Here is a 144,179-nt window from a genome sequence, read left to right as displayed (position 1 = left end):
GTTGATGCAGCAAAAAATGTAAAAATTCGTTGAACAGTACCAAAAAAGTTAATTGTAATTGATACTGATTTCGCAACATCACATACCATTAGATTAAATGTGTGGTTAGCACATGAAACGTAAAGAGCTCTGGGATTTTTTTCTTTGATCAAAGCTTGAACCCCTTTGTATTGCCCTCGCATGTTACCACCATATCATACGATTGCCCGTGACAATTCATTAGATCCAAATTATACTCAGCTAATAAATTTAAAAAAGTTTCAAGTAAACCTGAACCAGTGCTATCAGTTATGTGAAAAAAACCACAAAAAAATTCTTCAATTTGTACTTCTTCCTGATTAATTTTAACGCATCTCAAAAGAATTGAAAGCTGTTCCGTATGACTTACATCAGGAGTGCAATCCATGATAACAGAAAAATATTTTGATGACTGTACAGAAGATACAATAGTTTTCAGTATTCTTCTCGATATAAGTCCAATTATTTCATTCTGCACATTTTTTCCAAGATAAGTGTCAAAGCATTCTTTATTTTTTATTCGTTTGAGATGCTCTAACATAACTGGATCAAATTTTGCAATAAGTTCTACTTTTGCCAAGAAGTTTCCATTATTAGGCTGATAAAGTTGCTCACGGTGTCCACGAAAAGGTAATGATCTTTCAGCTAACATTAGCACTATAGCAAAAAGACGTTCAAGTACCAAGCGCCAATGTTTCTTCTCATTTTCTATCATTCTCTGCAAATTTTGATCAATTGTTGCATTTGATTTTAAATTAACTGACATATTCATCCATTTTTGCATACAGCTAATGTGATCCTGAGATTTATCATGTTGTTTTAAGCTAGAACCTATATTTTTCCAATCTGAATAACCTTCAGTCGACGATAAACATATTTTTCGGGTAGGAAAAATTTTGCAACAAAAGCAAAATACCGAATTATTTTGTATAGAATACACTAGCCAGCTTGTAGAAACTTCTTCACCGTTAGCAAGAACTCTCGTGTAGAAACTAGTATTAAATCTGCGACCCGATTTATCGGCTTTAAAATTTATTTGTTTAACCTGAGTCGGTCCTTTTTTAACAATATCGACTCTTTCTCGTTCATTAAACGAAATAGGCCATAACGCCGGGTCGTCGGAAACAATAACCACATCAGTTATGTCTTGTTGTGCTTTATGCAATTGAGGATTCGAAGCTAAAACAAAATCATTAGAAGCTAACAAAGACTCTTAAGACAAATTAATTTCAAAATCTTTTTCATGGGTGTCCGGTAATAGGACAGTAGAAACTTCAGAATTTGAAACATCAAAAGATAAAGACGCTAAAGATGTTTCAGACTGGTCTGATAAAATATCTACCAATTTTTCTGAAACATCTTGCGAAGTACTAGCACCTGCATCAAAAGTTGTGTTAGTACCTGATGATATATTAAAAAAACTTGTCACTGGTTTAATTTTCTTTAACATATCTGTATGTTTTTTCTTATTTCTTTTTTTTTCGGCACCCGAAGCCCATTTTCTTCCAGTGTCTCGATCACGATGAGGATTCATAGTTAAATAACGATGAATATAAATTTAAACTTTTTCTAAAGTTTGATATTTATTTATAAATATATAATATAATTTATATAATATTAATATAAAAGCGAATAATCAGAAGAATAGCCAAGGAAAGAGCAGAAGTCGTCAATATGAAATGTATAATCAGAAGAATAACCAGGAGAAAAGCAAAAATCGTCAATATTAAAATCGCATAAATTACTAAGAACACCAAAAAAGAACGTCTGAACTATAAGAATTATAATTTAGAAGTGAAATGGAAAACAAATAATCTCTATTTTTACATCATTCATTATTTACATTATACCAAAAAATTGTAACTCGCACACAATCATAACACAACATTTTTTATACCAACAACAATCATACTATAGCTATAGCAATATAACAAACTATAACAAACGAGAAATTAAAAACAAAATTGTTGTCAGGAAAAATAAAAAGATCGTTAATGAAGACATTAAAGTGCTCACAAAAACAAAAATGGCATAGCGACGTCAAACAAATACAATACTACAGAAACCACAAATCTTTTCAATATAAAACCAAAAACGTACCAGGATTTTCTATATTAAAATGTACATAAAGAACTCAACTCATAGAATGCATAAAGACTCAAAGTCAGAAGGAAGGAACAAGCTTCCTCATGAAAACATTAATGTAAAATAATAAAAATAGTATGTAAATGTGATAAATTAGTAAAAGAAAAATCAGTCTTTGTTGTAAGTTCTGTAACGTCGAGTCTAATCAAAAGCCAGCGTAAGGAGTGAATATAAAAGCCACAACAATAATAACGAAAGTGCCAGTCGTAAATCAAAGAACCCAAGATGGCTTTAACAGCAATGCAAGGAGAGTCTCCAACTTTAGACTTCACCAACTCACCAAGGATATTCCCAGGGAGGGGGCAGCCCCGCTTATGGGACTATTGTCAATAACTGTTAGCAAATGTAGCCATACTTCATCGAATCCACAATGGATAAAACACCTATACATGGAATAAACACTGATCTATGGCTCAAAGAGAAACCGCTACAACAAATACCCGGAACCAGCATAACATCCCATCACTGCTCAGATTATGTCTTGTGCAACAGTAAAAATGTAAAGACAATATTATATAAAATAAATAAACAAACAAACAAAAAGTCATTCAGTTAGGAGGATGGAAAATCAGAAAAAGCCTTTGAGACGTGTAGGTGTATATGGGAAAAGATATATTTGTTACAGTCATTGTCAATGTATATGAGACTAGAAACCGCATACTCTTTCATATGGTTGCCAGGCATTATGTATAACGCAAAAGAAAATTGCTACACACATAATAATAGATGTATATGTAAAGTTGAATATTTTATAAAAATACTGTTTATAAAAATACTGTAAGCATACATTATAATGAATTTTAATAAATGAGTTTCGTTGTTTATATTTATTGTACTAAGAAAATTTTTTTATATTACTTGTACTAAGAAAAAAAAATGCGAGGCCACCTGAGCACGAGGCTACCGGCAAATGCCTGCTTTGCCTGTGCTTAAAACCGCCGCTGCAGCTGCTAAGAGAGTTGCAATAAGTAAGAATGGTCTAAATGTTGATGATATGCAACTGAATAAATTTAAACAAGCAGCTCTCCTTAATGATAAAACTGATGATGTTTCTCTACAATCTTCTACTCCAAAGAAAACAAAAATGTGACCTCAAAAGACGGGCTCTTAGCAACAACTCTAAGATCACAATCCAAAGTTGCCCAAACAAAAGGATGGTATGGTTCAGCCAAATATTGAAACTAAATACATGAAATGTCCCCATCATTCATTGAGGAATCATATGGGAAAAGCCTCAATTTAGCAGAAGTACCTGGTTTACTTTCAGTAAACCGAGTTAAACTCAAGGAGGTTATTCAAACAAAAACAATAAGGGTCACTAATGTGCATGAATCTATGGAGGCTCAAAATGTGCTTTCAAAAGTGGCTTTCTCGAAGAAGAAAAACAGAAAAAAAATCGTAATTCAGAGGAGAAAAAGAAACATAAGCTCCAAGAAAAGAACTGTTTTGTCGTTTCTAACTAAATGGCTTGTCGCATTGATAATAAGAAGCCGACAATGATTCTTCCTGCATCTGCAGCACCATCCTCTGATTCTTAAAAAAAACTCTATTTTGGTTCTGATTCAAATATTTCAAATCTTAATAACTCAGAGATGTATTTTTAGATAAAATGTTTGCTTATTGCATGTCTTTTTTTCAAAACTTATATTTTTTTAATCATTTTATGTTACTCAAAAAATATGCTGTTATTGTAATAAACCAATACTTTTCTAATTTTTTTTCTTATTTCCTATTATTCAAAATATACATTGTTATTGTATTAAGAACTAGATTTCCTATTATAAAGATAGTGACCCCTTAAAAGCTACATCCATAGTACTGCCAAAAAAATGCAAAATAAATATCTTAAAGAGTTTGTAAATTAGTTAATATAACATTGGTGGATTAGAACAAGTCTAACATTATCTAGAAATAAGATAATTGCAAACTTAAAATTAAATTATCAAACAGTAGGGGGCCATAATGCATAAATTGAACCATTTTAAAAATTAAAAATTTTATTTGCATTCATTTTTGGGGGATTTTAAATTTATAAAAGAAGTAAATTTTTAATTAATTTTCCATCTAAGATGTTTAGAGATACTGATTCAATCATTGCTTAATAATTTCATTGAAATTAGTGGAACCCAGAGCTGAAAGTTTATACATGAAGTGTTTAAGTGGGTATATGTTTTTAAGGGGAATCTGCCTGAAATGATTAGTTAAAAAAAAAAACGATAAATAAACTTATAACAATAGTTTTATAAAAAATCCTATAAATGAACAAGCTACACCGCACCAACCAACAATAAACGCCCAACCATATTCTATGTCTTTATACTTCGATGCGTAAATCGATAATGAGACAGCCATACATACTCCTATAAAACAAGAGGAACTTATAGTGCAAAAAAGTGACATTTCGCCCATAACTAAACTGCGGTCAACAATAAATATATTTAAAAGATTTTGTTTAGTAATTAAAAAAAAAATAGTATTTGCTTTCTCTTTTTGTATATAAAACAATAAAAATAAAATATATACTTAGATATTAAGTGCGTTAAAAACTTTCTAGGTGAAGTCATTGTCTTCCAAAACACATAAATGCCACACAAAAAAAAGATATATTGGCTATCGACATAGCAATTGTTTCAAAATTATTTGTTGATTAAATAACTTTTATATATAAAAATAAGTCAAGTTATAAATAAAAATAAGTCAATATAATAAGTATTTCCTGGAAAAATAAACTTTAAACTATATTTTATCTTGGAATAAATGGAATTTTCAAGTTTAAGTACTTCCTGAAGGACATCGACGTGCCATTAATACAGTCTTAACTCAAAAAAGCTTAGTCTTAAGCTGAAACAGATCCTAAAAAAAATGTAAAATCAGATCCTAAAAATTGATATTTTATCAATTTTTAAGGGTCTGATTTTACTCAGTGGCGTGACAACAACGGGGCAGTTGTCAAATGCGCCGCAGGGTCAATCAAATATCCTAAAATAAGAGCAATTGAAATAAAGTGCTATAAATGCCATGTGGTTTAACTATTGCAAAGCAAAAAAAAAATCAATGATGTGTTTGTTTTAGATCTTTAAAATATTCCCGCTGTATGAGAGTTTTATGGCAACAACATCCAGTTTCATCCTCAAATTTTTTATGTATTATTTAGTGAATTATAAACTGTAAATTAGTATTATTCTTGTCGTTTGCATTTTAATATTTTTTTGATAAAAAGTCGCAAGACTGAAATTTTTTAATTTGTCAAGGTTGCTACAAATAAATAAGTCAAGGGCTTCAAAAGCTCAGCTCGCTAATAAGATTTGGATAACTATCGAGTAACTATTTAGCAACCAACTAACAGTAACTAATTAGCAACAAACTAACAGTAACTATTCAGTAACTACAAACTAATAGTAACTATCCAGTAACTACAAACTAATAGTAATTATCCAGTAACTATAAACCAACAGTAACTATACTGTAACAACAAATTAACAGTAACATTGGAGTTAGAACCTGGAGGTACCCCATAGGTTAGTGAAAACGAAGAAGAATGTATATGGAAAGATTTAAATTATTAACTTATGATAAACTAACAGTAACTATCCAGTAACTATCCAGTAACTATAAACTAACAGTAATTACCGAGTAACTATAAACCAACAGTAACTATACTGTAACAACAAATTAACAGTAACATTGGAGTTAGAACCTGGAGGTACCCCATAGGTTAGTGAAAACGAAGAAGAATGTATATGGAAAGATTTAAATTATTTTTGAACAAAAGTTTTCACGCTCCCCCTCTTCCTCCTCTTTTCCTCGGGATGGCCCTGGCCTATTATTCATTTACAAAGTAGTAATAAGTAAACATTATTAATTAACAAAATGTTTTCTGTATAAGTTAAAGTTCAAAATTTAATTTTAATTTTCAAAGGCTAATGTCCAAATTTTAAGTTCAATATATTGATAACCTTAATTATTTGTTATGTGGTATTGCTAAATATTATAGTATTACAAAAATAGGTTTATAATATTTATTTAGTTTAATAAATATATTTATTGAATTTTATTACTAATATCGAGTTGTCTTTTATAGCCTACAGGCAATTCTGGTGTGCTTACCTCAATAAATTTCTATTTATATATGTATATATATATATATATATATATATATATATATATATATATATATATATATATATATATATATATATATATATATATATATATATACAACCTATGCTTTTAAATAACCAATAATTTTGACAATATTATTTAACTACTATTTATATTTATTTGCATTATTATTTACTTAGATATAGTAAGAAAAAAAAAGAAATATAAAAAATATATATAAGAATATAAAAAAAAAAAAAAATGAAAGGTAAAAATTTTTTATAGTTTTATTGGGGTGCAAAATCACTGTCGTTCAGACTAATAATTTTTCTGTTGGCAAATAATAGCTTGGAATATATAGTTTAATACATCCAACAATATTTCAAGTAAATAGATAAAATTTGTGGATTGTTTTTTTTTTTTGATCTTTATTTCTTGCAAAAGAGACTATATTTTAGAAGATTTCATAGTTTAGGTAACTCCAACGCTCTTTTTCAGAACCTATATGTTTTTCAGAACCTATATCTTTGATCAGCTTCTTTTTATTTCTTTTTTGCTCTTAATAATACCGATTGTCATGGTTTAAGACTTAATTGAATAACTTTCACGCTTTTAGTATACCTTTTGTCTAATTAAAGAAATATTATTTTACAACTAATTTCATTATTACTAATAATTTTTTATTGTGTTAGTAAATAAAAAAGTAAGAGCGTAATATTGGTGCAATATGCATTACCGAATCTCACCCTGCTGACTAATTTTTTATATGTTAAAACATTTGTCCACAAAATGATCTTAATAATGCAATTATAGTCGTAAGAATAAATTTCTTGTGACTAGGATGCAATTAATATGGTAATAACAAGTGTAAAAATAACACACAATAATTATAGCAACTTTGTTACAAATTTAATGCTTATAGTATGAATAAGTAATAATTTATCATGCATCGTATATAATGGTATAAAAACGTAATTTAATTAATATAAGATACAAAAATGGAGAAAATTTTAACATATTATTACGCTAAGGGTTAGTTACTAGTCTTGGACGCCAACTATCTTTTTGTTAAAAAAATAAGCTATAAATATCATTTTGTGTTACCCATTGCTGGCTTAGCCAATTTTATTAAAAATATTTTTAAAAACCAGCATGGTTTCTATCATGACGTTTTTAACGTCATAAATTCAAAGTACGACTTGGTGACGTACAATAATTCGTTTGTAGTGTGACTTATAACGTCTCCACAAACTGTTACATTTATTAGGCAACAGTTTCAGTTCATCAAACCATACGTTTAGTTTAACTTGAATCAAAATTTATTGTCTTTTGTTTTAGTTGAATTAAAAATTTAGTTATCAAAGCAGAAAAAAAAATTAGCTAACCTGAACTAACATATAATATAGCAACAGTGTTGACTTTAGATGAAAACCACTGACACCAAACTACCAAAACTGTTAAAAAGCTAAGCAAAGTTGCAATGACACCAAAGGCTTGACAAGCCTTCATAAATCCTTCAACATTTTCAAACGATGTGCAACCTTTGCTTAATTTATTACAGAACTGCCACAACCCAGAAGTTTCAGGAACAAAAAACGTTTTAGTTATTTTCCACACTGGTACACTTGTTGAAGTAATTATACAAAGAAAAGTTACTATTCCTATAAACACCGATCCAATACGAACACGATTTTGATAAACTGAAACCGCATTTGGCATTTTGTTATAATTTTAAACTACAAAAAAGAATTTGATTTTGCGAAATAGGCACGCTTAAGCAAAAAGTTTTAAGTTTTGTACTTAAAACTGCATTTAGTCAATATTTACCCAAACTCTTTTGAAATTACATTTAGAGGAAGTAGCGCACAGTTGATTGGCGTAAATCAGTTTGTTTTAGAAGGCAATCTATTTTGTTAAACATGTTATACAATAGCATAAGGAATACAAGGTAAAATTTTGATACAAAGAAAGTTATATAATATATACTTATACTTATATAATATATACTTATTTTGTATCACTTCTTTAAACTAAACAAATCAAATTCTCAGATAACGTATTTTTGAATGTACCACAGTTACATATCGATAAAATATGTAGTACATTCCCAGCCGGCATCTCAACGTTTATGTTGTTTCAATGTTTAAATTTGGTTGAAGTGTTGTTTCAACGTTGTTCAACTATGTCTCAACGTTAAAACAACGTTGACAAAAAAACTTAATTATAAAAAAACCGTCCGTTGGTGCTTAAAGTAAAAATAGTTAAAGCGAAAAAGTAATAAAGCAATATTTTAGTATAATGTGCAAAACAGAGGTGTTTATGTGTGAAATTTTAATTTTGAATTTTCAAAAACGTTTTATTTAGTATTCAAATTTCTACTTGTTCTTACGACAAAAGAAATTAATGGCTTATTTAAGAAACTGGTGAAAATGCCACTCTAATGTTCTAGCTCTGGCAGAATCATCTTCTAGTAGTGAAGAAGAGAATGTCGAAAAAAAATAATGACAATTCAAAGTTTACACAAAATATCAGTTAAATAAAAGAAGACGAAAAATCGGAAAGCGATTATGAAAGTGAAGAATTTCTTTATGATTATTTGTCTCAAAGTGACAATGACACTGTGTTTTTCTCAGAAGAAATTGAAAAAAACGATGTTTCTTTTAATCATAAACTGGCGAAATGGCAGTAGAGCACTGCTTTTCACGTGAATAAGTAAACAAGCTTTTAGCTATACTGATAGCAGAAGCCTTATGCTATCTGCAGAAACTGCTTTTTGTATACCAGTCTCAAGACCAAAATAACAGTATTGTTATTTTGGTCTTGAGACTGGTATACAAAACCACACTTGCTTTCGACAGTAACTGATTTTGGAGCCTGAAGCAAAGTTCTTTTATCTTTCAGTGAGGATAAGAAAAAAGAAAACAAAGTACCAAAATTAGAAAAAGTTGATAAGTTCTCGATGGCTGAAGGCAGTATGTTATTAATTATTTTTTAGTGAATTTTTGTTTAATTTTAATAGGTTTGTAAAAATACTCAGCAAAAGTTGTTTCGTGAAACTATTTTAAATAATAGAGTTTCAAAAGAGAGTGTTATATTTTCTTACTGATATAAGAAATCCCAAAACACAGTGACAAAGCCTGATTATAATAGTAAATTTATAAGCCAAATAAGTTTTATTTTGTTTACCAGACTATATGTCTATCTTTACCACAGACGTGACGTTAAGAGTAATATCACTTATGCTGTAACAGCTATAAGTGTTGTTCAAGTAATTTTCAAAAATAATAATCATCTGTAATCAATAGTTTTTATTAGCTAACATAAAATAGTATATGGTACAAGTTTTTAAAATTTTTTAAGAGTTATTAGTACGTAAATTAGCAAATATTTTTGAATGGGTAATCTTGTGGAAAACTGTATTGCCCCCTGTTGTTAAGGTTTGACTGGCACAATATAAACACTACATCGCCTTTATCGATGACAGAGATGTCATCTTTCTCCAGAAACGTGAAAAATTCCTGGCCAGATCTTCTCAAAAAATTTATGACAAACTCATTTCCATCTGCAACTAAGGCTTGAATTAACCCAACATAGTATTTGGCAATTTTTTTTGAAGTTTGAAACTTCACAATCACAAAGTCATTCATTTTAATAGACAAGCTGTCCTCCTCACTATTGCTGTAAACACTGTGATAATTTAGTCTTGTCTTTTTATTTTTATATTTAACTTGGGCCTTGGTTTTCTTGTGCCAAACCTTTGGATATTGTTCCTTCAGCAACGGCTTTCTTCCTTTTCAAGGATCGTTGACCTGGTAAAGTATGTTAAGGAATTTCTTAAAACAGAAGCAAATAAAATTATTTATAAAAAAAAAATTAAGTAACAGTTAAATAAGGTTTTTGATGCACAACTTATTTCAATATTTTATGAAAATACAAGGCTCGCTGAAAAACTAAATATTAATATTCAAACATTCTTGATGGCTAAGTACCTAGAACATTTAAGCAATGCAAAAGTTTGCAATATTCAATATGAGCCAATTTAAATTTATACATTAAAGGGATACGAGGATGAAGATCTGTCAAAGATTCAGTAGGGATAAGTACTTCTCCAATACTATAGTGATTGCATTTTGTACCACTGTCATATTCAGTGTATGTCAGCCTTCTCATATACAACGTTTCTTTTTTAGTGGAACTCCAAAACACCTCATGAACTTGTAAAGTCCCCTTGAAAGTTGTTAGGTTTTTGGGTATACATTTCTCATAGAGATTGAAATCTGTTTTTTTAATAGTATAGATGGTTATACTTGGGCACTTTTCTTTTATTTCTTTAACCAAACAATTAATATCTGGAATATCTTTCCCTTGTCCTATTATTCTGTCTGCCATTCTTTTGGTACATCCCCCTATTCCATCAGGGGCACCTTTTCCGTGCCCGTTTTCTGTGAAATGCCATCTCATTGTTTTAGCTCCAAACTCTGTTCGAAAAAAAGTACCTAGCAAATAGAACATGGACTTGTTTCGGTACTGTTGAGAAAGTGAACTGTTTCAATGATAGGCAGCTTTTCTTTCAAGTCATTAATAACAGGCTTTAAATGTGCACAGATCCCAACAAAGTCGTGTTGCCTGTTATCTGAAAATGTACAGTAAGATTTGGCATTTATTTTGTTTTCAGAAATACTGTAATAGTACGCCACAACTGTATGGATTGACACTTGGTTTCTTGATCCACCAAAATGGAGCGATTGAATTTCTTTTGAGTATTTGCAATTGTAATTTTCTGAAAAATCACAATGAATGAAAATATCCCTAGGCCCCAAGTTATTTTTTATTTCTGATGTAGCTTTGTACTGGTGTTTTATATAGCATACATGCCTCATAAACTTTTCCAACATGTTATTAATAAAATGTAAAAACAGCTGTTTTTTAGTTAATGTTAACTCTTCTTTTACAGTTTTGAAACATTTCTTCATTTTACCTTTTACCAAAACTTCAACTCTTTTTTTAGACCATTGGGGAAAAGTTGCTTGTTCATTCTCAAGTTCTTTACAAACAATTTTTTTGTTTAAACAGCATACTCCACATTTTCTTTCTAGGCACAATTCTCTCAGCTCGCCATCACATGTTATACTTTTTAGCAAGTCAGTGGGATATTTATATACCAAAATCTTTAAAGTATACAACTTTTCAAGAACCAAAGCAAAATTCTCATGGCCAATACAAGTGTCTCGTTTACGGAAGTCTGGTTGAACTACCCAAAAGGGTCTTAATTTACAAAATGTGCTATAAGATGTTGAATTGAACTCGTTTGTTTGTTTAAAGTCATTATACAAATTTAACATTGTATCATTCAATAGTCTTTTCTGCTTTTTAAGTTTGTTTCTTGTTATTGTTTCTTTTTTCCCAGCAGTAAGCCTACTAGAACTATCTTTTTCTAAAAAGTTTTGTACTTTCATCTTAAGTTTTCGTTGTTTCAGTATATTTGAGAGTTGATGTGTATAGTATGGATTGTGCGGTAAGATATATCTAGAAGTAAGATTGTTAAGGCTTCTTTGAAGTCTGTACTTCTTTATTATCTTTCCGCTTAATACCCTGGCAAAAAGCTTTTTTTTTGTTAATACATCTCTCAGTAGAAAAATTTGATTGTATTTGTGTCTTTAACACTTTGCTAAAAAGCAAGCTTTTCTCTACTTCCTTTGAGCATTTTGTACCACTTGTCATTTTTTTAACCACCTTTTGAGGAGTATTATCTTATGCAGACTGCACTCTGTAGAATTTTTGTTTGTATTTATCACCTCTTTGCTTTAACAGTTTGTTTTTTTCTTCTAATTTTTGGATTTTTTTCTTTAACTTATCTCTATACTTTCTAAGAATTTTTAGCCCGCTGCTATTTCTGGAACTAGATTCTTGACTGGGACCAGGAAGTACATTGAAGTCTAGTTCATTGTCGATAGGAATATTTACAATTGGATTTTCAGGTGGTGTTGACAAATATTCAATTAGTTGTTGTCTTTTCTTTTTCATTTCTGGATTTCTTTTGGTCCTTTCCTTCCAACCTTTTCTTACTGATCTTTTATCCCTTTCTGAAAAATCATGAATTTTCTTCCGTGTTGCTTTTTTTCTTTCTCTGTCTTATTAATTTTTGTTCTTCATACTTTTCTGGGGATTCAGCTTTCATATTCTCCCTCGCCTTTCTCATACTTAGTTTTTTCAATTCTCTAGTTTTTTCTATCTTTCCCATCTTTGTAATCTATCAGGCTAGAAGCATTTATCTTTTCTCTAATAATTAATTGGCTTAATGAGCAAAGTTTTAAAATATTAAAAATAGTATAAATAGACATCAAAAAATCCATATACAAGTAAAATTGTTATTTGTTGTCACGTCCGTTTCACTGGTATCCCGTCTGTTGCTTCCTGTATTCCACAGATGTGACATCCACAGGCGTGACAGATTAAAGGAAAAAGCCTAAAAGGGGTGCTATGTTTTGAGGCTAGGGCTCTGTTCCCCTTGGAGTAAATATGTCCAGGTAATAGCTAGTAATTAAAATTATTGCTTATAAAAAAATAAATTTATATACTCTATAAATGTTTACCACAGATGTGACACACTTACACTAACAAGTTCAACTTTTAAAGCTTCAACGCTTATTAACACAAAACAACTCCACCAAACCTTCCTTCAATTTTACTCATTAATAAAAATGTCTGGTATTTCAGCTAGGACAGCAACAGAGAGCACTACTGCTTCAATCACAAGATTCAATCACATAAAAGTTACTTTGAAAATATGTTTTGAGGAAAATAATATGTCAACTCTAATTTTAATTTATTTTTATTTATTATGCATTAAAAAAAAGTAAAGTACTTCTATCAAGGATTAAACTACTTGGGATTAGCAAAAGGTCTGGGTGGTGACATTCCACTGGCGTGACTTGTCACAGTCTGTGGAACATAATTTATTCACTGAAAATACTATTTTGGATTGGGTTAGATTAGTTTAACATTGTATGAGCTGTAAATTTATTATTTGTACCCGTTAAAAATAAAAATAGTATTAACTTGAAAGAAAAAATTAGTGGTGACAGTATATTGCTACCTTTCTGGAGAATCATCCAGTTATGAAAAAACGTAGGATTGAGTTGATGTTTTAAGTAAAATAAGAAAAGCTTAACTGATATAATATTTTTATTTTTAATAAAAGCAAAAATACTAATGTGGTATTAAAAATTGGTATTAATGTTAATGTTTATTAGATGAAGATGTGTAAAAAATAAGTTACAAGTTATTATTTGGTCTTTAAAATTGTTTAAATGATAATTTATTATTTATTGAGATGTTTTCTTTTTTAATTTTTGTTGCTTTTATATTATCAATCAAACTAAGTTATTTTTAAGTGATATTTTATAATAAACTTTATATTATATTTTGTGTTAATAATGAATATTATCTATTTTTGTTCAATATTCCGTATTACTCTTATGTAGTTAATTATGTTTTAGCAACCTGGGATTCTTTTATTATTTTCCTTTGATGTCTTGAGTTATTTAAACATAATATATTCAGAACTATGCAGCTTTAATAGAATAATAAATATATTCTTAAAAATGAATTTGAAATATAATAAATTTATAAAATAAAGAAAAACTTATCTTTGCTAATAATGTCTACTAATATTATTGTTTAGCAAGTATCATGGTTATAAAATGTCAAGATTTAGCTTATTTAACTAGGCCTGTTAGTACACTTATATTATGGGTTCTTCGTTTTTTTATTAGTTCATATAAAATTTTCAAAATCAAATATGTGGAAAGGAGCTGTTTGGAATAAAGATTTGCAAGGAGAACTGTTTATTGGCCTCAAGGTACCAAAGCATTGACTGCACTAAAATGCTGAGAAGAATTGGCTTAAGTTACCACAAATTAAAACTAAATTCTCTTCAGGTATTATATCTATATATTACAATTATTATTTTTTAAATAATTTTGTTAGGAAGAGTTACTTTGTTGATACAAAATATATAACTATTTATATAACTATTCATATAACTATTTCAATTCCACAGAAAGCAAACAGGATTGTGAAAAATTTGAATTTACAACTACAAAAGAAAAATGTTATAATGAGAATATCTATTTAAGAAAAAGAAAACATAAACAAAGAGAATTTCCCAAGTAGGTTTTAGTTTTATGTGCTTGGATTTTATAAATTTCAATTTTTATACCTAAAATATACCATAAATTAGTCATTATATTTTACAAGTTCAGTTATCAAATATATACATATATATATATATATATATATGTATATATTATATATATATATATATATATATATATATATATATATATATATATATATATATATATATATATATATATATATATATATATATATATATATATAAATATATATATATATATATATATATATATATATATATATATATATATATATATATATATATATGTATATATATATATATATATATATATATATATATATATATATTAGTAGAAAATCACTTAACAAAATTTTTTTATCATTTTACACTGTGTTTCATCAATAAAGACTCATCTTTTTTTTTTTTTCCGCTGAGAGTACAAGGGATTATTAAAAATTGCTTTAGCAAATGCATGCTATTTAACATGAAAAATGACATTATTGACCTCTGCCCAAGCCCCATAAGTGTAAAAACATGGATGTTAAACCTAAATTAAAACAAAAAAAATCCTCTATATTAGGTGTAAAATCTCCTTTAAAATCCTATTTTTCTTATGAAAATTTTATGTGGTCACCCCGATAATTACTTTTCAATGTTAGAAAAATTTTATACTTTGATTATTAATTTATTTTGAAGCAAGGTTGTTTCATTTAAATTAAATATTTGAAAAAATTATTAATAATCATCTAACAGCAGGGCCGTCCCGAACGGGGGGTGTCCCACCACCCCCAAAGCTGCCATATAAACATTTAAATTGACACATTTAGCAAGTTTTGAATTATAGTTGGCAATTATTAAGGACCTTTTTTTTGTGTGTGTGTGTCTCTAGTTGGCAAAAAATACATACAATCCTCTCCCTCCCCTTCCCAATGAGAGACCATTTCGGGACGGCCCTGCCTAACAGTTAAATTACCTTTTAAAAATTCAGAGTTTTTTTGAAAAAATCTTATGGCCTCTACGGATATAAAGTGCAAAGGTGGAAAAATATACTTAGAAACACTAATTTATATGGCTTTGTAAATGGAATACCTTTATAAGTTATAACACCTTTCCATTCATTATATTTTTTCAAGTTTGTCTTTTTTGATTTTTTTAAATATATTTTTTTTATTTACAGCTTCTTTTATTGTATTCAATGGAGCAAAAGAAACCTCGATTAATGGAATAGTGTTTGATTTTCTAAAATACGCTCCATTTCAAAAAGGTGATGGAAAAGAGAAGAAATTTGTGTAGATTTTATTCAATTATATGTAGATTATATTCAATTATTTGTAGATCTTATTCAATTATATGTAAATATATGTAGTATTTAAATATATTTTTCAATAAAACAACTTTTATCTCTTGCTTTAATAATACTATTTTAACTAAACTAAACTGAAAAAGTTCTAAATGGTCTTAGTATAGACTATGAGTAGATTTAATATCCATAATATACCTTAATAATGTAATAGAGAAGTGCAACAGCACTATCGGACATGCATACTACGTTTTGATGGTGATCTCAGTTTTTATCAACGGTTTCTGTGATTACAAAACGTTTTATAACAGCCGGTTTAACGTTGATAAATCAACGTTAAAAAAACTGTCATTCTTAACGTTGTTTCAACGTAAATTCAACGTTATTGTAATGTTTTTTTGCGTCGAATCGACGTCGATATAACGTTTGAACCTTGTTAGCGTTGATTTAACGTTGATAAATCAACGTTGAAAAAAACTTTCATTCCAAACGTTAAATCAACGTAAATTCAACGTTAGGTTTCAACGTAAGTTCGACGTTGTTTGCCGGCTGGGTTTGATATAGATGCAAAATTTTCTAATTGTATATTACGCGTATAAACTAAGTTTAATAAAAAATTTTAAAATCATTATACTACTATTAAAAAGTATCGACATTACACGCACACTAACTTAACTGTTATTGTTTGCAATCCCAAGATCTAGGTATTTTTAATAATATAAATATATTGGGATTGTCGATCAATCCCGGTAGCCTCTGTAAGAACAAATCAATATCACAATGAAAAAATAAATAAAAACAAAAACAAATTATTTTAAACAAAATTAATTATGCGCAGCGATACAAAATTCTTTACCAAGTATAAAATACACAGAGTGTATTGTATGCTAATAAAATAAAATAAGCATGACGTATTTTTAATCTATTTTCTACGGTGTGAGAAAAACCAGGCGCATTACAGTCGTCCCCCGCTTAACGAACCCCCCTGTTAGCGAACTTTCGGTTAACGAACCGAAAGTTTGCCCAAAATCCTCCCCCGGTTAACGAACCGGAACTCGGTTAACAAACCGGGACCGCCAAATGGCGTGCACACGCGCGTGAAGGTCGGGCGCGCCGTCCAGCATTTCCCCCTCAGTTTTGTGAGTGTCATGGAAGCCTGGGAGGTGAATGGTTGTGCTGGGTGTGCTTTTGTTGTTTCATTTTTTCTTTTCTTGTTTCACTAATATTTTTCATGCATTTTTGTCCTTTTTTCTAGGTTTTTTTCCCACTTGCGATTTTTTCGATTTTGCGATTTTTCAAAATGTCGAACCCTGCGAAAAAAAGCAGAAAAGTTTTCACTCTTGAAGAGAAAAAGACAATCATCCAAAGAGTGCAGAAAGGTGAAAAGCAAAGTGACCTGGCTAAGGAGTTTGGTGTGAATAAATCAACCATTTTTTGATAAGCAATGTTCATGTTCAATTTTTAGTTTTTTCTAAAACTTTGACAAGCTATTTTCATGCACAATTTCAATTTGTTTCAATTTTTAAAAGTGCATAAATCTCAGGTTTCAATCATTTCACCTTTGCCTATTTTATTTATCAAGTTGGACAATTTTTTGAATTTTTTCCCCCATTATTTCGGCAAAATCCACCAATTAAAATTTTTTTAATGGCGGCCTATGGGAAAACGCGTTTCGGTTAACGAACTTTTCGGATAACGAACTAGTTCGTACTCCGAATTAAGTTCGTTAACCGGGGGACGACTGTATTTTCATATGTATCGTTGTCCCGTAAACAAAAAATCAAGGTTTGATATAATTCATAAAATTGATGTCACTTGAAAATATTTATTATATAATTATTAACTTTTATAAAGAAACTTTTCATCTTTGAAAGTTTAGTGAAAGTAACCAATTCTTGTGCATTGAACTTAAGCAAAATTTGTAAAGCAGCAGCTTTGATTTACACAAGGACATTGTGGTTACAATGATGGATCAAGCTAGTATTTTGAAAATAGATGGCTGCTGGTTGCTAACCAATAAATATGTTTGTAAATAGCACATAACTTGCAGTAATCGAGGTTTTAAGGCAAAAGAGATAATCCATTACAAGTCGACCAGAATATGATAATAAACTTTCTGAAAGTGATTTGTCCGAAAATGAGAAGATTGAAAAAGATTTACTGGTCTACAATGGGGAAAATGCAGGACTTCAAAGTAAACTAATAAAATTTTATTACGTCATTAATCATTTAAAGGATACGCAAAGTAATACTAATGTTTAGATCTAAACATTATTATTACTTTGCGTATCTTTTCTATAGAAAATTGCTTCCTCAGAAAAACATTTTTTTAAATATCAAGACTGAATTTAGAGAACAAATATCATTAATAATGGATAGCAAGACAAAGTGGAGCAGTTTTCTACCGTTGCTTGAACAATTTAACCAAATAAAGATTTATATAAAAAAAAAATTACTTGATGCTTAACAACATTGCTATTTATTTTATAGTTACGAAAATAAAAGATGTAAATAATAACACAAGCAAGAAATTGCGTGCAACTTTAATGCTTGAAAATCAAACTTATATGAGTAGACTTAAACGAAATGGTTAAATCTACGTACAAGTTGAGGGAAGAATAGTTACATTGACTTTTTCTATTAAATGTCAAAAGCTTTAGGCATAAGAGTCTAAAAGGCAAAATACTTCATTTACGATTTAGTACGATATTATGATCTATTGTGTCTTGTTATTGATATTAAGCAGTGATACTAAAAATTCAAAAAAAGTGTTGTTGCAATTATTATTTAGAAAGAGTTTTTTAATGGGCGTGAATCCAGTAGGTGTTAAGGTTAAGCAGGGATTTTTTTTTCATAAACTATTCAGTAAAAATATTTAAAAACTTTGCTAAACTGCTTTAGGCATAAGAGTCTAATTTTTCAAAAACTTTGCATAACGCGGATTACATCCGCGTTATGCAAAGTTTTTGAAAGCATTGTCACTAAATTCACCGCCCATCACACCAAGCACATCTGGGTCTCAAACAAACAGTTCGGTTTCCTTTCAGGTCGCAGTACAATGGACGCAATTATTTAAGTTATAGTTGATTGGAGTCATGCTAAATATAATAACAAACCAATTTTTGCAATATTCTTTGATTTTGCAAAAGCATTTGATCTTGTTGATCATGACAAGTTGCTCCTAAAGTTGGTGAATATGCCACCAAACTCGCTCACATCTTGGATTGCAGCTTACTTATCTAATCATCGACAATGGGTAAAAACAAGTGATCACACTACTGATTGGAAATATAAACAAGCCGGAGTACTTCAGGGTAGTGTTCTCGGCCAATATTGTTGTTTCTCTTTATTTCTAACATAAACACCAACCTCCCAGCTGAAACCATTCTTAAAAAATATGCTGACGACATCCTGACCTACATTACCTATGATAAAATTCCTGCCAACTTACCTTAATCCATTGCTATAATTGCTTAATCCAGGGCTTAACACCTCCTACTCCTTTTTTTCAAATAGATTTAGTTAGATATTATTACAGTACTTTTTTAAAATTGTCATGTACATTTTCACTGTTTATTGCATTGTTTCTTTTTAGGCAAAACAGTTATCATTAACTAGCGGTAAAAATCCAGCTCATACAATTCAAAATGTTTTGCTAATTATGATAAATATTATAATTTTTTGTAATTCAAAGAAATTTAACAAAAAACTTTTGTAAAAAAGTTTTTTGTAAAATTTCTTTGGTTATGGAACATTGCATGTGTTTAAGTATATTTTATTATATGATCTTATTGAACTATGTGTTGTGGTTTTTATTAGATGTTGCTTTAAAGTCAAATAAAAACCTAACCAAAATGAATGTCATGCAACTTATTGGGAGAGTAATGAGGCATTCTTCTCACCAATTAAAGAGAACATCCGCTCATACCAATTTCGATCAATGATGGCTTAGTCTACTATAATCAACTGTTGTATGTTTTATTTATTTTGATTATACTCTACAGAATATATTAGTTTTCAATTTGGAAAGTGTAAATTTGTTTGAAAATTTTTTCTTATTTTTTGTAAAATTGATAATTTATTTTAAATATATCAAATTACACTTTATTTACTTTGATTTCTCTTTATACCTTCCCTTGCATAGATTAAATCAAATCTAAAGTGTGTATTGATATCATTGCATTTTTACATAACTTTAAAAAAAATGTCTATGCAAAATTAATTTGTCAATATTTAATAGACTCAATCTCACTCGCAACAACCTTGCTAAGGAACTTTTGACTTAATAAATCAATACATTAGAAAATAAGGGGTAGGGAAGGGAGGAGGTGAATCTGTAAAAAAGTACCGACTGGTTTCTTTAAAATAAAAATAATAAAAAGGTCCTTAAAAACCAAAATTTACCAAACTGAATTGTGTCAAATACCTGACTAGCCTACTAAATTCGTCAAAAAGCCAACTATATCTTAAAATCACCTTTTTTGTGAGGGTAGAATACCCCCTTCCCTTAAACACCTTCCCCCAATATCGTCTTTGTATGCAACCTTTACACATAAAAAAATCTTTATTTTTTTTATGTGTAAACATTGCATGTTAATCTAAAAACATTGCATTGTTAATCTAAAAAAGATTTTATTCTTTGTGAATATTTTACATCGTAAATAAGTAGAAGTAAAATTTAGAAATATGTTGTACACAAGGTCAAAAGACATGCTAACTCGGAAAACATCTACTTTTTGTTGTTTCACGAAAGTAATGTAAGTAACATATAATAAGTTGAGCGTTTTATAGCTTTTTTAAAAATATGCGAGATTCTTAAATTGACTGAAAATTTGATTAAAATGTGTGTATTTTAAGCTTGTGGGTCTGTACTATTTTATATTTTTGTTGAAATCTTTAAAGAATACCCAAATACTACGATGATAAAACGCATATTTTCAAAACAAAACAAAACTATATAATAACTATAAGTTTATTGCAATAAAAATTTTTCAAAAATTTCCGAAAATTTTTAACTCTAAAAATTTCTAATAACATCAAAACACCGGTAGAAATTTGTTGCGCGTTTGAAGGGATGAAAATTTCCCGGAAATTTTTAACTTGGGAAATTTTCCGGATATTTTGGAAATTTTCAAAAAAAGATATGTTATTTTATAGTTATTGGGTAAAATCTGGTTATTTGCAAAGCACATTGGCGCTCATCGCAGTAGCAAACTTTGTTTATGTGGGTACATAATTTGCACCCCCATCACGAAAGGGTAAGGTGCATTTTTCAATGTCTATTAAATTGGGCTGCAAGTTACTGAAAACTTTAAAATTAAATTGGTTGAATATTTACCGTATTTTACAATTTTTTCTTGATTTAAAGACGTTATTGATTAATGAAAGGCAAAAAGTAAAGAAATTTTTTTTGCTAAATTTCAACTATTTAAAAATATAGTTAGCAATAAAAACAAAGAACAAATGATTTCTAGGTCATAAATTTCACTGCTATGTTTAAAGAAGTGCTTTTAAGACTTAAGTCTCACTTGCAACAACCTTGCTAGGGCACTTTTGACTTTATAAATAAATACATTAAAAAGTAATGCTATACTCTAAAATGGTCTAAATGTATACCGTATTGTTCAATCAATATTGACAAGTGGACAATTTGTGTGTTTTATAAGTATCATATCAAGCAAATTATTTTACTGATGTTTTACTAAACATTCAGATCAAATAAGTTTTCTGATTTTTAGAAAAATTATTATAATCTGACACAGCTAGTGCACGGCCAATTTTACGACGAAGAATTATATATTAAAAAATAAAAAAATGCTATTACAGATTATGTATATATTTCTTATATTATTATATGTATATATTTAATAGTAATACAATACAATACAATAATATTACATATTATGTCTTGCTTCTTTCCCGGCGAAATCTTTATTAAAGTCAGCAAAATCAATTGCACTTGCAATTTCACTTTCTATTTATAGTGAAGCAAGAGATGAAAATCTTTCTTGGCTTATCAATGATCGCAGATAATTTTTTATTTACTTCAACCTCGAGAAACTACGTTCTGCTAAAGCCACGGTTACTGGGGTTGTTAACATAATTTGTAAGGCGATTAATAAATTTTGGTATGTTTATGAAAGATTGTTCTTCACAATATATTTCATCGCATTTAATGCCGAATAACTGGTTTGTGTTATTGAACGGAACATCTTGATTTCTTCAAAAATTTCAGCTCCGTCGATATCTCCTTCTAAATTTAAATGAAGATCATTACAGTATTTTAATAAATATTCATCTTCTAAATTATCAATATCATTCATGTATAGAAAAACAAAGAGATTTTTACGATTTTTGTTTAGTTCAAATCTGTTTCTAAAAGATATTAAGGCAGTATCTATTATTTGCAAAAAGTAATTTATACTTAGTATTCTTTACTGTTGATTTTTTCAATACATTGTCAAAACTAAATGATACACAAGTTTGTTGTAATTTTTGTAAATCAATTATTTCTTCATAATATAATAACGTCTTGAGGAGTCATTTGAACTCAAAAAAACGACACGAATTATGTTGAAAAATAAATTTCGGAATAATGTCAAATTTATTAAAAAGGCATAATGTCGCAAAAAAAATGAATAGTGTCGCAAAAGAATTTAATGATTAGTTTCGAAAACAAAAAAAATGAATAGTGTTGCAAAAGAATTTAATGAATAGTTTCGAAAACAAAAAAAAGGAATAGTGTTGCAAAAGAATTTAATGAATAGTGTCGAAAACAAAAAAAAGGAATAGTGTTGCAAAAGAATTTAATGAATAGTGTCGAAAACAAAAAAAAGGAATAGTGTTGCAAAAGAATTTAATGAATAGTGTCGAAAACAAAAAAAAGGAATAGTGTTGCAAAAGAATTTAATGAATAGTGTCGAAAACAAAAAAAAGTGAAATAGTAAAAGGAATAATGTCGCAAACAGTAAAATTCCTTTTTCTATTTTTGACACTATTCATTAAATTCATTTGCGACATTATTCCTTTTCTGTTATTCGGCAATCAATCATGTGACAATTTGCGACACTGTTTCACTTTTTCGACAATCAAATTTGCTGCAATCAAATTTTTGCGACGCTATTCCGCCACACCAATGTGAAGCATTTGTTGGAGCTATTATTCCACTTCATAAATTAAATCATGCCTCCTTAAAAAATTTTTTACAAAAGTATTGCCACTATGATATACCCAACGAATCTACAATTAGAAGGAAGCATATTCCCAGGCTATATGAAAAAATTATGGAACTGGGAACCAGTGGAATTGGGCTAGCAAGTGAACCATTGCGGCTAAAGAAATAAATGTCATGCAAATATGTGTCTTTTAATAGGATACTTTGCGCAAACCGCGGGGTCCCTCAAAGCACTTGGCTGGGTTCTGGGAAATGATCTAAAATAGCCCCGCTGAACTCGCCTTCCGCCGGCCCTGAGTACATTTATAACATGTACCTTTTATGAAAATGTTTTATATGCAATCTTTATACATAAAATCTTGCTATCTTTTTTAAAATTTTATATACAATGTTTACACATAAAAAAACTTTTGTTTCTTTAAAACACTCTAAAAAAATAATACAAAATAAAATTTGTTTATCTAAAAAAGATTTTATTCTTTGTATTTTGTGAATATTTTACATCGTATTTAAAAGAAGTAAAGACTAGAAATATGTTATACACAAGCTCAAAAAATAAACTAACTCGAAAAGATCTTCTCTTCATTGCTCCACAAAAGTAATTTACGTAAAAATAACATATAACAGGCCGGGTGAATAAAAAAAAAAGCAATTTCTTTTACTCAGCGTTTTTGGAGCAAATGCTCAGCTTTACATGAATAAAAATTTGAGCAAAATTGCTTACAATTTTATTAACATAAAGCTGAGCAACTACACCAAAAACTCTGAGTAAGAAGCAATTGCTTTTTTTTATTCACCCGACCTAATAACTTGAGCGCTTTATTGCTTTATTAAAAGAATGCGCGATTTTCAGACTTGATAATAGAAATTTGACCAAACGATGTACATTTTTTGCTTGTGAGTCCTTACTATTTTATATTTTTGATTTAAATATTTTAAGAATACCCAAATACTACGATGATAAAACCAGGAGGCTTAATAAGCGCAAGTTGGATTAAGTGTGAACTGGAATATATACGAATTGGCATAAGTGCGCCTTAAAGATTTTACAAACATTGGCATAAGTGCAAATTAGCATAAGTGCTAATTGGCATAAATGCGAAGCAGTTACAAAAACTGGCATAAGTGCGAATTAGCATAAGTGCGCCGAATAAAATTGCAAATATTTACTTAAGTGCAAATTGGTATTTCACACTTATGCCACCTTTTACTTATACCAGTTCGGACTTATGTCAATCTTTGCAACTTTATTCGGCGCACTTATGCCAGTTTGCACTTGTGCCAGTTTTTGCAACTGCTTTGCATTTATGCCAATTAGCACTTATGCCTATGTTTGCAAATACTTTTGGCGCACTTACGCTAGTTTGCACATATACCAGTTTGCAATTGTGCCAGTTTATGTAACTGCTTTGCACTTATGCCAGTTCTCAATTATGCCTATTCGGACTTATGCCAGCTCGCACTTACGGCATTCGCACTTATGACAGCTCACACTTATGCCAATGTTTGCAAAATCTTTTAGCGCACTTATGCTAATTTGCTTATATACCAGTTTGCAATTGTGCCAGTTTTTGTAACTGCTTCGCACTTTGCCAGTTTGCACTTATGAAATTCGTGCTTATACAGTCATTCCGATAAAACGCGTATTTTTAAAACAAAGAATTTTAAAAAACTATATAAGTTTTTTGCAAAAAAAAATTCTTTAAAATTTTTTGGAAAATTTCAACCCAACGCATTTGTCAAGATGATTATGTAATTAATGTACTTAGGTAATTAGTCCTAATAAGCTGAGGATGGTCTGAAAAAAATTATGATCTGAAACTTAATATAAAAAAATTGATAAGGCCGTCTTGCTGCTCCAGAAAGTGCTGCTGTGGAGGCAAAAAATATATACATATATTTATTTTTCTGTTATAAATATATACGCCCAGATTGACAGATTGAAAAAAAAAATTAAAAATGTTTTGTTTTAAGGGTCAGATTTAAACCCTCGCAAAACGATACCATTGACACTGTTCACTAAATCATTCAGCTATCGAAGTTATGCATGTAGTAGAAAAACAAACTACTTTCTAAACCTCTTATAAGCTCAACGTATACAGAAAAGGTGCGTATTTTTTTTGCTCTTAACGTAAGTTTTTTAGCGAATTATTTTCCTACCATTCACTTAAAAATATTGAAGCAAATAAAGAAATATAGAAATGATCCGTGTGGAGTAGATACGTACAAAAATGGCTGTTTGGTGAAGACTCGTACTTTACGGGTCCGGCCAGCTAAGATATATATATAAGGAAAAAGTACAGAAAAGATCGGTGTGAAGTAGACTTACTAAGACCCGTATTTTACGGGTCTTGTTAGCTATCTTTTTAATTTATGAGTATAGAAACAATATTGACTTTTCTAAAGAACCCTGAAAATCTCATGAAGCTGGAATAAACTGATAATGAAGAAGAGCATAATTAAAATATGTCAACCTTTTAATTCATCCTCAAATGGAACCCTTGCCTAAAAGTAGCCGTGGCGCAGTGGTTCGACGCTGGCTCAAGCTCAATAAGCGACATTGGTAAGGAAGGAGGCGTAAATCTCTAGTTAAACGCTCTTCCGCGGTGCTCCGTGATAAGACCACAAGGACTTCTGGAAGTCTTAAAAAAAAAAAGAAAAAGAAAAATATTCTATTATGGCATCTAATTAAGAAACTTTGTTTAACAAAAAAGTAAAGTTATATAAATATAGAAGCTTTCACTTTTGTATTTCGATACCGGTTAGATCAATATTCGTTTAACGTGAAAAATGACGTTGAACCTCGTTGCAACGCTAAATCGGAAAACATTTTTTTTTTTTTAGCAGAAGACAATGCGTCTTATCACCCTGCTCCTATATTCGTGAAAATTTCAATCAAGTTTTACGTATTAAGTTCCTAAAATTAACGTTACATAAGTTTTATACATATTACAAATTTTGTACATATTACAAGTTTTATAGACATTATAACATTTTACAGTTCATAAAACATATTGCAATAACTAATGTGGCTATGAATAAATGAAAAATACAAGCTTTTTAAGCACATTATATTCAAAAGGTGCTTCGTTTTGAAAAGGATCCCAAGAGCTTTGGAAATGTTGTTTTCCACTAATTGGATATAATTTTTCCAATTTAAATGATCGTCAAATATTATATCTAGGATTTTCATTGATGAACTCTTTTTACTTTAATAGTGTTTATAAATAAATCAGGAAGTTTCAGGGGTATGTAATCAGTTTTTGAAGGTTTTGTGAACAGAATGTATTTAGTTTTATCAATGTTTACGGACGGTTCATTGGCTTTAAACCAGTCATTGAGATTTATTAGCTCTGTGTTTGCAGTAGAAAAAACAAATTTTAAATTAAACCCCGAAAAAAAAAATATTAGTATCAGCGAAAACAACAAAATTAAGGAATTTAGAGGATAAGTGGGTGTCATAAATATGTAAGAGAAACATCAGAGGACCAAGAATTGACCCCTGAGGACACCACAGCTAATAACTTCTAACTGCGTACAAGTTAAATCATACGCCAAACACTGTTTAAGATTTTGTAGATAAGAATGTAGCCATTTTATAATAGAACTTTGAATTCCACATTTTTTTAATTTATAGAGGAGGATTTCGTGATCGACAGTGTCGAATGCCTTCGATAAATCAATAAAATCTCCAAGTGTATAATTATTGTCATCAAATCCTTTTAAAATATTACTAGCCAAATCCATCATTGCATGCTCAGTGCAATGATTTTTCCGGAACCAAAACTGTTTAGCATATAAAATATTGTTTTTATCAATGAAGTTATATATTCTATTATACGTAATACGTTCGAGAACCTTTGAAAAACAGGAAAGAGTTGAGATGGGTCTGTTGTTTAATTCTAAAGACTCGTCGCCGTTTTTATAAATTGGAATTATTTTAGCAAGTTTTAATTGATCAGGAAAGTTCCTGTTTTTTAATGAAAGTTTTAAAATAATAAAAAGAGGCAATCAAATAGTATCAAAGGCACTTTTCAAAAATTTGCATTAATTTTATCAGGACCTGGAGTTTTATTTGTCTGAAGCAAGTCTTTTGACTTGAACGAAGTACTTCAACGGAAAGCTCCGAATTGTCCATAATAAAATCTGATTTTTTCAAAAAAGACTGGAATGTTTAGCTACTTGGAGAGATTGCTAGATGTAATTTTTGTTTTCCCTGTTATTTTTTTTGTTATAGTCCAAGTTTTTTTTAACGTTTTCAAAATATTTCTGGAGAAGACCAAAATAGAAGTTTTTTTTAGGTTGCTTTTTTATTTTTTCGAAATAATTTTTTTTTATATTTAGTTTAGTTTTCATAGTTAAAAATTTTTCGTATTGCTTTTTTTTTTGATGATTTTAAAAGACCTTTAGTCATCCACGGGCTATGCACACTTTTGGATTTTATAATTTTCTGAATTTAAGGAAAAGCTTTATCATATTGCCTCGTAAAGAAAATACACGGATAAAGAAATCGTATGCGCTACGTGTGTCATTGCAATCATTCAATAATTCCCAATTGATTTCATGCAAAAGCTGTCTAAAGATCGCAATCGAGTCTTTATTTACATGTCTTATGTATTCTGTTATGGGTTTTTTATTTATACAGCATTTAGTATTTGTTGTTAAAAAAACAGGAAAATGATCATTGATATCCGTTTTTATTATATCACTGTTGATTGTCGAGTTACTATAATTATTAGTGATAATATTATCTATAGATGATGTTTTTCGAGTAACACGCTTCGGCTTGTTGATTATGGGGTAAGCACTAAATTGAGAAAGAGTATTTATAAAACTTTTTACGTGATTATCAGTGTTTAAATTTATCAAGTTTAAATTAAAGTCTCCGAGTAAGTATAGATATTTTTTTGAGGTTTGAATTAAAATTCGCCTTAAGTCGTTTTTAAATTGATTGTAATTGCCATTGGGTGGTCGATATAAAGCTGGTATAAACGAGTTTTTTCCTTTTCGATTACTAACTCTTAATGATTCACAAATCGAATTCACATTTAGGCTATCTATATTTTTATACGTCAATACCGTTTTTTCTTGGTTGGTGACCAGATTTATTATCTGTTAAATGCAAAGCTTTTAGTATTAATTTTAGATTTTCAAAGTTTTTGCTCATGCTTCTAATATTTATATTTAGTAACGATATGTAATGTTGTACTATATTTATAAAACTTGTAACCTCATGAACTTCAATTTAGTTGGTTTCTAAGTATTAATTGTCATGAATGTTTACGTCAGGATCAATGTTCTTTAAAACGTGACGTACGTTTTCACCAGAAAATGTATTAAAAAATGAAAATTAATTTTTTCCGCCATTTATAAAGACAAGAAAATAAAAAAATAGAAAGTTAAATAAATAAAAAACGCATTTCTTTTACTTTGGAACATTGATTGAGTATTTTACTGCCTTTTTTGAATGAATAATTTTGTCATACCTCACTGCAAGGTTTTCTCGCTTTAGACGTCGTTCCTTAACTTCTGCAAACAAATTTTTCTAATATCAACTGTCGTTTTGAAAAAATCTTCGTCGACATATATATTTGATCCTTTTAATCTATTTGTTTCTTTCAATATTTTCATTTTATTTTTATAACTTTTTAATTTTATCACGATTGATCTTGTACGATTATCTTTTTTAATTCCAGTGCGATGTGCACCAACTAGATTTTTCTCAAGAAATATCTTTACTTTTTCTTTCGTTTGTGTCCAAGTTTCATTATCATTTTCCGGTAACCCATCAATTCTCAAGTTATCTCTTCTTGTTCTATCTTCAATGTTTCTTTGTTGATTATTTAAGAATTGTAAGTTAATTCCTTTTCAAAGCTGTTGTGGCAAGCCTCGACTTTTTGATCAATAAGGTTTTCTTGAAAATTTAAACTTAATTTAACATCTGCAACATCTTTCTCAAGTATTTTAATTTAAACTTATGTTTTCATTTAGAATGTTTTCAATTTTATCCAGTCGGTTGATAATTATTTTCGTATTTCCGCTTATAAATCTAAAACGTTTTTTTCTTGTTGTTTGAGTAATGCTTCCGTTTAATTTTGCATTTCTTCCTTGAACTCCATGAACAATTTTGTAATTTCTGATGTTGCCATGATATATAAAAATCGAGTTCAAACAAAATATCTATACTTTTACAAAATACGAAAAAGATGTAAATTTATATTTTTTCGCGTTTGCAAATTTAGAAAGATATGTTTACATCGTTTTAAAAAAGAATTTGGTCGTTGACTTTCTCTGAAGAACAACATTTTTTTAGCCTTAGATGGAGTACTTTTGCAGTCATAAATTGAATTGATCTCAAAGTTTCTTGCTTTCTGCACATTTAATTTTGGTGTACAAGTTGTGGTTAAGTCTAACTAAATTTTTTTGGCTAAGATTCTTAACTATTTCTAAATTTAAAAAGGAAAAGCAATTTTTGTAGGATTTCAAAATATAACTTCTTAACTTAAATCAGAGTATTACTGTACATTAACTTATTACATAGTATAACAGAAAAAATAATGCTTAGCATTTGATCCAATATTTATCTAAAACAAGTGTATCAAATTTTCTCACAAAGTTTTTTCACGTTTACTTATTAATTTAGTTTTTTAAACTTCTAGGATCTTAAAACATTTTTATCTTAGGTTATTGTATTATATCGCAGAATCCTTGTTTCTGTTTGTTTGTTAAGATTTTTCAATAGTCTTTTATTTGTATAACTCTTTAATAATGTTAATCTTTTCAATCAAATATGCTTTTCAATGATTGCTTTTTATAAAAATCAATTTACTATTGTATTAAGGATGTAAGCTAAAAATATGATTTGATTTATTAAAAACCTTGATTAAATCATGCCTTTTGACCACGGTTTGAGTAATATACATCCAACTTCTGGTTTATCTGAATTATTCAGAATTATACATAACATCGTCATCTGAAGTTGTTCCTTACTCCAAAAATGTTTCAAATTTTATTAAATTTAATCATTATTATACTCAAAAAACAACAAATTTAAAACAACAAATTTCTAGTAACTAACGTTGTTTCTGTACAGTACCGTGGCAAGAAACATGTTTCTGTACAATAAAAACTATTTATTAAAACAAATTATATCAAAACTTTAGTCTCTTATTTAAATATAATAAAAATTATATGTTTAAATAAGGAATTCTTTGTAAACATTCAAAGTCTAAGATTTAAAAATTCTAATAACCTGACAACTTACAAAATAAATACAATTAAAAATTAAGGTAGCAGTTGATAGTCATTTTTCAATATCAAATATAAAATACCGATTTCATGAGATGATTTAATCTATAATCGCTCTTGTTTTACCAAAGTTCTGTCCAGCTTGTGAAGCTCCTTTATTTGAGCCTGCTTGGAGACCAATAACTCCTTCACCTGCTCTAAGTTGTTCTTCCGTAAACTCCCGTTTATTCTCAGTTGCTTCTTCGGGTCCTAGTGCAGGTCCATCATAAAGTCTATGAGCTTTTCGACCAATTGCAAAAATTCCATTTATTACTTGATTAATATTTGTTCCCTCGTAGACATCTACAGTCTGAAAAAGATCTAAAGGTTTTATACCAACTTTTTCACATGCAGTTAAAAAGTTGCTAATATTTTCCATTTGTTTAAAGGCCATTTTAGAGTCGTTGATTTTTTTAACACTTCCAGGTTTTATTGCGTTTATAAGGTGACACAGTATAACACCGTCTTTTAGATACGTTTGTACATCCTTATCTTTTTCGATCGGTTCTATGGTGTCAGCTAAAGCAGCTCCTTCTCCTCCAGCAAATCGTAAAACCTCTTTAATCCAGTCAAATGCTTCATTAGCAAGATGAAGATCAAACTTTGCGGCTTTTTTTGCTGCTAGCTCGGCAGTCATTCCAAATCCTTTAGGACGAGTCGCCATTCTTGTTTTACTGTAATGAAGTACTGACTACCTGATTGAATGCTGTTGAAATAATATTCTAGTTTTACATATCCGGATAAACTTACAGAACAACGCCTTTACACTATGCTTCAATGAACAAATTTAACAGAAGAACTCCGCCAATAATAAAATTAATATAGTTGATTATTTATTATTTATACAGTTAATATCTGCGGTGGTGCACTTTTAATTAAACAGTAATTAAAGTATTTCTCAATCTTTTATGTTTTATGCCTTTTTATGGCGGTGAAAAAAATCTAATTAATGACGTTGAGATCAAGTAGTCTTAATAATATAGTTTATATTCTCTTTTACCAAAAAAAAATCATTGCTGATTATTAACCGCGTTTATTGTATAAAGACTAATGTAGTAGAAACTAATACGATAAAAGTTTACTTTTTATCGCATTAAATTATATTTTAATATTTTATACGATAAAAGTTTACTTTTGATCGTATTAATATCTTAAATCATTTTTAAAGTAAATGAATTTTCAATAGATAGCAAAATATAAAAAAGTTTTTATATGCGATATTATATAACTAGTGATGCGCTACGGGATAAGAAAGTCATAGACTAATTAGATTAAATAAGACTTTTGAATAAACTTAAAAATAATTTGAACACCCTTAGCGAAATTCTATAAGCAGCGTTAGATCAAATTATTGCTTATTTCACTTATTATAGTGCATTATTTACAATTTATAAAATATTTTTAAGATAAATTAATCTAACAGTACGATTTCCATAAACAGAATAAAAATAAGTCATACAGCCAAAATATTTTTTCAAATCAGTTTTTAAATAAAATTACATTTTTTGACAACTTCAAATGACTGAAGTTGTCAAAAAATGTAACTTTATTTAAAATGATTCATTTTAAATAAAGTTACATTTACAGATATTAACAACTTGGGGAAAAGCTACATTTTTATATTATACTGAGTAGTTTTTTTTTATCATTCACGAAGAACATATATTTATCAATACTAGTGATGTGCCGGGTACCCGGTTCTGATCCGGGGACCCGGTATCTCGACTGTTTTACCGGTTACTTAGAATCGACTATTTTGTTGCATTACCTGGCACCGGATATCTAAATAGAATTTTTTAATAAAAATTAACCTTAAGTGCTGTAACTATTTAAGTGGTACTTCAAATTGTGTCAAATATTTAGAATATATTTTTGCAAAACAATCTTAATATATTGCAATAAGGAAACTGAGTTATACGGATACTTTAATAGCTTCTTTTTATTTTGTGAGAGAATAAAGGTAATATAGTTAATTTTAATTTTTAAGCTCTTGGTGTCCTTGGCATTAACGACGTCAGACAGCAAGTTACTCCAAATGTTAACAACCCTGAGAGAGAAAGAATATTTACGGACAACGAGTTTGCACTTTAGTTTGCGTAATTTGAATTTGTGACCTCGAGTGTAAATATAGTTGTTTATAAAAAAGAAACTTGATATATTTAGGCGAACTTAATTAGCGCAAATTAACAAGCGTTATTTTTTAAAAACAATTCAGCTTTATAGATTTCACAAGCTTTTATTCCAACTTTTTAAAATGGACCCAGAACCGGGAAACCGGACTCGAATCCGCTATTTTCTTCCGGGTACCTGGAATCTGGGACTTGGAATAAACTGTAATAAACCGGCACATCTCTTATCAATACAAAGCATATGCTTTGTATTGATAATGTGTGCGATTGGTTTTGAATTTAAAATTGAATATGTATGCGATTAGTTTTGAAGCATAGATCATTAACCTTTTAGTTTTGAAGCATATATCTTTAACAACTTTTCTCCGATAAACTCAATTTTCTCGATTGAAACAGCGAATTTTTTGGAGAAAAACCCTACTTCGCAGCTGCTGTTGACACTCACTCAAACCATCATGAGTGCAATATGAAACAGGAGATGCCACCACATGTTTAGTAACATAAAAATTGACCCAATGGCAGTAATCAGGGTAATAATCAGGAACATCAGAGATATTATTACTTTAAAATCATGTCCGTAGAAACACTGCGAACATTTTCTGTCAACTTTTGTGTATTAATGATGTATTTTGCCAAGTGGAGAACGGGAAACTAAAACTAAATATATGAACTAAATTAATACACTGGGTCATAACTCAGAACTGAATATTTAGTAAAGACCTCCTGTTCTCTGCAAAGCTTTTTTTTACAACAAAATTATTGTTATTTATGATTTGACAACCACTGCCAGCCAATATTTTATGATATATAATTTCAACATATAAGTGTTATATGTAGCGATTGTAAAGTGGTGTTTGTGTAAAGGTCCTGTAATTTCTTTATTTATTTATTTAAATAAAATCCTTGCTTACAAAACACTCATAACTAATCTTGAACATTATCTTTAAATATATTAATTTTTTAAACCCTACCTAATTCTCGACATCTTTCCGCACAATGGCTAAACAATAAAAAAAACAAACAAAAAAAACAAAAAAATATAAAATCAAAAAACACAAAGAAATATAAAACCAAAAAACAAATATAAAATTAAAAATTAAAAAAAAATAATAATAATATATATAAATAAATAAAAAATTAAGACATGAAGACTATATATATATATATATATATATATATATATATATATATATATATATATATATATATATATATATATATATATATATATATATATATATATATATATATATATATATATATATATATATATATATATATATATATATATATATATATATATATATATATATATATATATATATATATATATATATATATACAGGGGCGTGTCTAGGGGATGTCTGCTACGTCGCTGGACATTTTTTCACAACTTCAATATTTTGTTGAATAAATATGATGCGTCGGTTGATAAAAGCAAACAGAGCGAATAATTATAGCAAACTAAAGCAATAATTAAGCAAACTATACAAAGTTAATAGTTCAAACGGATGGTAAGAAGTTATTAATCCGGGATAGCAGTTAGATATACGGTTTGGTATTTTATTATAGTGCTTGTCAAATCGAGATCGGTCTAAAGTTTATTAAAAAAAACGATTTATATATTTAAACGGAGGTTGTTTGAATTTTTGACTTAAACAAATTAATAAGAAACTTGAATGGACCTTTTTTTATTGAGTTATAAAAGTACTTCATTTTTTAAATATTTTCTTTCATTAATTAAAAAAAAATAAAAGTTATTATTTCTTAGAGAACAAATTCCGGACTTCCCTTTTCAATTACAACCTGAGTAAAGTTTTAGTCAAATTCTATTGATATTTATCATCAGAAGGAGAAGACTATTATTAACAACAAGCATATATATTAAAATATATCAATGGACATCCCCAATTATTTTATACAAAGCTGTGTATCTTTTTAATAACTTGCATTTTGAACAATATAAAAAGAAAGAAAGGATTTTAAACATTAAAAATAAATTCGGACTTCCCTTAGTACATACACCCTGTTTGGTATGTATTTATTAAACATTTCTTAAACATAAAATTTAGACAGTTTAATTATTTGCTTAAAATGTCGACTAATTCTCAAGTTCAAATAGCTTTCCAAACAAAATGCCAAGCGGAGTTAGTCCTTTGGAAAAGAAGATTGGAAAAAAATATTTCTTGTTTTAAAGACAAACATCCAAGTATGAATGTTATAGAAAATATTAGAGGTTTAGACACCATCTTACCAAAGACTTTTTCAGAAAAACATTGTGGGAATTTCATTTGTTTAAGGTAGAAATATTTTTTATTGTTAAGCTTTCTTTTATTATTTTTAAGCTTTCTTATTATTATTGTTAAGCTTTTTTTATTAAACATTTATAAATTTACCTTTATATTAAATCCAATGTAATAATAACAATAATGAACTAGTTTTCTTATAAAAAATATTTCTTATTGAAAACATTGCAATTGAAAAATATAATTGTATAACTATGTTTTTATGTTCATTTTAGGTCTCAATCAACTGGAAACTGTCTGTACAGTTCTCATTAGTCATCACTGGGAATAATTCTGTAGTAAATGATTTAAGATTATTGACATCAATCGATCTTTTCTTAAATGCAGACTTCTACTCAAACCATCCAATTTTTCAATTTGTTTTTTGTAACAATAGAAATGTTTTTCCTTGTTTAAAAAACATTCTGCAGTTGTCAGTATCAAAAAATTCTTTAGGCACAAGAAAGGAAGGCAAAGAGTTAGTACAAGAAGAAGCTGTTCATAATTGCAATGATAAGAACTGGTCCTCTTTCCTTTGTGTACTTGGATTATCAAGCATATGTGGAAAAAAATAGAATGTCTTTACCCAGATAATGGCCTTTCAAAGTATTATTTATCCCCGTATGATCTCTTTTGAAAACTACGAGTTTTTCGTCTTTTTTGTTGTGAAAGCTTTTCAAATGATTTTTCTTTTCAACACAATCATTATGTTCCATAAGTACTAAAAAACAATTTGAAACGTAAAGCTTCCAATAAAAGTAGCAGGATGTTACAGACTAAAATTACTTTTCATGGCAAATCCAAAGATTATGATGACCTTATGGAATCTAATTAAAAAATAAATCTTTGCATCTGTGCAACTAATTGCCAATACCTAGTTTTAGTAAAGTAACTCAATGTATATCATTTTCTATCTCTTCCTATAATTATGATATTGGTTATTTTGTTTCTAATTATGCTAGTTATTCCAGTGTTGCTAAAACTTTAAGTAATTCTTAAGTTTAACATTTAGTTCAATCTGCGTTTGCACCTTGTAAAACATTTACTTTTCCTAAAAATTCAAATGGACGTAGCTTTCAACTTGCATGGATATATAAGTTTCCATGGCTTACTTATTCAAAGATATTTGATGGTGCTGACTGTTTGTCATGTGTACTTTTTGGTCACAGTTTTCTGTTCCTTCAGAATGTACTAAAGTAGAAAGGCTGTTCAGTAAACAATTCAACTACTGGAACGATGCTTCTGCTCACTTCAAGAAACATGTATGAAAAATAATAATAATCTAACCTGCGGAAACAAAGGATTGTTAAAACTGATGAAGATTTGTTTTCTTCATCATCATTTTGGTCTTTTAAAACAGAGCCAATTAATATAACCTCTCGAAAAATAATTCAATCACAGAATTATGAAAATTGTAGATTGTTGTTACCAATTATTGAAACAATTATTCTATGTGGGCGCCTTGGTCTTCCTTTAAGAGGTCATCGTGATAATTCAAAATTTCATCCTGGTAGAAGCGAATCTCCGAGTCCTACTGCAGGAAATTTTATCGAACTGCTTCATTTTCGTGTCAAGGCTGGCGATAAAATTCTTGAAGATCATTTAAAATATCATCAAAAAAATGCATCTTATATATCAAATACATCTCAAAAATGAGCTGATAAATTGTTGTGGAGAAGTAGTTACCAACAAAATAATAGAAGAGATCAAAAAGTCTCAATATTTTTCTATTATTGCCGATGAAGCTTCAGACAGTTCAAGTAAAGAGCAACTTTCTTTGGTTATTAGATTTGTTGATTCTAATTTAGACATAAAGGAAGAATTTGTTAAATTTATACATTGTTCAAATGGTGTTACTGGCGAAGGTTTATTTAGTGTTTTTCTAAAAAGTATGTCTGATCTTTCCTTGGATATTATAAATTGTAGAGGACAATCTTATGATGGTGCTGGAGCAATGGTTGGACATACTAAAGGATTGTCTGCTCGTATTTTAAATTTAAATGAAAAAGCTATTTTTACTCATTGTTACAGCCACAGACTTAATGTAGCTATTTGTGCATCATGCAATGTGCAGTCAATCAGGAACCTTTTAGCTCATGTAAAAGAGGTATCATACTTTTTAATCTTTCTCCAACCAGGCAACAAAAATTAGCAGAGCATTTTGATAAAATTATTCCATTAGCTTCCAAAAAAAAGTTAAAAGATGTTTGTAGAACACGTCAGATTGATAAAGAACATGGCATGGATACTTTTTAAGAACTTTTTATACCTGTGGTCTCCTGTCTTGAAGAAATGTCCTTAAATATCAATAAAACATTTAATCATACAACATCTACTTTTGCTTCCTCTTTACTGAAGTTAATAACAGGTTTTGATTTTATTGTTGCACTTAGTATAAAAAAAATTGTTTTTGATATAACTCTTCAAATTACACAATTGTTGCAGGCAAAAAGTAAAGATATTTATAATGGTTTGAATCTTATCCAGGCATTAAATAATGATATGTCTTCTCTTAGAAATATAGTTGATGAACACCATCAAATATGCTATGAACAAGCATTAAAAATTGCATCCAAGATAAATGTTACAGAAGAAAAGCCTAGAACTTCATTTATTTCAAAAAACAGAGCTAATACTCCTTTTGAATCTGTCTCTCATTATTTTAAATTGGTTATCACTATTCCTCTGTTAGACAATCTGAGTACTGAGTTAAACACAAGGTTTAAGGATACAACTTTAAAGTGTTATAAAGCACTTGTTCCTTTAAAAATGATTGCAGAAGTTCAGTGTTCTAGTGATACTAATTGGAAAGATCATGTCATATCTTTCAGTGACTTTTATATAACAGACTTACCAAATCCACTCGCTTTATTAGGTGAGCTTAAACAGTGGGAAGTATATTGGGTAAATTTTAAAAATGAGTTTTCGTCTAATATTATCGAAACATTAAAAGCAATAAATTTTCCTGGATTTGAAAACATTAAAATTTGTCTTAAGTTACTTGCTACCTCACGCTTAACTTCATGTGAATGTGAGCGAACGTTTTCTTCACTTCGACGTCTAAAAGATTATAAAAGAAGCACAATGGTAGAGGACCGCCTAAATGGTTTGGCTTTAATAAATATTCACACAGAGTTACCTATAGATGTTAAAAAAGTTATTAATAAGTTTGCTATAAACAATCGTAGGTTGTGCTTTGAATAAAATTTTAATAAAAATATAATAAAATAATTAAAAAAATATATAATAAAAATATAATATACAAAAAATATAAAAATATTATCTTAAAAAAAAAAACTCTTTGTTTAACGGGTATTTTCATAGCCACACATCTTTGTAAAAACATCATTTGGCATTGAACAGTACAGTAAGTATAGCCCGCAGTTTATTTACTATTTGGTTTTCAACTTTTTATTTTTGGAGGAGGGCGGAAGTTATAGTTTCGAAAAATAAAGTTCATATTGCGTCAAATGTATTAAATAAGCCTAATTTCGCAAACAGTAGATAAGGAATAATGTCGCAAATATCCCAAACCAAGAGTAGTATACGAATCAACCAATAAGTTGACTCATTTACTCCTTCCGTGCTCTCCCTAAATAAGTCGATGCGTGTATTACTTCATGCGTGCTTTCCCTAAATCTAAAAAGTGCGATAGCAGGGATTTTTAAGAATTTTTTTGCTTCATATAAAAATAGGTCGTGTGTAATTGTTAAGCGTTGGTGCTGACTATGGTTATCATCATTTTATTCTGAAAATAGATAGCGTGCGAAACAATGATGCTTGGTAATGCATCATGTGCGGTAAAATATCGGGCGCATACTAAGCCGTCTTACCTCATATATGCGTTTGTCAAAGAGGAAGGGAAGGAGGGAGGAAGGATGCTAAAATTTAACATTTTTTGGGAGGAGTTAAAATTGCGACTTACCCAAAAAAATTCCTGTACACGCCCCTGATATATATATATATATATATATATATATATATATATATATATATATATATATATATATATATATATATATATATATATATATATATATATATATATATATATCGCTTAAACAACTAAAATTAGCAATTTTTTTTGTGAATTGTTTTTGAATATTTTCAATAGATTTTATTAACATAGTTTGGTGTGGCGACCAAACTAAAGAGCAATATTCAATAATTGGTCTTATATAAGTGGTAAATCCACGTACTAAACTATTATACTAAACGGAGATAATGTAATTTTATAAAAATGTAAATACTTATTGTTTTATAATAAAAAATAAAAAGATCTCTAAAGAGCATATAAGGTTATTAATTAAGGCTCACTTCATTTACATAAAGATTTGAGAAAAAGCTTTTAAAATAAAATTAAACTTTGTTTATTTTAAAAGCGGATATGACCGTATATATAACGGACAAACAAAGATTAAGGGAAAGATTATAAACATTGAAAATCTTTAGTTGTAAAGCTAACAATTATGGAACGTTTTTTAGATATGCTTGTTTTGTCATAATAATTTATTACCTACATGATTTTATAGTTTGCAAGTATAAAATTAAAAAAAAAAAAATTAAATTATTATTTTTTTTTTTTGTAATAAAAATAAGGACATGATAAACTTTTTATTTGGTCAAGTGATGAGGAGCAGGATGGCTTTTTATGTTTTGTGTGTGTATATATATATATATATATATATATATATATATATATATATATATATATATATATATATATATATATATATATATATATATATATATATATATATAGGGTGCGGAAAAAGTTCCGTACAAAAATATAAACAGCAAAAACAGAAAAAGTTCCTGTTCAAGACGAGAAACAAATTACACTTTAATTTAAAACAAAATAATACTAAAAAATACTTAAAGAATACGAAGGAATATAAAAGAATAGTAAAAACCTATAAAAACTATCGAAAAGAAGTATCTAGAATCTTCCAGAACAGGTTCACACAGGATCATTTTACTATATAAGAGACATGTAAATCGACATGTAATTCAGTCAGTATATGGAAGTCAATCAGTCAGTATTATCAAGATAGTTTATCGAAGTGAGTTTTATCAAAGTGTTTTATCGAAGAACATCAATACAAGAAGTGAAATACAACAAGTGTTTCATTACATCAATACAGTCCACATCCAACCAAGACGTTATGTTCCACAGAGCATTATTGTATCATCACAAGGTAAATGTAACACGGTAAGCCTTGAGAAGCGTGATTATTTATTTTTATTATTTTTATAACTTCAAGTGCAAAAATGGCTCCTGACAGTCTTGGATTGGAACTAAGAAAGAAAATTATTGGCGATTACGTAAATAGAATGTCACAAAAAAGTATTTGTGATAAATATCGCGTGAAAAAATGGACCGTATCAAGACTATGTTCCAAATATCGTTTTACGGTGAAGTTGGCAGCAGATAACTAAGGTGGAAGACCGCGTTCCACCACTTCTAGAGAGGATTCTATGATCGTCAGATCCATCAAGAAAAATCCCTGAATACCATCAGTCGAGATACAAAAGCAATTAGAGCTGCCTGTATCGGACCAAACAATCAGACGACGTGCTGTTGAAGCCAGATTGTTTTCTCGACGCCCTGCAAAGAAACCGCTGATTTCATTAAAAAACCAGAAGGAAAGACTCCTGTTTGCTGCATCTCATATTGACTGGAATGTGCAGAAATGGCGAACTGTCCTGTTCAGTGATGAATTGAAGTTCAACATCATTGGGAGCGATGGCATTTGCCGTGTACGTCGACCGGCCGGAAAACGCCTCGATTTACGTTACTGCCATAAGACCGTGAAGCATGGTGGAGGCAATGTAATGGCCTGGGGTGTTTTTCTGCTAACCGCCTAGGTCCAATACATCGAAACCATGGAATAATGGACCGTTTCATGTATTAAAATATCCTGAAAGATGTTATGTTACCTCAAGCTGAATGGAATATGCCAATAAAATGGGTTTTTAATACTTTTGATTAATTTATTATTTTTCGTGTACAAATAATGAACTTTGTGATGAATAAAACTTGAAGAACTTTGTCTCTAAACAGTTACATAGTTATTTCTCTAAATTGAAAAAATGCAGCACTTTTATATAAAGAAACTAAATTAGCATTATTTGGTTGCACTCGTTTTGTCCGATACTGTATATATACTATATATAAATATATATATATTATATATAAATATATATATTATATATAAATATATATATTATATATAAATATATATATTATATATAAATATATATATTATATATAAATATATATATACTATATATAAATATATATATATACTATATATAAATATATATACTATATATAAATATATATACTATATATAAATATATATATATATATATATATAATATATATATATATAATATATATATATATATAAATATATATATATATATATATACATATATATATATATACATATATATATATATATATATATATATATATATATATATATATATATATATATATATATATATATATATATATATATATATATATATATATATATATATATATATATCAGGGGCAGATCCAGACCATCTAGAAAGGGGGATGGGGTTAATAACACCTTATATATTATATATTATTTTAAAAACATCAAGAAATACAGTTTCTCTTAATATTAATAACATTACTAATTCAGAAATTTTTGCTGGATTATAGATATTAGCAAAATCATCAGCTTCTTAAATATTACAAGAGTTTTTAATCCTAATAATTCATTTAAATTGGTTATAACTTTCAAAAGTTAAGATTTTAATGATGGCTACGGTCTTTAGTTACAAAAATATTTGATAACAACCATATATTTATAATTTTAGGTATTAATAAATATCTAAATCTTATTCTTTGAATAAAGTTATTATTGGGACAGGTTGACAGGTGTTTAAACGTCAAAAAATGGATGAAAAACAAAAAAGAAAGTTAGAGCGTGAGTTATGTCTATTAACTTCCAGCGAAATAATGAATTTATATAAAAACTTATCTGCCAAGCAACTTGACAATTTAGATGATTTTACACCCCCTCATTGTGAGGCGGTGTAAACTTTATAAGGTCATAAAACTCGAACAACAAAAGATTATTGAATCAAATTTGAAATTTGTTGATGAATAACAATAAAGTTTAAAATTATTAAAAAAATAACAAATTTGACTCATTGCCCTTCTATTTGGGGCTGGGGGGCTAACGTTTTGGGGTTTTTGTTGTTCCCAGTCTCCAACCACCGCAATTTTTTGCATAGCATCCTCATTCCTCACATATATGAACATACTTAAATGTGGAGATTTCTTCATGTTTTAAAGTTGGTTAGCTCAAACATAAAAAAAAGATGTCTACGGCCTTGCAAGACATAAATTCATTATATTTTGTGCTTTGTAACTTTTTAAAATGCAAGTTTTAAAATTGGTTTTATCATTGATTTATTTTTAGGGTGGATAATCCAACCTGCATCTTGTAATGTGGTAAGATTTGTAAAGTTATGTCTCTCTTTTTGAACAAACGCAATTTAAAAACGTTTTTAAATTTCTATTGACATTTTTTTTAAGTTTGAATAAGAAGGAGGGGGGGGGGGGGTGTTAGTAATGGTACACGCCCCTCCACTAACTAATGTAGTAAAATATTCTTGTATACTAATTTTTATTTTTCAATAAACTCAATTGAAACCTTTTTTCAAATCTCTTTTAAAATTTTTTTTTAGGATGGAGAAGACTCGAGGAGGGGGGAGGTAGGGCGTTGGGCGAGGCAAAATTTGTTAACTCTGTATATAACTTTTTGTGTACAGAGGTAACAAATTTTATCAGAAAAACACTCTTTCGGATGAAAATCTTGTATTTTTTTAAGGTTACGATGTTGTGCCATACCCCCTCTGGCCCTCTAGACACCCCTTATATCTATAAGATAAGATAAGATTATTATTTATTTGGTCATTCTACACATTTTACAATATTATCTATAAATTTAAATAAATATATATAATTACAAGCTGACTGGGGCAAGTAGAAGTCACAATGTCTTATCATCAAGCCCCTTCGTGAAATACAGAAAAATACAAAAAATATTACATCTTCCAATATTATATAAAAGAGTGAAATTAATAAGTTTGAGAAAAAAAATTTAAAGGTTAAAAAAGAATTTCAAGTTAAAAAAGAAATTAAAAAAAATATATATATAAAAATAAAAAAAATAATAAAAAAAATAAATAAAGTTAAAAAAGAAAGGAAAAAAAGTTAAAAAAATTTTTAAAAATTTTTAAAAATTACAAATCAGTACATATTCGTATACATATTCAAAACAATATTAAAAAAAAAAAAAAATTACAAATCGATACATATGCGTATACATATTCAATATTAAAAATAAATAAAATACATTAAAAATAAAAAATACAAAATTATTTCAGTTTTTATAAAAAACGAGAGAATGTAATATTTAATATTTAAATTAGTAATAGTTAAACAGTAATATTTAAATTTAGTAAGTATTTTTTTATAGCTCTTTTAAATGTATCAATAGATTTTATTTTTTTCATATTTTCGTGAAGAACTGAATTCCACAAGCGTGGTTCCCGGCATATAGTCGAGAAGTCAGATTTTTGGGGTGATGTTAGTGGGATGCAGTAATTACTCATTGAGTGTCTTGTTTCATATTTATGAATAATTCGAGTGAAACTGTAAAAAAAATATTTTGGAATCATTTCATTTTGAAGTTTAAACATAAATAACAAGTTATGGTATATATTCAGTTCCTATACGTTTAGAGCGTTTATTTCCTTGAGTAACGGCTCGGCACTTTCGTATTTTAATATTGTTAATTGTTAGTTCAGGTAATTTAAGTTGAAGGTTCTCAGATTAAGATGGTTAAGCAAACAAAATATATTTTGTTTTTTCAATATTTAATGAAAGTTTATTTGCTATAAACCACTCATTAAGATATATTAATTCTGTGTTTACAATGTAAAATATATTTTTTAAATTTGAATCAGAAAAGGAAACATTATTGTCATCAACAAAAATAATATAATTAAGTATTTTTGAAGACAAATAAATATCATTAATATAAGTTAAAAACAACAGAGGTCTAAGTATTGATCCTTGGGGAACTCCGCAACTTATTGATTCAAATGGGGAACATGTTAAGTCAAATGGTACTCCTTGTTTACGATTTTGTAAATAACGTTGCAGCCACTTTAAGTTGGAGTGAACTACTCCATAATTTCGTAGTTTATAAGTAAGAATCTTGTGGTTGACAGTATCAAATGCTTTTGATACATCTAAAAAGATCCTAATAGCCTTCCTACATTCCTTCTTAAACTTATTTCAGACATAATTTCTAAAACTCTCAGTATTATTATAAATAACTCATTTCAAAACGGTTTATTCCCAGATGCTTTCAAAGTTGCCAAACTCATTCCAATATTTAAGAAAAGTTCTACAATGGATATGTCTAACTACCAATCTATCTTTTTTTTTTTTTTTTTAATTTTATTTTCGTCATTTTACACATTTTACAATGTTATCTATAAATTTGTTCCGTGGAATGGTTGTTGCGAAATCCAAACTGTTTATGATAAAGAATGTTGTTTTAAAGATAATTGTACAGTCTGTTGTGCATAATACGCTCTAGTATTTTGGAAAAACAAGAAAGTATGGAAATTGGTCTGTAGTTAGATTTTATTGAGTCATCACCGCCTTTGTATATCGGAATTATTTTTGCTAATTTTAGTTGGTCAGGAAAAATGCCGTTTTTTAGGGAAAGATAAAAAACTTTAAAAAGAGGTTTCTCTATAATATCTGAGACCACTTTTACAACATCAGGGTTAACTTTATCCAGAGCCGCACTTTTATTTGTTTTCAGCATACTAATTGCTAGTCGAAGTTCATCAATTAAAAGCTCCGACTCCTCCATGAAGGAATCAGATTTTTTCAAAAAAAATTTAAATGATTTTTTTCCCTCAGGAATTGCACCGGCAAGCTTTTTTCCTATATTTATAAAAAAGCTATTAAATGTTTCAGCAATTTTTTTATTAACAAAAGCATCTCCTCTATTATCATCTCTTTGCAATCTTTTTGGAAGATTATCACTTTTCACAATTCCCACTCCTGTTATTTCTTTAATTACATTCCATGTTTTCCTTGCATTTCCAAATGTTTTATTAAGTAACGAAGAGTAGTAATTTTTTTTGGATTGCTTTTTTAATTTTTCAAAAGAGTTTTTATATTTTTTGTATTTTATTTCATTTTTATAGTTATTTTTTTAAAAAAATTTTTGGTAAAGTTTTTGTTTCCTTTTGACGACTTAATAAGTCCTCTCGTCATCCACGGACTTGACAAATTTTTAGAATTAACAATTTTTTTTATTTTTGGAAAGGCCTTTTCGTATTGTCTTGTAAACATGCAAATAAAAAAATTGCCATCATTAACGTCATTGCAATCAGTTAATAGTTCCCAGTTTACTTCATGTAAGTGATCACGAAACGTGGCGATTGATTCATTATTTATTTTCCTTACGTATACTGTTTTTGTTTTTATTTTATTCTTAAGGGTTGTAGAATTTATTATCAGAAAAACTGGAAAACGATCAGTTAAATCTGTTTTAATAATACCACTTTGGATTTTAGTCCTTGTGTAATTATTAGTAATAATATTATCAATAATAGATGCAGTTGTTTTAGTCACACGTGTTGGCTTATTAATCATGGGGAAAAGTATTGCAAAAGTGTATTTATAAAATTCACGACTTGGTTATTAGCTTTATTATTCAATAAATTCAAATTAAAATCACCTAATAAGTAAACATTTTTTTAAATAAGCTTTGGTAGCAAATAGTTTAAGTGATTTTCAAATTGATTGTAATTACCGTTTGGCGGTCTACATATTACAGTTATAAATGTATTTTTATTTGTTTTATTAATTATTTCAATAGTTAATGACTCACAATCAGCGTCATTTACTTTGAGGTTTTCAACATGTTTAAAAACCAATGAGTTTTGGACGAAAATAGATACGCCCCGCCATTGCCGTTTTCTCTCGGTTGATGAATAGGTTTATACCCTGATAATTGAAAGTTAGAATTTATTGCGTCTCGATGACACCAAGTTTCTGTCAGACAGATAATACTAAACTTGTTACTTATATTATTTAACATCAATTTTAACTTTTCAAAGTTTTTATTTATGCTTCTGATGTTTATATGTAATAATGAAAAATAAGATGATGAAGAATTAAGAGCATGTTTAACATTGTAATAAGTCGTATCTACTGAAATTTCGTCAAAAAAGTTCATGTTTTTATCATCGTCATTAATTCGGTTTAGTGCGTTTTTCCTTTCTGATATGTCAAAAACATTAAAACTGTTGGCTTCCGTCATTTTAACAATAAAAACTAAAAATATTATTTAAGACATAAAAATATAATAAATAAATATACTTTAAGCATTCTTATGTGATTTTTAAAAATCTTTAACTACTAATTTATCATAAATAACAACAGAAATATTTACCGTTGTTCCTGTGAGTTCGCATTTCTTCAAAGAGATTTTTCCGTATGGTTAGGGTATCCAAGGAGTAGTCCTCATTTATAAATATTCCTGTTCCTTTTAACTTTTTTGAATTCTTTAATATGCTAATTTTATCTTTATAGTTCAGGAGTTTTATCACGATTGATCTAGGTTTGCTTAGCCCAGTTTTTCCGGTTCTATGTGCCCTTTCAATAACTACGCCACTTACATTTAGATTGTTTTCAAAGATATTAAGAACTTTTTCTTCAGATACATTCTAACTTTCATTTTCACTTTCTGCTATTCCTTCGAGACGCAAATTATTTCTTCTCAGTCGATCTTCCAGTTGTCACAGGTTATTTTTTTCTTCCGCATTAAATGCTACTTTTGTAACAATTTTTTCTTCAATTTTATTAATTTTTTCTTCCTGTGTATCTTGTGTAAAAGTGATACTGTTTTCAATATCTTTTTGAGTCTGTTCTAATTTTGAGAGTCTGTCATTTATTTTTCCCATTTCAAATTTCCTCAAATTACTTTCAGCTTGCAAAGCTTTGCACGTTTCTTTAACTTCTTTAATTTCTTTCAAAAGTCCATCGATTCTGTCATTTGCAATTTTTAAATTTCCACTTATAAGTTTAAGAATGTCTTTTTGTTGTTTCTTAAAAATCTCAGAGAATATTTCACGAACTAATTTCACAGATATTTCTGTAGCTTCTGTGTTTGATTGCATTTCGTTTTTATCAGTATTTTTATTTTTATCCATTTTATTATTTTTATCCATTAACAAGTTAAATACCAATACGTTTTTATTTAAGAATATTTATACAAGTATATTAATGTATACATATGTAAAAACCAATTGTATATATATGAGCTTGATATTTTTAACATTCTTTGTTTTATGTTTAAATGTAAAACCAATTCATCAACGATTTCATTCCATAATTTGTATTCATCAAAAGATAAAAGTAAATATATTTTACGCAATGATAATGTTATTAAGCAGCCAATTTTTCAAACAAATTGTTTTAAATTCTGTATTGATTATCGGGGACCATTCTTATGGGATATGATAGTTTAAAAAAATTTTACTGAGGATTTTATTCATCAAAGTAACTACTTTTCTTTTAAATGAAAGCTTAAAGAGCTCATTTTTAACAATCGAAAATTTAACAATATACTTCTGATATTTTTTAGTGATCTTCCTTTTTACCCTCTATTTTACCATGAATTTATAAAAACTGTATATGTATCATTAATAAATGCAATCTACATATATAATTGATATAACGCATCTTGTATTTATAACGGAATATTTTAAGTTTCTTACTTCGTTACTTATCTTTTATCTTGTAAATATCTTATAAACTTTAACACGAGCGTTTCTTAGCGGTACTCGACGACGAGTCCCCGCGTTCTTTTATTTTTTAATAACGATCATTATATGTATATTTTTTTATTATTATAGATTTGTATTTTAAATATTGTTATGAAATGCTTATTAAAAAAAAATTTGAAACGTCTGTCATATAGAAAACAAATACATGGTGAAGTTTTTAATTATATTTAGGTTTCAAATAAAAAAAATTTATAAGTCTAATAATATTTTAGATAATTTTCCCTTATCTTTTTTTTTTTATTCCTTTCGTTTAGTTTGAATGTATTTTAAGAAAAACCTTTCTAGTTAATATATTTTTAAATTTATTCAATCTCTTACTATGAGTTTTATACCAAACGATATAATATTTAAGTTTTTATAAAGAGGCTCTATGAAAAGATTGTGATGACGTGTTGTTATCCTTATTCTCTTTGAGTTGTATTTATAATAATAAAGCTTCTCTGAAACCTTCTCCTTCATCAATAAAATGGCGGCACAGCTAAATCTGTTCAACCAAATCTGATTTTACTTTCGCCACACCAATTAATTAAGACATTAATCAATTCGTCATCAATTTTGATACAATTTATTTATTGGCTCAATAACGATCTCCCATTTTTACCAAATTAAAGTTTCAAGGTTTTGAATTAAAAATGTGTTTTATTTCTATAACTAATAAAGCAATGTGCGTTACTATGCGTCTTTAAAATACAAGTTTAAAATAAAAAGTTTGCGGAAAGTTTTTAAAAATATTTTTTAGTTGTCTCGGTTTTTTAAAAATTTTATCACAATAAGAAAACGAAAAAAATTTTGTTCAAAAATCATCCAAACTAAATCTTTTAATTTTGTTGCTTTTTTTTTTTATATATAGCCTTATATAATTGTATATAGGTTATGTAGGTATTAAGGCAAAAGTTATAATATGTGGAATAAATATTATAGATGTAAAATAGATGTATTATAGATTTCCTAAAAGAAAAAAAAAAGCGTTCCAAATTACCCCTTTTGAAGGTAAGTTGTTACGATATTAGTTGGCACATCATTGAAAAAAACAATTTTAACAAAATTTTTATATCAATGAGCTAATATAAGATTTTGAAAAATTTTGTTTAAATAAAAAGCGTAAACTTAGTATGCACAAGATATATATAAATAAAAATAATATGCACAAGATAAATTTACATCAAATATTTTAAAGACAAGGCTTATAAAGGTTATTTAAAAGATATTTTAAAGACAGGACAATAAAACCACAGAATTTTCATTCATGAATCCTTTCCAAACTATACTACGAATTACAAATCAAGATATGCTTTTTAATACTCTTCATATACAAAGTTATATCTTAAATCAATTTAACAAAATAAGAATACACTTTCGTGTATTAAGTCTTTAGGCGTTTCTTTTTGTTGTTGTTGTTTAAATTAAAAACCGAAGAAAAATTGTTTCAAAAATTATATATATATACATGCATACACACTTACATACATACATACATACATACATACATACATACATACATACATACATACATACATACATACATACATACATACATACATACATACATACATACATACATACATACATACATACATACATACATACATACATACATACATACATACATACATACATACATACATACATACATACATACATACATACATACATACATACATACATACATACATACATACATACATACATACATACATACATACATACATACATACATACATACATACATACATACATACATACATACATACATACATACATACATACATACATACATACATACATACATACATACATACATACATACATACATCATACATACATACATACATACATTCATACATACATACATACATACATACATACATACATACATACATACATACATACATACATACATACATACATTCATACATACATACATACATACATACATACATACATACATACATACATACATACATGCATGCATGCATACTTACATACATATATACATACTTACATACATACATACATACATACATATATATACATATATATATATATATATATATATATATATATATATATATATATATACATATATATATATATATACATATATATATATATATATATATATATATATATATATATATATATATATATATATATATATATATATATATATATATATATATATATATTCATTTATTGGATGCTAATATTCCATCGCTACTTTTTAGTTATTACTTCAAAGTTTATAGTTTTTAAGTACTTTATCATTATTCGATTGGGAGCTGTTAAGTGTCCGATTATTATTTTATTATTGCAATTGCAGAGTTGGTAGGTGTCCAGCAGCTCTAGCCATTTCATTGACGGCTTCTATGAAAGCTCGTTTCTGTTCGACAAATGATTTGTTTGCATTGTTTCTTATTACTTGTGCTACATTGTTGGATTTTTTTAAAAACTCTTTATTTCTATAATTTGGACATAACTCATAAAGTAATGCTTTTCTTTTTAAAGATGTGTCAGGGTTAATGTAATGGCAATTTATCTTCATTTTCTTTTTCAGAGCTATGCCAGGTTTTACTGGATCCAATAAACTAACTGAAATAATATTTATTATATTAGAAGCAAACACATAAAAAATTTCATAATAGATGAAGAGCAGCATATTTGGAATAACGCAGGTAATTTAGAATACTCAAATATCTCAACTAATATTAACACCATCAGTGTTGTTTCTTTCAACACTGAACATAATTTGTGATATTCCAAATTACATGCACAATTCCTGCTTTAGATCTTATGTTTCACCACGAAAAAACATCTTGCTTTTATCAAAAATCGTGAATAAACAAAAAAGAAAAGAAATTATTTTATTTTCATATAAAGTTTATTTTATCAAAAAACCTATATGAAAATAAAATAATTTTTCAGGTGTTTTTGTAGCAATTTTTTTCTAACTTTTCTTTTAATTTTTCTGTTTTTAATAATTTATCATTGTGTTTCAACCTAACATTTTGACATGACGACATATTAGAGAATATAGACGAATAATAACGAGAGACTACCTAGCTTTAAAGCGATTTTCAAGCAATTTTTTTTCTTATTTTATTTTTTCCTAAAGTCTTCAACAACTTTAAAAATTAGATTTTTAGTGTTGAGTCTATTATAATTATGATAGCAATTGAACTTTAAACAGCTGTTTTATAGCAATTTTAGAGCGATTTTGTGGCAATGTGTCTCTAGCTACATTCCTTACCTTTGTAGCTAACTACAAAATATCTACAAATCTATAGCTGGGTGATACCTACATACCAAATATTTTTTAGAAAGCGATTTTATTACGATATGACGCTAGCTACAATAGCCAGTGGGTCTTTAGCTTATTAAGCTAGCTGTCCTCGTAGCCATATCGTTGTCTTTACAAATATCAATATATTTTCGCTAACTTTAAAAAGCTTGCGATTCTTGTGGCCAAATCGCTGTCTTTACTAGTACGATTAGTTCCCGATTTCCCACCGGGAACTGTACCCGAACTTTTGTTTATTTTTTAGTAATAGCAACATTCCACAAGTACTAGGACAAGAAAAAAGTGGGAGAGGAAGACATGTCTGCTGCCATTACCGCCCTTTAAGAGAATGGGATATAGAAGCTGAATACTTCATAGTTCACAGGTCAACACTTTTAATGATAAATATTCCCCGATATAATTGCAACAAAATAAGCTTTGAATAATACAGAAAATCTATTAGTTGAGCACATGTTAACTATGGAAAATAAACTTTATGGGCTAACCAGAATAGATTTGATGTAATGAGCGTCGCAATTAGCCATTAAAAATCATTTAAAAAATCTTTTTAAGGACGGTTTTGCGGAGATACTGGTTAAAGAGACTTTTAAAACGATATCAATAAATTTTGTCCATACGACAACCGACTGGGACTTCTCGAGCAAGAGCCAACAAATTCATTAAAGAGAAAATAGACAAATTTTATGACATCTTGAAAAAATCTATACTAACAAATCTTTTCCTGCTTCGCAAATATTTAATGTCAAAGACATTATATAGTCCAAAGTAAAATGCCAAAAAAAAAAAAAAAAAAACTTGAAAAAAAATAAAATAAAATGGAACAATGATGTCAGCTGAAAGGGATCCTTAATAACTATTGTGATTTGTATGAGCCCTGCAGATACATTTGTCCCTCCCAGAGTCATTTTTCAGCGGAAAAATATGACTATGATGTGTGATAAAAAAACATGATGGTGCTTTTATGAGAGGACCCCAGTTGGCTTTATAAGAAAAACACATCCATCGGGATGGAAACTAATTTATTTACGTCATAGTTTCAAGCATAATGTCGGTCATGTAAAACCAGCAGAAGTGTCATTAGTGCTTTTAATTCTTAATGGCCATTACAGCCATACCAAAAATAAAAAACTTTTAAATTTTGCAAAACAACATGTTACAATCCCATCACTCCTATCTCATTGCACACATTATGCTCAATTGATGGATAGAGCTTTCCTGGGACCCTAAAATCTTACTACAATGAAGAAGTTAGGGTTTCTCGGGAAACATTATAGACCATTAACACCGCATGATGTTGTTGAACTATTAAAAAAAACCTATATCAAGTGCCAAACTGGATAAACTGTTGCAAATGGTTTTAAAGTTAATAGCATTTATCTGTTTTAACAAAATATATTTATTAAAGCTGATTATGTGGCGGCTGCTATAGATTTTTAAGAACAAGGTCAAACCCGTCAAATTCTAGTCCTGGTTCTATTTCAGGAAATAACGCAGAGTTTTCCGACAATTGATAGTAAACAAAGTTGCAGACCCGACTAAGGAAGATATTTTTTACTTGACGGAAAATATAGCGAGAATAAAAAAAGAGAAGAATGGGTACAGTGCTTAATGTGTGATTTGTGGGTTCACACAGCTTATAGCGGTTATGAATCCGGTGTGTTTATATGTGATTATTGTAAACAAGTATTATTGAAGGTTATTTTATTAAAAAATATTAATTTTAATTATATTTTAAATTTTAATTTAATTTTTATTAGTTTTAATCAGTTTTTAAACAGTAATATTAATTAGTTTACGTATGAATGTCAATGAAAAAAAATGTAAATACAATTTGAAATATAATTTACCTGCACCTCAAGTAAAATCATATTTTTGCAGATTTTTGTTTCGATAGAAATTTTGATAAGTCCCTAACTGTTTTTTGGTTGATTTTTTATATTATTAAAATGATATAATTTTATCATAATTTTGTATTTTATAATTTAGTGTTTTTTTTTAATTAAACTAACACGTTAACTTTCCAACTTATTCCCAAAAAACAAATTAGTATTTTAAATATGCTGCACTTCCTCTAGTAATAAATGGTAATTAATACTAAATTAAAGTAAACAACAAACTTTATAATAGATATAGTTGTTATAACTAGAACAATTATTATCTTATTATCTTATATATATCAATTATTAAACTATTATCAAAAAGTTATTACCAAAGTATGTATAAATATCAAAACATACATAAATATCAAGACAAACTTTTAACAAAATAAACTAAATTTGTATCTTTTTCTTTTGGACAATAAATTAACTTCAAACATCATTTTTTCACATATGAAATATATGATGTAAAGTTGTCGCGATGTGAGTTTATTAAAACTGATAAAGTTTATAAACTGATAAAGCCTTAAGTCACTATGGGTCAATAAAGATCTCGAGATATCTTCAAAGTTAAACAAAAAATGCATTACTTAAAAAAACAACACCCAAATATAAAATTATTTATAAAAATTCCGCTAAGCAGTTTGAAACGAAAAAAGTAAAATATTACTTTAACTTTGATAGAAACATAATTCAGAGCACATGTGACGAATTTAAAGTCAAATTAATGGTAGCAATACATTAAAACTAGTAAAGATTTATTATATTTTTATCGTCAGGATAATTATTGATTAATATCAATCCTCGTTGTTTTTAATAATTTTAAAAAGAATTTTGTTCAACCAAATATGTGACCAAATATTCAATCATTGCCAACCAACCATCTTGCTGTATATGTAATACTCACAATAAACAATACAGTTTCAAAAAAAAACTCTACTGAACAGTAGTTAATTTTACTCTAAGTATAAATGTTGTGTTTGAAAAGTCAAAGTTTATATTGGGTACCTTATAGACTCATTGAAGCCTTTTGACAATATTGATCAAGAAATACTTTTTAAAAAACTTGAATATTATAGTATCACCAACAAAGTTTTTAAAGACACTGACAAATTTTTAATGTTACTTAAAAGCTATTTAAAGTAAAGACAAAGACTAAAAATGATTTGCATTGAGGCAGTTACTGTCTAAACTTTTATGTTGTTTTAACATAATGATGTGTAGATTATTTTTCTTACCATTTCCAGCAGGTTTTCCGAGCATTTCTTTTAATAAATCTAAAATATATATATATATATATATGTTACATGGGTTACTTAGTGGATCATTAGACGCAGCCTCTAAAAGTGGCTAGCCGATGACAGCCAATGTTAGTTTGTCGAAAAGTTATCGGCTTGTCATTCATAGCGGTTGCTATAAATCATATATAGGGGAGAGTAGGGTATTGGCAAACACCTAAGCGGGAATGCGAATTAAAGACACCAGTTATTCAAAACTAATCATATTTATTGCTTATCAATTAGTTTAACTATTCAGTCACAAACCCTCAAGAGCAACTTTTAAAAATCTTATTATAAAATAAAAATTTATAACAAAAATACAACCATTGGTGTTCGGAATTACCCTACCTACGTGGGGTGATTCCGAACACATCGGGGGCAATCACAAACACTGTTGTGTAATAACGAATAAAGTGCTAATTGTAATAACTAAGTCTAAAAATTATAATATGCAACAACAACAAAAAAAAGGAGTGGTATTATTTTCATGGAAGCTACACTCTGTTGTCAGAGTGTTACTCAAGAAAAAAGTTGCATAAAATTATCAGAAAAAGTTAAAATTAAATTACAGTAAACAACATCCGCAGTTTCATTACACTACTGCACATCTGGAGCTGAGCATAGGACCCTTCTCAGCAGGTAAAAAGAAATAGTCAAATTTATTTTTCTACAATGCTGTTTTGACCATGTTCGGAGTTACCCCGCGTTCGCCATTACTCCACTCTCCCCTACTATAAAATATATTTTTTTTATATATTATTATTTTACTATTATAATATATAGTCTTTTATTTTATTATCATAGAGAAAAACGTTAGTATTTACGTCAACAACAATTTTTAATTTTATAATACAAATTTTGCATACATACATATATTTTACAAACAAATATTAACTTTTAAAAATTAAACTCCTAAATTTTAAAACTGAATATTTAGACGATGAAAAAGTTTACATTGAAAACGTTATTTTAAACCCAGATAAAACCAACAATTAAGCACATGAAATTGTGCAAATAAATCCTTTATTTTTATAACCTATAAATTGTTTAACTATTTAACAAAAATAAAAAACACGTTGTTGAAGTAAAATTTTTTTTAGGTAAGTCCCAATTTTGTGTTATCTTTATATACTCTATGTTTTATGTTTTATGCTTGTCGTATATGACGTTGCTACTTGACGTTGTTACTTATATTCTTAATTAAAGGTTTTAACAAAATTTCAGAATGTTTTTTTGTAAATTTGATGCTTGTTTTGTTAAATAATTTTAAAACGTTACTAAATATCAATTCAAAATTTAAAAACGCTTTTATTCTCTAAAATAAATTGCTTACAGTTTTAACTTTGTAAAAATATGAATAGAAGATAAGTTTAATCAAAATTTTGTTCAAATGATTTTAATCATAATTTAAACTAAATTTGATATTTATACAAAAATGTGTCATTGTTTTTTAGGGTTTAAAATTGGTCTTGGTGTCAGGATTACATGTATCTTTTCATAATTTTGCTTTAAAAAAATAATATCGTGGTTTGATTAAAAGAAAACAATACTTATTTCTTTAACGTTGTTTTTGTCAATTAATACTGCGTCTGTATTCTCCATATACTCTAAATCGTTAATACCTATAAAAAAAAGTAAAAACCAAGTTTAATATATTTCAATTTAAAAACATTTTTTTTTTCTATAAAAAGATACCTTGTACCTTTTTATAGCAATGTCTCGGATATTTTGGTGTTAAGGCAGGGTTGGAAAACACTGTTTTTTTAAAAAATTATATACATATTTTTAATACTCCTTAAACCTTAAACATATTAAACATATTCTTAAACCACAGTTTTGAACTAGAGTTTTTTTTTATTTTTCGTGTACATTTACTTTTAAAAATAACGATTTATACATATATATATATATATATATATATATATATATATATATATATATATATATATATATATATATATATATATATATATATATATATATATATATATATATATATATATATATATATATCGTAAAGTCGGTGTTAAAACTGTCTTCCCTTTAGGTAATCCCTTGATAAATATACTCTGCCGAAACAAGTCTAAACTGCCTCCTAACAGTAATCCAGGAGTGTACCAACTTAATTGCACATGTGGTGCATGTTATATTGGTGAAACAAGAAAAAAGATTTCCACGCGAATTCAGGAACATAAAAATAATGTTACAAAAGCCAACTGGGATACATCTGGAATAGTAGAACATTCACAACATTGCAATGGTAAAACAAACTGAGAGAACCCTAAAACGCTTTCTGTTATTTCAAACAACTACACAAGAAAAATTCGTGAGGCCATTGAAATACAACGTTTACAATGTTCAAAACCTAAAGAAAACGTTTTAAATCGTGACAATGGCAATTTGGTGATGACTCACCATTGGAAACCATTTTTTGTAAAATTAAAAAATGTTGAATATCTGACGTTGCAATGACATCATTTGGTTACGTTTATTATAATTTTTAAACGGTTTTTTTTAACGGTTTTATTAGTTTGATAATGGCTCTCATGAGCCGAAATATTACTTAAAAAAATAGTATGATACCGTATATGATGTTTTAATGCTTATAATATTATTACACATACTATTAAAGATGTCGCTTAAATTATATATATATATATATATATATATATATATATATATATATATATATATATATATATATATATATATATATATATATATATATATATATATATATATATATATATATATATATATATATATATATATATATATATATGTAGGTACGTGGAAATCGCGATTTACGGAACCGATTTTTATGCTAAAATTTTGGTTCTCGTTTTTTTAACTCTTTTTTAGACAGCGTGAGACAGACGTAGTTTTGTGAAGTTTCTTTTTAGAAACACATATACACATAGATACTTTTTGGAAAGAAGAAAAGCTAATCTTGATCTTTTAAATACTTTTATGCATGGTTACTAACTTTTTAATGGGATATTTTGCTCCTGAATATTAGGTTGATGTTCTCTCATAAATTTGTGGTCGAAGAAATGTAGAGTCCGCCTATTTTATTATTAAAATAGTTTGCTTCATGCATTTTCTATGCACATGCCAAATTTCAACGAAAAATAATGATAAGCAATTAGTTTAATTAGTGTTATACCAAGTATACCACTTTTTTCAGGTAGCCTTAGGCAAACGGTTTTTTGATGTGGTTCTTTTTAGAAACATATATAAACCTTGACGACTTTTGTAAAGAAGAAAGGTTTGGCTTGATTTTTATATAAATATTGTGTATCGCTACCATACTTTTTTATGGAGTATTTTGCTGAGAATTTTGCATGAAAATTTGGTTGATGTTGTCACTTGGATTTGTGGTCGAAGAAATGTAGAGTCCGCTTTTTTTATTATTAAAATAGTTTGCTACATGCATTTTCTATAAACATGCCAAATTTCAACGAAAAATAATTATAAGCAATTAGTCTAATTAGTGTTGGACTTTAGGTACCAAATTTCAGTTTTTCTGTTTGTTTATTTTTTGCTAAGCGAAATCCGGGTGGGACCGAAATCCGGATAAGGGGGCGATTCAAATAAAAATCTTATTTTAAATTATTTTAATTTATATTATTAGATTTAATTTAATATGAACAAGCTTAATAAAACTGTTTTAGATGCACTAACAGATAGTAAGTTTAATTTTTTTTATTCATGATAATAGTATTAATAACTATTTTCAAATCCAAAATATAATGATTAATGTAAAAAGTTCTTTATGTAACATATAAAAAAAAGATTAATGTTTCAGATTAAAACTGTTGGTATTCAATTGCAACAGTTTTAATATTTTAAAACACTAACATTTAATATTTTAAAAACACTAAGAAGTTTTTTGTTAAGATTAAATTAATGAAGTATGTAGTATACTTATTTATATGTGGTTTATAATAGCCTATTAAACTATTGAATTGATTGTTAATAGTTAGTACCAGTTGACAATTTTATTAAGATATCACATATTAATAAAAATATTTCATACTTCATTAGTTTAATCTTAACAAAAAACTTCTTCGTGTTTTTAAAATATAACAAAAGATATCATTATTATTGTCTTTTATTATTTTTGGATTATATACTTCTTTATCTTTGGGTTATTGTTTAAATCATTATTATATAATGTCTAATATTTATTTCTTTTTTAGTAGATCCTACCTGGCTTTTTGTTGATTTTTTGAGATTTCATTAGTATAAATTACATAAATTTTGGGTTTATTCATTAAAAAAACATTAACATAATCACAAAGAGAAAATAGTATACAATGAGTTAATGTAAACATTTGTAATATAATGTAAACATAATGTAAACATAAATAGTAAACATTTATATGTAACATGTAATATAATGTATTCTTGATTTATGTAATATAATGTATAATTATATGTAACATGTAATATAATGTAAACATAATGTAAACATAAATAGTAAACCATATAGTAGTATAGTAAAATAGTAAAATAATGTAAACATAAATAGTAAGTGATTATGTAATATAATGTATAATTATATGTAACATGTAATATAATGTAAACATAATGTAAACATAAATAGTAAACATTTATAATATCTTTTTTATATAGAAACACTTAAAAAACTTAAGTTAAAGTTTTTTACTTATTGTATAGTATCTTTATCTGTGTTTATTGTTTACATAAATTTATAACTATTCCTAATGTTATCTTGTTGCTTATAAATATATTATCTTTATATTTTAATAGTTATATTTTCATTGCTTATTTTCATTTCATTAGTATAGTTGTTGCACCTTAAGCTTTGACAATTGTTACATTTGTAACTTACTGTTAATAATTTCAAGTTATTTTGTGTACAACTATTTTTGTTACTTTTAATCGAATCTACACAGCATATCGCTGGTAAGTTTGTATCAGTTTGTATATGTTAATGATTATAGAATTTGCTAAAACTTTTTAATCTGTGAATAGATTTTAAAGATTACTAATTTCAAAGTCATTATTTGCAATATTTATTTTTTATTACAAATTTTGAATTTTAATTACATCTTTGTCTTCAACGAATCGTAAGTTTACCAATTATTACTTTTTAATATGTGTATATATTTTCGACAACTGAAATATAAATTTTTTTTAAGTATTTTTTAACCTCAGCTCTTTCTACATCTACTATAAGTGGTATGTTTACAAATTTTTACTTTTTAATATGTTTATGCATATCTTGGCAGTTACAGTATTTATTTTTAATTACAACTTTGAAATCATTAGTTACATCTTCAGCGACTACTATGACTAGTAAGTTTAAAAACTATTATTTGCAAACATGTACACACCTTTCTTATCAATTACAAATTTTTATAAAATGTTTAGTTCCATGTGCACAACCTTCTGCTTGTAAATTTATGATTTAGAAATGTTTCTGAATGATTATTGAATTTATGTTTCTATTTATATACATTATTTAATGCATTAGTATTGTGTTATCCCTCAAAGTGCAGTGGAGTTTTTACTCTCATTAACATTTTTTAAGCTATCATTGATTAATACGTTGTTCATATTATTTATTCAGTCTATCACTTTCACAATTAATTGTTTTATATTAAATTTTATATAAAATTGTTTTATATAAAATTGTTTTATATTAAATTGTTTTATATTACATTTTAAAGCAGAACAGCTTTGACGATTGTTAAATTTGTAACTTACTGTTGACAATTTCAAATTATTTTGTGTACAATTTTTTTGTTATTTTTAGTTGAATCTACACAGCCTATCACTGGTAAGTTTGTATCAGTTTGTATATGTTAATGATTTTAGAATATAGAATATTTCAAATGTCAATAAATGTGAAGAGTATTTTGCAAATATTTTTAACTTCTCTAAACGCGTTTATGAAGATACCCTTAAAAAAGTGGCTTTCAAAATTTCGAGCTAAAATTTGAAAAGAAAATTGCAAAAAAGCGTAATAGAAATAGAAACAGAATTTGGTTCAACCCCCCGTACAGCAAAAATATTTCAACAAATATAGGTACAATTTTTCTAAAATTAGTAGACAAACATTTTCCTCCCTCTAATAAGTTACATAAGATTTTTAACAGAAATACCGTTAAAGTATGTTATAGTTGTACAAAAAATTTAGAAAGAATTATAATAGGCCACAACTACGCATTAATTAATAAAAATGAACATATAAAAGAAAAAAACACTGATTATTGTAATTGTAAACAAAAAAAAGATTGCCCTCTAAATGAAAAATGCCTTTCGAAAAATGTAATTTACAAGTGCATTGTTTCCTCACAAGACTACCCTGATAAACAATATCTTGGCTTAACCGAGGGAAATGGAAAAAACGTTATGCCAACCACAAACAGTCGTTTAAACACAAAAAAATATTCAAAAGAGACTATGTTGTCAAAATATATTTGGAATTTAAAAGAAAAAAATAAAAATTTTAATTTACAATGGTCTATTCTAAAATCTGCCCCAGCCTATAATAACATTTCCAAAAAATGCATGCTATGTTTGCAAGAAAAATTTTAAATAATTACTCATTTAAACCAGGAAAATTTATTAAATAAAAAATCTGAATTAATTTCTAAATGTAGACACGAAAATAAATACCTCTTAAAAAGTTATAAAAACAAATGAACAAATTAAACTATCCCCATTCCAAAGAAATTTATTTAATAATTACTTTCTGTAACTTCCCGTTAACCAAAAAAATATAGTAAATAAAAATTTTTATTTTTTATTTTTAGTTTTAATAATTTTTAACTTCCTCTAAAATATTTTTTTCTATAAAATGAATTTTTTTTGAGATTTAGTAACTCTTCCTGATGATCCAGCAATTGTGAAACTTAAAGTTGAAGAAAAAAGTTAGATAAGTGTTTTTTATTAATTTACATATATACATATATATATATATATATATATATATATATATATATATATATATATATATATATATATATATATATATATATATATATATATATATATATATATTAAAATTGATATGAGCAATAATAAATATACCAGTGAACTGTATACAATTTTTCAAAACTGTGCTACGGCTGGCTGAACAGTGAAAAAGACCAACAATTATAAAACTTTCAATGTTCCTCATTGTGGTATGAACTGTGATAGAAGTGAGGTGTTCAAAGCAGGTAAATGGGTATGAACTATTCAACATTTTTGTCAGTAATAACTGTTGCTTTACAAATATATTTTTCAAATGTTCTTTATAAAGAGATTTTATATTATTTGGTGGTTTTAATTGAAATCTAAATCTATACTCTTTTTGTATCTATTAATTTAATTTCAGAATTATAGAATATATGAAAATATATCTAATTAGAGATTTATATATGTATAATTGTATATTTATTGGTCTTTAATAATGGAGTTGATGTGCTAGAAAAATAGTAAACTTTTCGCATGAACGCATATCTAATAGCGCTAAATAGCAAAACCTCTGAAAGACTATATACGCTGCATAAATAAATTTAAAAAAAATGTGATGCATAGTGTGAACTAATTAATGGGATTACGGCGAAAAGTATGTGGTTGTGCAAAAAAATAAAAATTTCTAAAAATTGCAAATGAACAAACGCTACCTTGGTTATCTAATAGGCTAAACCAAAATTTGCACGAACTAGAATGACAACAAAGACATCAACAAGAAAAAAGAAGAAAAACCTAACAAATATAGTAATACAACGTGCTACAGGCTTAAGGTTGTCGTCTCACAAAGTATCAGGGGTGTGTGATTACACATCACTGATTCTCTGTGAGACGACAACTTTAACAAAAGTTATCTAAAACTGACCTGCTCAAGCAAAAATGTACACTACGAGCGCGTTTATTTAGAGAAGTGAGGTCTCTTAACCTCTTAGTAAACCCATTAACATGTAACACTAAAATATGTTTACTAATTTCAATTCTAGCCAAAGCATTACCAACACAATATTCATTATTTTTTTGAAATGTTTATCTTAAAATGATTTAAATTTGCTCATGTCAACACACACTTCAAAGTATGAAAATTTAGGGCTTTGAATACTTAAGTTTGCTTAACGATAAAAAAACTCAATTGCAAAAAGATGTGTTATAGAAGTTCAACTTGTAGGGATCCTGTTGATTGTTGTCAAAACAACAAGCGTGATTACCGGAAAGAACACAGAAGCTGTTGTTTGTGGAGGTTTTGATGTGAAACTATATAAAGCAGTCTTCAGCGACAATAAAACTGAGGTTTAGAAAACAGGTGGTTTGCGAACCACATAAAATTTTTTTATCACTTTGCTTGTGTTGTCCTTTGCTGATCTAAAAATAATGAAGCATGAACATATTTCAAAATCAGCTATACATGCTGGATTTGAAATATGTGTAATTTTACTTTCAAGGTTCTAATTGAATGGAAAAAGTTTTTAGAGAAAACTGCATGAGTTACAACAAAATCATCACTATAAAAATTAAGGAGGTATAATAAATTAAGGAGGTATAATAAATTAAGGAGGTATAATAAATTAATAGACTAATTATAATATATCTCTGAAAAAATTTAATGATTTTGAGAGATATAGACAAAATAAGAAACTAAATTTGGATCAGTAACTAAACAAACATTGCAGCAGTATCCTTATTTTTTAATCTTTATTTTTCAAAAGTATATATTTTATTTAAAAACTCCAATAAACCATAAAAACTCAAACTAAATAGTCATAACATGCTAAAAGAACAACTTTGGAAGTAGGAAGATTATTTTTCTTAGCAAACATTTAGTTCTTAGGAAAATAATAAATTACTAAAATTTATAATTAAGATCAATATAGCTTATAAATCTTAGTCTCTCATCTTTCTGCTCTATGTAGATGACTAAGTATTCCAAGCCATCGAAAGTGAAATTGAAAAAGATTGTGCAATAACAGTCTTTCATAAGACAGTTAGAGTTCTGCGAGAATTGACCACATCTCAGCATCCACGATGAAATCAATTTATATCTTTTTTCTGCAAAGGACGCTGGAAATGACGAAAAATACAATTGATTGTTATGTACACTTAGCCAAAGAAGCTATTAATTGAATCAACAGAGCCGACGAAACCGGAGGGCCGTGAGGGGGTGACGTACTTTTTTTCTAAAGGACATTTTAAAAAAAAAGAAGAAAATTCTGGATATAGGGGACTGTTTTTTAAAATTAACGATTGTGTATCTCCACTTTGAAACCGGTGTTGTCGGCCCTGAATCAAAGGTAACTATTATATTTATAATATTTAGTTTCTCAGGAATGGTTAAAAGAGAAAGGAGTATTGGTAACAATTAAAAGAGAAAGGAGGAATTTTTAAATTTTATATTTTAGCAATATACAAATCTAATAAAGTATTTTGATTTTTCTGTTGAACTTAAAACATTGCTTGTAACATTGCTGCAACATTGGTGGATAATTTTAATGTAGCCAATCGGCAGTCAGGGAAAAAGCTGGATTAAAGGACAAAGTATGCTAGTCGCTAAACTTTTATATAATGAACTGCCATTAACAAGCTATTGGTTGTAGAAAAAAAAACTCTTCGTCAGAATCTAATAATGAAGACCATATTGAATACACTTATAATAAGAAGACTCTGAAAAATAAGTTTTTTACTCTAAGACAAAGATTTCAAGTAGCTACTACCAGTAGCTACTTAAAAGTACTACTAAGACAAAGATTTCAAGTAGCTACTACCAGTAGCTACTTGAAATCTTTGTCTTAGAGTAGTTGAATTAAAAACAATAGAAACCTGCCTAAAAGTCGCGAAAAAAGGATCAAGAAGCAAGCGAAAGAAGATTTCATGTTTTTTTTGTTTAGGTGCCCCAAGAAGTTCGTACGGTCTTATCACAGTGCACCGTGGATGAGCATTTGATTGGAAGTTCATGCCTTCTCTCTAACCGATGTCGCAATACTTGCCCAGAGGTGGGATTTGAACCATGGATCCATTGTTTCTGAGGCATGTGCGCCACCACTGCGCCGCGGCTGCTTATTATTGGTTTAATGTTGATTTAAAAGATTGATTTAAAAGATAAAGTTATTAAATCAAATTATTAAGTAAAGTTATCAAACTAGTTGTTAAATAAAAATAATTAATATGTTAAATAAAAGTTATTTAAAATTCTCAATACATTAATTCAAATTGAAAACTTCTCTAAAAATTAAATTAATTAACTTATCTGTATATTAGTTAAGTTAATAAACTTCTTTATATATTAAAATAAGTTAATAAAATTTTCTGTATATTAATTGAATTAATAAACTTGTATTAATTAGATTTATTAAATTATAACTCAATATATTAAATTATAACTCTATATATTAATTAATTTAATAAACTTCTCAATATATTAATTAAGTTAACTAACTTCTCTAAATATTAATTAAATTAATAAATTTCTCTATATATTAACAAAATTAATTAAGATGAAAGAAATATTAATTCGTCAAAAAAAAAAAAAAGTTGTTAGAAACTATATAATGAGCTCCTGTTTTGAAGATTGATGATGTATGAGCAATTAATAAGAATCGCAGAATATATGAATATGAGCAATTAATAAAAATCGTAAAATAATGAATCACAATTTCCATTAGTTTAAATGTTTTGGATATTGCTATCAATACTTTATTAAAATTTGATTTTTTTAAATAAAGTCTGGTTTTTCACTAGACTTCATAATCTGCTTATCAATCAAATTCAGTAATTTATAACAACGTCTTTTAATTTCATATATTTAAGTGTTTTATACAAAATTTTAAAGGAAAAAAGTAATAGTTTTATATCAGAAAAAGATAAAGTTTATATTGATACTGTTTCGGTATCGATGGTATTATTTGATACCACTGTAACTCGGTTCTTCACAAATATTTGCTTTTTGTTTTTATAAAATATTAGTGTTTTGAAATATAAGGTCTATAAAATTACTAAGAGTTATATAATTGAGTCAATTATATACGAATTTAGACTAATATATAGTTAATATAGTATAATTGAAATTCTCAAATATCGTGTGATATCGTACCTATCGTATCGTAAATAGTGTGATTCGTCTGATATCTACCATATAATGTTTCATATGGTATTGAAAAAAATGTCTCTTATTGTAAAAAGCAATGGTCTTTTAATTCTTTAAGAAACCCACATCAGGTGTTTACTTATTTTAAATCCCGAATCTGGATTTTTATTTGCAACAAATTGAACTATATTGTAAATGCTTAAAAAAAATGCTTCTGATGTTTCTTATTACCTGTCTTAAAAAATATTCTTTAATTATTTCAAGTTTCCTTTACTAAGAAAATATTCTTTAAATATTTCATGTTATCTTTACTAAAAAAATATTATTTTAATGTTTCTTATTACCTCAACACATACACATAAATGATCATTAGCAACTAATTGTGGCGAAAATGATCATTAGCAACTAATTGTGGCGAAAACACATTTTTTATATAAAAAAAGTATACCACAAGTTGCCTAATGGCACTTTTTAAATGGCACTTTTTATAGTATATCACTAAAAACACCATTTTTCAGAAATAAAAACTTTTAATAAAAACATTTTAATAAATATACATAGCAGAACTTTTGACCTCAATTAGTTTAAAGGAGGTTTCTTAGTTTTTGTGTTTCTTAATTTACCGGTCTGGCTGCTTTTTTCTATGGTATCTATTTTAATTAATTATTTCTGACTATTCCTCCATTCTTTGCTATATTTCTAAAGCTCATTACTCTTGATCCATTATGGCGCTCTTTATTAAGTTAAGCCTGTCTTGAAGGTTTCATCCTGAACAGATATTTGACCAAATTCTAAACGTTTCGGCTGGATGTTGTTTTGACGTTTAAAAGAAATTTATGTATTTGTTAAGTATTATAACCACACATTTTTTTGTGTGCATTTTATGCATCATTAGTTTTTTAGATAAGATATATTTTTTGAAAGAGAAACAAAAATGTAGATTTTACTATAACTAGTTTTTAAAGCACTCACCATACTATATTGATTTCACTACATTCATCTAACTGCGTTCATCTCACTACAAAGCTAAAACCAATTTATGTTCTTTTGTTATTATTATATTGTTGTCATTATAATCTAATAATTTTTCCTTCAGGTAAAAAATTATCAAAGTTTTAGTCATACCAACGCAATGTTGATCTTAGTATTCCAAAATGATTTGCAGCAATTAATTCTAATATCTTTCATTAACATTTCTACTCATCTTTTTAGACATTGCATCGCTTGCGTTTTTTAATCGTCTTGTTAGCCTAAACTTTATTAAATTGACTTTTGACTTTGTTCTTCTTTTTTGCAGATACTGAAGCTCTTTTCATGTTAGTTATTTTGCTATAGTGAAAATTATTTTAAAATGTAAAGTTTTAAAGTTATTTTTATTATTATTATTTTTTTACCAAGTTGATTGAATAGATCATATTTCTTTTACTAATTTAATGAGTTTGATTTTACTTCCTTGAACCATTTGATCGGGTAGAATTTTTTTTTATTAAATTCATTAAATATATCTCATACTTTTTATCCAGTTCATTAAATATATCTCATACTTTTTATCCAGTTTATTAAATATATCTCATACTTTTTATCCAGTTCATTAAATATATCTCATACTTTTTATCCAGTTCATTAAATATATCTCATACTTTTTATCCAGTTCATTAAATATATCTCATACGTTTTATCCAGTTCATTAAATATATCTCATACTTTTACCCATATATAATAAGTTTAAGGTTAACAATTTTTTTAAATTCATTATAATCTGATCCTGTAAATAGCCATCCGATAGTTTTATATTTTCATCTGATTGTGTTGTATACTACTTTAAATGTAAATTAACATATTTTACCGCCCTGTATTATTTACAACTTAATGTTCTTAAATATTCGATGGTGTTAAATGCCACCTCATGGTGTTATATGCTACAAGTTATTTGCTACCCGATTGTGTTATAAAAAACCTTTAAAAAGTTTGTAAACGACATAATCATTACATAAAACCTTCATAGGTAAGTAATAGAAAGGCTTCCAGAAGACATAAAAATCTGCGGGGTTCAAATTTTGCGATGTCAAAAAAGTGTTTTTATTATTATCTATTAAATACTTTTTTTTTTAAAGATAATTATTTTCAATTTTTATTTTAAAACAATTAATTTAGCCATTAAAAATGTTAAAAACCTGAAAACTAAATTCATAAATTTAATTTTCAAATTTATATGTAAAAATAACAAGTAATCAATAGGAATAACTTATAAATCCAAAAGTTTCTGTTTGCAAAAATGTTCCAGTTTTATACTAATCGCTTTTCGAAACAAACTTATTCGCATCAGAAATAGATATTATGTATCCGTAAATTATCTGTGGCAACTTAGAATAGCTAGTGAGTTAAAACTTATTTAGGCGTCAAGCTTTTTGCAGAATTTATTATTAACAGCTCGCATAGGATTACCACATTAGGTAATAAACCTTTCTGTATTACTTTCTTTCACATTTAAAAATGTCAACTAATCATACTACTTATAAGTCTTTAACTGAATGATTGAATTTTAAAAGCTCAGTTTCATATAAATCAACATAATGTCATGACTACGTATGTCTTTTACAATTAACATACCACTTTCAGAAACAATTTCTCCCATAACTGCAGATAGATCAATCCTTTTGCCTTTCAGTTTTGCTAAAGACAATTGTACTATTCGCTGGCCGTTGATTTTTTTATTATTATTATTTTTAATTTACTTTTGTGCCCAGAGACATCCTTACGGTCTTATCACAGAGCACCGTAGAAGAGCATTTGAAACCGATATTGTAAAACTTACCCAGAGGTGGAGTTGAGCCACGGATCTCTGAGGTTGATCTCTTGAGCTTCTGAGGCAAGCGCGCTAAACACTGCGCAACGGCTGCTCTACGGCGCTGTTGACATTTTTTACTTTGAAGAGTCTTTGATAGATTGTCAGTAATGGAATATAGTTTATAACCAAAGATTAGTCCAAAAACATTGGATTTTATATAAATCGTGAGTTTATCTTCAATAAGAAATTGGTTCCGCAATAGTAGGATTTCATCATACATTGATAATATCTTATTGTTGGATGTCGCTCGTACAGTTGTGTACAATCATGATGGGGTTTTTATTGAGTGTACTGCCATCATTAAGATTACCTTAGCATGATTTGGCATATCATGATCTGCCATCATGATATGCCAAAAGCATGGATCAAATTTCTTTCGTGAAAATTTACACGCTGCATTTGGGAGAAATGAGGTTTGTATAACCTCATTTCTTCCTAATGCAGCATATTTTCACAAAAACAAAGCTTAAAAACTTTAAAATTTAAGTGAGGGAACTTTAAATTTTTCTATTTTAAAAAAGAATATTAAATACAAAAATTTAAAGATCTTCTTAACGTTCAATTTTTAACACGAATCATTAGTATGTATGTATTATGTTGTTTGATTTTAACTGATAGACGCTTCTATTCAAAAGTGAATTAGTTTTGAAATAGTAATAGCAGCAGGGTGTTATTCGAATATTTAAAAAAAAAAAAAAACGTAATATTTTGTTACTTTCAAAAAAAAAAAACTACTTTCTTTTACAGCAATAGAGAATACTTCTCTATTGCTGTAAAAGAAAGTAGTTTTTTTAGGGAAACCACCTTACAATTATACTGACATTGTAATGATTCATAACATGGTCACATTTTAAAATCACACGTCATTTAATATAATTTCAGCATTTTCAAAAATATTTTATGAGTAAAACTAGGAGAAACTTGGGACAAAATAACTTTATAACGATTAATGTATATAATATGAAATTTGATAGACTGATAAATTACATATATATATTTTTTATTTTTTAATTTTTATTTAGGTACCCCAAGAAGTCCTTACGGTCTTGTCACAGAGTATCGCGGATGAGCAATTATTAATAAGTTGACGCCTCCTACCTAACCGATGTCGCAAAACTTGCCCAGAGGTGGGGTTTGAACCACGGATCCTTTGCGTCTCAGAGAAGTGCGCTGCTACTGCGCCACGGCTGTTATATATATATAAAGGGAATGAGCGGAATGAAATCAAAAAAAATTATCAGAAGTTTCTTTCCGCTCTATGTCTAGTAAATATTTGAAGAATGTTCCCTGAAAATTTCAAATCATAGCGTTTGATAAAGTTTCTCACCGTAGACTGCTTCATAAATTGAAAGCATATGGGATCAATTGCTTCATAAATTGAAAGCAATGGCAATGTTTTTAAATGGATTGAGTCATTTTTGATTTGTAGAAAACAGCAAACTGTTTTAGGTAAACACTCTAACGACTGAACCGATATACTAAGGGGAGTTCCAAAAGGGTCTGTACTCAGTCCAACGTTATTCATCATCTATATAAACGACTTAACGGAGAGATAAAATCAATTCATAAACTGTTTCAAAAAATACATTTATACATAAAATCAGCTCATAAACTGTTACATTTATACATAGCTATTTCATGTATGCCAATCTAGCATGGGGCAGTACCCACAAATCTAGATTACGACCACTTTACTTACGTCAAAAACACGCTTCAAGACTAGTATACAACAAAAACAAGTTTACTCATGCTCAATCCCTACTGGAACAAATGAAAGCACTAAATATATTTCAAATATACTTTTCATATTTAAATATAAATTAAGTCTGGTTCCAGAACATTTTACAGCACACTTTTTTAAAAACAATATAAATACAATACAATACAAGAGCAACCAGCAACTTTAAAATACCTTTTGAAACAACTAGACTCTCAAAATTCTCAATTACATATCGTGGTCCCTATTTATTTAACAAATTAGTTTACAGAAAAGAATCACTATTAAACTTAAATAACGAACTCTCTCCGAAAAAAAAACTAAAAACTACAATAATCAAATTAAACAACTTTAAGGAATTTTTTTGAATTTGAATAAAGAAATAAATAAATGTAACTTAACTTTTAATACAAGTTGATAAAAAAAATAATATTAATAACAAGGTATATATGTAACACACTTGTTTAAAAATGAGAATAATTACTCCGAAAAGCATCGGAAAAACCCTTTGGTGGGAACAATATAGACACCTTTCTGATAAGAAAAATCCAAAAATTGAAATCTTTTATGACCGTCTGAGAAAAAAAATTCAATTTGAAGTTTTCGGCATTGTCCAAAAAGTTTGCAAAATGGTACAATATGTATCTTTGGAATGAAAATCATAAAAATAAGTTAGAAAAAGTATTAAAAATATTTTGTTATTATTACAAAGCCCTAGTGAGTAATATTTAATTCTAAACAAGTTTTTGTAATTCCAGGAAAAAGCAGTTTTTGTCAAGTGTTAAATTCTGCATAACAACTTTTTTTTAACTTCAAAGAAAAAATGCCAAATTTTGTTAAAAAACATGATGACTGTAAGAATACAGTTTGTTTCCTATGTTTGAACAAATGTACTCAAGAATTGACAAGTTTTTTGATTGAACAAATCAAGAAATCAGTTTCATTCACACTTGACTTTTCTGACTCACGAGTTCCAAGTAATATGAAATACCTGCAGGGTTCTTTTAGGAAAAAAGTGCAAAAGTATAAATGTGGCTCTCCCAAAACTTTATGATTTCACAGAAGTTAGACCAGAGACACGTTGTCAGCCTTGTGATTGCATTATTTGTCGAATTGCTCATTTGAAAGCACTTCAAAAGCACCCTTTGGAGAAATCAGAATCTTCACGAGCTTCACAAAATCAAAGAAGTTGTTCAGACTGTCTCACACTTGTTGCAAGAGGAGTGTCACATCAGTGCAATTAATACACCTTCAGAGAAAATCTTAAAGAACTTGCTTCAAAGGATCCAAAAGCCAGCGAACAGATTGCATCGACTGTTATCTCAGCAAAACAGTCCTCACCTCATGGAACCGTCAGAATTGCGCAAAGTGGTGGAGGCCGTCCCATGCCAATTACTCCAGGTAAAGGGAATCTTCCTTAATACTTCAACAGTAAAAGTACTACATAAAATGTTTTGCATTTTAATAGGGCCGCTGCTTTTTAAGTGTCTCAAGTTGGTGTTTTTCAAATTACTTTCCTAAAGGACCTTCAAACTCCAAGAGTCTGTTTAGTGATGTGCCACTTCTACGAGCTCAAGATCTTGTCTGCATACAAAACAACACTGGACTATCAAACAACAACATCAAAAAACTTGCACCTACATTAAACCAAGTCACAAATACAAAAGTTGTTGAGCCAAGATTTAAAGAAAAGTTTCTTGACATTGGAAAGCAATTGGCAGACCACTTCTAACACATACATATCCATTTCAAATGACAAGCAGCAGTCCAGAAAACAACTTGTGGTTCACTGCAAAAATCTGTCTGAGCTACTGAATGATGTCTTGTTGCAACGTCATGTTCAAGGTGACTACTTGGTGAAGTTGGGCATTGATGGTAGAGGTGGTTTTCTTAAAGTCAGTCTTGGCATTCAAGAAGAAGAAACAAGACTTCCATCCATTTCACCACCAGGCAAATAGGCTGTGTTATTTCAAACACCCAGAGACATTGGAATTAAGCGCCAACTTCTCGTTGCAGTTGCTGAGGATGTTCTTGAAAATTATAATAACCTCAAAAGCATCTTGTCTTTAATTTGTCCAAGTGGAGTAGATTTTTCTTTGTCCTGTGACATAAAGTTAGCAAACCTTGTTTGCGGGGTTCAATCCCATGCCAGTTCTCATCCATGTACTTGGTGTGATGCAGATCATTGTAACTTGTCACAATGTGGAAAACTCCGCACTTTTGGCTCGGTAAGAAAGTGCTTTGCTTCATTTCAAGATTCAGGTCTGGACCACGAGAAGGCCAAGCAGTTTCAAAATATTGTTCATGATCCACTTTTAGATGTGCATGACTCTACTTTTATTCTTGATACAGTTGTGTCCTCTTGTTTTGGAAATCAGTTGCCGAGTAACTATGCTGAAAAAATCACACATTTCAAAAATTCCTTCCTTTATTTGCCAAATGCAAGTGTGACCCCTAAAGTCCACGCCATTTTCTTTCATGTCAAGGAATTGATCACAGGAAGGAATCTCTTGGCAAGTACAGTGAGCAGGCCACAGAGGCATGGCATCACAACTTCAGGACACATTGGGAAAGATACAAGAGGCCAATAGACCATCCAGAATTTATGCGAAACCTACAAAATTGTCTTGCTGATTTCAACAGCAAGAACTTGTGAAAGCATTGGCTTCTCTTGAAAACCTGCTGAAATTTTTAAAGAAAATCATCATTTTGAATTTAAAATTCTGAATAATATTAAAGGAATGTACTGTTTATTTTTTGAATTTAATATGTGGAAAGTGCTGTGAAGAACTTTTTGATTACATAAGAAAAAATAACCTTGTATTTATTGAGAATAAAATGTTCAGAAAAGCAAAAATTGTTTTATTATGATTCTCAAAGCAGTCAACATACAATTTCTGACTTATTTTTATGTTTTTTATTAAAAAGATAAAAAATGTTACATTTCCAGCATTTTCAACTTTTTTGACTATGCCGAAAACTTCAAAGTGAATTTTTTCTCTCGGACGGTCATAAAAGATTTCAATTTTTGAATTTTTCATATCAGGAAAGTGTGTATATTTGCTCCCACCAAAGGGTTTTTCCGGTGCTTTTCGGAGTAATTATTCTCATTTTAGGACATGTGTGGTAACACATACATATATACCACGTATGCAAATGATTTTTTATGTGTATTACACGTCTAAGAAAAAGGTACTCGATGACAAGACTGACTTAAGTCTTCTGCGAACTTCCTATAACTACAAATAAGTAATTATTTTTTTCAGTCTTACACAAATTTCGTTTTTATCAAATTTATACAATAACATTATTTTAAAATGTGGTAAATAAACTTATAGTGAAACATCTAAACTCTCCTCCAAAAAAACAGCAGATTTATTTTTATTTATTGTATTCTTTATTTTAATTGGAATAATATAGAGATATATTTCTCGGATTATTTTTACGTACACGTTATTATATTGTTGTAATTGGTATTTATTTTATTCATGTATAAAAAAAAAACAAAAAAAGAAAAGACCTGAGTTTCACGATGCTGATTGTCTGATTCTTCAAAACGATTTAAACATTGTCACAGAATGGTCAAAGGAATGGCTGATGGAAATGAATGTTGCAAAAAGTAAAGTTATGCACCTTGGTTATGGAAATAGTAATCATGAATATGAAATAAATGATGGAAATATATCACTTATTCTTAAGGCAACGAATATTGAGAGAGACCTAGGGTATCTTTATATCCTATGATTTTAAACGAAATCAACACAAACAACACATAAATCAAAACGAAATACGATACTCGGCCTATTAAAAAAACACATTTAGATCAAGAGATACGAAACTTTGGAGTAAACTATACACTACATATGTTAGGCCGCATCTGAATTTCGCTGTTTCGGTTCTTACTTAAAAGGTGTCATCAAAGAAACTGAAAAAATTCAGCACAAAGTAACAAAAGTACCTCATGATTTAATAGGATTACCTTGTGCTGAAAAGTGTTGGCGTCTCAATTTTACTACTTTGGAAACTCGCACGCAACGGCAGACTTTATCTAACAGTTTAAACTAGAAAATGGTTTTGAGATTATCAATTGACATAATCCACCAATTCGCAGACCACCATCCAACTTCCTAATGCGTGAATTCACATATAATAATGCTCTTTATAATTTCTACACAAATCATATTGATAAATAATCGTAATCGCAATAATTGGAATGACTTGCCGTTAGCATGCAATAAAGCTCCATCAGTTAATTCATTTAAGTATAGAACTGACAAGTATTTTTTTTCTATAGCTGCAAACAGTACATCTTTTACTGAAGATAAGCTGCACGTTTATTAATTAATTCGTGCTTTAGCAGTTACAAATATTGACTTTTTTTGATACTATTTGTTATTAACATAAACTTTAATTAAATGAAAGCAATCTTCTTTTTCTTTTTATCAGTTTTGATTTCACCTTACTTGCTATGAAATAACAAACGCTTTTTTTTACTTAAAGTTTATATTTTACAAACCATAAATTTTTTAATAATTTATTGGTTACTTTTTTTTGTTTTGTTTTTAATAATTTGTTATGTAATCTAAAAAGAATTATTTAAATTTATTATTATTATTATTATTATTAAGTTTATTATTATTATTAAGTTTATTTTTAAGTTTAATATGAAAACATGATGTTTGAAGTACTCAAAATTGCAATCTCATTTTGCAAAAAATGCAATTTAAAACGTAAAAGACAAAAAAAGAATGCAATTTCCAAATTATAAAACCCTAGTTATTCATTTTTATATTTCATAAGACTTATCAAATAATATATTATTGGAAAGAGAAAAAAAAATGACATTTTCAGATATAAGAAATTCACAGTTTTGGTTTTGTTTAAATTTTATAAATTATTAAAACCAAAACTGATATACATTAAAGATTTAGTTTTTGACGTGAGAAAACCCTGAGTCCAAGCCCTGGATACAATTTGTTTTATTATTTTAAAATAGATAATAAAAATAGAAAAAAAAAAAAATACCTTTAATAACGAAAATCCAATTTGCAAATAAAATAAATTTCAAGAACATTTTTTTCCAAACTAAATATGAAATATAAATTTAAAAAGTTTTAAAATCGTGACGTTAGAATAATAGGGTTCTATCACCATATTATAACGTTGCAACGCGTTGAGAGAATTTATTATTCGATTTTTAGTTATTTAATTATTTTACAGCTGTTGTTGTTTATATTAATAAAATGTATGTTTTTATGTTATTTTTGTTTTATAATTAATCATACATTATTGATTTTATAATTTTTAAAATTGCTTGTTTACAAATTAATTGTTAATTCCAACTTTATTAAATAAGGTTAAAATTAACAATGAAAAAACAAAACATAAGTTTTTAAATATTATAGAAATAATAATAATAATAAGATTAATAAACTAAAATTATATGACTTTAAAAAGCAATATTATAAACAAAAATAAAAAGTTCAATTTTTTTACCATAAAAATTGGTAGATGGAACCTTATAATTCTTATCAACCGATATGCTATTATCTCTTAAACCAATTTATATTACTAAATAAATAATAAATAATGTGTGATATAAGCAATCAGTTTAACAAATAAGATATTTTGATGTTTTATATTAACAAATTTTTTATTTTAAAATTTTAAGAGAGAATAACAAAAATTTGTTAAGTTCTCTAAACATTACAAAAAGGAGATAGAACCCTATTATTCAAACGTCACGAAATGCTTGAACTCAGAACACTTTTCATAGCATTATTTACATTAAGGTTATAACAAAAGTTATAGCTCCCAATTTTAGTGTTGTTTAGTGTTAACCTTCTGTCCTATTTGTGGCGCCCAATTTCTTTTTTCATTGTGTCTTTAATATTTTAAATTAATGATAAATAAACAAGTCGATCTATTTTTTTTTAAACAAAAAATATATTGAAGACGTTCTTGCATATATTCTTGACTTGTTGCTTCGCTGCAAAGCTGTTGATAGGATTCAAAAATACATGTAAAAGTGTTAAATGAGTGTCTTATTGTAAAGTAATTATTAAGAAAAAATTATTAAAATGCATTTTATTTCTTCATTCTTAGCATCAGCTTCAACATTTTAATTTTGACAATTTCAGTAATACTTTTGTGTAAAGCGTTAGCCAAAACATTTAAACAACTAGGAATGTTTTTACTATGCAATATTACTATTTATTGCCGGTATTTTTGGCGGTATCTCTGTTAAATTAATTATTTCTGTATGCTTGCTTGATAATATTTGTTTGTTGGATACTTATATATTTTAATGTAAATTTTAAAGTTTATTAGGTATATTTCTTATTATTTTTTATATTTCTTATTGCTATAATCTTTTTAAGGTAAAAAGTAGGTTGTCGTGAATTTTTAATAATTTCCTCTCAATGTCCACTTCTATTGTAGAAAAATGCATTTTAAAAATGTCAACAGAAGATTTAAAAACTGCAAGTTATAGGTATCAGGAAAACATGACGAATTCTAAAAAGAAATAAGTATAATTGTAACCTGCAGCAACAATAAAAATGTTGATTTCTAATACTTATAATATATAAATGCAGAGATTTGTGCGTATACGCAATCATCAGGCGAATAAGTAATAAATTAATTTTACTAAAATTTGTTTAACAAAAGTTACAGCTTTATTAGTGATTTTACTATTTGCTTATTGGCTGTGATACTCTTAGTAGCATGGATCCTTATAATGACAACCTAGCTGATCCTAGAACGGGTATACACCAAGGTACCTTACGATGCAAGTTTTGAAATGTTTTAAGTTTTTCTGCGGAAAAAAAGTTTAATTTGAATGTTCAAATTGAGTGAAACAGTGCGCCAATAAAATAAAAAACCCTGTAGAATGAGAACCACTCAGTATAATTTGATGCTTTGGATAAATTTTCAGTCTGATTAGTTAACTGATTTTAGAATAAAGTTTTAGTTCAAAGTTTGTTAGTTATTTGCTAGTTATACCTCATATTGTTACCAGTTACTGTGATATTTGGTCACTATTTTCCACATAAATTAAATAAGTTAAAATAAGTGTTTTAACTTTTATTACAATTGTTTTATTGTTACATAAATTACATGTACAATTTTTTATAATATTGTTACATTGTTAACATATATTACATGTACAATTTATTATAATATCATTACATTGTTAACATATATTACATTGTTAACATATATTACATTGTTAACATATATATTACAATTTATTATAATATTGTTACTTTGTTAACATATGTTACATGTACAATTTATTATAATAATATTACATTGTTAACATATGATACATGTACAATTTATTATAATATTGTTACATTGTTAACATATATTGCATGTACAATTTATTATAATATTGTTACATTGTTAACATATGTAACAATACATGAACAATTTTAATTTTATAGACCAAAATATACATTTGCTATTAAAAGGTTTTAATTAAGCTTTAATATCTCAGCATCTTGTAAGTTATTAAACTTGTAAACTAAATTCAAAATGCATCAAAACGCAAAAAAAAAAAAAAAAGGCTGAAAAGATTATCAAGGAACACCTACATAGAAAACAAATAATATCTATTTCTTTTTAAACAGAAAACTATGAGAAAACCAAATATTTTTTTATATTGACTAGAACAATTGAAATAAAAAATTTAGTTAAGATAACTAATATAACTGACAGCTAAAGAGATTGGGGCGAGAAGCTAAAGTCCTCGGAGAGTCCGAGAAAAATTAATCTTTACAGATTAGGGTTGTTTTAAAACAATATTTGTAAAATTTGATAAAAAAAATTGCAAAGGCATAAAAAGAGAAAATCTCTATTAAAAAAGAAGGATGTTTTGAAGGATGTTATGAAGGATGTTTTAAAGGATGTTATGAAGGATGTTATGAAGGATGTTATGAAGGATGTTATGATGGATGTTATGAAGGATGTTATGAAGGATGTTATGAAGGATGTTATGAAGGATGTTATGAAGGATGTTATGAAAGATGTTATGAAGGATGTTATGAAGGATGTTATGAAGGATGTTATGAAGGATGTTATGAAGGATGTTATGAAGGATGTTATGAAGGATGTTATGAAGGATGTTATGAAGGATGTTATGAAGGATGTTATGAAGGATGTTATGAAGGATGTTATGAAGGATGTTATGAAGGATGTTATGAAGGATGTTATGAAGGATGTTATGAAGGATGTTATGAAGGATGTTATGAAGGATGTTATGAAGGATGTTATGAAGGATGTTATGAAGGTTGTTATGAAGGATGTTATGAAAGATGTTATGAAGGATGTTATGATGGATGTTATGAAGGATGTTATGAAGGATGTTATGAAGGATGTTATGATCCATAACATGGATCATAACATATGATGTTATGAAGGATGTTATGATCCATAACATGGATCATAACATCCCATAAGGATGTTATGAAGAATGTTATGAAGGGGAAAATAGTTCTAAGAAGAGTAGTAAAAATCGTTTTTTGAGCTGAGTCATCAAAAAAGATCAAAAATGCGACAAGTATCATTAATTTAAATATTTATTTTCTTGTAAAAAACGAACTATTCAACAATTATATCCTTTTAATTTAGGTAAATATTTTCTTAATTTTAATATTTTTTAATTAATGATATTTGTAAGTATGTTAAGTGGTATGTTATGCAATAAAAATTCAGATTTGATTTTGCACAAGGCAGAGTTTTATTTAGTGATATTAAATTTAGTAAACTGCCACAGTGCTAAATCAAGCAAAGATTCACGATGAAAATTGATAGTTAGTGCGCTTGCTTTTCCTAAAGTATCAACCGGATCAAATATGCCAACTCTACAGTATCAGTGATTCTTAGGTATCAAATGGATTCTGCAAATTGCGCAAAGTTATTTTGCGCAGGAAACAAGAGGGGAAAGAAGATACCCGATGTGATGTTGCGTAATCTGTCATTTTGATTGTTTAAAACCGCTATTAAGCAAGAACCAAGTGTACATTCCAGCAAATGCCTCAGCCCTTTCGAAAAAAGTTTTTCTAACTACTGCTTTTAAATAAAGTTCAGGGAAAACTTTCAATAGTTAGCAACAAAAGATGCCAAAGCAGCCGAACAACCTTACGTTGTATAAAAAAAACAAAATAGCTTTATTTTAACGAAGCTATTTTGCTTTTTTATAAAAACTTAGAAAGTTTTAGAAAGTCTTAGAAAGAAAATTTTCATAGAACTTAAAAGTTCTTTAAAAATTGCTGCGTAAAAGAGCTTTAGATCTCCTACTTCTGTTTTTAAACAAATTTAGCGTTGCGTAATTTATGGACGATCCCTTAGTAACGTTTTGAGGTATAAGAAGCAAAAAGTTAACACAATTTAAACTAAAGCTGCCGAAAGTTTTTAACCAGTTTACCAATCAGACTGAAATTTTATCTAGAGTTTGAGGTGGCCATAGGCTTTATTTGAACCAATTTTTATTAAATTATATAGAGTAGTTCTCATTCTACAATTATTTTTATTGGCGCAATATAAAGTCAAAATTTCACTCAACTTGAACATTTAAATTAATTTTTTTTTTTTGCAGAAAAATAAAAAGATTTTAAAAATTCCACTAACACGGAGTAGTTACAAGGGATGGGATAACTTGAAACAAATTATAAAAATTGTAATTTATAACAACCATTTATAATACATGCATTATATGATTATATGGGTTATTGAATTTTGATTTTGGCAACAATTTTAAGCTAAAAATTTAACATTCTTTTGAGTTGGTAGCAAAATGCCAAAACATGTTTGCCTTGATTAAATTGAACTTAACACAATCAAAAACATAATATTAAAACCAAATCACTCAGTCTTTACCGTCACTCAATCCTCACCTTTACTCATTTTTCACCTTAACCCTTCTCCCACACTTACCTTCACCCAGTCCTCACCTATACCCAGTTCTCACCAAAATCCAGTCACTTAAATCTAAGTGTTATTATTTTTAAACAAATAAAGTTAATTGTATATACTTCAATACCTTTTTACTGAAATATACTCTTTATCTTAAAGACGATTCAAACAAACACAGAGCATTGTCAAGTAGTAGTTATTGCTGATCTAAATATTTAGGAAAATTTTAGCACGAAACGTTTTTATCATAAATTTACTGTATATATTAGTTTATTCAAATCTGTTTTCAAAAAAAAATTCAAAACACAAAAATAAGTAAAAATTGCTACAAAAATTGTGCCTTATTATAAAAAAAAATTTAAGTTTTTAAAAAACTTACATCAATTCATTTTTTGGTTGCATGTTTTTGATGTTGTTTCTTTTGCTCCCAATATTTAGGTAACAAACGCACCTTTTGTTTTGTTGTTATGGTAACTATCAAATTAAAACGCTTCATTGGATTAATTTGCAAAACAAGAAATTATTTAGTGGCTTCTGCATGATTACATATTTTGCTGCTTGCTTTATTTTAAAAATAAATAACCAATTCTATGTTTAAATAATAAAAGGAAATTTTGTGGATATCATTGTAATTGCTTACAAAAATTATTGATATAGTGCTTATTGAGTCTACAAGTTTTCTACATACTAGATCTTGTAATTAAGAGATTTAAACTATTGGTGTAACTGATTTTAAACCTCTTAAGAAATAATCAACACTCTACACTCTAGCTATAGTTCATACGTCAGAGTCTGCATTGTAGTTGATGTTCCTCCTAACTTTACGTAACGTTATGTTTTATGCTTTTCCTAACGTTAAACAACGTCTTGTTTTGTGCCTTACAAAATGTAAAACGTATATATAGAGGAGAATACGGCAACATGAGCACCTAGGAAAAATGAGCATACCAAAAGATTTCTAAGATGTGAATAGTGAAGTTCAAGATGCTTTGTATTTTTAAATCGACTTTATGTCACTTTGCAAAGACTTCGTAACGGAGGAAGTGTTTGTTTAATTGTGAAAATTAATGTAAAAAAACAAATCAAAAAACATTTTAATAATAAAAGTTTAAAAAAATAAGTGTAAAAAAAAAATTTAAAGGATTTAAATAAATAAATATAAAAAAACAAGAAAAAAAAGAAACAGGGCTAACGACAACGAGAAGAGGGGAAGTACATGCCCCTTCCCCCCCCCCCCCCCCAACACACACACGCACTTTCTAAAGTAATTAATTACTTTTTTATTTTTTTCATTTTTAAGAAAATTCAAGATACAGAGAACTTTTTTTATAAATTGGCAATTGTGCTCCTCCACCTCGAAACCCGTGTCGTCGGCCATGAATAAAAACATAGCTAAACAAAAAAAAAACTTTGAAAATAGAAAATAATAAAAAAGAACTAATACTTTTTTTACCACATATTTTAAGGAAAGAAAAGTTAAAGCATAATTTTAATTCATTTTGACAATGTTTATATGTCGTGTATTAATGTATATAAATAATTTTTTTATTTTTTATTATTATTACATTTTAAATAAGCATTTCGTTACAATATTTAAAATACAAATATATAATAATATATAATAATATATATATATATATATATATATATATAATAATATATAATAGTATATATATATATATTAATATATATATATATAATAGTAAATATATAAATATAATATATATATATATATATATATATATATATATATATATATATATATATATATATATATATATATATATATATATATTATAATATATATAATAATATATATATATATATATATATATATATATATATATATATATATATATATATATATAAATATTTATATATATATATCGTTACAATATTTAAACTACAAATATATAATAATATATAATTATATATATATATATATATATATATATATATATATATATATATATATATATATATATATATATATATATATATATATATTTATATATATATAAAGCCGAAAACAAAAGATTATTGAATCAAATTTGAAATTTGTCGATGAATATAAATAAAGTTTAAAATCAAAAAAACAAAAACAAATTTGACTCATTGCCCTCCTATTTTAAGCTGGGTGGGGGAGGGGGCTAACGTTTTGGGGTTTTTGTTGTTCCCAGTGTCCAATCACCGAAATTTTTGGCGCAGCATCCTTATTCCTCATATATATGAACATACTTAAATATGGAGTTTTCTTCATGTTTCAAAGTTGCTTAGCTTAAACATCAAAAAAAGTTGTCTATGGCGTTGTATATAATATAATCTATAAAGTATAATATATAGTATAATATGTATATATATATATATATATATATATATATATATATATATATATATATATATATATATATATATATATATATATATATATATATATATATATATATATATATATATATATATATAATGATCGTTATTAAAAAAATAATAACTGTAAATAATCGATTGGCAGTCCAATTCCAGCGAATAATAGCAATGCACTCAATGACATTGTGTAAAGATAATCATTACTACAGCGCATAACAAAACGAGCTTAAAATACTCGATGATGTATTAAGAATAACAATTATAAATTAAGAATAGGTATTCCTAATTTATTATTGAAATACTTATCTCGGATCTATTATTAACTTATTTTACTGTCATAAGTTATGACAATTTATGAAGAGTGTATTATTACCTTTATTTAACATTAATGGTAATGTAATAAAAAGTAAAACTCGTTGCAAAGAAATATTTACCTTTAGATCTAAGCGTGAACAAGTTATCATCTACAGCCAAAACCCCTGGCATAAATTTTAATAAATAGGAAACTTTAATTATTTTAGACATTATAGTCACAGAATAACCACGAAATATTAACTGTGATATTTCTTTTTTTCGCTGCGGATACTCGTATGTTTTATTAGTCACGCAACATTTTGCGTGTGGCGCGAAATTTGTTAGTATGGTGTGACATTTAAACAGTTATACTTTCCGTGACATTTATAATTGCTTGTAAACTGTAATAAGTTGCGCAACTTAAAGTATTTCTTTGAAAAGATTTAAAAGTGGCGTGAAATCTTACCATTTTGATGGGACAATCAAGACTTTGGCGTGATATTTTTTACAATATACGAGGTCACCACCATCGGTTTATATAGTTCAGTATTTTGACTGTACTGTGACTTAGTTTATATAATATATTTGTAAAATCTACCAATGTTAAATAAAGTTAAACAAATAAAAAATAAATACGTACGAACTGGCATAAGTGTGAACGGACATAAGTGCACCAAAAATATTTGTAAACATTGGCATAAGTATGAACTGTCATAAGTGCGAAGCAGTTGCAAATACTGGCATAAGTGCAAACTAGCAGAAGTGCGAATTGGCAGAAGTGCACTGAATAAACTTGCAAACATTGGCATAAGTGCAAATTGGCAAAAGTGCAAACTGACATAGGTGCAAAACAGTTCCAAAAAATGGAATAAGTGCGAATCGACATATGTGCAAATTCGCCGAAAAAACTTGCAAACATAGGCATAGGTACGAGTTGGTATAAGTGCGAATCGCCTATTTGCAATTATGTAATACTTGCATTTTTATTTGGCACTCTTATGCTAATTTGCACTTATGCTAGTTCGCACTTATGCCAATTCGAATCTAACCTCTACAGGGCTTTGTCTTCGAGCATATAGAAAGCTCTATTGCTAACCTAATCCATGTTTTGTTACTACAGGAGTGTGTACATATTTTACAGTGATATGATACAATCATACAGTGTATAACTATGTAATTCAAAAACATAGATTGGAAAGGCAAAAACAAATTTGAAGTATCAAAATTATTTCTTTAAAGCAACACTTAATACACTTAACTAAAAATTTATCTTTTTCAAATCATTTTTTTGTAAAATAATTATTAGAAGTTGGGTTAGGTAAAAATCCACGCTGCTACCTTGGTCACAGCATAGAGACTTTACCATGTGCTCGTTATAAAATACCCCCAGGTACGTGCCTGTTATAATGTTAATAGTGATGATTGTTTTATAAAATTCACGTACAAGCTAAAAAATTTTTTTACATGTTATAAGTTTTATATATGGCAATTTTATAAGTTGCCATATAGTCTAATTATAAATGATAATTTATTATTATTATTACATAAAAAGATAGTAGCATTTTCTTTGAGCTGCATTACTTTTATTACGAGAGAATTCACATACACCTGACTTGTTTAGTAAACTGATAGTTGTATTCAAAAATTTCAGAGACTGAAGAAATCAAAAAGAAGGATTATTATTTAAACTAATTTATTATTTTAACTTCAAAGTGTTTTCTGAAAAAAAAGTATTCTCTTACAAGAGAATGCTTTAAGTGTTTATTTTTAAGTTTCTGTTATTGACTATAGTCAATAAACAATAAATTTTTTTAGAAAAATGCAAGAGAAGAATTTAGAATATAGAAGTTCTGAATTTTTGAATATAAAAACATAAATAATATTTATTTAAAAAAAAATTAAAATGTTAAAAAATAAAACTTAAATAAAATTTCATAAAAACAAATAAAAATCAAACTTAGAAGTTTTCTTTAACAAACAAAAGTTTTCTTTAACAACAAAAAAAGTATTTGCTTGCAATAAACATTCATTAAAGAAAAAAAGAATTAATTACATTTCAATTCAACAATTAGATTTCGTAAAATATAAGGATATAAAATAATCGACGTTAATAAACGTCGATTGCGTTAGAAATACCTAAGAAAGCGCGTGAAATCAATAAAACCCGCATTTAGTTTATGATTCAACGTATGGAAAAGTGGGGTAATGGCGAACGCAGGGTAACTCCGAACATGGTCAAAACAGCATTGTAGAAAAATAAACTCGACAATTTCCTTTTACCTGCTGAGAGGGAATCCTATGCCCAGTTCCAGACGTGAAGTAGTGTAATGAAGCTGCGGATGTTGTTTACTGTAATTTGATTTTAACTTTTTCTGATAATTTTATGCAACTTTTTTCTTGAGTAACACTCTGTTGTAGCTTCTATGAAAATAATACCACTCCTTTTTTTTGTTGTTGTTGCATAATATAATTTTTAGACTTAGTTATTACAATTAGCATTTTATTCGTTATTACACAACAGTCTTTATGATTGCCCCCAATGTGTTCGGAATTACCCCACGTACGTAGGTTAATTCCGGACACCAATGGTTGTATTTTTGTCATAAATTTTTATTTTATAATAAGATTTTAAAAAATTGCTTTTGAGGGTTTGTGACTGAATAGTTAAACTAATTGATAAGCAATAAATATGATCAATTTTGTATAACTGGTATCTTTAATTCACATTCCCGCATAGGTGTTTGCCATTACCCCACTCTCCCCTACCCCTAGCAATTTGTTGCAACTTACCCCTTCGGTATCATGAACACTCTAATCAATGCTTATAGTTATTTACATTAAATAAATCTAATATTTTAAATCTTTTTGTACTTGAAAAAGATTTTTTTAACTTACTATTATTTTATGCTGTTCATAAATCTCTAAGTTTACAGTGAAACCCAAAAAAATTTCGAAAACAAAAATTAGAACTTTATATCAAAAAAATAAGATTATCAATAACAATTGAAATTTTCAATTTATTACTGCAAGTTTATTATAGCTGAAGTGTTATAATAATAGTTATATAATGTAAAAAAAATTTAGGAATAATATATAAAAACCATTCTTTAAAACGCATCGTTGTAACTTACTCCTGTTGCAACTAGCCTCGGTCTTCCCTACATATATCTTGTAATGATATCACCATTACAAGGTATGTTTTTTATTAATTTATATATATATATATATATATATATATATATATATATATATATATATATATATATATATATATATATATGTATAATAAATTGAGAGAGAGAGCAGCCATTGCGCAGTGGTAGCGCACTTGCCTCAGTTATAGAGGATCCGTGGATCAAACCCCATCTCTGGACAAGTTTTGCGCATTGGTAGGAAGGAGGAGTGAACTTCCTGTTCAATGCTCATCCGCAATGCTCTGTGATAAGACCGTAAGGACTTCTTGGGGCATCTAAATAAAATTAAATATAACAAATTAAATAAAAATATTTTTATTAACTTACTTTTGTTAATGAATACTTCTTTAAAATCCTCATCTTACTGTCTCTTGAGACAGAGTAAAACAAAATAACCTTTTGGAAAAGCTACATACATTTGAATAAGCTTTGTAGTACTTATTACTAATTTAGGATTTTAAGAAGAAAATCAAACATGTACTACTTTCAAGTTTAAAGATATCAATTATTAATAAAAAAAGTATATCATCTGGTAAAAGAAACAATTAAGCTTTATTGCCAATTGATGATTACGCAATCATCAGTTGGCGATAAAGCTTAATTAATACTTCCGAAATCAAAAATAAATTAAAGACCTAATTAGAAGTACGCTTATCTTTAAAAAGACGAGCGCACTCGTCTTTTTTAAGATAAGAGTACACATAATTAGATTTTAAGTACACATAATTAAAATTTATTATTTATTTTGAAAGCAATGGAGTAGAACGGAGTACACAAAAGTTGTTATATTGGCTGAGAAATGTGTTGCATACTGGAGCAAAGCATTGTATACTATTGACAGAAGGGCACAAGGTGTTAGTATATGTTAAAATGGTAGTATAACAAAGTTACTAAAGAGGCGGCAACCACGTGCGAAAGATAAAGTTTTTTATCTTTACCGTTTCACTTCTAACATTTGTTTTTGTGTGTGTTTCTTTTAAAAGGTCATCTAATTTTATTATAATATTTATACTAATAACTTATTTTTATGTATTTGGGAGTACAAAGTACAATTTTATGGAACGAGAAGGTATACTCTTACAGAACAAATTACTGCGATAAAACTAAAGTTAAAAATCAAAAATGGAAAAGTATACAGAAATTTACATTTTAAAAATTGTTTAAGTGATCTTAAAAGTAAAAGGATTTTTAAATTTAAACTTTTTTAAAATAATCGTGAAAGTTTTGAATACTATAGAAACCTTTTTTTTATTCGTAGTATAAAAAATTTGTAGTCTATAAAATTGGTTGGATAACTCACTTTTTCATGATGAAGTTGTTCTGTTTTACAAATCAAGGTTATCAATAAGCATTTAAAGGCATTCAAGCATAATATACACGCTTTGAAGCTTGCAAAAAAGGTGCAATTTTAAATGTTTGGAAAAGTTTAAAAAACTTTTTAAATTTATAAACAATATAATATAGAATGAAATGAAGTAAATATTATGAACTATAACTTTTACGCACAATGATTTACACCGAAACTATTTTGGTAATACTTTTAATGCAAAACGGTATGTGACAAAGTAAAAAATTGAATAATATATTTATAGATAATTTTTTTGTAAAACTTTGTTTGTTATAATAAATGTTTCTGTGAGAGTTTTTTTCCTTAAACTTTTTGAATTTTATCTGAATAAGTGAGACAAAATAGTTGTGTGTAGTTTCTTCATAAAAAGGCAAGTTCTCCAACCAAGTTCTCCTACTTTCAGTTCACTCGACCCCTTTGGATATCGTTGCTGGTAAAAGCGGAGAAGAGCAAGTTAAAGAAGCTATTGATAGGGCTGAAAAAGAATCTGAGTTGGCTGCCAAAGAAAGTATAAAAACCGTAGCTAAAGCAAAAGTTGAAACTCAGCATTTTATTTTGAAACCTGTCGATCTTAAAGAAACATTAGATAAAAAGGTTGAAGAACTTTCTAAACTTCATGAAAAACACAAAGATAAACAAAACGAGGATTCAAAAACGCCAGATAAAGATTTATCTAAGTTAACAAAATCTGAAAGTGACGTAATTCTTTCAAAATTAGCAACAAGTAACGAAGTCTCGAAATTTACAAAAACAGACGTTGAACTGGAAAAACTTGCAAAAGCTGGAGATATAAAAGATTTATCAAAAGATACAGACATAAAAGAGTATATTTTCAAGGATACGAATAAAGATAATGTAAAGGCAAAAGTTAGTAATGAAGATGTTGTTAAAGAAAATGCCGCGTTGGAAGATGAATCTGATAAGAAAATGGTCGACATGGCAAAGAAGCTGAATAATCTTGTGTTGAAATTTCAAAAAAAAATGGGTATGACGAATTTCATGAAGTAATGGGTATGACGAATTTGATGCAATCTCAGTTTGTCTGAGAAAATCATCTTTTAAAACGCACACACATCAATTTAAAACAAAAAAGAGTAGTTTTGGTGTTTAAAATTTTTATTTAAATTTACATTTAGGTCGCTTAGCAACTCATTCTGAAAAAAGTGAAACTTTAATTTCAGCTGCATCTCAACTAACCGATAATAAAGATGGAGAATCAACTGTAAAAAGTATTCGTGGAAAGCCTATGAGTCATGCTCCAATCGATTTAACAGCACTGCGTAAGTTTCAAACTTATTTTGTTCAAGCTTATGGGTAATAGTGTTTGTTTTATTTATAAGTAATTGTAATTTAGGAAATGCTCTTGGGTTGGCGCATCTGAAGCCATCTTCCAAATGTACGTAAATTTTATTTGTCACAATTTCTTAGTTGTTTTTTTGTGCAACATTTATGACGTAATATTTTTTTAAAATAGTAGTTGAGGCCCCGGGTAAAACTTCATATAAAGAAGATACAAAGCTTGAAGACCGATTGGCAATGGAAGCCGAAGAAGAAAAAAAGTTTTCAAATGGAGACACCTACGATGAAAACGGTGAGAATAATGAAGATAAAGACGGCGAAAAATCTGTTGCATCATCTCTATCTCCGAAGGAGCAAGCTTCACAAGAAATGCAGGTTTAAATGTTACTCATGAGCTCATAACCAAAAATATTAATAATAAAATTAATTTTTTTTGTTAATCATAAATGCAAATATTTATTCTTTAGAGCTACAACGCCCTTATTTCAAGTGAAAGTAATCGTGAATTGTCACAAATACAAGAAGAAATCACAAAAGCAACACAATCAAGTATGGGTCAAGTTAGCGTAGTTGGACAAAAAGAAACTGTAAACACAGAAACACCTTCTTATCAGAACCTTGGAGGTGGTTTTGGTGGTAGTTTAGGAAGTCTTAGTGGTGGTTTAGGAGGTCTTGGTGGTAAGTAAGCTTCTTTTAAATTTAGATTCTAAATATATATAATACTATTGCAAAATTTTAACAAAAAATAATTAAAAAAAAGAACTAGGAAATGCGAATTCAGGAGAGCAATTTCAATCTCTTCAAGCGGCAGCTACAGAGGGTTTGGATGGTCTTTCCGGAACTTCTGAAATTTCACAGCAATCACCAAACGGCCCTGTTGCATCTCAGCAACAAGTTTCTATTGAAGGTCAACAACCTATTGAAGTTGGAGGCAGTCAAGAACCAGTAGAAATGGGAACTATGGGGTCAAACGTTAACCCTTTCAATTCTGGTATTTTTTATTACATTACTTTTTAATTTTTACTTATTTCTGTTCACATTTTTTTAATTCCCATTTTAACATGTTGATTTTTTAATTAAACTCCCACTTCAACACGTTAATTTTTTAATTAAACAATTACGTGTCTATAATCAAAAATTTTATTTGTTCTATTATGCTGTATGCTGGCGATATCAAACTCAATAGCTTATTAAGGGATGCGGATTATAGCCACGATCTAGCTGTTGCCATCAATAAAGTTTTTCTTTGGTCAAAAAAATGACATTTAAAAATTGCCAGCAACAAGTATTTTGCACATTTAGAGCAGCATCTGCTTCATTTTGTGAATATGTAAATTTCAATCATAAGTTAGGTGTTCATACTTTAAATGGTCTAAAAACCTAGAAGACCTTGAAGTGGCTATGGACTCTTTTCTAAATTAAAAAAATTAAAAAAATCATATTTCAAATGTTGTCCATGCAACAAACATCCGAGCATATTTAATACTTAGGTGTTTCAAAAGTCGTGACCACGTTTTCTCGTAAAAGACTTTACTAACTTCAGATCTTTAGTTTAATATTGCTCTCACCGCACTGCACTAAATTAATAAATGCAGTCAAAAAAATCCAAAGATATTTTACTAAGAAACTAGCCAACTTAAATTAATTTTCATATTCTAATAGACTTCCAATACTCGAATTGGAACTACTCGAAATTAGTCGTCTAAAGCAAGACTTAATTTCTTGTTACAAAGTTCAGAACAACTTAGCATGTCTTTTAAGAAAAGCTTAGTTGACTTTTATCGAATTTCTTTTTAGTTAACTATTATATTTATACTCGAGGCCGTACTTAAGCATAACCTCGAGTATAAATATAAAATACTGTTCCTGCTAATTGCATTCTCGTTTTTGTCATAGTTGTACTTTATTTCTTAATTTTGTAGCCTTTCTAGTATATCTATTTTATTGTTGTGACGATGTCATGGTCCTACTTACTTTTTGGATCTGTGTGTTCTTTAGAACAAGTACTGCGTGTCCTTTAGAACATGTAGTGCGTGCCCTTTAGAACACGCATTACTGTGTCCTTTAGAACATGTATTACTGTGTCCTTTAGAACATATATTACTGTTTCCTTTAGAACATGTGTTACTGTTCTAATAAATTTAAACCAAATCAATCAAATATTTTGATTTTTTAACTAAACTCCGACTTTAACATGTTGATTTTGTAATTAAAGCTTCAACATATTGATTTAGCTCTTTCATTATATAGGACTATTATAGTTTTAAAAATTGAAAAGTTTTCTATTATACCCTTAATAATTGAAAAATTTTTAAATAAAATTTCTACTAAATAAGCACATAAAAGCAAAAGTTGTATTTTACAAAACATTTCAAATGTTGTCATAAATTTGTTTTATGTAAAAGTAAACTATACATTGTCCTTTACTTTTAAAAAAATATTCACTGGGACTCTTTCATAAATTATTTGTTTTAAATACTACTTGTATGAACTGTTAATTCAGGTAATTGAAATACAGGCTTAAAATACTTACTGATAAAATTTTAAAGAAATAGAAATGAGTTAAATAAAAATAGATTACTCTTTAATAAACTTCTTAAGTGTTTTCAATTAAGTGAGCATAAAAACAAGCATTCTTTACTGAAATAATAATATCCAGAAAATATACACGTTAATTTAAAACTTTACTTTTTCTAACTAGATGGACTGTGAAAATTAGTCCAACCGGATTAATTGAGACTTTTTTTATAATAAAAAAATCATTTAAAATTTGATAATTTGAAATATATATATATATATATATATATATATATATATATATATATATATATATATATATATATATGTATATATATATATATATATATATATATATATATATATATATATATATATATATATATATATATATATATATATGTATATGTATATATATATATATATATATATATATATATATATATATATATATATATATATATATATATATATATATATATATATATATATATTCCAAGATTTGTCACTTTCTATAGACCTGGACATAAACTGTTGTAATAATAAGGTATTAAACCCAGCGTGTGTGTGTGTGTGTGTCAGTAGAGCTTTTTTGGAACAGCTTAACTAAAGTAACAATGCTGCGGACTCAAATTTGAAAAAGAAAAACATTACCTCCCACACAAATGGACTGTCACAAAATATTATTTTTTAATTTCTTCATAACAACCTACTTTTAGCGGCCTTGCTTGCCAAAAGCACAAGGCAATAGATTGTTAAAGATAATAAATGTAAAACTTGCGGAAAATTGAGGACAAGATTCCTATATTTGCCTATTGTCCTCCTTCTGTTACAAAATGAGATTATTTCGCAGATGCTGTTGAAAAGTCAAACCATCATGAGTGCAATATGGAACAACAGGTGCAACTATATGTTTAACAACTCAAAATTTAACCCAATGGCAGTGATCAGTATAATTAATGAGAACATGAAGGATATTATTACTTTAAAATATAATCATCATAATTATCTATAGAAACACTGCGGACATTTTCTGTAAAAATTATTTGTACCAAAAATGTTTTTTGTCAAGTAGAGAATGGGCTCTGAAACTAAACATATGAGCTAAAACACTGGCTCATAAAAATATCTACAGGTTTAGTCAAGAGTTCGCATTCTCTGCAAATTATTATACAACAACAATATTGTTATTTATGCTTAACAGTTAATCACTACCAATCCTTATTTATAATATATAATTTGAATTTTATAAATGTTTTCTGGGCTTTCGTAATTTTTTTTGTGTTGTACTCGTCAGTGTTTTTGTGTATGTGTGAATCCTGTTAATGTAATATTCTTGTATTCTACTCAACCAAGTGCTCTAAATTAATTTTAAAATATTCTTAATAACTCTCATACCGCACGAAGGCAAAAAAAAAAATTTTTTTTAAATACAAAAAAATATAAAATTAAAAAATACAAAAAAAAATTATAAAATCAAAAATACAAAATAAATAAAGCGTGTACACGAAATAAATGTGAAAGTAGAAAAACAATTAAAAAAGTCCTCAATTTTTATTTCGAACCAAGTAATAATTTTAATACAATAATATAAGAAGATCAAACATTAAAAAAAAATTAATCCTGTGGGAATCTAATAAAATTTTGAGCTTTTGCTTTTGTGGTACCCATAAGCTTGCGCACAGAATAAGAATCAAAACTATTTGATACTTTTTTAAATGATATTTTAATATCTTTAATGTTTCTGCAAAGTTTTTTTGTTTTTATCATTTTTCTTCTAATAATAGCCCAGTACTTTTCAATAACTCTCAATTCTGGGCAGTTTGTAGGATTTTCTGTTTTAGGCACATATTTCACATTATTCTTTTTGTACCATTCCATAGCTAGTTAACAATGATGAATTGAAGCTAAATCAGGCCAGAACACAGGTCTGTTATTGTGCGATTTAATGAGAGGTAAAAGGCGTTTTTTTAAACATTCTTTAGCATATATTTGACCAGAAAGTGTGGACTGAGAAATATAAGGTGCTGATTTTTTGCCACAACTGCAAATAGCCTGCCAAATCAAAGCTTTTTTAGCAAACTTGTCATGTTTTGTGTATTAAAATTTCTTATCTGCTTTTCCTCAATATTTGGCAATATAAAAAACAGCTCCAGGAATTTGTTGATGATCGTACTTGATATAAGTTTCATCGTCTTCGATAATACAGAAATTTTTAGAAATAAAATTGTCATACAACTTTCTACCGCGGGTTCTTGCACTTTTTTGATGAGTTTCAGAACGGTTGCGCACTTTTTGTGCTTTGAAATAATGAAAACCCTGTTTGTTTCTAACTTTTGCAACAAAACTATGAGAAAATCCATATATTTTTGCGCGTTCCCTTAGTGAAAGGTTTGGGTTATTCTTAAAACTGTTAACCAGTTTTCTAACTAGTTTTATATCTTTAAAACCTTTCTTTCTTCCACCACCAGATTTGCGTTTGATCGATTTTATTTTTGAAAAACGTTGAATAACACGACTAACGATGTATAGATGTATTAGCAACGATTTCGCTATCAAATTGTAGCTACTATTAGGATTTTGTAAATATTTGTGCATAATTTTTTCCCTTAGCCTTCTTCTTTTGACATTTTTAAAACTAATTTCAAATTTAATCCAAAAACTAACATATTTTTTTGAAACCACAACACGTTATAAACAAAATACAAAACAATTAAAAAGATTTCAATACAACCACTGAAAAAAAAATGACGTGCTTATTCTTTCACATTTATTTCGTGTACATGTTTAATATAATCAAAAATAAAATATAAAAGCAAAAAGGTTTATATTGTTAAATTCTATAAAACAGAAATATGTTAAATACAAATAAATATATAACTGTATTAAATATTATAAACGTATTATGTAATAACTTTATAAAAATGAATATATTTACGGATAATGATATAAAGCTTTTAGTGTAAAACATACAAAAAGCACAAAAGCTCTCAATTTGATGTCTTTAAAAAGACTTCATATAATACCTTGTAAATAAATAATATCTTGCTTTTGACAATTGCAATATCACAATAACACGATGCTTTTGATTGTTGCAATATTACAATAATGCAATACTTTTGATTGTAGCATTACCACAATAATACCTTGCTTTCGACTGTTGCAATGTCACAATAATACGATGCTTTTGACAAGTTTAGCTATAATATATTATAGCTATAATACATTATAGCTATAATACATTATACGAGTAAAACAAACATAGAAAATAAAAATAAGCCTAATATTTTGCGAAATGAAGTTACATGTGGAAGAAGACGAGATAAAACAAGCTTTTCAACAAATTTGGATATTGTATTAATATTTGAAATCTTCGAATACGACTAATTTTAATACCATATAGGCTTTTAAAGGCATCCACACATACCTTTTCTTCGGCATCCCCCACCAAAACCTCGTATGTAAATGAAAAGTCATGAGCTACTCTTCCTTCGTCACCTTCCTTTCTGGGTCGGTAAGTTTTCACCTTCATGCTTGTAATCAACGATTGTAGAAACACATCTTACTCGTTGATTGTCTCTAACGATCTCATGCGTGCGAAGATCTCGTTGCTCTGGTCTTTTAGACGTTCCGTACATTTTTTCGAGTATCTGAAAGCAAAATATCTCATTAGATTATGCTGATATAAATGTTCGAGGTAGACCTAAATGCCATTGCCAAACTCGAAAAACTGATGTTTGAGTAATTCGGCTATAACATTTGGCTACTGTTTAAGGTCAATTCTTTAGCCAAAATGGAACGATATGGAACGTGTTGGATTAGTTTTGTCTTAGACGTTTTTATGAAAACATGTTACATGATATGCTATGATAGGCCTAAACAAATTGTTAAAAGGCTAATTGGGTATCGAAATTGCGATTTAAATCTCACCTGCAATCAGTTCCAACAGTAGTAGAAGCTACAGTTCTTCCTTTGTAGTCAATTTACTCTTTACCTTTCACTCTAGCTTATTTAACAACATTCCTTTTCCACATAGCCTCATTTTTAACCTTTTTTCCACTGCTAGTACTAGGTTCTTCATCCATTATAAGTCTTTTTCATTAAAACAACGAGATAAATAATAAAATAAACCCAAATAACCTCAAACTCGTAACCAAAACAAAACAAAAATTGGATTAAAAACATCTAACAGCTACCAGCAGAACACAGGTGGTTTTCTCAGTGCTGCCAACAAAAACCTTCTAAGTCACTGATCTAGAACCTTTTAGTTTACAGACAATATTTCAGCTCTCTATTCAATGTGTACAGAGAGGTCTAACTTTTTACTATACAATGGTGGAAATGTCTTCAAAGAACAAATTTTCATCAAAAAGTTAAATATTTAAAAAAAATGACTTAGAACGTTTTTCTATACATTGACTCAATTAGAGGTCGGTGAAGTGAGATGATAATTAAACTGAATATTTCTGAACATGATAGTTCTAAACATGATGATTTTTTTTTGGTTTGATGTTTGATAAAATGATATTTTATTTTGATTCAATCCCAACAAGGCTGCAAGCAACCACTATTAAGTTAGGAGTTACTAGGAAAAAAAGAATAGAGTTATAGAGCAAGGAAACGGTTGATAGAAAACTCAAAAAGATGTAGATTTTATGAGCCAGGAAAATATGAAGATGGAAAAAAGTCTTAAGGTGTGGGAAAAAAACTAGACGAATAAAAGTTTTTAGAGCATGTAGGGACAAATATAGTAAAAGAATGAGACTTAGCTGAACGACGAATCAAAAAAAAAAAAAGAGTTTTAGTTGATGGAGTTGAGATGATAGCTCCTTTGAACAGCGACCAGTATTTGTATAAATAAGAAACATAGTATCTGTAGTAAAGAGAAAGAGATGCAACTTTACGACGATGTGAAAGAGGCTGATAGAGCGGGTACAAATACGTTTAAATGCGTTTTTTATCCTTGCCTAGAAGAGAAAGAGAACCGTTAGAAGAACCAGCTTAAATATTACAACAGTATTCCATACAGGGACGAATAAGAGATTTGTAGAGTTTGAGAATAAAATTAGGAGTAAGAAAATGGCGAGCACGATAAAGAGAAGCAACCTTAACAGATTTTAATTAAGCAATCAATTATATATATATGGTTTCCATGAAAGGTAAGTAGTGAACGGTAATCCAAGAAGACATTAATTAGAGGGCTAAGTGAGTAATGTAAAACTGAAATGTAAGGAAAAAATAATCAACAAATTTTTCATGATATTAGTGAAGGAAATTATTTAAAGGTTTTACCTTTAGGAGAAAGTCCTAGTCCTTCATAAGTTGTAAGCTCATTAGTAGAAAAACAATAATGCAGTTCAACAACTTGAACATCGTTTGGAGTGAGACCTGAAACAGAATAACGCCTTATTATTAACATAATTATAGTTTTAATTATATGTATAAATAAAATTCTGCAAACAGATATGCAAACAATACAATTAGTCAAATTAGGGAGAGGTTTAGGTTTATGGGTTTACTGTAGCAAGATCTGCTTTACTGCAACAATGATTTATACGTTCTGACAATTATAAAGATTACAGCATTGCTTTCCTGATGAGTGATGCTTATCTTTTTTTATTAGAATCTCCAAAACATCATTGGTCAATCTTTAATAATATAAGAATATCAACAGTATTGTGATAGTTTGCAGTAATTAATTGAGTTTTTTTGGAGTTAAAAGTCACTGCAAACCCAAATCTGTCACAGATTAGTGAGATAAGATTCTAGATCGGCTGCTTGTTTTAAGCAATCGAAAAGAGTATATAGTTGAGTCACCATCAAAAAGAGCTGCTGTAGATTTAAAGTTGTGCGGAAGATCATTAATGTAGATAAGAAACAAAAAGCCCAAGAGTAGAACCTTGAGGTATACCAGAAGTAGCTGGAAATGAAAAAGTTAGCGTTCGAAAATAACCTTAATAAAGTGGTTAGAAAGAAATAATTTGATAATCTTAAAAACTTTTCCGGATATATCAAATGAAGCAAGCTTATGGAGAAGACCAGCATTCAAAACATTGTTGAAAGATAAGTCAAATGCAATAGCCTCTCCATCTCCATCAAATGCACGATAAAATCTTTCTGTCACAGGAGTTAACAATCAGCCGTAGAGTAAGAGGATTAAAAACCGTACTAATTTTCTGACAGTAAATTATTTGACTTAAGATGGGATGTGAAAAAATTGTTGATCAAAGACTCAAAGCCCTTGCTAACAACAGAAAGTAGACTGGTAGGACAATAATTGGAGGGGTCAGAATGTTCTCCAAAGTTTTTGAAAATTGTAACCACAGGTGTATTTTTCAGCAGGCAGGGAAACAAGACTCGGTCAAGCACTTATTAAATAGTATAGGTAGATTTGAAGAGAGTTCTGGAGAATAATTTTGTAAATTTATGACAGGACTGTTGTCTGAACTACAAGTCGTAGAAGAGTTTAATTGAGATATGACTTTAGAAATGGAAGCTATAGTGATTTGAATCTCTAACAATGGTTTAAACTGTTTTATTGGAATAGAAGTAAGAAAAAGGCCTTAAAATTCAAGAGTTGAATTAAAAAAACTGTTTTTTGGAAATAGTTCTGTTTTATCTTTGAGAGAAGTAATAAGATTAGTCCCGTAAATGAGAGATGGAATGTTAGACCTATCCTTGTCAATGACGCAGTTAAAAATTGTTCAAAATTTCTCTAGAGTCTAACTTCTGAGATAACGGTTTTAGATACGGGGTTTAGTGAACTGAGAATAATGGAGTTTAGCATCAGACAGCACCTTTTCACACCAATTTCTTGTAATAATAAATAGCCGTTTGTTCTCAAGAGAGCTTTTTGTGAAAAATTTGAAAAAAATAGTTACAATTAGATACAGCAGCTGCACAAGAAGTTGAAAACCATAGAGTATAATGAGACTTGAACCGACAAAAAGGAATAAAAGCTTTCATTCCCTCCTAAATCTCGGAGATTACGTAGGAGGTGCATATATCAGTTAAGAAAGAAAAGACATCAGCCCAAGGACCGTCACGAAAAAAATTATGAAAAGAATGTTTGGGTAGTAAGTAGTGGTATGATAGAGTGAGTCCGAAAAGAAAATACGAGATGAGAGAATTATAGAGATCATCGCATGGTCACAACCAACTTAGGGAGACAAGTGAGAAACCAAACACAGGATACGGTCAGAGACAGAACATAAATCAAGGAGCGAAGGTAATGATTAGGGTTCTCAGGAATGCGAGTCACGAAGTTGAATATATGAGTTAGAGATTGAGAAGTGCTGAAGTTATATGCTTTAGTGCGGAACTTAAATTAGCTTTACTAAGAGCAAGCAAGTTTGGTGAATTTTGCAAGAGGTAAGGTTTAACTGATGAAAGGTTGCCTCGCAGGCCACGAATATTTGTATAAGATATATTGAAACAGTGGTGGGCATGATTTTTTACGTTTAATATTTTAGGGTTACTTTTGGCATGGTTTAAGTTTAAAGAGAACTTGGCTCATTTATAGATTGAGCACGGTCTCGCAAAGCAATGAGCTATGCAGTTGTCGCAGTCCTGATAATTAACCCAAAGATGAAATTTAGCGCTCCTTATGTATCTTGAGCTATGCAGTTGTTGCACCCTGTTAGTTAACCCAAAGGTAAAATTTTGCGCTCCTTAATACGTACCAAAAGCATTAGCATGGGCACCATCTATGCGCAACATGACACTATTAATACTTATATTTTACAGCTTTTCTGAGTGCTGCCACTGAGTTCGGGAAACCTTACTATCAGCTGGCCTCACAACTATTAAAGCCACAAAAAAACCTTTTAAACTTTAAAAGCTTTAGATTAACAAAAAATGATACAAAACACTTTTAAATATAAATAAAGCTTAGTTCTACTTTTTCACAAAAAATTAAAAAAACGTTTTCCTCAAAGATTATCATTAAAAATGATGTCAAAAGAACAAATTAATTGTGAAAGAATTTTGAACATTATTTAGAAACTACTAGATCATCATCACAAGTAGTAAGTTTTTATTTCGTCTTCTGTAAAGTTAGTAAAAATGACTTATGCGGTGTTGTTAGCTAAGGAATGATATATATATGATATCACTTTTTTGAATATGTTTTATTTTTCTATAACCATTGTTTATATACAAATAAGGGAGTCTGCAAATGGATAATATGCAACAACAAAGTCAACAATTTGCTAATGGGCAATCACCTATGGATTTAACAGGGCAACAAGGAAATGATCCAAATATAGCTTTTAAAAAGGTAAAAAAATGTTTTGAAATTTAATTACTGATAGAATTATAATTGCTACCAAAATTATGAAATAAGTCAAACTATTTCACTGTAATCTGAAATTGCTTTAAATATTTCACTGTAATCTGAAATTGCTTTAAATATTTCACTGTAATCTGAAATTGCTTTAAATATTTCACTGTAATCTGAAATTGCTTTAAATAGTTCACTGTAATCTGAAATTGCTTTAAATATTTCACTGTAATCTGAAATTGCTTTAAATATTTCACTGTAATCTGAAATTGCTTTAAATATTTCACTGTAATCTGAAATTGCTTTAAATATTTCACTGTAATCTGAAATTGCTTTAAATATTTCACTGTAATCTGAAATTGCTTTAAATAGTTCACTGTAATCTGAAATTGCTTTAAATATTTCACTGTAATCTGAAATTGCTTTAAATATTTCACTGTAATCTGAAATTGCTTTAAATATTTCACTGTAATCTGAAATTGCTTTAAATAGTTCACTGTAATCTGAAATTGCTTTAAATATTTCACTGTAATCTGAAATTGCTTTAAATATTTCACTGTAATCTGAAATTGCTTTAAATATTTCACTGTAATCTGAAATTGCTTTAAATATTTCACTGTAATCTGAAATTGCTTTAAATATTTCACTGTAATCTGAAATTGCTTTAAATATTTCACTGTAATCTGAAATTGCTTTAAATATTTCACTGTAATCTGAAATTGCTTTAAATAGTTCACTGTAATCTGAAATTGCTTTAAATATTTCACTGTAATCTGAAATTGCTTTAAATATTTCACTGTAATCTGAAATTGCTTTAAATATTTCACTGTAATCTGAAATTGCTTTAAATAGTTCACTGTAATCTGAAATTGCTTTAAATATTTCACTGTAATCTGAAATTGCTTTAAATATTTCACTGTAATCTGAAATTGCTTTAAATATTTCACTGTAATCTGAAATTGCTTTAAATATTTCACTGTAATCTGAAATTGCTTTAAATATTTCACTGTAATCTGAAATTGCTTTAAATATTTCACTGTAATCTGAAATTGCTTTAAATATTTCACTGTAATCTGAAATTGCTTTAAATAGTTCACTGTAATCTGAAATTGCTTTAAATATTTCACTGTAATCTGAAATTGCTTTAAATATTTCACTGTAATCTGAAATTGCTTTAAATATTTCACTGTAATCTGAAATTGCTTTAAATATTTCACTGTAATCTGAAATTGCTTTAAATATTTCACTGTAATCTGAAATTGCTTTAAATAGTTCACTGTAATCTGAAATTGCTTTAAATATTTCACTGTAATCTGAAATTGCTTTAAATATTTCACTGTAATCTGAAATTGCTTTAAATATTTCACTGTAATCTGAAATTGCTTTAAATAGTTCACTGTAATCTGAAATTGCTTTAAATATTTCACTGTAATCTGAAATTGCTTTAAATATTTCACTGTAATCTGAAATTGCTTTAAATATTTCACTGTAATCTGAAATTGCTTTAAATATTTGCAAAATTGATTTTTATTTTAGCTACTTAACATAAATTTCATTTAAATATTTCATAATTTTATATGCACAATTTATTTGATTTGAAAAAAATATTCAATTTAAAAAAAAATTTATTTAATTTGAAAAAACATTTGAAAAAACTTTTGCTCTATAACTTTTTGTATTCAGTTTTTTAATTTTTCAGTTTATAATTTTATGTTTTGTTTATTTGCTTTATATAATCAAAATTTAAATTTGTTATTTCAAGTTATTTGGATTACTGTGTATTTATTTTGAGCTTAGTAAAATAACTATTGCTAAAGTTTTAAACAAAAGTTATCTGAAGCATTTTTTTTTATTTTAGTCAAAAATAACGCATAGAAAAAACGAGGTAAGAAAGATATTTTTAAATGAATAAACATTGACTAAAGTATATATATATATATATATATATATATATATATATATATATATATATATATATATATATATATATATATATATATATATATATATATATATATATATATATATATATATATATGTATTTTCTTTATGGTTATATGGCCCCCGAAGAAAATAAATTAAACATGCACCACAATTTCAAAATTTGTGCTGAAAATTTTTTTTTTTTACGAATTATTCTATTTTTACGCATTCGATTACCTTTCAAGCAAAAGTAAAACGACTAAATGCGACAAAGCCAGTTGATAAAAAATACTGTTTGTAAAATTTCGTATGTTACCAATGGTAGATCTGATGTTTTGAATGTCAAAGAGTTTTACTGTTTTAAAATTTATTGTTTTTTCTACAAATAGCTTCGACATTTCTTTAACTTTTTTCTTGTTACATTGAACTTCAGTAAACGTAAAGCAAACGTAAAGCTGTTTTTTTATTTTTTTCCATTTAGATGGTGCTTATAATAAAGTTAATTTTTGAAATCAGCGATTTTTGTTTTGGTTGTGTGGCCACTGCTATAACAGTTATTCACTGATTGAAATTTCATTTTTATTTAGATACGACGTCAACAAGAACAAAAAACTAAAGAAATTGAAAAGCAGTAGAAATATTTTGATTGCATTACTATAACCTTATTTGGAAAGATGGTCAAGCGCTGTTAAATACGGACAACAATCGTATTTTGACGTTAAGGGTTCATTTAAAACCAGCAAAATCGTTCTAGATTAATTAATGCTATGAACATTTGTATAGGGCTTTTAAAATCAGTTATTATGTAATTTTGTTTAAAGTATTTGTATAGATATGCACTCATAGTTTTTGTAACATAAATTGTAAATTATAAATTAACTATCACAATAGAAACTTTGCGTATTTTTGAAAAATAAAAAACTTGCGTAGAAAAATAAAAAAATGGCATAGGCTCTTTAACGCCTAAACAGTACTGATCACAAAAATGTTGCTATGGTGTCATTTATAATTAGTCTATGTTTTAAACTTTTTATTTAAAGTATTAGATTTGTTATATAAAGAGCAAAACTTTAATATTTAAACTAATCAAATCGTTTAGATTTTTTCTTTAGTTTATCACAAAGAGTAACATGTGATTGGCATGTATTAAAGTTGTAACTCTGATAATAGTTTTTTTTAAATCATGAAAAACACTGGTCAACAGTCAAAATGTATTGACGATGAAATCAGCCAAATATGATTAATATTTTTGTGCTGAGAAAAAATAGGGGAGATTGGGGAGAAGTGGGATTTGTAAATTTTTGTTTAGGGTTATTGCAATATCTTTTTTATTAGGAATATAAACTGATCCAAACAACTTTTTACGAATAAACCTTCTTTTTAAGCACCGATTCAATCCCCTTAGGTTTCCAGGCAGTTATAACTAAGTATGTAAATTTTTGCTTTTAGAGAAACCGTGTTATTGGGGTAAAGTGGGATAAGTGTGAGTAGAAGTGGGACAAATGAATTTAGAACGACATTTTAACACAAATTATTCAGTAGAAACTGATTAAATCATAAAATCACCAAATCAACATAAAAATGTTCAAGAGCTTTCACTAACCAAAATAATCAAATGGCGACTGGAAAAAGCGGGGCGTAAATATTTCTTTTTTCTGTCCCACTTCACCGCAATGTAAACACTTTTTTAAGAAACATTTCAAAATCAGGGCTTCAAGCGCACGCAGGGAAAAAAAAGCATTTTCTGCTAAAAAGAGGTGAAGAATTTTGGTTGTTTCCATTAATTAACAGTTTTTAGACATCACTCCTAATTAGAAATTTCAGGCTGTTCCACTTCTCACGCGTCCCACTTCTCCCCACTCTCCCCTACTTAAGTTTTATGATTCATTAAGTTTTACTAAAAATAGACCTTTTTAGTAAACAATTGATAACCTCATTTCAGGTTTGCTAATTGATTGCATACTGGATAAATATCTTGTTCAATTATAAGTTTGTCGCTGACAAACTTTTGAGAAGTGTTTATAAGTTTTTCGTATCAGTTAGCATTCGTTATATCAAAATGCATCAAACGACTATTTCTATTGCGTTGATAAACTTAGGTCTGTGTCAAAGCAACTTTTTTTCATACAAAAATATTTTCTTATTCTAGTGATTAGAAACACAGCTTTTTTAAGTGCAAGATTAGAGACCAACATAAAAGTTGGACGCCACATACATTTTTTTAATACTTGTGCTCAAACCTTTGAAACCGGATCATTTGAAAGGGTTGTTCCATGTATTTTGTTTTTTTTATGACATAGATTAAGCCAATCATTCATGTTACACACTAATTTTCTTGTATGTTGCCTTCCCTACCGTGCGAAATGTCCAAATAGTAAGATAAAGAATAAGATCAAGCTTAAACTAAATTAATTTAACCCTCAACATCACGAGAACGTGATTTCATTACTAAGATTGACGCAGGTATACACAGAACAATTTAAGTAACCTTATCAGATATCATTTGTCAAAAAATAAAAAAATTCTAGACTCCTGATTACAGCAGTGAAATTTTCAGAAGAATGTAAAACTTGCAATATATCGAGACCGCCAAAAAGGCGGTCATTATTCATTCGATATTTTAACTCAGTTCTTTGGTATGAAAAATGATCTTGTATTCTGTCAAAAGATCAATGAACTTATGACTTTATTCAATATTGAGTACAAACCTGAGAAATGTAATCATTATTGAAGCTTTAAAGGTAACTTTAATAGCAGAAACAGAAGACGAAACTATGTTAGGGTGAGTGTAAGTTGAGTAATTATCAAAACAAATTGGACAGGTGTCCAGTGTAAAAGCAAATATCTATGTGGAAGAAATTGTAGTTATTGATCACGTATACATGTCCATCCCCAGCAGTAAAAGAGGAACAGGTCAGATCAAACTCACTTTTATAGAGCTATATAAAGCTTGCAATTAGGACAAGTGATATTTATCCGTAAAGGTCCGAGAAACTGCTACGCAAAGTTCATTTCAAAATCTTTCACTGTAAATTTCAACGTCAAAACGCTGCGATTTAAAGTCTTTAAAAAAAATAGTTTCAAATAGTTAAGCAGGTTTGTGAGCAATAGTTTCAAATTATCCAAATATTATATTGTTGTACATCATTGAAAGGAGCATAGAAATTTATAATACATAAAACATAAAAATATAATCCTTGAGAAAGTTGTAACCAACGTTGAAAACTAATAACTGACACACGGTAATTTTAATATGGAGCTTTATTGTTTATTTTCAAAAAAGTAAATAAAACGGCAAAAAAAATATTAGGTACCTCCAATAGTGAGAAAATAGAGCCTGAGAGCGTTGTTATTTTTCTATGAAACTTGGCAAGTACATAAAAAATGGGCGTTAAAGATAAATGAATATGTTAGAAAAATAATTCAACATATCTTCGATACGGATGTATTTCCAGAAAAAGAACGAGGTTTTTAATACCGATAAAGAAAATAAAAAAAATTAGTTTCTTCAAAAAAGAAACTAAGTATAATAAGTTCTTACTATTCTACTTTAATAAAAAAACCTGTGATACTTATCCCAGGTTCTTATGTTAATGTATAATAAAAAAACCTAGGATACTTATTCCAGGTTCTTTTGTTAAAGTATAATAAAAAAACCTAGGATACTTATCCCAGGTTCTTTTGTTAAAGTATAATAAAAAAACCTGGAATACTTATCCCAGGTTCTTTTGTTAAAGTAGAATAGCTAACAAATAACGTAATAAGTAATATATTCTTAAATAATAAAAGAAAGATTATTACTGATGGAGGTTATATGAATAACTATTTAGCTTTAAAAAAGACAAATTTGAAATTCCCAACACAAGGTGTTTTATTATAGAAAAACAATATTCCTTTATTTTTCTAAGACTTGAAAGTGACTTAAACAAAAATATATTTTTTTAACGAACATTTTGTTCAGCTCTCTTCAACAGGGCTGCCGAGAGCCGTTACGCTGCCTAGGACAGCAACCCTGATTGGCGTCCTTATTTATCAAAATTTCTCTATATTATAGATGAAAGATCCCTTTTTTAGGTACCTTCTTTTCATTTGGTTCATTTAGCGCCCCTTGGATATCTGCCGCCGGGACAAACTGTCCCTTTCGCCCCCCCTCCTCTCGGCGGCCCTGTTCTTCAAACGATCGCCTTTCAACATGCCAATCAAATCGAATTTTGTTGTATGTGACACTATAGTGTCACATACAACAAAATTCGATTTGCATGAAAGAAACATGATAATGTTTCTAAAAAGAAAAATAACCGAAATCTTTCATGCATTTCACTAGTACATATAAAGGGTGCTACATAAGTACACATTTATACTCAGGGTAAGTTCTAAATGTTACACTAAGTTTATTTAACAATCTTCTAAACATGGTTATCATTTGATTATGTAACAAAATTAGAAAAATAAACATGTTGTAAATTAAAAATGAATATAAAACTGTTAAAATTGATCAATGATACTTAAATAAAAAAATGTATCAAAATGTAAAAAACAATAATAAAAAATAAGTAAGGGGTCGTCCATAAATTACGTCACGCTTTAAGGGAGGGGAAAAGTGTTATTGGTTTTGTGACGACTAATACGGAACTTGTTACTAAAGAGTTACAATGTTGAGAGAAGGGGAGGAGGGGATTTAAAAGGTCAAAAATTGCGTCACGTAATTTGTAGACGACCCCTAATGTAAAATTTGACACAGTAACTAAAGAAACACTTATACTTTTTTTTTAACTTGAATACTCACTTTTATCTTTAGATCGGTGATCTAAAAATAAAAATTTAAGACCTTAAAAAGTTTTAGATTGGTGATTTAAAGATAAAAGTTTTAGACCTTAAAAAGTTGTAGACCTTAAAAAAGTTTTAGACCTTAAAAAACCATGGAATATAATTAGTTTAATCACATTTCAATGTATTTAGAAAAACTTCGTACATTAAAATAAAAAAGAATATATCAACATAAAAACTCTACTTTATTATTTAAAAGTATTTCATTTTCTTCAAACCCTGTTATATCATTTAATTTATCATAACGAAATAATTAATTTTCAAGTTCAGTCTTTTTTCCCACGATATCCACTGCAGATAAAGACTTTTTAATTTCAAACTTTAGGCATTGTAATTCCATAAATATTGCATATTGAAAACTTATTATAAAAGCAAAGAAAAATTAGAACAAAGTACTAATGGAAAATTTTTATTGTGTTCATTGAACTAAATAACATAACATCTTTTAAAAAATGAAAAGTCAACATTTATTAAAATACGTGCTCCACCCATAACCTTAAAACTTGATGGCAGTTCATCATAACAATAAAGTCCAGCGCTGCTTCTCGGGAAGTCTTTTTTAACTTGTTGAAAGAATATTTCATGTATTATTTTTTAACCTCTTAAAAATATATACGTGTTTTTTAATTCTTGAAAAATATTCATCTGGTTTTATTCAGCATAAAATGTTTAATAAAAACAGCTGACAAATTATAAATTCTTTAAAAAACTTACATTTGGCAACTTGTTGCATTGTAATATCAGGACTTGCTTCTCTTATGTGCAAACAATTGTGATATATTGCAACTTTTGTTCTAAAATTGATATTAAAATACAAAAGATTGCACACTCCAATCCTTTATATAGACTTTCATTGAAGTATTTAGATTATACCAATTTTGTAAAACTATTCAAAAGTTTGCATACACATGAGCTAAATATAAAAGAAACAACCTGATTCTTGAAATTGAGAACTCGAAAACTCTGAATCATACTTAATGCGTGGATCCAACATTTCTTTAGTTCTTTAACCAAGGTTTAGGTTTTTCAACATTTGAATCAATGTATACAAAAACGTTCTAAGTCATTTTTTTTAATATTCGACTTTTTGATGAAAATTTGTTTTTTGAAGACAGTTCCACCATTGTATAGTAAAACATTCTAAATCAGACCTCTCCGTACACGTTAAATAGAGAGCTAAAATATTGTCTGTAAACTAAAAGGTTCTAGGTCAGTGACTTAGAAGGTTTTTGTTTGCAGCACTGAGAAAACCAGCTGTGTTCTGCTGGTAGCTTTCAGATGTTTTTAATCCAATTTTTGTTTTGTTTTGGTTACGAGTTTGAGGTTATTTGGGCTTATTTTATTATTCATGTAGTTTTCTCGCAGTGAACACAATGTTTCGATTTCAGATCTTTTTTATTCATTAAAAAAACTGCCTCTACAAAAATTCCTCGTTCAACTTATACTTTAAAAAATACCTCAAATATGCTCATAAAAAAACCGTTTAGACTATACTTATATTTCCACAAGGAAACTACGTCAGTCAAATCCGCCGTACAGGGTTTCTCCCACGCAATTTAATAATTAAATTGCGTTATGAATTGTAATTATTACAATTCATCTCGTTGTTTTAATGAAAAAGAGTTATAATGGATGAAGAACTTAGTACTAGCAGTGTAAGAAAGGTTACAAATGAGGCTATGTGGAAAAGGAATGTTGTTAAAGAAGCTAGAGTGAAAGGTAAAGAGTACATTGACTACAAAGAAAGAACTGTACCTGCTACTACTGTTGGAACTGATTGCATGTGAGATTTGTATTGCAATTTCGATACCCAATTAACCTTTTAATAATTTGTTTAGGCCTATCGTAGCATACCATGCAACATGTTTTCATAAAAACGTCTTAGACAAAACTAATCCAACACGTTCCATATCGTTCCACTTAATTGTCTGTAGGCCACTCATTGATGGGCTGATGGTCCAAACTTACAAGATGTCTCAAGTTGTCGATCGCATCGTCGAGTTTCCGCAAAATGTGTGCTACCCATTGGGTAATGCTCCAATAAAAAGAGTGAAACTGCAGGATATTAGGAAGCTAATGCAATATGTTCCGATTGAGTTCAGTGGTTTTTATGATGAACTCATGAGCTGGCCAACAACCGACGAGACGAATGGCGGGGAAGAGGAACACGATATCCAGTGAGGTGTCTGACAAAGGCTTTGTAATCAGTCCTTTTATACATTGTGTAATTTAACATGTGTAATAGTTTGAACTTTGATTTTTAATAGTTTTTTGTACAAAAAATGAATAAATATATAAAAGACAAGCTTTTTGTTATTATCCTTAACAAATGTAAACAAAAGTCAGACAACTTTAACTATGTATAACACATATATATATCACAAATTTTGATAGATATTTTAACAAATCTAATATTTAAAGATGTCAAAAAGCACCCAGAATTTTTTTTGAATTTATTGAAGTAATAATTTTGGGTTTAATAAGTTTTTTCTCTTTCCCCAAAAAAATAGTTTTTATGACTTAGAACGCTTTTGTATACATCGATTCATTTATTCTTGCCATTCTTTATAAGGTGAAATAAATACTTTTGTATTTTTTTACCTAACCTACAGTCATTTTCCTAATTTTTTATAATCAATGGTTGTTACTACTGAATTAATATTAATTACTTCTGGTGAAGCTAAAAGTAATTGCTCAATATTATTATAGAAAAGTTACCTGATACAGATCCTGATGAAAAAAAGTTATTTCTAACAAATATTCTACTTGAATAAATAAGAAGAGCTGTTTTTACCTGCAGTAGAAAAAATCTAGCTAAAAATAGCTTTATACAAAAGATTTATTTAAATATTTTCAACTCAAACTTACCTCATATTAGGTTGTGAAGATTTACTTGTAACTATATTTGCATCTTTGTAATTGAGAGTAATAGTTAAACTTTTTCATTATATTAAAAAAAAAATTTTTAAATACATAAAAAATAAAAATTCATAAACAAAATACTTATATAACAAATATATATACATATATATACATATACAGGGTCAGACTGGCACTAAAGGGTCTAGGGTGGAAGACAAATTAAAGAAAAAAAAATTAAACTCTTAATCACATAGTTTTTTTGTGATATGGGTATTAGAATTTTCTAATAATATGCATGCAAATTTCCATATCTATGAACATGCATTCCATCAGTTTATTCGAGGCGTTTAAAAAAATAAATCCATATGCAAGGTTTTTAAAATTCAATAATTCTAAATTGCGGTATTGCACCACTTTAAGTTTTGCACCTTACTACCATACTTGAATTTTTGAATAACTTGATTTTTTCCCAATAACTTTTTCAATATTAGGAAAAATACAAATCTGTTGTAAAGTTTTTCAAATTATTTACATAGAAGTTATGTAGAATATGTATTGCAGTATGTATTTACAGTATAATATTATAGCAAGTAATTGGGTAAGAAGTTTTGATGATTTTGCCAAACAATGAACGACCTCATGGTAATTGACTTTTATGTCATTCTTAACATTCATAAAGATAAGTGATTCGAGGTGCTCTTTACCCAAAAGACTACGAAGGCAATGTTTCACAATCTTCAAGTTCAAAAACGCTCCACTTGACCTGTGTGCAAGATAGACATGCCATTTTATATGCCACATACATATGTATGTTGCTATATAGTAGAATAAACAGAATATGAAATTCTACTATATAGTAGAATATGCCAAACAATGTGCTTTTCCAACCAGATTATTATTGCTTATTTTTATTAATATTATGTTCTGAATCTCTTAATAGTATAATCATCGTAAGGAAGGGAGTCCAAAAATAATTTTGCACCAGCATATATTTATCCTCTCCTGGGCCCTCGAGAGTATCTATCTATACTATCCCATATATAAAATATGTACGGACAATTCGATAAAAGCACGATGTTTAATATTTTTTGGTAAAAAGTCAGTTTTTAAGGCTGCTAAACCATGTCTTTATATATTTTATCAAACATTTCATATTTTAATTGTAGAATTAACTACTATGTTTATTGTATAGTCTTTTCAAAATTAATGCAAATTATAGTTATTATTAGTGTTATTAATAGTGTTTTACTTATGCATCTTGATTTATAGTGGGGCTAAGGACCTTTATGCATAGCAGGGGCCTGAGGAACCCCCCCCCCCCCAGTCTTCCTGGCCAGTCTCATCATGTATAACTGTGCATTTAAAAAATAATTATACTGGATAAAATATATGAAACAAAAGAACTAAAAACAAGAAAAAAAAATTTCTGTTGAAAAGATAACTTATTTTAATTTTCGTTTGAAAAAAGTTGAAAAGTTCATTTCAAAGACAAAGCAAAAGTAGGCAAAACTGTTTTATTTCATAAATAAAGACAACGATAAGAAGCAAATAAAGACAGCAATAAGAAACAAATAAAGACAGCGATAAGAAACAAATAGTTGTTCAGGTTTATTTTGGTAGAAAGGTTCTTAGAGATTTTTTCCTTTACGAAGATTGTATTTGTTTGTGGGTTTTACTTTATAAAGGTTTATAAATACATCAGAAGATAAATGATTTATACATTTCAAACATGAAACATAAAATATTATAAACATTTAATTCTTATAATTTGAAAGCTTCATTTCTCTCAGAAGTGATTTTAAATTTGAAAAACGATTTACAAAATTAATAAAAGCGAGCTGCGTGTTACTGATGCTGATAAAGTGATTTAAGTTTAGTTTTATGTGCGCTTCCCCATAAAATATTTGCATAATTTAAATAAGAGTGGATAAACGAATAATATAGTTTTTTTAATTGTTGTTTATTTTACATATGTCGAACTTTATATATTATTCCAATACTATTAGCAACTTTCGTGGAAATATTATCGATTTGTTGTTTCCAGGATAATTTTTCGTCAATAAGAACTCCAAGAGTTTTGTAACTTTTTCCCATTTTAGTATTAATTTATCAAAAAAGATGTCGAGCATCACATTTGATAGGCATTTTTTTGAGATTAGAATAGGTTTGTGCCATCAGCAACAATTATAGTGGTTAAGTTTGAGCCTTTGTTAAGGTCATTTATATATAATAATAGGGGTCCAACTGTAATTAATAACGGCAAACTTTTGCTAATGTTACAATGGTCACCTGATTTAAAAATAAGAGTTATATTGGCTACTTTTAGAGAGTCTTAAAAGGATTATTGAGCATAGATGCTTTACAAATTTTAAAGAGTTTTTATCTACCTTACAAATTTTAAAGAGTTATCTTTCAAAACGTCAAAGGAGTCTATTACAACATTTCCATTGATGAAATCAGCCCCGATTGCCTTATTTCGTTTTAATGATTTAAATATTGCTTCAAAATTGCTGTGTGTTAGGTTTGAAAAATTTAAAGTTGAATTAGGTGATGTTATAAATTCATCAATTGATTTGTCATTAAGATAAGGTTAATTTTATCTGCTTCTTCCGATGGAAGAAAAAAATTTATTAAATTCAAAAGCAATTTTATTAGGGTCATTGGATAATTTATTTTTAATTTTTATTGCATTTGGTACTGATATTGTACTTTTCATATTTTTCAGTGATCCTTTCATTAATTGCCAAATACGCTTTGAATTATGTTTGTGCTTTGCAAACAAGTCGGAGTAGTAATTTCTTTTCGCATTTTTGCGGAATTTTTCGAAGTTATTTTTATAAGCTAAGTAGTTATTTTTATTGATATTAAATATACAGTTTTTGTTTCACTTTCGATGATTTTTCCAGGTCCTTTAGTCATCCAAGGACATGATACGTCCTTGGTGTTAAGAATTATTTCACGAATAGGGAAGTTTGTGTCATAGATGGTTTTAAATGTTTTAAAAAAAGAATCGTAGATAAGGCTTATTTGATCATTAAAATTAATATTGCTCCAGTTTTCATTCGAAATTTGTTCCTTTAATGATATCAAGTTGTTGTTATTGTATACATGCTTTTTTTATAGTTGTTTTATTCAGGAGATTTAATTTATAATTTGCATTTATAAATTTAAAATTGTAAAGTGATCTGAGACAACTGTTTAACAAGACCTTTTTAAGCAGCTTCTTAAAAAATCATTGGTTAGAATGTTATCAATTAAGGAAGATGAGTAATTTGTTATTTTTGTAAGTTTATTTTTTTTTTGTTATTGGTATTGTTATTGTAGGTTTATTTATTTGTAATGTTATTGGTATTGTACCCGTTTGACATAACTCTTTAAGTGTAAATAAGTGTAGAGTCGGGTAACAACAGCTTAGTGGAACGTTTTTAGATTTTTTGTTTGCAATTTTAATTGCTAAAATCTCTTGATCTTCATCAGAAACACTCATATCGGGTCTAATATTATAAAGGAAATTTTCTTTTATGTAAAAAAGTACTCATCCTCCCCTATTAACTTACGTACTGAAAAAAACAGAATTAAACCTGGGAGATGAAGATTACAATTAGAATCAAAAAATTCTTTAGAACACTACGTTTTCGCTTAACAAATTATGTTAAAAATGTTTTCTGTTTTGCATAATAAATTTAAAAAACTTTCAAAAATTATTTTGAGACTCCGAATATTTATGTGGATCACATTAAAATAATCACTATTTTGTTCCATATTAAAATAACTTCTTCTTTTATTTGGATAAAAATAAGAGTATTTAAATTTTGTTAAAATAACTCATATCTGGGTCTGATTTATTGACTGAGCTAAAATAGTTACTTTGAAAAAATTAAAAAGTTTTTTCAGATTTGTTGTTAATAATTTTAACCACTTTCATAACCAATCATTTTTGGAAGAAAAGAAAGATAAGTAGTACATCCAGTGATATCATAGAGCTGGAATGAGCCGGAACGCCGTTCCGGTACTTAAGTGTATTTACCTGTAGCACGAATTTCTTTGGCTTCGGCGAAAAGTTGCTTACAAATATTTATAGGTCTTGTGTTGAAATCTTCATTAATGTAGACATATTCGTTCAAGAGTTTCATTTTTTTGTATTTTTTAAGAATTAGTTCGAGGTCCTTCAAGTTTAGAAATTTTACCAATAGTTAAATTTTAAATTTTACATATAGTTCTTCTTTTTGTACTTCCTTTTCCGTTATCGTCCCGATGTGTGCTCTATGTCTATGTACGATGTGCTCTTTCGAAACTTCCTTCTTAATACCGAGTTTTTCCTTCACAATTTATTTTTTATTAATTCCTTGCTCTTTTCCCATGTTTCACCTTCAATTTCATCAATTCCCTCAAATCTTAAATTACTACGACCTTCTAGTTCAGCAAATTTGTCCATTTAAATTTCATTTTCTTCATTTGACTTATTTAGTATTGTGGATTATTTTTAGTTGTCTTCATAGATTCACTTAGTATTTCATATTGCAGCTTATATTTTGTACTTATACCTGGGCGGATCTAGAATTTTTTATATTGCGGAAGCTAAAATTTGTAAAATTACGTCATAATTGCAACTATTTAATAAGTCGGCTAATTATATCATTTTATTTAGTCCAATAATTATGTCATTTAGACGCTGCCAGACAGTTTTTTTATCTGATTATCTAAAATGGAAGGGTTGAACTGCTTCTGCGGCGTTTACCTAGTTTAGTTTTTTTACTTTATGTACACACACAAGTTTGCCTTGTCTACACTACTCGTAAGTTAGACACAATGTTTAACTTATTAAACAAAGTGCACCAGCTAGAAGGTAAGCCATAGGATTTTGCACCTCATATATAAGTTGTAATGCACCTAAATTTAGCTCTCCATTTCAAAATTCTTTCCTATTCTTAATATATTAAGAATAGTAAAGTTTTAAGATTTAGAATAACTACTTTTACATTGACGCCTATAGGCGTCGATGTAAAATTATTATTTTTTAAGATTTATATTTTTGTTACTAATTGCATAACTGCAATTATTATTGCAGTAACATTATAATAATATCGGATATATTCAAAAATACCATGATATTATTATACTATGTTATTTTTAAAATATTTTCTCATTTTATACATTTAACATTTTAGAATTCAAAGATCATGAATTGTACACAAAATAGAAATTAAATTTATTTATGAAACATTTAAAACAAATAAAAAATAAGATTTAACAAAAAAATAACTATTTCCATTTAACCATAGCAAACTATTTAAGGCTTAAATACCAACTCTAAACGTCTCTCTATAAAAGTTGAAAATATGCTGATAACTCTGCCTATATCTGAAACAATTTTGGTATAAATTGAAGGCCAAAAAAAAACAATTTTTTTAATCTCTAGGTATTGCACCTAGAAATAAATTCTTAAAAAGTTAAAGAATGTTAAGGGAATCAGTCATTGTCACAACTTTTGTTTAAAAAAATACTAGATAGAGATTTAAATTGATTTTTCTAAAGAGGTTTATACCCTCATATACCAACTCTGTATAAATAGAGTTTGGATGCGAAGATAGGAATGATAGATATCCAGAAATTCCTGAAAGTAGATTTGCCAATCTTTGGTTGACTTAGATACTAAAGATGACGAGTGATTACAATGATTGATATGCTTTCTACATTTTCTAGGCTATATTTCTTTTACATTTAAAGCCATAGCTAATTCAAAAGCAATATTAAACCTGTTATAGTGAAATAAATCAATACCAAATTTAATTTCTTGAAGCGTATTTTTTTAATTGCCAATTGCAAGACTCTGAGATTTGAGATATATCGTGTTGCTTATCTTAGAGTCTAATTGCTATCTAAAAAATTCAATTCATCAAAGTTTTGTTAAAACTAAAGTTACATTGAAAAAAAATTCAGTCATCAACTATGAGTCTTTTGCTAAAAAAAATTCCTAAACCTTTCCGTTTTTGAACCTAACAAGTACAACAGACACCGATTAGTTTTGCTTGAACAACAGAAAGATAATTATTTTAACATACCCTTATAATTTTGAACTAAGGACACATTTAAATAATCAGAAACAGTCAAGAAACCTTAAAAATCTTCACGAGTGTTATAGTTACTGTCTATATGCCCAAAAACAATAGACATCTGTTTAAGATTGGCACTATCAGATGCTTCATCAGCTAAAATTGAAAAGTACTTGGTTTGATTGATTTCAGAAATGAGAATCTCCTCAAAAGCCTTTCCACAACACTCAATAAATTAATTTTGTGTGGTTTTAGAAACGTGTGTGGCATTTTTAGGGGTTGATATTAAATGATCTAATAAGATAGTGTCACCTGCATAAACTTCAAAATTAGTTAGTTCAAAAAAGTTTCCCATACCTTTACTTTTTGAGGACTCTCCATTATTATACGAGAGTCTCCTATATTGTATTAGAGTTGATTCTACTGACAATAAAATCAACTTATATGATCCTTTTTAATTGAAACTTAAATTGGAAGATTAAGATATAAAAATGCATTTTAAAAGCCTTCCGACTGTCGGTAGCCAAAAAAAAATTATCCTACCGAAAGTCTGTTTTATTGACTAAGAATGTCACGTGTCAAATAGAATTTGTTTATTAATTTACGAGACCGCGCTTTCGGTAGTTTAAATAATATAAATATAGGTAGAGTAAGGTATATAATATATAGTTCTACCTAATAGATATTTTTACTACAGGTACGACGCAGAATCTTGCATTTGATTTTTTATTATCTTCCAGATTAGCTAGAAAACTTTGAAAAGACTTGTTTCTATTTCCTCATACATATATATAATATAATTAAATACATATCATTCACAACTTTCAATTATTTAACTTATTGTGAATGACAAAGAGGGAATTTTCAGTTGAAAACGAATATGTATTTGCAACATTATTGATAAGGGACTTTTGAAATAAAAATATATGGCATACATGAAACACAATTAATATTAAAACAGGAAACCCAACTACAAAATGTCTTTTCGGTCTTCAAATTTTTCTTTTAACTTGAGGCTATGAATAAGAATAAAGGTAATATGCTTGCATTTTAATGGTCACTTTATTTTTTAAATAACTGGTAATTTTTAAATATTGGTTGGCGTATGCTGGCGAAACTAAAAAATACAGTTGGGTATGTATGCTCTACTAAGCCTATCTATAAATAATTTAATTAAATTTAGACTGATCATTTTAATAATTCTATGCTGACTTTTCAATTTATTGCAATTTCAATAATTACATACATTGCCGTAGCTAGATTGTTGGTGAAACCCTCCCCCAAAAAGAAAAAACCGATCGTAGAGACCCCAATATCTAAGAAACCTCCTATAAATAGGTATACTAAAAAAAATTATTAGAAAAGAAGAACTCTCTCAATTTAAAAAAGGAGCCCTAAAATCCCCTCTGCTTTCGGGGTTTGGGGTGGCTTAACAACGGCCATGGTTTCATATATAAATATAAATATGATATAGTTATATCAATAGGATTATTGTCATGGTTTTTGGTTCAAAAACCATGGCAATAATAATTACAAAAGTTTGAAACATATTTAACTTATTCAACGAAACCACGAAAAGGTTGACCATAGGACTTTCATATATTTCACCACGAGAAGGCTGACCATAGGACTTTCATATATTTCACCATGAGAAGGTTAACCATAGGAATTTCATAGATTTCACCACGAGAAGGTTAACCATGGACTTTCATATATTTCACCATGAGAAAGTTAACCATAGGACTTTTATATATTTCAATACGAGAAGGTTAACCATTGGACTTTCATATATTTCACCACGAGAAGGTTAACCATAGGACTTTCATAGATTTCACTACGAGAAGGTTAACCGTGGACTTTCATATATTTCACCACGAGAAAGTTAACCATAAGACTTTCATATATTTCAATATGAGAAGGTTAACCATAGGACTTTCATATATTTCACCACGATAAGGTTAACCATAGGACTTTCAAACATTTTGATTATGGAAAAAATCACTTTCAAGAAGCAAAAAAAAGGTAATAAAAACTAGTCAATGATTAAAAAAAAATTTTAACTTTTGTAAAAACTGATTTTACTTCTTTATTTACTAATAACTAAGGTTGATTCCTATTTGTTTTTGAATGACTGTTTGGTTCAATAAATCAAAAAGAATCACAAAATACGAGACTGTTTATAAAACTTTTATAAATATTTCTACAGTTTATATTATACTCGTATTTAACTTATACCACACACACATAAATACACACACATTCATTTATTTTAAATACATATTTAGGAAGTAAAAAAAAATAAAGGAAAAATAAACTAGTCAATAATTAAAAGAAGATTCTAATTTTTGTAAAAACTGATTTTTTATTTACTAATAACTAAGGTTGATTTTTATTTAATATGAATGACTGTTTGGTTCAACAATTATATAAAAAGATAATCATAATATACGAGACTATTTAGTTACAATACTTGTAAATAATCTATACAATGTATAAGAATCTATATAATACTTGCATCAATATAATCTATATGTTACATAAAAAATAAACTAAAATATTTATAGGTAATACTTAAACAATTACTTTGCTTAACAAATGCAACAATGCCAAAGTTTTGTTTTTAAAAAAAAGTCATCCTTTTGACTTACACACTTTTTGTGTGACCACAACAGACATGAATCACATGCAATTGCGCTTCCAGTATTATTGCCTTCACTTGTGCTTTTTTGGCATACAGCACAAGGCCAGATGTATTGTTTTTTTAGTATTGATTACTTTATTGAGGCTTTCCATGAATCCGAGATAAAATATAATTAAATTGATAAAACCAATCTTAATGCATTTTATATAAAGAACTGACAGAACCAACGACACCGGGGAAGGGGTACGTGCCCCCTCCCCCACTTTTTTTCTAAAAGACCTTTTTTTTTAAGAAAATTCTAAATGTAGAAGACCTTTTTTCAAAATTGACAATTGTGCCCCTCCACTCCGAAACCCGTGTTGTCGGCCCTGATTGACCATGAAACATAATTTGGTCTTCTTTCTATAGCACTTCTATCAATAAGGGTGCCAGAAAGAGCTTTCTTTACATCCTCAGCTTTTAAAAACCAACCGAGCATTACTGTAAGCTTTTAAAAACCAACTGAGCATCACTGTAAGAGGAAAAAAACAGATTTTTATTACTTAACCGTATAAAAAATGGAAAAATATAATAAGGAAAAAATCAAACTATAGAATAAGGTAAAAATGTAGAATAAGGAAAAAATTAAACTTAAAATGTATATTACTGATTGAAACAAATTTTTTTAAATTATGAATTTTGTTTGTATTTGTAATGATATTTATAAATAAAAAGATTAAAAGCAGTATGAAGGTATTTATAAAATGAAAAACAAATAACTTTAACAAACTTGCATGTCTTTTAGCAAGTTCAAGTTTCACAAAATAAACCGGAACATTAGAAAAGTGTTGGTGACGTTTTTCACGAAGACCTATAGTTGTGCGTGTTGCACCTTTTGGACGTCCGCAGCGAGCAACAAATTGAGGCTAGTAAGCGACCGGGGTAGATATTCTACTGGGGCCGGGTTTGATAAAATATAGCCGGGGCCGGGGTCGGATTTGTGACCGGAGCTGCATAAACATTTATACATCCTAAAGTACAAACATTTTTTTAAAACTCATGTTACATTTTCAGGGGTGTACCCTCATGTTTGTCCGGTGGCACTGGACAACTCGTTTCCGCCAAGGGCGACTAAATTTAAAAAAAAAAAGCCTCGCAGTAGCCCGGTAGAACGACCAGACAGTTTGTTACTTGTAAAAGTGTGTTAATTGATAAAACCATATTTTGATCCATGAAGATTTTGTTCCTTGCTATTCTAAAGAAAACTTTAAAAAGTATTTAAAATAGTTTAAGAATGAGTAGACTAGTAGACTATAGTGTGTTATATAATTTCACCAAACTTAATAAAAGTAGCCGACACGCGATTTAATATTTCGAAGTGCGACTGAACTGTTTTTTTAAACATTGATGTTGCGTTTTAAAGAACGTTTCTTCTCAATTTAAAATGAGTTTTAAAATTACATCTTTTTTTTATTTCCAAATGCAATTGTATCATTTTTCAAACCTTATAGTCCATTTTGAATCACGTGAATGGCCAGTTTAATCATTAATAACGCTGTAATTCTTGCTTTTTTTATCAGTAAAATTTTTATTTTAACTTTGTCAATAAAAATTAACAAAATAAAAAACGTCATTAAGATGCACATGAAAAATTATTACAAGAACGCAGTGTATATTTAAAAGAAAACATTAGGAATGGTGGCGCCTAGTAATTAATAGGTCAATAATAGCTTTAAAAATGTTAATTAAAGTAAAAACTTAAATACTGCTCTGGATTTTACTTCTACTGTACTTTGAAGGATAACATAATACAAATGTGTTAATTAGTGTATATAAATAAAAATATTATGAACAAAACAAGTTTTTTAATAAAATAACATTTTATTATCAATCGATAAAAAAGGCATACACAAATTGGAAATAATATTTTTACAAATATATTACGCAAACACATTAGAAAAGAATAGTTTATAAACTTAGCACTTGTAGCAGCTGAAGATGTAACTAAAGGTTAATAAAGTTGGAATAAAAATAAATATTGCCAAGAAATGCATAAACATATTGAAAAGTAAAAGTTTGTAAACATACCAATTATAGCAGATGTAGATGGAACTAAGATTAAAAAAAGTATAATAAAAAATAAATATTGCAATTGATTCAAAGTACATACATATATGAACAGGTTTTTTGAAGGATGCAATAAAAATATTTTTAAGCTTACCACTCAATGCGAGGATGGAACTAGAGCTAATAAGTTTTAATAAACAAATAAATTTGCAATTGTCGAGAAATGCAAACATTAAAAAGTAATAATTGTTAAACTTATCACTCGTTGCAGATGAAGATGTAGCTAAAGGTAAAAAAAAGTAATAAAAAATAAATTTTGCAACTGATGACGTTGAAATTGGTATTAAATCTATTTACAGATTAAAAAGTAATAGCTTTTAAAATAAACATAGCAACTGATGAAAGGAGCGAAGGTTAAACATAATATAAATTAAACCAAAATATACATGCTTATATTTGATGTTCTATAATCGTTGCTAAAAGTTATCCTATAAAAACTTACCAGTGGTAGGCTGGGTAGATCGAGCTAAAAATAAGAAAAACATTGTACTATTACACAAAACACTATGAAATTGTCAACAGTAAGTTACAAAAATAACTATCGTCAAATCAGTTCTGTCGAAGATGCAACAACTTTATTAACAAAATGAAAACTAATAATATAAAGAAAATTTATTAATAAACATCAAGCTAACATAAGGAATGGTTATACACGTGGTTATCATTGGTTATCGTGGTTAACATAAGGAATGGTTATACACGTGGTTATCATTGGTTATCGTGGTTAACATAAGGAATGGTTATACACGTGGTTATCATTGGTTATCGTGGTTAACATTAGGAATGGTTTTACACTTTGTTTATTAATTATGTTATATTGGTTGTGGTTATATATGAAGTATGAGATTTATACTTACGAAATCTTAAAAACTCTTTATAATGTCTAGCCGGATTTAAATAACAAGTAAATATTAGGCATGCTTGTGTTGTGATTTAAACAATAATACAATAATAGATAAAGAAGTATACAATCCAAAAATGATAAAATAATATACTTGAAAAATACTAACAAGTCTTTTGGAACAAATCAATGATCTGATTTGTTCATTTATATGTAGTGTCCTGATAAAATTGTCAACAGATATTATCAGTTAACAATCCACTCAAAAGCAAAAGTTTTAATCTGAAGCATTAATTTTCTTTTATATGTAACATATAAAAACTAATTAAGGTTACATTTATGAAAATTTTTTGATTTAAAATAGTTATTATAGATATTGTTATAAAAAAATAATAAACTTGCTATCTGTTAGAGAACCAAGTAGACTTCTGTCGATTGAATTCATTTTTTATTTTAATCTAATAATAAAAATTAAAATAATAAATATTGGAATTATTATGTTTTCGTAGAATGGACCCCCTATCCGCCCCCGTATTTCGCTTAACAAAAAAGCAACAGAAAAAAAAAATCAGGTACCAAAAGTTCTACACTAATTAAACTATCTGCGGTCATTTATAATTTGGCATGTGCATAGAAAATATGCATGTGCATAGAAAATACATGTAGAAAATTATCTGAATAATAAAAAAAAGGGGATCAACATTTCTTCGACTACAAATTCATGTGAGAACATCAACCAAATTTTCAGGAGCAAAACAATCCATAAAAATGTTAAGTAATCATACATAAATGTCATATAAAAATCAAGATTAACCTTTCTTCTTTCTAAAAAGTATCTATGTCTATACATGTTTCTAAAAAGAAACTCCACAAAATTACATCTGCCTCACGCTACCTAAAAAAGAGTCAAAAAAACGAGAACCAAAATTTTAGCATAAAAATCGGTTCCGTAAATCGCAATTTCCACGTACCTAATATCAGCAGCTTTCTTGGGTATAAATTTTCTAGCACTCTCGATAGTTCTGGTATCTCAAATCCACAACTTAGTAAAATTACTATCTTCGTATTTCTTTATGTTTTCTTTTAAGACAAAAAATGACAAAAAAGAATCTAAGCAAGTAAACACGAAAGCCATTTTCACCAGGTAATATTATTATGCGAGTTTTTATAGTTGTCTAGCTGTTTTTATATATTATATAAAAACTCAATTTGTTTTGACACCGTGACATTCTTAACCAATGAAACGGACTTTCGGTAGGAAAATTTTTTTTTTTTTGGCTAACGACTCGACAGACTATCCATAAAAAAATATTTGCTATACATATATATATATATATATATATATATATATATATATATATATATATATATATATATATATATATATATATTTGAATTTTCACATATTCAAATATATATATATATATATATATTTGAAAATTCAAATATATATATATATTTGAATTTTGTCTTTTTATAGCACGGCAGAAAACTGATCATAAAATATTGTTATATTTTGAGATCAGTGGTAGTGAAACACAGCTGAATATGTTTAAATAATTTATTAGATAATTCAGCTTATAAATTAATAACAGAAAAGTGTATTTAAAAGAAGACAAAAATACGAGATTTGCCGTCAAAATTATTTACAGAGAAATCAGAAGACTTGTTTAGAAAGTTATGGATACTTTTTGTTATATCTCTTTTATTTTGTTTGGTTTATATACAATTAGCTTTGTTTATCCTTTTTTTCTTGAAACCATGTGGGTTATTAATTACATTGCGGAAGTATTTATCGGTTGGAACTAAATGTTGTTGCAAATCAAAATTAAATAATGTTAAACAGAAATCAGACACCGTAAAAGGTACTTGAAAAGAGGAAAACAATATTAGGCACCTATCATTAAACAAAAAAGTCGAGAATGCCTAAATGATCTCCATAATAATAGCAAAAGAACTATAAAACTTTAACGAATTCAAGAATATATAAATAGTTTCATAACAGAGGAAAACTTAAAGATAAATAGCATATCAAAATGAAATAGATAAAAAAAAATTGAAAGTACCAACTACAAAAAAAACAAATCCATAGTTAATCTTAATAAATATATAAATAAAAGACACGATTCTACTCAAACAAAACATAAATGCAAATAGTTTAAATAAAATAGAAGAACTAAAAAATTTTAGAAGGACTAAAAACATCAGAAGGACCAAAAAATGCTAAATTTATGTGTCAAATGACCTAAGGACATAAATTTTATGCAATTACCACCAACCGTGTGCAGCTGGCAGTGTTTTAAAAAGCAAAAGCTTTGTGCAAGTTAATTTTTAAAATTGCCTTAACTTGCAATTCTGCATGTATGGTCTCTGGAAACTTTAATTTACCACTCATAGGCTGTTCAATCCGAATTAGTTTTAGTACTTTTTGTTAGAGATCCTATATACTCAGAGAGGCGACGTAATGAAAACGGCGGCCATGTTTTTGCCCAATAAGCGCGTGACTTAAATAAATTTAAGTAAAAACGATTGTAAAACACAATATTTTAAACGAAAATTTGTCTTGAAAATTTAAACATTTTATGTTTTTTTTTTTTTTTTTTTGCAGTTTTTAATAAAATTATTTATTAAATTTATTTGACAAATAATTACATAAATAAGTTACTTAACAAAAGTTTAGACCTGACAAAAGTTTTACAACATTTTTATAAATTGGTTTTAGTTATATATAATTTAGTTGAATCTATTCTTTCAAAACCAATGCATGCATTGTTATATCTTGCTGCCAAATTCAAAATAACAGATTAAAAAAACAACCAATGCATGCATTGTTATATCTTGCTGCCAAATTCAAAATAACAGATTAAAAAAACAACCAATGCATGCATTGTTATATCTTGCTGCCAAATTCAAAATAATAAAAAAAATTTTACTTCATTTTATTTTTCTTAAGGCTAAATATTATAAATATAATATAATATATATATATAGGTCTAAATATTATAGGTCTGAATTTTTTTAAACCTGTTTTCAAGCTTCAATTAAAATTAATGAGAATTAGGATAAAAGCTAAACTTTTAATTTGTTCATCAATTGACTTTTTCTTATAGAATTACCATTCTTTTTGGTAAAAAATTATGGCTAAAATGATCTATATATTAATTCTATTTAAAAAAAAATGCAAAGTTTGTTTCAAATTAGGAAAATTCTTTCAATTTCTTTAAATCTAGAACTCGTATATATTAGAAAAAATTACATTAAAATACATTATAAGAAAATAGCTTGGCTTAGTATTACTCAAGATTAAACTTGACGTTTTATCCAAATCTTTGACTAAAACAATGTACTCTTTTTTTGTGTGGATTGCGCACCTTACTATTAACTAAGTCAAGAAAATACAATAAGAATTGATGGTCATTATACGGTATCATAACTGCATTTTGATAATATAATGTTTTTAAGAGTTGAGCAACACAAATAAGTTTCAAGTAGTGAACGGAAACTTTCGGCTTTGGCCGAAATTTCGGTTCAAACCGCAACCGAAATGAGCCGAAACTTTTAAGAGATTTTTTTAAGCTTTAATATAGAGTGGGATCATGACAGTTTCCTAATTGTAATCGTTTGTTAGTAAATCAATTTTTAATTATAACAATTGTAAAAATTTTAATTGAAATCACGTTACATAATAGTTTTAAGTTACTATTCTCAAATCATTCTTAAAATGAATTAACATTTAAGTAAAGCAACCCAAACCAATAGTTTCATCAAAAATTTCTCAGTGCTAAATTATACAATGGAAAATAATCGATAAAAAACTGGTTTATGGAATCATTTTATCGTGACCGTTAGTGATTTCAAATACGGAACTTGCGATTTGAAAATATCTCGTGGATCGCACAATCCAAAACTTCAATCACTTAGCGGACTTTCATCACATTTAAGAAGTGGTTTACTCTAAAAAATCTCTTAACTGAAAAAGCAATACAACTACCGGCAGTCCTATAAATCTCAAAAATTGATTCAAACTTCATAGAAGGTCTGAAGTTTCTTGTGCGACCGTGGCGCAGTGGTTAGAGCGCTTGCCTTTTAAGCAGGAGAGCCAGGCTCAAAACGAGCCTCGCATATATTTTTGCGTCACGGTAATGAAGGAGGCGTAAACTTCCTGGTTAAATGCACTTCCGCGGTGCTCTGTGACAAGACCTATAGGTCTTCTTGGAGCACCTAAATAACAATAAAAAAAAAGTTTCATAGATTTATATTAGAAAACAACATTAAAAGCAAAGTTTGGTTTGGCAAAAGTAGCAAAGAGATTCCTTAGACCTCCACCAACATCTCCCGAAGTTAAAAGGTTGTTTTTAACTGCTGGAGAAATTCTTTCAAATGAAAGAAACTTTTGCCAGAAAAAATGAAAAAATATGTATTTCGCAGAAAAAATACTTCAATTATTACCTTTAATTATTGAAATGTCTTGACATATTAGAGTTTTTATCAAACTATGTTACATGGTGATTGGCTAGATATATGTAAAATAGTTTTTTTTTGCTTTAATTCGGTGATCATAAAAGGTTCAGGGATTTTAAATATTCATTTTCAAATTTCGGCCGAAATTTCGGTTTCGGTTTCGGCTACGGCTTCACTGAACCGAAATTTCGGTACTTTCGGTTTCGGCTCAAATTTCGGTTTCGGTCGATCACTAGTTTCAAGTCATTTTTGTATAGAAAAGCTGCAGGAATTACTTGTTTTGTGAGCGTCCTAATTATAAATATTTTTTTAGTAGTTTTGGGTAAATCGCAATTTTATATTAAAAGTTTTTTTTTTAAGAAGAATATTTGGTAGTTGACAAAATAACACCAGATGGAATAAGTTTTCACCTTAGTTTTTTACTTAGGCTCAATACATATAATCCACAGAGTACCTCTATAATTTCATTGAGAAAAGCTTTCGTTTCATTGTAAATTAGTGACTTTTTATACTAAAAGCTTTTGTTTCATAGTAAATTTAGTGACTTTTTATATTAAAAGCTTTTGTTTTATTGTAAATTTAGTGGCTTTTTATATTAAAAGCTTTTGTTACATTGTTAATTTAGTGACTTTTTATATTAAAAGCTTTTGTTTCATTGTAAATTTAGTGACTTTTTATATTAAAAGCTTTTGTTTCATTGTAAATTTAGTGACTTTTTATATTAAAAGCTTTTGTTTCATTTAAATTTAGTGACTTTTTATATTAAAAGCTTTTGTTTCATTGTTAATTTAGTGACTTTTTATATTAAAAGCTTTTATAAACTTTTATACTTTTGTTTTGTTTAAATATTTTTATCAAGAAAGTTTATAAGTAAACATCAAATCCATATTTAAAATGTCAACATTTGTGCAGGAATTTTGAATCTATTACTAGTGATAGAAGTATTTTTTTGTGTGAATCTTAGCTGTAATTATTATTAGCTGTAACTCAAATCCATATTTAGAATGTAAACAAGCTTGTGCAGGAATTTTGAATCTATAACTAGTGATAGAAGTATATACATTTTTTGAATTCCAGCTGTAATTATGAAAGGTGTGTTACATAAGAGAGATGTTGCCTTCTTGTATTCTTCAAAAAATAAAGCACATTTGCTAAAAAATCAATAGAACAACTTAAGTAAAGAGCGTGATCGTTCCTCGAACGATCACGCTCTTTTTCATGTATATATATATATATATATATATATATATATATATATATATATATATATGTGTATATATATATATATATATTACATATAATACATAACTTCTCTATTTGAAAATATACATAAATATATATTTTTTTAAATAAAGACATATTGGTTAATTATGGCTATTACTATTATTAATTATTAATTATGACATATTGGTTAATTATGGCTATTATTATCATTATCAGGTGAAAAAAACGAAACAAAAAATGTTTAAAGAATTTAAGAGCGAAATAGAAGAAATGATAAAGCATCATGAAAAAAACGTGTAAAACTTATTAAGCGCATACACGAAAACTATATACGATAGATTAGATAAAGTAGATCTAAAGGTTAATCATCATGCAAAACAAATAAAGATAATAGAAAAAGACGTAGAAGAAATCAAAAGAAGCTTAAATTTTCACAAACACCTTTTTGAAGAAAAAAGACAGCTATTACTTCTCAAGAAAAAAAATACATCTCACATTGAAAAGCAAAATTATAATTCCGACTATCTTAAAGTAAAAAGTAAATAAAGAAAGATGGAGGATAGATTTCGCAGAAACAATTTAAGGGTTGACGGATTAAAAGAAAACGAAGGTGAAACGTGGGTTGACAGCGAATTAAAAGTCAGTAAAGTTTTTGAAGGGCATTTGGGGTTAAAAAATATTAAGATTGAAAGAGCTCATAGAACTGATCAGAGAAATTTAAACAAACCAAGAATAATTGTATTAAAACTGTTAGATTATAAAGATAAAGTTGAAATTCTTAAAAAAAACATCTCAATTAAAAGGCAAAAATATTTAGATTAATGAAGATTTTTGTGCCGAAACTGTCACAATTAGGAAAGCTCTACAGGATCAGATGAAAGTTGAACGAGTGGCCGGAAAATATGCATTCATCTCTTACGATAAGTTGATCATTTGGAATTGGGCTGCGAACTAAAGTTAAATATTATTTTCGTAACATATTTATATATACTACAATTTTGTTTTACTTTCTATATAATACTTTTTTTAATTAATTATTTTAAATTTTACTTAAAAAATGGAGGTCAAATTTTCATTTAATTTTAATGATGAGAATGCTAGTGAGGATAACTACTTCAATGGAAAAAATTTAGAAAGCGAGTATTTTTCAATTTCTGATTCTACTCAATATCTCTGTCAGAACAAAAATAATTTTTCTATATTAAATGTAAACATTCGAATTATTAACAAAAATTTTGAAAACCTTAAACTCTTATTGCATCAACAAAACCACGAATTTAAAATAATTTGTATCACGGAAACTTGGCTTAAAACCAACGGAAAAAATTCAAATTTTGAATTCAGTAATTGAGTCAATTTCTCATAAGACGGTTTTGTCGCAACTAATGTTGCATGAAAATAAAGTTTGCACTATCTACAAAATTTTAACAAGTATGTTAAATTTCATCATTAGGGATGTACAAAATAGATTTGGTTTTGCACGAATCTGCTTTTTAAATGTTTTTGAATATCATCAAGTAATGAGGCCCAATAATTTTTTCCACTCCGTTACCGTAACATAAATGTAACTACATCTGTGAATTATTATAATTATTGTAACAAGTTCTATTTTTGTAATGAAATATACTGGGTACTATAACTACAGCCTACATATTAAGTATATTAGCCAAATTTAATGACATAAAAAAATAAATTTATGTGACAATGTCTGCTCCGTTACTAACATCCGCTAATTATTTATTATTTAAAAGCAAAACAGTGTAAGCTACATTTTAAATTAAAGGGAAAATCTTAGTATACAAATAAATTCAGTACATTGTCTTTTTAAAAAAGGTAAAGCGTCTTCAAAAAAAGAAATTAACTCGACAAAAATCTTTCTCGGATTTAAATTGTACAAATACTGTCCGCTCCGTTACTGGATCATTACCATACATCATTAATGTGAAGAAAGTCGTGGTCGCTCACAACATCATTTGCTTCAATCAACAAGATATTCAAATTTTCATCGAAATTAACCAGATCAATGATATTGTTGCTTAAATGTTGAAATTGGTAATCATTGACATCCATTGCATTGGCCGAAGTAATACTTTCATCACTATTAAAATTCTGCAATATTAAAAAGAAATTTACGGAAGTACTTAAAATAAATTGAATGACTATAGAAGCAAATAAATTAGCAAAATACTAAAATACACAAATATCTTTTTACCGTGCTAGTGTTTTTGAAAAACATATATTGCTTTAAATTGTAGCATGTGCAAACTGTAGCCCTCTTACAGAAGCAACTTAAATCTTGATACAAAACATTGAATTTTCTGTCTGTGTGCAGCTGATGCAATTTCATAGTGCCTGTAATAGCCTTCAATGTTTTGGAACATTTTGAGTCAAAAGAAGTAATTTTGGATCCCTCAATATAGTAAAACTTTATTAATGAATGTCCATTGATAAGAAAATTATATAAACTTTTTGCATTTGGAAGGTCACAACCCATATTAAGCAATTGATCTGCCTGACGTTTAACAGATCCTTCTATCGCATCTGGTGCTCCCTTGCCATGCCCACTTTCAAAAAAATTCCAACTGGCTAAATTAAATTTTAATTCGTATATCAATGTAAAGATAGAGAAGAAGTTTTGCTTATTCCTATATTGTGTGGTTGGTCCATCAGAAAAAAAATGAAGATCTGTAATTTGTGGGTTATCTATCTTGAGTTCAATAAGCACGGGTTCCAGATGTGCCCATATAGAAGGAGTATCGTGCCTCAAAGAGTCGGATATAGTTGTAAATGACTGATGTCCATCCATTTTATAAATTACTCCTATATGCAATGTAGCTTGTTTGTTACTTGCTCCAAAATGTGAAGATTGAATTGCAGCATAATTCTTACACACATAGTTCTCAGAAAAATCTATATGTATAACAGCTTCGTTCACATTTACTGTTTCTTTTAATTGTTTATACATTCTGAACTGGTATCTTATTATAAAAACATGCTTGCATAGCTCGTTTCGAATTGATTCACAGAATTTTAATTTAAGATCTTTAAATGTTCCACGCTTCACACTTTTCCTCATAATATTTGTTGTTTTCTTTTCTCCCATCTTTTCGTATTCCTATTTTTCTTTTTCCCACTGGAACTAAACTATAATATTTCATCTTTTAGCAATCCTTTTGCTTAAAATTGAACACGAGACTTAAAACAAATGTTACATTCTCTGAACATGCATTCTCTTCTATTAGTACTACAACAAACTTGTTTCACTACTTCTTCAATATTTTTTTCTTTCAAAACACGCAGGCTAATAAGTTTATCACAAAGTAATTGTATGTTCTCGTGATGCATTACCACGATGGCATTCGCTGTTTGGAGTTGTACTTTTTGATGAAAAAGAAGAGTTTGGGGTTTTATTACCTGCTAATAAATTTGACATCCTGCTTGTTTCATTTGTAAGAAAACCGTTTTCTACAGAAGAAGTAGATGAACTATCAGCGGTTGTAGGTGAATTTGCTTGTAAATCAGGCAGGAAGCTTTTAAGCCTTAACCAACGTTTTTGAATTTTTTAGCTGAACAATTAGCCGTTCCAACTCGTCCGTTAATGTTTGTATTTTTCTATAAGCCTTTGTTTTTCGGTAAGCAACCTTTGCTCTACCTATTTGTTTGCGTTCGTTATTTCTACTCAACTCGCGTTTCGGTGACTCTGATAACGATGTTTCAATCTTTCTTTTTTCAGCTCTAAATTTTGCTTTCTGGACGCGCCAGCAACGACGAACAATTCGTTTTTTTCTTTCTGATAATTCTGATATCACTTTAACCTTCTTCTGCTCACGCCGCATATGCCAACGTTTGCGTTCTTTTTCACGAAATATGTCTGCATTTTTTTCTAATTGTCTGTCCCGAAACGTTTTCTGAATTTCAGCACGAGATTTCTTTGAAGTTTTTATATTATATGCCTAGTTGTATTTCTTTTGGAAAAATAGTATAATAACTGTAGTTGTTAATACACCAAAAGTTTATTTATTATCTATTTATTATTATTAAATATATTTCAAGATTTACATTTATTTTAAAAGCCAAACGTATTAGAGTCAAATGTAAATAAAAACCAAACAACAAATGAAATCCTAATACTAAAATACTAACAAATTACTCTTACAATAACTTGAAAGTAAATAAAAGCAGCGTACATATGGTAATCATATTTAATGCTGCAAGGTAATCATATTTTATTGCTGCAGTAAGTCCCTAATAGTTGACGTGTTTATTTAATGCAGAAAATAGCTTAGTTTAAAGCTGTGAAATATTTTTTATCTTCGTGATGTCAGCTCCGTTATGTTGTTGTCAACTCCGTTATTAAGAGGAAATCACGGAGTTGACAGTATATTGAACATAATTATACATAATCAATAATATCTCATTATTACTCATTGGAAAACATCTTTAAAATCTTTTATTGCTATATTGTCCAAAAGATTTAAAGAGTACTATAACACGCCATATAAAAATTTGTAATTTTACGAAATAAAAAAGCGTAACGGAGTAGACTTCGAATAAGAATATCATTTTTAAAATAAGGTAATTAGGCTCTCACTTTTATATAAATAATGCTTGCAGCACGATATAACTTTAAATGTTAATAAATTCCATAGAACTGGACTTTTTTCCATTATTTTAATTAGTAAATAAGTAAAAACTACAAACCTGTGACTATTTTAGAATGTAATAACGGAGTGGACAATAAATGTGGGGACAGCAAGTTTTTGACAAGAACTACAACAGGATAAGGTGTAAATTAATACATGTATTAAAATACCATATATTAGCATGTCTAAAGCACCAAATTATGTCCCCGATTAGCCTTAATACAAAAGAAAAAAAATTATTGAGTATAACAATATAGTCCTAGATGCAGGACATCTACGTAGTGGACATTAACAATTGATTAACAATTGTGGACATTAACAATTGATTAACAACTGTGGACATTAATAATTGATTAACAATTGTGCGCACAAAATTTTAAATTTTAGTTGGAAATATCCGATAAAATGCTAGTTTATATTAACGATAAGTATTACTACCCACGGTGCTGTTTTTTTATGTTACTTGTACAAGAATTGCGTTTTTATAGCTGTAGTACAAAATTTAAGTAACGGAGTTGACGGAATGAGAAAATGACTCAATTACCTATCAGTTCACCAACCGCGTTTTAACTACGCTGGTGGTGGTGTTATTATTTTTGTCCACAAATCAATTAACTTTATTTTACGTAATAATCTTAATGTTAATGAAACAGATTATGAGTTGTGCATAGAAATTATAAACAAAACCACCAAAAATATTGTAATTAATTCTATTATAGACAACCATCTGGTAGTTAAAGAAAATTTAAAACTTATTTAAGCAGTTTTTTAAACAAAACTAGTTTAACACGGCAACATGTTTACTTAGCTGATGATATTAACTTAAGTTTGCTTAGTTAAGCTTCAAATAAAAATGTTCAATGCTTTTTAGATACTCTAACCCAATATAACCTAATACCAACTATAAATAAGTCAACAAGAATAGCATTTGTCTAGAGACTACATTGTCATTACTTGATAATATAGTTACTAACAAATCCCAGTCTCTTTCAAACCCCTGGATGACCAAGGGACTAATAAAATCGTCTGAAAAAAACAAAAACTTTACGTTAAATATTCAAGGCATAAAACATATAAAAATGAAATAAACTACAAAAACTATAAAAACTTATTTGAAAAAACAAAAAAATACTCTAAAAAAATTTATTATGCAATGTTGCTGGAAAAAACCAACGGCGACACTAAAAAAACGTGGAATATAATTAAACAAATAATTAGTAAAAATAAATGTGTAAAAAATAATCTCCCTTTAAAGCTTTTAATTGACGGGGAAATGATTTATGATAAAAAAAAAAAAATTGCTGAAAAACTAAACTCATTTTTTCTTGAAGTAGGGCCGAACTTGGCGTAAAATTCCGCTAAGTACTATAGAGTTTCAATCTTATATTAAACCGTGTAATACTATCATGGAAAAATCTAATTTAAATCTAAGCGAGATAAGGAATGCTTTTAATAGTCTTTAAAGTAATAAAAGTGAGGGCTTTGACAAAATTAGTGTAAATGTTGTTAAGTCAGTTTTCGATATCATTGAACCGTCATTATTTCATATTATTGATCTTTCATTATAACTAGGTGTTGTGCCAAAAAAACTTAAAGCTGCCGTAATCACTCCAACTTTTAAATCTGGTGACGAAACTAATATTTCCAACTACAGACCTATTTCCGTCTTGCCTTGCTTTTCAAAATAATTGGAACGAATTATGTACAACAGACTTTATAACTACTTGATGTTAAACAGTTTGTTGTACAGTAAACAACTTGGGTTTAAAAAAGATAATTCAACTAACCATGCGGTAATCGAACTGATTAATCATGTATCAGATGCATTCAATAATGACTATTTTACCTTTTTATTGATCTGTCAAAAGCCTTTGGCATTGTTAACTATAAGATACTTATAAAAAAAAATGGAACTCTATGGAGTAAGAAATAAAAACTCACTTTGGTTTGAAGATTACCTGGCGAACAGGTTACTAAGTATTATTTATAAAAAAATTGAAAAAGAAAAACACATTACATGTGGTGTACCCCAAGGTTCAATCTTAGGACCACTATTGTTTTTATTGTATATAAATGATTTGTACTTAGCATAAAATATTTTAAATGTTATATTGTTTGCAGGCGACTCCAATAATTTTTATTCCAACAAGAACATAAAAGTTCTCTTTAATATATTTAATGAAGAACTATTAAAAATAAACGAGTGGTTTACAAGTAATAGGCTTTCGTTAAACGTAGAAAAAACTAAATTTATTTTATTCTCCAAACCTAGTAAAGGTGATGATGTTCCTCTAAAATAACCTAATCTTTTAATCAAGAAAACATTTATTAAAAGCGAACCTAGTATTACTCCTAATTTTTTAGGAGTAATACTAGATAAAAATTTGTCATGGAAACCACAAATAAAATTCATAGAAAATAAAATCTCAATAAATATTTCCATATTATATAAAACTAAACCATATCTTAACACCTCTTCCTTGAAAAAAACATACTTTTCATTTATTTATAGTTTTATCTCTTACTGTAATATTGTTTTTTTTTTTTTTTTCGCTGTTTATATAAAAATAAAATAATAAAATTACAATGAAACTTTTACGTTACACAAAGAATATATATAAAACAGACAGGGGCTCAAAGAAGATACGGATGACTGGTGTCACCACAATCTTTTCATAGAGCCCCTTTACAATAATATTTAAAGCCCACATGGCTTTAGTAAATTTACAATAAAATATTTTTTCTGAAAAATACTACGTGAAGAATAAAACTCAATAACATAATTTACAATAACATTTAATAACATTTAAAGCCCATATGCCTTTAGTAAATTTACAATAAATTATTTTTTCTAAAAAATACTAGGTGAAGAATAAAAACTCATATATACATCCTCATATGTACACATACACATACACAAACACATATACAAGCATACTTGCACACACATATATAAACATACTCGCATATATATCAGAAGTTTAGGAGATGCAATTTCATTTGTCGTTTAAAATAGGAAGTGCTTTTCAAATCTTTTATATTGTTATTTTTTAATTGATTCCATAATAACGGACCTTGGTTAATAATTGAGAATTTTGACACTTGTGATTTTACTCTGCTCAATTGATAGTTATGGTTGCTATTTGACCGAAGATTATATTTTTGCGAAAACGTTAATGTAAAAATATCAGAAAATACTTTTGGCAGCAAGTTATTCTTATATTTATACATAAATATTAATATTTGAAGCGAATTTAGTTTTGATATATTTAACACATTCATGTATTTTATTACAGAGGAAGGGTTTTCTAATCTTTTTAAATAGTTAACCGCTTTACATGCGTGGTTTTGTAGCCTCTGTAATCTTATTAATTTAGTTTTGTGTGTATTAGCCCAAACAATATTAGCGTAAGAGAGATGACAATGAACAAGACTGAAGTAAAGCTTTTTGCGTGATTTATAATCAAGAAAGGCCCTAGATTTATATAATACACTTATAGCAAATGATATTTTTACTTCAATAAGACTAATATGTTTTTTCCATGATAGTTTCTCATCAAATTTTACTCCCAAAAACCTTGTATAATTTACTCGATTTATTTCATTTTTATTAATTGGCAGTTTCGGCAATTTTAACGGAACATTAGTTGATTGTCTTATTTTATGGAAGAGAGTAAAACTTGTTTTTTCACAATTTAATGATAACTTATTAGCTATAAACCATCGGTTAAAGCTTTTCAGTTCAGTGTTCATTGTTTCGAACAATATTTTTACATCAGAATTGTTGTAGAATAAATTTGTATCGTCTGCATACATAATTGACGATATTTTATGAGAAGCTTTATTCATATCATTAACATATATTAAAAATAATAAAGGTCCCAAGATCGATCCCTGTGGGTCTCCGTAATCAATATCAAGAGCTTCTGACTCCTCCAGGACAACAAACTGTTTTCTATTAAAAAGATAACTTTTAACCCACTTATATGTTAGGCCTTTAATGCCGTGTTCAGTAGAGCAGTACCTCTGAAACCCAAATTGATTTTTGCATAAAAGCGTATTTAATGTCATGTAATCATAAATTCTATTAAAAATTACCCCTTCAAATATTTTTGAAAAGACAGGGAGCAGTGATATAGGGCGGTAATTGGAAACAGAAGAACAATCACCATTTTTAAAAACTGGGTGAATTTTAGCTAATTTTAATTTATCAGGAAATATACTATTCTCAAATGAAAATGCTATTAAATAAAATAATGGTTTACTTATACTATCCATAACATAGATAGCTAGATTACTAGAAATGTCGTCATATCCACATGACTTGTTACGCTTTAGTTCAAATAGCGCTTTGTTAAACTCGTGTTTATTTATTTTTTCATTAGATATGCTAGTCGTGGGTTTATCTCCCAAGTATTCATCAAACACTTTAGTCGACTGAACAATATTAGATGCAAGAGAGGCGCCTACATTAACAAAATAATTGTTAAATTCTTGACATATATTTTTTCACTTGTTATAGTTTTGTTGTTAATAATTACTTGTTTTGGTAAGTAAGAGAGTTTCTTTTTTTCTCTTCCAGTTACTTCATTTATAATAGACCAAGTTTTCTTGATATCAAACTTGTTTTTATCCAGCTGGTTAGAATAGTACTTTATTTTAGCTTGTTTTAAGTTATTTTGATAAAACTTTTTATATGATTTGTACGCATTTTCGTCGATTTCCTTTTTAGATTTTAGAAATTTTTTATAAAGCTTTTGTTTTCTTTTTGATGATTTTATCAAATTATTTGTCATCCATGGGTTTTTAAGTTGTTTATTTTTTATTTCATTGGTAATTTTGGGCAGACATTGTCATAAACATTTTGAAAAGTATTCAAAAAATTGTCAAACGCGCTATTGGGGTCTGCAGAGGAATAGACATCTTCCCATCGCTCTTCGTACAACTTCTTTTTAAGTTTATCTAGGCTTTTAATACAAAGATTTCTTTTAGTAACAAATACTTATTTATTGCCGTCGTTAGATGAAACTCCGAGCGCAATGTGATAGATAGGAAAATGATCAGAGAAATCTGAAATAAAAATGCCAGATTCGAAATGAGTATCTAAAAAATTATTAGTTAAAATATTATCAATTGAGGACGAAATAGTTTTTGCAATACGCGTTGGCTTAAAAATGGTGGATATAATGTTAAATTCAAGTAGTAAATTAAAAAAGTTTTTTGTATTTACAAACTTTTCATAACACATAGCATCTAAGTTAAAATCACCAGCGAAAAAAATAGGCTTATTCTGAATGCTCATTTGCGATATAATTGCTCTAAGGCTATTATGAAAGTTAATTATGTATGGGGTAGTACTAATTATAAAGTTAATTATGTATGTATGGGGTAGTACTAATTATAGTAAATTAAAAAAACTTTATAGTTAGCAAAAACACGCATGCAGGATTCTATTTGGTGCACACAGAACTTTTCATTGCGAACCTCTTTAAAGGAAGCTTGGTGCTCTAAGTATCTAGAAACATAATATACACCAAGTTCTACAATTCAAGTTTAGAATAAAACATGGGCTTTCTCCTATTGTATTTCAGTCTTTTAGTGAAATCTCGCGCAAGTATCCTAATAAATTTTCAATTAACAACTTTATTGTACCAAAAACTAATTTAAAACAAATTTCTTTGGAAACACTTTTCAAAATTCATTTCAAAAAAAAGTAATATTCAAAACATCTCTTTGGAACAATTCAGGAAAGAACCTAAGAGTCTCTTTTTACAAAATGACTTTGATTTAAAATATCTCTTTTAAAATATATACATAAATAATATAAATTATCTAAAAAAATAGTTATTGACACTACTTCTCTTTTGTTGCAGTTTTATTTTTTTTATTTTTTTTTTTTGTTAAAAAACTTTAATACTTTTGTATTGTTGTTAATCTTTGATATATTGCGTTATATTTCAACACTAATATTTATATATAATAATATTTATATTGTAACTAACGTGTGTAAAATTCTTATTATGTACTTAGCTACTTTTCATTTTTGTATATAAACTGACGATTTTTTCAATGTAAACGGGGCTCAATGATAAAACAGTTTATGTCATCTGCTCGCTCCAGCTCTCTTATTTACTAACACAATTTTTTTCATTGTAAATTTTAATATACGGCAAATAATAATAATAATAAAAAAAAATTTTTTTTTACAAATACAAACGACTCTTCAAAAGAAGAACGTAATGGTCTTATCGCCAGAAATGATTTAAATGTTCGCGAAAGCATCCCGATGGCACCGTTGACATAGAACATTAATAATCAACATGTTTTCATGTTCGAAAATGTTTTCATTTCAAATTACTTAACCCTAAATTGTCAAAATCCCAAAATTGTTTATGTACTTTGTCTTTTTCATGTTTTACAGTAATATTACACTATTCTTTATCATTTCAGTTCAGTATGATATTTGATGTTTCTTAATCCGAAATACATGATTTTATATTTACCGTAATAAATATTAGTTTTTTAACCGCCACTTTTGAAAATCTGTATAATTTTACAAATTGCGAACTGGACTAAATTTTATTAACACACCGAGTCGACAACATGGAATAACTCTGTGAAGGCTAAATAATCACATTATACTCCAAACCACCCAAAAAAAACTTTATTATTTCAAAAGAAATCTATAAAATTGAAAAGAAGCTTCTATTATTCAAAAAAAGGATCTGAAAAAGTTATAACCTTCCTGGGTCTCCACGCCTCAGCCCCCATAGGAGGGCGTAAAGGAGAAAAATTTTAAAATAAACAAAAAAATGAAACATGACGAACCGTATTTAATTATTTTCCTTCAAAATTTTCTGGAAATTAAAACTAGTAAAATATTTATGCACTAAAATGTGAAAAAAATTTAGCTTAAAAACTTTTTGTAATTCATTTCATTGCGTTCAGTTTGAATCATATGAAAACTTTAACTCCATCAAAGCTTTATTTATGGCTTCGTTGAAAAATTTTGCATGTTTTAATTGTTAGCTCAATCGTATCTAAAGAAAATAAAAGGTTAAATTAAAGGTTAAATTAAAATTAAAATAAAAGGTTAAATTAAAACATTGAAAAGCTAAAAAGTACTACAAAATTTAAAATTTCTTCATTTTATTAAAAGCTCTTTAATCAAATATATATTATTAATTTAAAGATCTCCCCATCAAATGAGGCTGCAAGAAACTAAAAAAATCACAATTTCTATTACTTCTAAAATATCACATCCCCCTAAGTAATTCATACAATATTTCAAGCGATTAGTATTTAGTAGGAGAGACCGGGGTTAGTTGGCTCGGTTTTTACTCTATGAGCTCTGTAGCCCTAATAGTACATTTTTTTGAAAATATTAAAGTGTAGTCTTAAAGAGTATGAATTTGGGTAACTTATGAAATTTGCATTCATTTACAAAAAGTAATTCTTGGGGTCTTTCCTCGCCCTCAAAAAAAAAAAAATTGCGCTAACATACCCCACCACGGGGTAAGTTGGCGCAAACTATAAAAATGATTATTAATGTACTATTAAGTGCAAAATTAATAGAAATTTTATTACTATTAATTTTGGCAACAATTTTATCCGAAATTTAATATCACTTTTAGATGGTACCAAATATTAGTCCGCATAACAGCCAAAACAGTAGCCCACTTTTTATCTGTGAAAAAAAAACATAAAAAAAATTTTAAAATTTTTTTTGGTAAGATTAAATTTTTTTTTGTATTCTTAAGAATAAAAAAAAAAAAAAATCAATTTTATAAAAATTTTTTTTTTCCATAATAAATGCTATGAGCCAACATACCCCGTGAAAATTTAGTCAACTTACCCCGAAAGCCTTTTTTTCAATAAACAGTCTATAAATCCTAAAAAACGGCAACTTTGAAAAAAATTCTGAATGGATATAGTAAACTAATTGTAACTGGAATTTTTACAATAAATTTTTTTTCATACGACTTACTATTTTCTTTTTAAAGTAAAAAGGAAGCGATGTTCCAAAAGTTAGGTTTTTGTCCAAAAAGCGCATAAATCTTCATATCTCCCATGCGCACAAGCGAATCCTGAAAATACTATAGTCAATGATGAAATGGTCAATTAGAAAGGTTCTGTGTAATTTTTATCACTTTCTAATTAAAGGCTCAGAAGATAAACGCAGTTCGTCAACTTACCCCTGCGGCCAACTAGCCCCGGTCTTCCCTATCTAGTATATCACATCCATCACTTGTAAATTCTGTATGCATCACAAAAAGAAACTGAATTTCTTACTTAAAATATCACATCCCCCTATGTAGACTTCTAAAATATTGCAAACAATTAGTATTAATTTTTTTTTTTGGTGCCCCAAGAAGTCCTTACGGTCTTGTCACAGAGCACCGCGGAAGTGCATTTAACCAGGAAGTTTACGCTTCCTTTCTCACCGTGATGCGAAAATATGTCCAGAGCTCGTTTCGAACCTGAATCTCCTGCTTGTAATGTAAGCGTTCTAACCACTGCGCCACGGCCGCACTTAATTAAATATCTAGAATATTACATCCTTTATGTGTAATCTTTATTTCACTATTGTCACGCAACACATTACGATCAAAATTTTATAAATATGAACTTAAGATATATTACTATTTCATGCAAACTTCATTTATAGTATACTATTAAAAAAACGTTTTTATGAATCTCGTTACGTTTTTAGTATATTGTTTATATAACTAAATGTTTCGGACGTACTTGATACACTTCTAAGTGCAATAACTCCAAAGCACATTCTCGTTTTCATTTTTTCTATGGAGGATGTGATATTTTATTACATCTGCAATGCATTAATAAAAACATGCTCCTTTGTAAAAACATGCTCAGTGTATTTGTAAATATATGCTCTTTGCGAATGTATTTGTTAAGACGTGCTTCGCAAATGCGCTTGTAAAAACATGCTCTGCAAATACATTAAATTAACTTCAATTCAATTTTTTTTTTTTTCAATTTTTATTTTTAGGTGCCCCAAGAAGTCGTAGCGGTCTTGTTTTAGAGCACCGCGGAAGTGCATTTAACCGGGAAGTTTACGCCTCCTTCCTTACCGTGACGCGAAAATTTGTCCAGAGCTCGTTTTGAACCTCGATCTCCCGCTCTCAAAGCAAGCGCTCTAACCACTGCGCCACGGCCGCACTTATATTTAATAACACTCGAAAATCTAATAATAATTACCAATCAAAAAATGCTTTTAACCTTATTACTACCATTCACAAGCGACTACAACAATTGTACCGTTGTTTTCGAGTGTCGTTCAAATAACTCAGAATTTAGTATAAAACCAATGAACTGTAATTTTTATAAAATGGGCTACATTTTTCAAGGCATTATTACTTTATATTGCATTTTTATTATTATTTTTTATTACTATTATTATTGTTATTATTGTTATTATTATTATTATTATTATTATTATATATTTCGTCATTAATAGTATTTACAATAACAATGTTCATGAATAAAAACAATATATGACCGGGGCAAAAAGAAGACTATAGTTGCCTTATCACTAAGCCCCGTAATAAATATACCGTAAATTACAATGCTTATAAAAACCGTAAAAGTTACATATGCTATAAATTATTTTTTTTATTAACGTATAAGTTTACCTTATTTACTAAAAAGACCAACAATAAAGAAGAAAAAAACAAAAAAACAAAAAAAAGACAAAACAAAACAAAAAAATAATAAACAGAAACAAGACTAGAGACAAGATTACTTATCATATTTATGTATTTGAATAAACAATCTTAGTAATAAACAATTATTAATACTAAATTATTAATAATAGTATTCTCATTTTAAACGCTTCAGAAGAAATTTAGTTCATTGTCGTTTAGTAAAAGATTTTGCTTAAGTTTAGTTTTAAATTGATTAAGCGAAGAAAGTGTTTTAAGATCATTATTTAAAAGTGTATTCCAGAGTTTAGGTCCTCGGTTTGCGATTGAGTATTTAGTGGCAGAATAGTAGGTTTTGGATTGAGTATAGTTATTATTTGAAAATCTTGTGCTGTATATATGATTTATTTTTTTAAATAAAGAGTTGAATAAATATGGTGCCATTTTTTTATCAAGTTTAAACATAGATATAAGAACATGATAGAGATTTAATTTATAAACATTTAGAATATTAAATTTACTAAAAAGTATTTTTGAATGAGAGAAGCGATTTTCATTTGTAATAATCCTAATGGCATGTTTTTGTTTACATAGAAGTTTACTTAGCTTTGTAACATTGGTGCTGCACCAAGCAATGTTAGCATAGTTTAGGTAATAGTGTATAAATGAAAAGTATATGTATTTAAGACAAGATTGGTTTAAGAACTGTTTAGCTTTATACAATATACCAATATTTTTAGAAACCTTATTCTCAATAACACTTATATGTTCTCTCCATGTAACATTTTCATCGAGTATTACGCCCAAAAACTTTAAAGATATTTCCCTTTTTATTATATTTTTATCAATAAAAAGATTTGGAAGTTCAAGTGGAATATTTTCTTTTTAATGAACACGATGGAATAATGTGTATTTAGTTTTAGTAATGTTTAAAGATAATTTATTGGCTTTAAACTATTGGGTTAGGTTATCAAGTTCTTTGTTAACTGTTAAAAATTATTAATGTCTTCATGAAAAAATATTAATGTCTTCATGAGAATAAAACAAATTTGTATCATCGGCAAATAAAGTTGTGTTTAAAATATTAGAAAATTTATATAAGTCATTGACATAAATTAGAAACAAAAGGGGCCCTAGAATTGATCCCTGGGGAACACCGCATGTAATAATCATATTATCCGTTTTACCACCATTGTAAGAAATATATTGCTTCCTGTTAGACAAGTAACTTTTAAACCAAGCCAAGTTAGAATTGTTGATGCCATAGAACTCGAGTTTGGACAAAAGAATTAAATGATCGACAGTATCAAAGGTTTTATTTAGATCTATGAAACACCTAAAGCATATTTTTTTTCATTGAAACCTTTAAATATATCGTGGACAAGATGTAAGATTGTGTGATCAGTAGAATGACCAGATTTAAAACCAAATTGTTTATTGTACAAAATATTATTTTGGATTAAGAAAGAATAGAGTCTATTATACATAATTCGTTCAAGAACTTTTGAAATACATGTAAGAACAGAGATCGGCCTATAATTAGTAACGTCACTAGGATCACCTGATTTGAAAATAGGGACCACCCTAGCAATTTTTATTTTTTCTGGAAAAACTCCCTCTTTTAAAGATAAGTTGAAGATACACAAAAGCGGGATTGTAATCAGTTTTATTGAATTTATAATGATGTTACCACTTATATTGTCGACACCTATACTTTTTTTGGGCTTAATCGAAGAAACTGCGCATAGTAATTCTTCTTCAGTTAGATTATCATTAGGCATAATATTAGTTTTATTAGAGACTAAGTATGCATGACAGTTGATCTTAGAGGATTCAATTTTTGATGCTAAAGACGGACCAATACTAACAAAAAATTTATTAAGTGCTTCAGCCACTAATTCTTTTTCTATAACATAGTTGTCTTTGAATTTAAGAATTTTTGGAAAATTAGTTCTCTCTGGATTATTTTTACCAATAACTTCGTTAATTATGCGCCAAGTACTTTGAGGATCATTTGAATGCTTTTTTAGTTGATCTGAATAGTAGTTTTTTTTTATCTTTTTATAATTGACTCAAAGAGTCGTTTGTAGTTTTTATAATTGCTTTCATTACGTAGGGTTTTTTTTAAGAAATTTATTATATAATCTTTGTTTTATTTTAGAAGATTTAAGGATACCCTTAGTTATCCAAGGATTTGATAACGTTTTTGATTTAACTAATTTTGTAATATTCTGATATAAATATATCGTAGGCTTTATCAGCGTTTAGATTCAATAACAAGTCTTCCCATTTAACACTTGATAAAAGGTCATGAAAATGGTTAACTGAAGAGTCGTTTATTATTCTTGTTTTTTTTTTTTTGGCAATCACTTTTATTATATTTTTGAACAACGATGAATATGGGAAAATGATCAGAAATATCTGTTTTAAATATTCCTGTTTTTATCTTTATATTTATGAAGTCATTGGTGATAATTAGATCTATCTAAGTTTCACTTTGTTGGTTATGCGAGTAGGTTTGTTGATGACAGAAATGTAGCTATTTTCAAAAATGACGTTAAAAAATTATTTAATGTTTTTATTTGAGTCATAATCCAAAATATTGAGGTTAAGGTCACCAACCATGTAAACAGTTTTTTTTTAATATAATTATTTTTAATGACGTTTCTAACGTGGTCTTCAAACACTTTAATAGAACCTGAAGGTGGTCTGTATAAAGCATGGATTATTATATTTTTGGAGGTTTTATTAACGAGTTCAATGCACAATGACTCATAATCATTAGTGGTTGAACTTAAATCTGACTTAACTTTGTACAATAGTGAGTTTTTAATAAAAATACACAAACCCCCGCCTACCTTGCCCGAGGTCCTAATTTGGTGAATCACTTTATAATTTGGTAAATGGAAATTATAATTGTTCTCGATATTTTTATCATCACACCATGTCTCGCTGAGACAAATAATTTGAAAATTCATATTAACTTTATACAAAAATTGTTTTAATGAATCAAAATTTTTTTGTAGACTTCTAATATTAACATGAAGAATCGAGAACGAGCCGTTCTCCATTCCTTCAATTATATTTTTTGAATTTACGTTATAATATAATGGGTTTATATTTTTTATTAAATCGTTGTTAAAAAAATTAATATCCGGATCAGAATGTTTTTTTAAAAGTATTAATTTTTTAGTTAGTAATGAATTAAGTTCAAAGTTTTTTAAAGGAGGATCGTCAGCCATTTTAAATATTAAAATGGCTGACGATAAAAAGAGTAATATTAAAATATAGAATATAGTTTTTAATAGCTGGGTTGCTTATTTTTAAATTCTTTAACAATAAGTTTGTCATAAATAATAATTGAATATTTACCATTCTTTCGGTGTAACTTCATTTCATCCACTAATTTTTTTCTTATTTCATTTGTTTCGAAAGAGAAATCTTCATTGATGTACGTTCCGGAACCTTTAAGCTTATTAGCAGCATGCAACGCTTTAACTTTGTCCTTATAATGAAGTAATTTAACGACTATTTGTTGCCATCCTTTTTACCAGTTTTATGAGCTCTTTCTATATTTATATTACTTAGAGAAAGATTGTTTTCAAATAAATTTATTACTTTTTTTTCAGTGTCGTCCCAATTTTCATTTTCGTTTTCGGTAATTCCATCAATTTGCAGATTGTTTCTCCTAAGCCTGTCCTCCAATTGCCTTAACTTTATACTTTCACCTCCACTAAGGCTATTTTTATTATTAATTTTTTTTTCCAGCTCAGTTACTTTTTTTTCTTGAATGTCCTGTGTGACCGTTAAACTTTCTTCTATATCTTTATTTACATTTTCCAAGATTTTCATTCGTTCACATAATATTTTAAATTCGGCTTTTAACTTTCCATTTTCCTTTTCTAACAAATCGCATTTTTCTTTTGAATTATTTGCTTCTTAAAATATGTCAATTCTGTCATTTGTTAACTTTAGGTTTCCAGATATAATTTTTAAAATGTCATTTTGTTGTTTTATAAACATTTCTTGAAAGATTTTACGAACCATATTTATTGATACTAGCAGAAAGCAACCCGTAATACGGGTTACGGTCGGTC

The 144,179-nt window shown here is 28.0% G+C and overlaps 7 protein-coding genes and 2 long non-coding RNA genes across 12 annotated transcripts; 3 read left to right on the top strand and 6 right to left on the bottom strand.

The window, feature by feature from the left end:
* Positions 1-148: 148 nt before the first annotated feature.
* On the bottom strand, positions 149-1,552 carry LOC136086957 (zinc finger MYM-type protein 1-like). The gene is made up of 2 exons (XM_065809458.1): positions 1,390-1,552; positions 149-1,197 (listed from the first exon to the last, which is right to left on the bottom strand). Exons 1-2 carry the CDS (start codon positions 1,550-1,552, stop codon positions 149-151), a joined length of 1,212 nt encoding a protein of 403 aa, XP_065665530.1.
* A 2,832-nt stretch (positions 1,553-4,384) lies between these two features.
* On the bottom strand, positions 4,385-8,057 carry LOC101234713 (epithelial membrane protein 2). Its single transcript, XM_065810648.1, has 2 exons — positions 7,650-8,057; positions 4,385-4,523 (listed from the first exon to the last, which is right to left on the bottom strand). Exons 1-2 carry the CDS (start codon positions 7,981-7,983, stop codon positions 4,390-4,392), a joined length of 468 nt encoding a protein of 155 aa, XP_065666720.1. The 5' UTR covers positions 7,984-8,057; the 3' UTR covers positions 4,385-4,389.
* Positions 8,058-8,092: 35 nt separating this feature from the next.
* Positions 8,093-15,819, top strand: LOC136087552 (uncharacterized). The gene is made up of 4 exons (XR_010641866.1): positions 8,093-8,212; positions 14,040-14,204; positions 14,327-14,435; positions 15,603-15,819. It is a non-coding gene; the product is annotated as an uncharacterized LOC136087552 (long non-coding RNA).
* A 14,309-nt stretch (positions 15,820-30,128) lies between these two features.
* Positions 30,129-30,943, bottom strand: LOC100209159 (myophilin). Its single transcript, XM_065810647.1, has one exon. It carries the CDS (start codon positions 30,848-30,850, stop codon positions 30,248-30,250), a length of 603 nt encoding a protein of 200 aa, XP_065666719.1. The 5' UTR covers positions 30,851-30,943; the 3' UTR covers positions 30,129-30,247.
* A 5,949-nt stretch (positions 30,944-36,892) lies between these two features.
* LOC136086956 (52 kDa repressor of the inhibitor of the protein kinase-like) lies at positions 36,893-37,804 on the top strand. Its single transcript, XM_065809457.1, has one exon. It carries the CDS (start codon positions 36,893-36,895, stop codon positions 37,802-37,804), a length of 912 nt encoding a protein of 303 aa, XP_065665529.1.
* A 6,413-nt stretch (positions 37,805-44,217) lies between these two features.
* On the bottom strand, positions 44,218-46,156 carry LOC136086955 (uncharacterized). The gene is made up of 3 exons (XM_065809456.1): positions 46,135-46,156; positions 45,895-46,016; positions 44,218-44,823 (listed from the first exon to the last, which is right to left on the bottom strand). The coding sequence occupies exons 1-3, from the start codon at positions 46,154-46,156 to the stop codon at positions 44,218-44,220; spliced, it is 750 nt and encodes a 249-aa protein (XP_065665528.1).
* A 3,567-nt stretch (positions 46,157-49,723) lies between these two features.
* Positions 49,724-80,004, bottom strand: LOC124813496 (uncharacterized). Its single transcript, XM_065810646.1, has 6 exons — positions 79,916-80,004; positions 79,664-79,743; positions 74,644-74,703; positions 55,536-55,607; positions 53,944-53,982; positions 49,724-50,119 (listed from the first exon to the last, which is right to left on the bottom strand). Exons 3-6 carry the CDS (start codon positions 74,690-74,692, stop codon positions 49,836-49,838), a joined length of 444 nt encoding a protein of 147 aa, XP_065666718.1. The 5' UTR covers positions 74,693-74,703; positions 79,664-79,743; positions 79,916-80,004; the 3' UTR covers positions 49,724-49,835.
* Positions 80,005-86,066: 6,062 nt separating this feature from the next.
* Positions 86,067-101,653, top strand: LOC100209407 (uncharacterized). 4 transcript variants are annotated; one of them, XM_065810645.1, is made up of 10 exons: positions 86,067-86,944; positions 87,143-87,724; positions 87,921-88,019; positions 88,094-88,135; positions 88,217-88,413; positions 88,506-88,716; positions 88,799-89,029; positions 98,721-98,833; positions 100,695-100,721; positions 101,347-101,653. In XM_065810645.1, exons 1-10 carry the CDS (start codon positions 86,899-86,901, stop codon positions 101,392-101,394), a joined length of 1,596 nt encoding a protein of 531 aa, XP_065666717.1. In that variant the 5' UTR covers positions 86,067-86,898; the 3' UTR covers positions 101,395-101,653. The 4 variants fall into 4 exon arrangements, with proteins under 4 accessions (XP_065666717.1, XP_065666716.1, XP_065666715.1 ...); XM_065810644.1 differs by having other exon boundaries at positions 88,214-88,413; XM_065810643.1 differs by having other exon boundaries at positions 87,876-88,019.
* A 17,371-nt stretch (positions 101,654-119,024) lies between these two features.
* Positions 119,025-119,836, bottom strand: LOC136087227 (uncharacterized). Its single transcript, XR_010641646.1, has 4 exons — positions 119,691-119,836; positions 119,343-119,471; positions 119,210-119,233; positions 119,025-119,125 (listed from the first exon to the last, which is right to left on the bottom strand). It is a non-coding gene; the product is annotated as an uncharacterized LOC136087227 (long non-coding RNA).
* Positions 119,837-144,179: the final 24,343 nt, after the last annotated feature.

This window comes from Hydra vulgaris, chromosome 11 (genome assembly GCF_038396675.1).
Source record: "Hydra vulgaris chromosome 11, alternate assembly HydraT2T_AEP".
NCBI classification, from domain to species: Eukaryota; Metazoa; Cnidaria; class Hydrozoa; order Anthoathecata; family Hydridae; genus Hydra; species Hydra vulgaris.
The sequence above is the reverse complement of the archived record's forward strand: the minus strand, read 5'-3'. Positions and strand labels throughout refer to the sequence as shown.

Excerpts from the sequence above, each read along its gene's own strand:
- LOC136086957 (XM_065809458.1), bottom strand. The coding sequence starts at position 1,552 with ATGAATCCTCATCGTGATCGAGACACTGGAAGAAAATGGGCTTCGGGT. Across the intron at positions 1,198-1,389 it reads AACTTTTGATGCAGGTGCTA|CTTCGAATCCTCAATTGCAT; the intron begins GTACTTCGCAAG and ends ATTTTGTTTTAG.
- LOC101234713 (XM_065810648.1), bottom strand. The coding sequence starts at position 7,983 with ATGCCAAATGCGGTTTCAGTTTATCAAAATCGTGTTCGTATTGGATCG. Across the intron at positions 4,524-7,649 it reads TATATTATATGTTAGTTCAG|GAGTATGTATGGCTGTCTCA; the intron begins GTTAGCTAATTT and ends CTTGTTTTATAG.
- LOC100209159 (XM_065810647.1), bottom strand. The coding sequence starts at position 30,850 with ATGGCGACTCGTCCTAAAGGATTTGGAATGACTGCCGAGCTAGCAGCA.
- LOC136086956 (XM_065809457.1), top strand. The coding sequence starts at position 36,893 with ATGTCCTTAAATATCAATAAAACATTTAATCATACAACATCTACTTTT.
- LOC136086955 (XM_065809456.1), bottom strand. The coding sequence starts at position 46,156 with ATGCGAACTCACAGGAACAACG. Across the intron at positions 46,017-46,134 it reads GCGAACTCACAGGAACAACG|TTTTTATTGTTAAAATGACG; the intron begins GTAAATATTTCT and ends TAATATTTTTAG. Across the intron at positions 44,824-45,894 it reads ACTTTTTTGACGAAATTTCA|CAATCCAAAAAAAATTACTA; the intron begins GTAGATACGACT and ends AAATTAAAAAAG.
- LOC124813496 (XM_065810646.1), bottom strand. The coding sequence starts at position 74,692 with ATGTTCTTGAAATTTATTTTATTTGCAAATTGGATTTTCGTTATTAAA. Across the intron at positions 53,983-55,535 it reads AAACAACGTTAAAGAAATAA|ATTTATTAAAAGAAATGCTC; the intron begins GTATTGTTTTCT and ends TATATATTTTAG. Across the intron at positions 50,120-53,943 it reads CGGAAAACCTGCTGGAAATG|TTAGTTTATTGGATCCAGTA; the intron begins GTAAGAAAAATA and ends ATATTATTTCAG.
- LOC100209407 (XM_065810642.1), top strand. The coding sequence starts at position 86,899 with ATGATTTACACCGAAACTATTTTGGTAATACTTTTAATGCAAAACG. Across the intron at positions 88,717-88,798 it reads TGGTTTAGGAGGTCTTGGTG|AACTAGGAAATGCGAATTCA; the intron begins GTAAGTAAGCTT and ends ATTAAAAAAAAG. Across the intron at positions 89,030-98,720 it reads CGTTAACCCTTTCAATTCTG|GGAGTCTGCAAATGGATAAT; the intron begins GTATTTTTTATT and ends TATACAAATAAG.